This window comes from Patagioenas fasciata, chromosome 7 (assembly GCF_037038585.1).
Source record: "Patagioenas fasciata isolate bPatFas1 chromosome 7, bPatFas1.hap1, whole genome shotgun sequence".
Classification (NCBI taxonomy): Eukaryota; Metazoa; Chordata; class Aves; order Columbiformes; family Columbidae; genus Patagioenas; species Patagioenas fasciata.
In genome coordinates, this window is record NC_092526.1 from 19,747,241 (window position 1) to 19,891,419 (window position 144,179).

The 144,179-nt window shown below is 37.8% G+C and overlaps 2 protein-coding genes across 14 annotated transcripts; both read right to left on the minus strand.

Annotated features, from left to right (window-relative positions):
• Positions 1 to 8,121: 8,121 nt before the first annotated feature.
• On the minus strand, positions 8,122 to 92,226 carry COBLL1 (cordon-bleu WH2 repeat protein like 1). Of its 10 annotated transcripts, none has more exons than XM_065840793.2 (14): positions 91,925 to 92,226; positions 44,633 to 44,812; positions 38,210 to 38,411; positions 37,064 to 37,292; positions 35,418 to 35,456; positions 34,427 to 34,521; positions 34,116 to 34,301; positions 25,481 to 25,625; positions 24,818 to 24,886; positions 18,973 to 19,231; positions 16,284 to 16,369; positions 13,369 to 14,993; positions 12,566 to 12,748; positions 8,122 to 9,643 (listed from the first exon to the last, which is right to left on the minus strand). In XM_065840793.2, exons 1-14 carry the CDS (start codon positions 92,098 to 92,100, stop codon positions 9,557 to 9,559), a joined length of 3,561 nt encoding a protein of 1,186 aa, XP_065696865.1. In that variant the 5' UTR covers positions 92,101 to 92,226; the 3' UTR covers positions 8,122 to 9,556. The 10 variants fall into 10 exon arrangements, with proteins under 10 accessions (XP_065696865.1, XP_065696863.1, XP_071667087.1 ...); XM_065840791.2 differs by having other exon boundaries at positions 34,062 to 34,301; positions 91,925 to 92,224; XM_071810986.1 differs by lacking the exon at positions 91,925 to 92,226 and adding an exon at positions 91,556 to 91,880 and having other exon boundaries at positions 34,062 to 34,301.
• A 21,246-nt stretch (positions 92,227 to 113,472) lies between these two features.
• On the minus strand, positions 113,473 to 139,505 carry SLC38A11 (solute carrier family 38 member 11). Of its 4 annotated transcripts, none has more exons than XM_065841275.2 (12): positions 139,181 to 139,505; positions 136,142 to 136,259; positions 135,643 to 135,717; positions 133,690 to 133,824; positions 131,909 to 131,974; positions 130,277 to 130,383; positions 129,825 to 129,904; positions 121,912 to 121,982; positions 120,815 to 120,976; positions 119,177 to 119,289; positions 118,394 to 118,525; positions 113,473 to 115,431 (listed from the first exon to the last, which is right to left on the minus strand). In XM_065841275.2, exons 1-12 carry the CDS (start codon positions 139,223 to 139,225, stop codon positions 115,186 to 115,188), a joined length of 1,350 nt encoding a protein of 449 aa, XP_065697347.1. In that variant the 5' UTR covers positions 139,226 to 139,505; the 3' UTR covers positions 113,473 to 115,185. The 4 variants fall into 4 exon arrangements, with proteins under 4 accessions (XP_065697347.1, XP_065697348.1, XP_065697349.1 ...); XM_065841276.2 differs by lacking the exon at positions 139,181 to 139,505 and adding an exon at positions 138,274 to 138,891; XM_065841277.2 differs by lacking the exon at positions 139,181 to 139,505 and adding an exon at positions 137,539 to 137,732.
• Positions 139,506 to 144,179: the final 4,674 nt, after the last annotated feature.

Consider the following 144,179-nt stretch of genomic DNA (forward strand, 5'->3'; position numbering starts at 1 on the left):
CTCTCAAGATGGCTCCTGTTAGCACTCTTACACAAGCTCACAGGAGCGTGCTGGTAGAGCTCCTACGCAGCCGCGTGTAAGAGATTTACCACGGAGTTACTGGCAGCTACACAAATCAAAATGCTCTCCTCTTCCCACAACTTGGTCAGGGGAGACTCAAGTAAACAGTGGCTCTATCAGAGAACTGTCTGTCCTCATCATTCTGGAGATGGCTCAAGCATGCCAGCTCCAAGACCTGGGCCCACCAGCAGCTCCACTGTCTGTTGGCCACATCCCAACAGACCTTCTGACCATTCAGAAATTAACTCCAGCAGTACTGCAGCTTTTAATAAAGGTTAACAGTATGCCAATCCTTGACAGTGAGGCACCTAACTATGCAGCTGCCTGGGTGCCCATCTTCCTCCCAGCCCTCTACAGTTTAAAAGGGAAGCCATCTGCAATCCACTTCCTCAGCCTTCGCTTCAGCTCTTTGGATCACTGAGGTGCTGGAGTTTAGAATTGCAGCAGCTTCACATACATACCATAGGGACTGACTTACTTGTTTCATGCACTTTGTAGCTGCAGGTGTCCCCTGATGTAATCCACATTTGTGTGGCCAAATACACTTCACCTTGCAGAAAACAAGTGTTTAATTAGCTTTTAGCATTTGAAGAAATGGAATAGTGTCTGCTGATGGGATCAATCATGTTGTTTAACCAAGGTGACCAATTGCAGCTCTCACCACATTCCTTCCCCCATCTCCCTGTTTAGTTCAAGTGTTCATTTAGAAAATTGCAATCAGCTTAACTATTTTAAAGATGATTTGCACTGTATTTTTGATAAGTCAGAGCTATATAAAGCCTTAACTGTGAAATAAATTCATTTGTTCTTGCTTTACCACTTCAGATGAAGTGTGACTGTAGCCAACTCCTTCAGGATCACATAGTGGGCGGGCAGGGGGAAGAAGCAAACAGGCAGACATATACATATAGCTCCGGGGAAATGATGAAATCCTGAGTCTAACAATAGTTTATTAATTATTTTTTCAACTAGAAATATATTAACCATTAGTAAGTACACTAGTGGTTAACGTACACCAGCACTCATACTCCAAGTACACTAGTACTGGCAAATAGCCACTGTTGGCCAGATTTATTCTTTAACAGCTGTTGCAGCTGCGGGTTCTGTGGACATAATTCTCCCTCTGCCCTTTATATCTAATGTAAATCTACCCTCTTTCAATTTAAAGCCATTACCCCTTGTCCTATCACTACATGCCCTTGTAAAAAGTCCCTTCTCTTCTCCAGGCTGAACAACCCCAACTCTCTCAGCCTGTCTCCACAGGGCTGGTGCTTCAGCCCTCTGATCATCTTCATGGCCCTCCTCTGGACTCACTCTAACAGGTCCACGTCCTTATGTAGTGGGTTCCAGAGCTGGATGCAGTACTCCAGATTGGGTCTCACAAGAGCAGAGCAGAGGGGGAGAATCACCTCCCTCAACCTGCTGGTGACGCTTCTTTTGATGCAGCCCGGGTTACAGTTTGCTTTCTGGGCTGCAAGTGCACGTTGTTGGGTCATGTTGAGCTTCTCACCAACCAACACCCTCAAGTCCTTCACCTCGGGGCTGTTCCATTATCCACCAAGCCTGTATTTATGCTTTGGATTGCCCCAACCCACATGCAGGACCTTGCATTTAGCCTTATTGAACTTCATAAGGTTTGTACAGGTCCACCTCACAAGCCTGTCAGGGTCCCTCTGGATGGCAACCCATTCCTCCAGTGTGTTGACCATACTGCACAGCTTGGTGTTGTCAGCAAACTTGAGGGTGCACTCAATCCCACTGTCCATGTCACCAAAGATGTTAAACAATGCCAGTCCCAACACTGACCTGAGGAACACCACTCATCACTGGTCTCCACTTGGACATCAGGCTGTTGATCCCAACTCTGAGTGTGACCATCCAGCCAATTCCTTATCCACTAAGTGGCCCATCCATCAAGTACATGTCTTGGGTGACAGGGGTGTTGTGTGAGACAGTGTCAAATACTTTGCACAAGTCCAGGCAGATGTTGTCAGTTTTTCTTCCCTTATTCATCAATGCTGTAAAGACTTCAAACAAGTGTCATTACCCTTTAGGTGGTACCGGAGAGAGTGCTGCATTACTTGTAGCAGGTATTTTGCTTTTTGATTTACTGTGCTACAGATTGGTAAAAAGCACTATAAAACCCTGCTGCATTTAAATCTGCTTATTTCTAAAAAAATAGGACACAAAAGGAGGACTAAGTGCTCTGTTTAGCCACTAGACATGACAGTTCTGTAGTTGAAAACATCAGCTTTCCAGCCATACTGTATTCAAAGTAACTATATTCTCTGTACCAAACTTTCCTTTGACATCTACAAAGGATTGTTCTATAACACTTCAGTGCTACAGCTTACACATTACCAATAACTACGAAATAATTCTCCACAAACTTCAGTTTCAGTATTTCAAAATAACATCAATCCTTATTTGAACAAAAAAAACCTGTCAGCTAGTAGACTTCTTTAAAATACATAATCTGATGTTCTGTCTTTCTAGTTAAACCTCACTGTTGATAATGCATTTCTATGTTTACCCCTCCCTGATTCTGTATCAGCTTATTTCAAAATTAACAGAATTATCTGATATGTGTATTGATGGAGTACACTTTTTTTTCCCATTATTACCTGTAGGAATTCAGGTAGTTGATACCCACATGAAAATAAGGTACGATCAGGACCATCTAACCCTATGCAGTGGTAATACTATATAAACCTCATGCAGTGATCTCTGCATCAAGGCTATAATTTGTGATCAAGTTAAATCTCAGTTCACATACAGAATGTTAATAATAATTAAACCTAAGTTTCTGAGGGAAGTTGCTTTAATGGTCAATTAATTTCTTTCATATTAGTAATGTTGACTTCCTTATGCAAGTTACAGAGCAGCACTCACTCTCTCATTAGCATCAGCAGCACACAATATTCTCATTCATAAATCAAAACAGGCTGGAATTCACCTCTTAAAAATAACTAAAGACAGTTGTAAAGGAGCCATGACTACGAAAATAGGAACAACTTAATATAGCAACAATCAATGACACAGTGTAGACACCCTCAGGTTCTGCTCTAGTCCATTAAATAATGGAATGCCTCTAATCAAAGCCACTATGTACCTTAAGTGACAGTATTTCATTGATGAACAAAGTCATTAGGCCGGCCTAATTATATACTGTTAAACATCTGGGGATGCTTCACACTTTAAGATGTTAAAGCATTTTAACAATTGAACATTTGTTCAACATTTAAGTTCAATACAAATTCAGATTAAAAAAATCCAAATAAAGACTTTAAACTATAAGAAGGTGATGCCCGATTGCTTTGACAGTCTCTGAGCATGCCAACAGCAGAAGTAGAATACCCCATACTGACAATTGCTCTATTTTTAAAGTTTAACTTGAAACTTTGATAGAATATTTAATGAGCATTTCTTTGCACACTACAAATGCTTATCATCATGGTAAACTGAGACACAGGAGACTTTTACAGATTTACAGGTCACATAACCTGATGCAAATAGGTACCACAAGTGCATAAAAACATGGAGAAATCGTAAGATTGAATCTGTGAGTGTTTGATAGCTATATAAGGACTTTTGAATATTCCATATGGTGATCTATCTCAATTTTTACCACTGCATAACTAAGGGAATATTATACTTAATTCATATGTGTTACATAGTTAGATATACTATGAAGAATCATGTAAATCCAATGCAACAAAAGATTAAGGCTTTGAGTTTTAGGTATTTCTGTTTATTCTCTCTAATAAAAGGAACAAGGGAACAGTCCATCAGCAAGTTCTGAGTTTTTCCCTGGAAGAGTTCATCTACGTCGATCTTGAATCTTCCCCTCTGTCAACCCAACCTCCCCCTCACCTCTTGATGCCCACTTTTTACTGAGAGCTGGCTCGCTATTAATTCAAATAACAAAACAATGCCACCTTACATTTAACATCAGACAAGATTAGAGTGTATTCTCCAGAAATTTCTTCAGTCTCTTCATCCATTTTACCAGTTGCTCTGAGGAGTATTCAAATGAGTAAGCAGGAATCTAAGAACTCATTTCCCACCCTACTGCTAAACTCCTCTTTTAGGCCTTGTTTGGGAATGCCCATGCATTCAAGGAAACAGATGCTTTAGAAATAGCCAGGCAGATAATTTGTTGATACAGAGGACAGTTGCTCTTCACATGCAGCAGCTGATATCAATGAAACAGCTACTAAAAATACACTTATTATACAATCACAAACTGGTAAATAGTAAATGTCACTGGCATTTGTGATAAATCACATTGGCTGTAGTGCCAGTAACATACAAGACTGTTCTGAAAGTTTGAGAAGTTCACAGAGGAATTAGCAACTTACATCCAAATCCAACTCTTTTGGATTCTTTTTGGCACTGGAGTTGTATCTATTTCTGTTGGAGAGGACACAGCCCTTGTTACTTCCAGGCCCTAAGTTATACATACCCAGTTACTCTGAATGAACAATTACCAATAGATGGTGTTAAAATTTCCTAATAGTTTTAGTGTCCTTTTCAGACACCATTGTTTCTCCATTTCCCAATGCTAAGAGATTTTCTTTCATTTCTATATTAGCAAATACTGAACAATGCCTGTCCTGCACAGGATTGCATTTTCATCATTGTATTGATAACATAAATGGATATTGCAAGTTATTGGGCTTCCAGATTTAAGTTTCTGGCTTGAACCCACATGTTCCAAAATGGTAAAATATTTGTAGAACCCTGAAGCCAAAACAGAAAACATAGAATATGAAAGGTCAGGGGAGAAGCAGCACTTCCTGTTTTAAGACACCGATGCAGAATACCAAATTCATTCAACATCTTCAACTGAGAAGCAACTTAAGTCATTCCCTGTAGATTACTCCTTCATGCATTAGATAGGGGAGAAGCAGAAATATTCTTCTGCTTATCCTCACAGAATTAGTGACTCTCCAGATCAAGAAAAGCAGAACTCCTTTTTCTATCTCATCCCCTCTTCTCCCTTCCATTAATTTTGTTCTCATAATTATCCTGAATAATTTAGGAATAACTAAGTCCAGTAACAGTTTTAGTGGTCTTTCCAGGGTGATGGATGGAGGGGGGAAGGAAGTGTTCATCTCCTCCTCCTTCACTTAAAATGCTAGCTGTTGTACCATTATGTGAATGTGATGTTTAATACAGCTAAAAAGTGAAAACTATACATCTCTTCCTAATCTGCTCCTTGAAATCATATAGGCACCAAAACTGTTAAGGTGTTAGGTGCTTGTGTTAACAAGCAGGAGGAGCTGACAAAAAATAGTGCAACTTTATATACAATAAATTGCGATAGATTCTTGACACACAGTTTCTGTGTCAGTTACTGTGTCACATAGTTCTTGCAAGGAAGACAAAATTAAGTATTTTTTTAAAAATGTAGTATGCTGTTACTTGCAAATTTGATGTCATTTTAACAAGGACACCTTCCCTCTTACAAAGCTACCTAATCAGAAATTTAAAAAATAAAACCCACACCACCTTACCTGTGATTTTCAATTGAGTTGTATAAAATAATCCACATAGAAAGCATTCAATTAAAAGCTGTGAAGCATTTCTATTGATATTGCTACAGCTTTGCTTAATCATCAGAATAGACTTCACAAGGAATCCATCTATAATGAACGCTTCAGAATCAGCTGCCCAGTCCGCAGCCAAGCTGAATAGAACATTGCGGCTCTGAACCTCAGACCATTCACAGCACCCAGTAACAGCCGTCGTGCCTGTGAAGATGGCAGCTCTGGTACAAACACACTATTTTGACTTCAGCCTCATAGTGTGTTAACACAAATATAGACAATTATATTAAGACACATTTTCCCTTCTGCAAAGAGCTCTATTTGCTTGGCTACCAACCCACCAAATTAGTAATTTACAGTTACTCTTCAATATAGTTGTAATTGTCCAACACGTGAAGGATGCAGGCTGGCCAAGTGTTACATTCAAGGATGTGCACCCTACCGCTCACCAGCGTATTTTCTTTGTTTCTATTTAACAGAATTCTTTCAACCTTTTCTGAAATTGTGTAGTAAAATATAATTCAGGGCAGCTCCAACTGAAAATGTTTGCTTTGTTTGGTAATGGATGCCTGAATAAACTTAAAAGCATTAGCTGCTCTCACGTTATATTTTTATCTTTTACCCAGTTCGTGTGATCCCACGCCTCTTGATCCATATCCATGCCATTTTAATGTCTTCCTTGCTCTTAGGGATCTTCATGTTGCATGCTACAATATGCTAGGGGACAAAACACAAGTAGCTGGGAAAAACTAGGGCACTGATTACTAAATATATTACATTTCCCAAAACTGGAGACATCCAGTGGTTTAACATCTTTGAGCTGCAAGTATGAGAGCTCTTGCCTTGGCCTTGAAACCTCTAGTCACAACTATATTTCCAAATATTATCTGGCAATGTTCTCCCAGCAAAACTGCTCCCTTCTCCAAGTGCATCTGTAGTCTCAAATTTCTTCTTCTGTAGAATAAATAAAATTTATATAATTTGTAATAACTAATGAGATAACATTTATTCTCTCTGTTCTTTTTTCTACCCTTGCTTTACTTATAAAGTCCTGGGCTCTGAGATAGACAAAGATGCCACTGTGCTACATGAATATCTGCTGCTTCTTCAAATAACTCATGACAGTAAGTCATAGCACACCTATACTGGGGTCTGCTATTTTGTCTGCACAATTACGCTGACATTCATTTCTGCAATATCCTGACTTTCCTTCCCTAAACATTTTGACTGCCATTCAAAAACAGCAAGGTGACTGTAAGTGGTATGGCATAACTAGTTGCCTTCTGTTGAAAGACATCTGTAATACAGGTTGCCCAAACTGTAAGTATTCTTGGGCGCAAAGAAAGTTTGTTTTCCCTCATATGTGGCATCAACAACAAAAATTTACTGCTAACTTGGGCTTGCAGTTGCTAGAAACACTCATTAGTTAAACAGAAATGTTTTCTTGTTTGAACAATGAATAAATACATCAAGTTCATCAACAAGAGTTTTCTGGTAGAACTTAATACAAGCGTATATGAAAAAAAATAATCTCTAGATATACAATAGCAAGATTTTAAAATGTCTTATAAATATGTCAGAAGAAGTAGGAAAGACAAGTTTTTGCCAAACAATATTGCCAGCTAGTAACAGAAAATGGCATTGAAGAGTTTCACAGCACTATGGTGTATGTAGGCTTTTCAGTTAATTATCAAGCAAGTTCAGTTACAAAGACAAGAAATCCTAAAATTCCAGTAAGGTTTTTTTTAGTTTTAATCTCTGTTACGTAAGATGATGTTTGCCTTTAGGAGTTCACATAAAAAGGCTATGTACTTTTAGGATATGGGACTAAGGAACATACAGTACTATAATATCGTGGTCAAAACCATAGAAAACGACGACAAAGGAAGGATGTTTTTAATTTTTTTTTTTTTCCCCCAAAACCAGAATAAGTGGACTCCACCGATTTGGTTGAAACAGTGAAAGGTCATGTAAGCTTGTATTACTACTGATGGAGATTAAATTAGTCCTATGAAATAACTTTAGTCACTTTGGCGGAGAATACAAAGGTTTGAGAAAACATGTAACCCCCTTCCTCCCAAAGTACAAACAAGAGATCCCTTTTGCAGCGCAACCTCTCCTTGGCGGTTACAGATCAGCAGGTTATACACGAATGCTTAAACCACGGACTTCAAATACCGCCATGAACACAGACAATGGAATCCTGGGAGAGTTACAACTTTCAAGTCTGTCCCTCCAGACACAGTGAAATCTCAAATGTTAGGCCCGATTAGAAGCTAGGAAAAAACCTTACCTCTTCTGTCTCAACATTTGCAAGTGAAAGATGAAGCATTCTTTGCAATAAGACCCTGAAACAGATCTTTTGAAAAACTATGTGGTTCCCCTACCCTTGGAATTAGCCCCTGACTGGAGGCAAGAGCAAGGTGGAGAAGGAAGGGGGAAAACACATTGACAGGGTAAGATACGAGAGAAAACAGGAGAGAACAGCAGTGAGCAAATGTTCATCAGCTCTCTTTATGAATTTTTATTTACTAAAACATTCTTTGAAGGGTTTCAGCATTAACACTGTTACTTGTAATCAACAATTTGCTCTGTACTAGAAAAGCAACGAGACCTCTTTGAGATTATTGCACAAAAACCTGGCAGCAAACCATTAACAATCCTTTGAAATGAACATGTAGATCAGTTTCTGAAACTCAGTTACAGAATGTCTCTAAAGTACAAAATAAATATAGTTAAAGAATAGAAACTAAATACAGTTGCTTTTATTTCAATCAAGTCCAGCAAGAAAATATTTTAATATGGCAAATACCCCAGCACTTGCAGCATGCATCCATAATCTAGCTATTTCATCATGAGTGTGATCATATTTCCACCGCTCTCCCCAAAATGTATAATCTTGACAAGAAATAGAAAATAGATAAAATATAACATGAAGCATTTCCTTTTAATATATATTCCCATTTTGGTATTTAATGCTTACTCTATAAATATATGCTCTCAGACACAAGAATGCTTTGTAAGTGTGTTATTGTGCTGTTTTAAGATTAAAATATTTTACATTAATAAGTCCAAAGCAGTTCATTCTTTAGTCATAATTCCAGTGAAAACAAATTTCTTCTATTTCACTAAGCATCAAGACCGAAATTTGTATTTTATCAGTAAATGCCTTTATGCTGATGACTATTTTAAAATACATCTAAGTTCACAAAAAGTATTGCTTATCTGAGTGCTAGGTAAATACTATATACAGGTAGTCAAAGAGTAGATGAAAAACATCATGTAGTGCTACCGTTAAGAAAAGTTTTTAAGTAGTACAAAAATTTCCAATAATTTATCTCCTGGTTTTTTGTGTGCTACCAGGAAAAAATTAAAGGAGATCAAAAAAGAATCAAAATATTTATCCCAACTACTTTCAACTGAAGGAGCAAATCATCCATTTTTTAAAGAGAAACAAAGTATTGCATATCATTAAAGTTTTCTACTAATTACAAAGTTAATTTAACAAAGTAATATGGAGGCAGCATGTGATAGATTTGAATTAATATAATCTGTTAAAGTAATACACAATTGAAAATTAATGATCTAAAATCCTTAAGAATGCTTTAAATCTAATTTCAGCATAGTGCTACATATCATTCAGTCTGGAAGGCTAAAATCAAAAATTTTGAATCTCATTCTAATATAAGCAAAGTTCATCTGAACTTTCTCTTAAACCTTTTTAGCAGCATAGTCAGCTTTATAAAGAGAAAAAGGCAAAATATTACCATAATTTACATATTCTAATAATCTTTCCAAGGCATCAAAGGACCCAGCTTGAAATACCTACAACAACTGACAAAAATATATTAACATATACTTGCATTTACATTTTCAAAAATTTGTAGTTAGTATTAAGTTGGCCTATGAAGCAGTAGTAAAGTGCAAAATATTTTGTATAATATCTAGTGATTAGCTTTTGCTTCTGTGGAATACAAATGAGGAAGCCTGGCTCTTCCATTGACAGATATGGTGTTTGATGGAGGACCGACCTGGAGGTGCGGGGGAAAAAAAAGAAAATAAAAAATATTAACCTAACATCTCAGATTCTTCTCTCTGTAGTATGATACACAGTATTACTTCAAGGAAACAGAAATACTGCTACTTCAGTTAGCATTTTTCTCATCACAATGAAAGACCTCCCATATGATTTCTGAACAAAACATGTGCTACAGAAGTAGAAATTTAAGAAATTACTTAAAACCACATTTTATCCTATCTAAACATTTCAAAGCACACATAATTTTCAGACCTTGCTGCAAAGAAATACTTGAAGAAATATCACTAAACCAAACATTTTTTATTAAGTATTGAATAGAGCTGATTTCTAACAAAATCTTCTAACATTCCTTCATACCTTGATAATGTTTCTTTTATCAGGAGCAAACTGTAGGATAGACAGCAAAGACCTGGGAGTTACTGGGAGCTGTGGATGCTCCACAGCCGTGCAAGCCTCATGCCCCAGCACATAGTTTACTAAACACAATGAAAAGACTCTCAACAGAAAAATGGTTAAAAAGAAACCTCACTTGACCCATTTTAGGTTAGTAATTACTGAGGGCCCTATTGAACAGAGAAAACCAGCAACACAAAAGGCAACAGATCTTGGCATTGCATACTCACAACATATTAAGTAAAACAGGAAAAAAATTTTAAAAGAATTGGCTAGTGCTGCCTGCATGTTATTTTTTTAATGATTCTCTCACAGAGCTACAAGAAGGAAGAGTACGGTTAGAGGTAAAAGTGAAGCAAGCACCTGACAGCCCCTTTCACAATTCAAAGGGATCAGGTTATTACGCCCTTTACCGAGCGCAGCATGATAGTGGACACTATGAGCTGAATGCCTTTAACAAGTCCCTTCAATACCAGAAAACACTTGGAGGTGCTAACAAGTTAATGGTACAAAATGCTTCATTTCTCTGTTTGTCCTGCTACTGTGAGTTCTCCCTGTTAAACATAAAATGAGACCACGTTTTTATTAAATTTACCATAGGTCAAAAACCTGTCAGACATACCTGTACCACAGCATCTGTGCTCTGGGTAAGAGTGAAAAAAACAGCATGCACAATTCTATGTTTGGCAAAATTTCTTCATTGCATTTTGTGTGTGTGTGTTTCAGGGAGGGAGGAGTTTAGGCCTTTTCAGGTTTCTGTTTTGTAGAAACTCTTTACGCTTACAGAATCTTCACTATTATAATTTCTCCTTACAAAGTGCAGCTGTATCCTTACCCCCTGCCTCAACAGACACCATACTGAGAAAGAACATCTCCTCACAAAGAAGACAAAAAGAGCAGAAAAAGGACACCAGCCATCATCTCTCCTTTCCCCCATGCCATTCTTGTACCTAGATTGATAAAGACTATATGGGTGCAATCTACCCTAAGAACATTTGTATTAGAAAAGAATGAATAACCACATAAAGAAGTTTTTCTTCGTTTTCTTTCTCATAGAAATAGACTTGTTGAATTTTGAAAAGCACATTATGAACTTTATTTTTTAAAACAGTTACAAGCTACTGTGCAACAACCATGCCTGTGCATATTTTCCATAGAATCATAAAACAAAGTTCATACACTATACAAAAAAAAAAAAAGCTCATTATTATTCAGAATGTAATTATGCATTGGAGGGGGAAAAAAAAAAAGAAAAACAAAAAACCAACTTAATAAAAATATATGAAAACAAAATCCAAACAATATTTCTGGTAGAACAGATAGACTTGACCTCTAAGTGACTCTGAACAATACAGCATTCATTTAATCTTATCCTGTTTCTAATGTGGCAGTGGTTAGTGACATGAAGTTAGAAGTAATACTACAGTGTATTATGTACTGCATTTACTGACTAGAGGTCAAAACCTAGTCGAGCGTACTTGTAACCTTTCCTGGAATCTGAATCTCCTTATTCAGTGTAGAAATTATGGGAGGTCTACAAATCTCAGAAAGGCTGTTGCAGTGCTACCCTGAATCAAAACCTTACATATGGAATGGATTGTTTTAATACCTGACCATCCACTGAGAGATGTTGACCTCAGGGAATCAAAGGCTTCTGTAAATCCAAAAAAAACCCCTCACATCCACCCAGCACATATCTTTTGTTTCTTTCAAGTTTCAAGTGAGAAAGGGAAGAGAAAAAAAAAAAAAAAAAAAAACACAAAAAAACAACTAGTTAATTTCTTTAACCTTCTGCAATGAGAAATTATTTCTCAACACTGAATGCAAAATACTAATGCTGGGTCAAGAAAGCTTTGTGTGAGACTATCATTAAATTGTCTAGTTACAAATTTAAAACAATACAGATTTTTAAAGTGTACAATGTTTTACACAGCCAGAGAAGTATAGGTGAATTTTAGGAGAAAGAAAAGAAAAATTAAGCCACAGTTTTAACTTGAGCGGGTGGGGGGAGGTGGTCCTACCAGGACTGTTGGCAAAACATTGAGAGCTATCTCACTAATGACACCAAACAGCAGGAGTAAGCTTGTACATTTAAGCTTGTACATTTAAGAAGAATTAAGAATCTGATAGAGTCTAATAAATAGAAAAACACAATATTCAGAACTTCTATGTGTTATCTGCCTGCAAAATATTGCAGCCACTTCAGGTCTAGCATGAAGCTACTTAGCATGTGTCTAAAACCATACCACCTCAAACCATGGAAACACAAATAAATAACTGAACTTGTTCCCGATTTTATGGAAGAGGTAATTGGTAACTTAGAGATTTCTAATTTATTTCAGGAAGATTTCCAATTGGATTTGTACTGCTTGAAAATATGGACACGGGAAGATTTGTGTGTACACTCACCAGTTTATTCTGCAAAACGGAACTCTCGTCCCCACCTCCCTCCCACTGTTACGAGACCTCCTGGCACCACTTTGTCTCAAAGCCAACTTTGAGTGCATTGATGAAAACTCACCCTTTTCAATCTGGCAGCAGCTTCTCCAGAGCGGATTGCAGCCAGCAAGCTCTGGTGGATCTGTTCTGGGTCAGAGTGCTGGAACATCGTCATGGTTTGTCTCTTAGTGACAGGGGCTGGGTGGTCACTGGAAGCACCTGACTGTGCCTGACTCTTCTGCTCACTATTCACATTGCTGGCTTTCTATAAAGGGAAGAAGTAGGAGGAACAACAAAACATTTTAATCTGAATTAGTCATACATTTAAAACTAAGTCAACCTGGCACAAGACTGCATATCAGACTGCCACCCTTCTAGTGTTTGCTTCATTCCAGATTTCAGAGATCAGCTACATTTCCATGATAGCACATAGTTTCTCTCTCAGATAATTATGCCAGCAAAATTGTATACCCCCATTCAAGTGTTTGTGCCATGATCACTTGAAGCCAAATTGATCACATTATTCAGAATTAAATTTAAGAAATCAACATACAGAATGATGAAGAACAAATCATAAGCACTCCCAACATAAAAAAATAGGTATGCACAGTATAAATTATTTAATTTACTGTTATTCGAAGTAGGGGATGCTAATTATGGCAAGAAATAATTATTTCCAATAATATGAATGAGGCTGTTTTATTTTAACCTTCCCTGTTTTCCTGTATTTCATTATGATGCTGTGCAACTGCTGGACACGACAAGGTGTTTCCATTGTATGAACACAGTGTGTTCCCATCAGGGAGCCAATCAGACCAGCCTCTGGACTAGCCACACTAGATGACAGCGGATCAACAGTCAGCCAATATTAGAAATAAAGTTTACCTTATCTATTTGACTATTCAGTGCCCCCCCTGTTACGGTCTGTAAGGAAGGATTTTTCACTTCAGGCACGGAGGTAACTGAGGAGAATTCAGCTGCTGAAGCAGCTGATGAGAGTTCAACAGGTAATTCCGCTCTCGGTGCCTGGCTAGAGATTGCACGCGTCTTATTGAATGACTGTGACCTTTTGACTGCGGATGAGACAGCAAGAGCGAAAGGGGATGGTCTTGAACTGGAGTACGGCTTTGGAACTGCAAAAGTTCTTAGAGTTTTTAGGTTCAACGGTGCTGGTGGACAAGAGGGATAAACTGAAGGTTTATTGCTCTTAACAGGAGAAGTGGAGGATTCAATTTTTTTCCCATCATCAACTTTTTCTTCATCTGCTGGAGTAGAGGAAGAACTTGTTTTAAGTAAAGAGAAGGAAGTTGGATCAGGTGCTGAGATATTTTTTTCCATCTCTGTAATTTTTGCTTCATTTTGAATGGAATTAGGAGCACAAACGGTACTTCTGGCAATTGCAGACGTCACATAATGACCTGAAGCTCTTCGTTGCATCTGCAGATAAAAAGAACTAGGCTTCATTGTAGGACTTAATGCATTTGACTTGTCCAGGGTCTCAGAAGAAACATTTGTATTATCCAAGCTTAGCAGCAGTGGGACATGCTGTTTGGAAGACTCCATTTCTGTCTGATGGCTCTCAGCAGTCATCTCAGCTCTGGACGTCACAACACGTTCAGAAATGCTGTTTGCTCTGTGCAGCAGATCATTTGCCGCTGCAGGTCCATTTTGTGAACCACCCTGTAACTGACCCACATGTTTTGGAAGATGAGGAATTTCAGCTTGCACTACAAATTCTTTGGGGTCTTCATGCTTCAGAGAGTTGCCCAAAGTAGCTACCTCTTGATCCTTATGATCAGATGGAATTTCTGACTCCCAGCTCTTCATTATTTCTACGGATTTTGGAGGCACTATTTTATAAGTAGTCATTCCAATTTTTGGTATGTAATCTCTTGTAATTTCATTAGCGGGCTTGGGTTTAGGTTTGGTGTCCTGCCTATAAAGAGGATAATCTTTTACAGGAGAGCCACCTGGAGATTTTGCAGTTGCTTCTGGTGAAGCAGAAGTACTGCCGTTTATACAAACGTGACTCTGATCTTTGATGGGAAGTACTTTTTCATGGATACCTCCTTGCCTCTCAAGATTTTGTTCTGCTGAAGTATCTCTATTATCCTCTTGTATTCCCTGCATCGCTTGAAGGTGGTGGTTGTTTGTATCTGTATTGTGTTGAGGGGCCAGTCCTCTGAATGTGGATGATTCACAACCCTGAGGAACAATAATTTCTTTCTGTGTAGTCCTTCCCAAATTGCTATCCGATGGACCTGTCTGGATTGCAACATCCTGAGTTTTTACTGTGTCCACGCTGGCTTGACTTGTTTTGTGATCTTGCTTTTCTGGAAACAGTTTAGTGTAATTCCAGTGATTTACGGTGATGTCATTTTTACATGCCTGGCAGTTTGATAGTCTGTCAACGTCAAGCTTGTCATTTTCTCTAAAATCTACTGTTTTAATTTCAGCTGTCTGAAGTTTCCCTTCTTCTGTTGTTCGAAGGAGTTTTGTATCACTGTGATCTTTAAGAGAAATTCCAAAATTAATACAAATGCCAAAAAGATTCAACCTTCCTCCTTACATCAGGGAGCCTCGCATCCAATGTATTTAACTATGAGGACTGGCTCCTCACTGATACTGAATTTTCTTTAACGTTTACTTTCAAATGTTATATATTTATCTGTGAGTAATATTGCCAAATAATAATATTCGAATTCAGGTATTCTTCCTTAATTAATAGGCTACTGGTGCCATGCATCAACTTCATAGAAAAATCTATTCTAAAATCATTTAAAAAGTGCTACTGACTTTCAGTTGATTATATAGGCATCTGTGACTCAAGAGCACAAGAACTACTCAATATTAAGTTAGATACAATTTTTATTTGGTTCCACACTTTTGTGGTTTCTGTTCTTTAGTTTTAACATTACAAATGTTATTTGTCAACTACACTTTCTGTATTTGTGCAATGGAACAACTGGAAAAGATATGGACAAAAAATTTTCCAACTCTCTTTTTCGAACTGTTTAGCAGGTCTGATAATTCCATTTTCTGTCCTCAGATAAAACACAGATAGTCCTCTCCAAAACACAGGAATATTAGGGTCAAATTCTTTTAAATACAATATTGGAGAAAATGAAATTCTTTTGGAATAATACTTTGGCTCAGTATTTTGTGCAAAAAAATCTCTCTTCATTTCAAGTATGTTATAAAATGGCAGCTAAAACTTATATCACATATAAACAGGACTCATGCAGTATGTTGTTGTGATTTATAAACAGAAATGTACTGAATGTAAAACACTATGGAAGGCCTAATATATAAATCTGAAAATCAGTGCCACACAAAAGAGTAAAATAAATCAGTCAAGTTGCTAAATCAATGGAAAAATTAATGATACATTAGATGCACAGGGTGTTGCCATTCCTTTTCAAATCAGCAGGTTACTTTGTTCTATTTGTGTTTTAAAATATTTGCATTTTCATGCAGAAAACTCATGATAATTTTGTAAGCAAAGAACAAACTTTGGCCTGTCTCCTTCCCTGCTGTGGTGCGGTGCCCATGTCACACCACATGGCAGGACAACCTCTGTGTCCAGCCTTATATAAAAAAAAAACCTCAAAAAACCAAAACTACAGTCAATTCCTGACACCTCATCTCAAAAAGGATACACCAGATCTAGAGAAAGTATAAAGAAAATAATCTGATGATAGCAATTCAAGAGTTGACTGTATTGTTGTTTTTTTCAAAGGTATAGAAAAGTTCTTTTCAACCTTGTTTTGAATTATTAAAAATGAGTGGGAACTACTCACCATTGGTTTTATTTTGATCCAGAATACTAAGCTTCCTGTCCTTTTCAAACGCAGCTTGCTCACTGCTTATCTTAGTCTGTAGTCCTCTGCAAAGCACAATAGTATGTTAAATATGCCAGTATCATTCATTTCAGTAAACACAAGAAACAATGCAAGAGAACTGGCAATATTCTCCAAACACAGATGGATAAAATAGAATCACTCTGCCAAATATTGGAGTACTCAACAGAATAGGTTATTTATTAAAAAAAAAAAAGGAGGAAATGCTGCTGTGATATTTTACTAAAATGACACGCAGCTTTGCTCTCTTCTGTCTAAGCAGATGATTAGTTTTCCTTTCCCTTCTTCTCCTTCTCTTTACTTGTGCAGTTTGAACAATACCCTTTCCAGTAAGACCTTGGTTTCAGTGAAGCCACAGAGGTGATAGTTTATCTTTCATATAAGAGTGTTCTCAGTGTGAAGTGTTCTGACATCCCCAACATTTAAAATGTGTCCTTGATTTTGCCCCCAACACGACAGACAGGGAGCTGCATGAGATGCTGACTGCATATGAACACATGAACATGCAGTACAGACTTCTCAAAATAGTAATGAAAAATTTTCTGTCACTTTCGAGAAATACTTTAAGAACAACAAAGAAATATGCAGCAAATACCTTACTTACTTACTATACATTTTGTGAATGCATACAATACCTGTCCTCAGATCATGGGGGACAGAGAACTGCACAAAACTTGAACAAACCCTTAATATTTTTTGGAGAAGTATTAAATTATTTGCTTAAAAATGTAAATAAAAAGCCAAAAATATTTAAAAATTATCTTAAAAAATATTAGAACTTCAAACTTGAATCTCTGTTTAAGATAATTTCGCTTTCTGTAGTTAAAAATACTGGTATTATGAAGATTCCAATTCATCTGCCAAATCAAATGTATTAGTTGTCAGAATCCAGTGCCTTGAGCTGAAACATCTGCTTTGAATAATTTAAAATTATAAATTCCTCCATAACCATCCATCCTCTTGTTGCTTGTACATTCCAAAATATACTGTAAGTGTCCAATAAACCACTGAACAGGAGTATATGCTCTCAAAATTATTACTGGAACAAAGTTAAAGCTCGGTCCTGCACCCCATACTCTTGCTTATCTCCAATCCCTTGAACACAGCTGAGGGACTGAACAACTAGTACTCACAACAGGCTGAACTGCTTAAAGAAAAAACACATAAACAAGCAAGCAAAAAAAAAAAAAACCCCAAACCAAAGAACCCACAAAAAATCACAAACAACCCACACAACAACAACAAAAAACAAAAGCCACAGAACACCACAGAGTATCATTAGAAAAATCAGTGGTTTCTGACTGCAATATTATACATACCTCTGGTTTGATTAAAAATCACTTCTTCAGAGTAACTAGATCTTCCAGAAAAGATCTGAATTATCAAAAGGTTTCCAGAAATACAGGGAAACCCTACTTCTCATTCTGGAATCCTTGTTATATTTCAGAAAAGAAAGGATTGCCAACTCTAAAGTCAGAACGCCGATCATGCCAAATGATACTCACCAGGATTATAAGCCACGAAACGCTATTAGAAGTTAGTGAGGCAAAAAAAGAAACATCCCTCAGACAACTGGCCAAACTGGCCCAGTACCACAGGTCTGATAATTTTCAAGTTCAAGACAACTTCAAAATAACATTTGGGTGATCCTTCTCCTTGTAGATCCCCATAAAGCAGATACACCCAAGCAACTAGAAAAATATTCATCAGGGCACAGCACCAAAGGTTTTTTGCAAAGCCCCATTTGGCCTTGGACTGACAAGAAAGACCCTTGAAATACAAGTCAAAGCTCTCGTTACTGCCTTGAAAGTTCTTGGCTACTAGAGCATTCCCACATTTTGTCTTCAGTACAATAATTGAAATAGTTCTTTCAATTTAAATTGGGAACAGTAGCCAGTTTAGTTGCCCCAGGGAACAGAGAAAAAGTGAATTACATTAACACAATGGGACTTCTCTAGATAATCAACATTTAATTCAAGCAGGCACTAACTCATGCTAGAAACCTGCTGAGTCAGGTAGTTTAGCAAACATGCTGAAGGGCAAAGGTACGGCATCACCAGAAGGGAAAAAGAGCGGTTAAGAAAACTAATGTGTTTATTCTTTAAACAGGCAGAATTGTTTTCCTACGAGCAGATGGATCAAGACAGGTTGAGACAACTGGCTAATATATAAGAAAAGAAGAAAAATTAAAACAAAAACAAATATGCAAGCTATAGATAACTGTGGCCAGCAGATCAGAAATGGCTGATTTATCTGGTTTTCTCCAATTGTAAGAATGAATTTGTAAATTCTCACTTAACTAGTCAATCCAAATTTTTTTTTGCAGCACACTGCTCAATAAATACGCTGGATATTTTAGAGACAGGTTCAGCTTTCCTGGAGCCTGGCTGTTTGAGTAGTAAGAAAAGGGAGGTTTAAACAGAATAGCCTGCAGAACACTTTGTTGGTTTTTTTTTTAAAGCTTCATGAATTACTGTGCATCGGGGAGTGCCAGAATGAAAAGTAAGCATATTAAGCTCATTCCTCTCTCACAGTTCTCTGTTCTGTGCTCCAGAATGAAACAGAACTCTACATTTGCCTCCCCCATTCCCTCCCCAGTGCTCCTTTCTTTGTCACAAAACGTACTTACTTGCCATCTGTGCTCATATTTTCTTGTTTTTCTTCCTTGAAGCTTTGTGAGTTGTCTACAGAAACACTGCCAGGAACTGAAGCTGATGTAGCAGGATCATTTTTTTCAGTTTCCAGTGGCACTTCAGCAGTGCTGAAGGCTGCAGTAACCTCTCCTGTACCAAAAGAGCTGTCTGTACTTGCACTGGCCTCTCTCTGTTGCACACTCATCTCTTCCCTTTCATCAATCTCTTCAAGGTTGTACTCAGAGTTCTTGACACCTACACTCACAGGAAGAAAAATTAGGGAGAACCACAAGCAAACAAACAAACAACACACCACACATCTCGATTCAGGGTATAGATACAAATGGACTGTGAAGTCAACCTAAGTAGTCTGAAGAAGGAAAACTGAAGAGACTTTTCTTCATAATTCAGTCCAAAAAAAAAAGACTCATACAGAATTTTAGCTTATATTATTTGCTAGTTCTTTTCAATTCTCTCCTTACAGAGAAGAATATGCTCATCACCCTGCTATAGTCCGTTTCTGCATCTGTAACCACTGTATAACATTTTCCTTATTTAACCTAAGATCAAAATATATTTTACGGTATCATAATTCAAAATTTCATGGGGGCAGACAGTTTATTTTACCCAGATTTCTTAATAGTTCCATTGGCTCTCCACTGAGGTTTAAAATACACAATTCCTTTATATCAGATATTCTTTGTATCTCTAACATACCTGTATCACATGTAAGTACATTAGAGAGCTAATGAGCAAACCCAATCTCAGTTTTGCCTGCCATTTGAACAAGTTTGCTCACCACTATCAAACATTTCCATAATTATCCTAAGTGTATTAAAACACTGTTAGAAGCATCTTGTGCAATGCCCCGTATTTCAGTAGAAGTGCCCAAAAATAAAAAAAAAATAGGAAAGTGTAAATCCATAAAAATAAGGAAATTGTCAACTAGAGCATAGTTCAGCTAAAAGGTTTTATTACTGGATTAGGACACAAATAATTCAGTGTACTTGGAGTTAAACTAATAAATCCACCTATTTTGATTTCCAGAGGGACTTACCATCTCCAGCTTCACTTCCCTGCCTGGCAACTTCCTACAACAAGATGATGATTCACATTTTTCAAATATTAGTAACTAGATAGTACAATTAACTTCTTGGCTTTGAAACCTGCATTCTATAAAACAAAGAAAATAATTCTATCTACATAGTGCAATATGGTGCCATGGAACGCTACTGACAACTGAACCATAAGCAGGGCACTCTGCCTGACCTGACCAAGGTACACGTGTCAGCTTTGTGCACACCAGCACCTGTAACACACAGGCCTTGCACTTCGGCAGGTTGGTCTCAGATTTTTCTAAGGTCTATCAGTAAATTTCCAAGTGTAGACCAAGGCTAAAAATGAAAACAAAATACTGGCTTAAAGCAAGCAATGCTGGAAAGTAGCAGATCCCAGAGTCCAAAATATCTTAGACTCACATTTTTTGTACAGACTGGTATCCTACAATGCTCCCAGCACTTCTAGAGAAGTACATTGTTACAGAAACATAATAGAGGACTGTATCTATTGGAGAAAGTCTCAGTACAGAAACTTTGATTTTTCCAATAGGGTAATTAGTTAAGAGTTCAGTAATACCAAAGTTATTCATGCACAGTTACAGTGCAACTACAAGAGCCAAACATTTTACTATTTAATTCTAATTTTTTTATGGCAGTCTTGTAATAATGCTTTGTAGTTACACATTAAGCAATGTAATCAACATGAGTCACAGTGCTGAATGCAGAAGTGATTTAGATCCCCAGGGAGAGGCAAGACTGCAAAGTGTTGCACGTGAGCTCCTTCCACGCAGTTTAAGCACAGGTACAGACCAATGTGCCACACCAGTATTAAAGGGACTCATTGGGCATTTACTATTAGTAAGGGCCTTCTCTTCCTCCCCAGTTCCCACCAGCCCTTTCATATTCATCTAGGGAAAAGTCATGCCAGCAGTCTAATGCTTAGGGAGATTATTTTAGTGATAGCAGTACAATTTTGTGTGTGCAAAGAGAAATACATATGCCACAAGACACCAACAAAGCATAACAGAATGTGGGCAAAAATCAGACCTGCTGAGACTATTCCACAGCCCATGAGCAGCTCTCAAGAACCCGGTCTCCTTCACTGATGAGAACTATTACGCCACAGGCCTGAGCCATCACAGCCTCAAGAACAAAGACTAAGACCTTCAGTCTAAATACTGTGGAAACCTGAATTATACAACAAAGCACAGACAGGACTTCTGACAAGACAAATGGAAGCATTCTGGAGTTGCTATGGCTCTGTGCCCAGGCACTGCTGTCACCTTTGTCACTTTTCCTCTGGAGAGAAGTATAACAAAAGCCGAGTTGCACCTATACTGATGGGATGAAAATTTAGCTTGTGTTGGTAGGAGATATTGCTGACATTCCTGCTACATGAAAGTCTGTCCTTTGCTGTGCTAGGAACACTTCCAGGCTTTGGAGTGGACTAACCTGACCTACAAACAAAAACAATGCATACACTTTTTCTGAAGTGCTCTACTTCATCTATCAGCATAATATCAGCCTTGCTTGGAATTAATTTCAACTAGTGGTTTGTCATCTGTTACTCATTCAAGACCTGAGCCACCACTGCTGCAGCAGAATACAGTCTGAATGCATTTGATACATAAACAACATTTAACAGCCATCCTTTACATACGCCATGCACTTAGCTCCCCAGAGGAAGAGTTCAGATTTACGACTTCTTTCCAAACCCTCAGTTTAGAGTTTTTATATGCAACGTATCACTAGGAAGTACTATGCAATACTGCATATATACTGGTGCCTTACAGTTTATATAATCTGTATGTAATGGCATATATAAATTGCATTTTTGTCCATTTCTTCTCTGTGAACATTAGTCATTGAGTTTTAACTAGCCCTAAGAGAACATCATTAAAATTTAGAGGATGACATTGTGAAGCCGTATTTGATGACTGACATACCAACTGCAAGTCTCCTTTGAGTCAGTAAGAAAACTTCACAAGAGAGAACAGGCTGACACAGCTCTGGGAGCTGTTGTGCTTCTGAGCACCAAAGCTGTAAAGCCTGATCACATCATGTTAATCTGCCTGTGTTTTTGCTCTTGACTCTATAGTCCTTAAAAATGTTCTTAAGAGATACTGTAACCAAGAAGATTATATCAAGGGATTTGTTTGATGGGAAATCATTTTAACATCTGTAATTTTAACTTTTTTTTAAACACCATTTCGCCCTCTTCCCTAGGAAAAACAAAAAACAAATAAAGAGCAAGCATTAATTAAACTTTGGGAAGGGGAACAAAAATCATAACTCAGAAAATAATTTGTTGTTCATAATCCCAAATGTTCAAATTAATTCTCTCGAAGTGTTTGTTCTAGTAGATCAATTACTTCAAACTACTTTTGTCAAGGTACAGTCTGTTTTTACACCATGTGAAAACTGTCATTTCACAATAGAAACATTGCCTATTCCAAGTTATACAGTAGAGTTCCACTTAGTGTTCACTTGTCTATTAGCTATGCCCTACTTAGACACCAAATAACATTTATTGAACATTTGCAATTATTTGGTTTTGGGCAGAAGGTAACACAATATTTGCTGAAGTAGCAATGCATAACAGAACTCCTTTGGGAACACGAGGCACAGGTGAACAAACACAATGCTTCCAGAAACCAAAAGCAGAGCTAATGCAAATGGAAGGAACTACTTGAGTTTATATAATGTTAAAATTATGTTCAACTTAGCAATTAAAGAGATATTGAGCTATTTTATCTATTTAAAACAATACCCAAATGTGCATAATTTTCAGACTAGGAATAGGACAAGTGTACTGCAATTGATTTTACTGCAGGTGAAAACTGATTCTTACAGCATGATGGGCTTTGTTTAAAAGGGCCCTTGACAAACAGGCCTCAGGACAGTTTCAGAAATACCACCAGAGAGCAGCAGTATCCCATGAAAAAAAGAAAAAAAAAAAGGCAACGAAGCTGTGCTACATGACTTGTCTCTACGTTTACAAAAATGCATTGCATTAAGTCTTCAGCAAAGGACGTTGCATGAAGAGATCAGCAGCAGAACTGGAGAACAAGGACTTACTGCAGAGGTAAATCCCAGGGCTCAGCACAGACTGTTCTAAGCCCAGTGGAGGTGATTACATTTTTCTATTTTTTGCCATTACAGTTAAAATTAAAATATTTAATTACAAAACTCATATTGCTTCAAACAAGCTATTTCTATAAAGTTAGGGGCTGTTCATCTATGCAGCACTCAGACATTACAGTGATGGGAAATGCAGAAACTCTAGCATGAGTCTACAATCTTAAGACAGCAACAAGCTCAAGAAAACAAAAAAAACCCCTTGATTTTAAATTGTAGTATAATGACTTTCCTCATCATCTTAGACCCATCACATGTAGATAAACTAGTTTTTAACAAAGAAAATGAAGTACTAATAAACATCATTAAGAGCCATTCACTTAGAAGAGACTACCCTCCTTCATCTGCTACAACAACTAGGAAAAGGACGGGTTACAGCTTCATTACATCTTCAACCTCAGACTGCACAGTATAGGTTCATACTTTCCATTTATTAAGTTATATATTATTTCCATTAAAGATCATCTCTGACATTTCACACAAACTGCTCTAAACACAAACCAAGCCCCAATTTTCTGATTACTGGTCTTTCCCCCCCACACACTTTGCCAGAGTCCTAGGATGGCAGGTGACTTTTTCAACTCTTGTGGCACATTTGTTTTACCACTCCAAACGACTGCCATCTTGAATAAAACAGCTAGAAAACTACTCAAGAATTCCTGTCAACTAGCAAAGGAACTGAGTGTTTAGTTTCATATTTTTCATATTTACCATCCCTGGAGGTGCTTAAGATGTGTAGATGAGATTCTTAGGGACATGGTTTAGTGTCAGTGTTGGGTGAATGGTTGGACTCCATGATCTTGAGGGTCTTTTCCAACCAAAATGGTACTATGTTATAATGCCAGTGGCGCTCCACAAACTTAGTGTTTATCTATTTCATTCTTAGCGAAACACATTGAAGAGTGATTTTTCCAGAGTGCGCTGGCACTGATTATTCTAAAAGCTTTTACAAATTTGAAAGACTCCTAGATACCGTATCTTGTACCTGAACCCTACAGTCTGATGCTTTCAAACAGCAGTATTTAACAGTACAAACTGCATAAATTTAAAAAGTATTATGTTCAGCTGCTAAAGAATAGTATTTTAAATAGCTATACTTTTATAGATCACATTTTTTTCCATAGCACCCAACAAATTATTTAATTTAACATATAAATAACTATTTATGCATACAGTTTGTTTACAGCTTATGTTTTCGCAGGCTGTTTAGATGCAAAACAAAGGACAGGCACAGATTTGCTCCCACCCCTGGGCTATGCAGGTCAAAGGCAGCACAAGTGGGGATTCTGAAAGCCAGACTGGACTTTAGTTTTTCAAAAACTTGTTATGAGGTACACAAGAATCACAGAAGTTCTTGCTTGTTCTTGTCTACAACATATGGGGGAGGAGGGAAAACAGGGATAATGTTTAATTTATTAAATGTAAAGCACAGAGACAAATACAAAATATATTGTATGTGTTTCTGTAGACAGTAAAGGTTAAACATCTGTATTTTAGAAAGCCATATTTGTACTTCAAAGGCATTAAAGCAATAAAACTAGTTCTACACTTATGACACATCTACAGTATAGTAATTTATTACTATGAATTATCATAAGCTTGCTAGGAAGTAGATTTAATCAATGCATTTGGGAAAAGAACCAACCTGTTTCAGACTGCATTTCAGCAGCTCTTTCTTCCACTTTAGTAGGGGATGATTCTGTTGACTCTGTTACTGCAAAAAGATGAGTAACAAGCTTTTTTATTGCCTCACAATTTCTGCACCAACACAAGTTCTAGATAAAATGTTAAATTGTGATCTTACAGACTGGCAAGTTCTTCAAGAAATGCACCTTCTCTTAAGCAACCAGTGTGCCTTGTCACATTTCCCAGATATTTTAGACAGAACTCTCAGGTATTTTTGAACCAAAGAGAACTGAATTTTTGATCAAATAGAAGAATTACAAAAGAACAATAAAAAACAATACCAAAAAACTCTAAAATTCTTCTTCTCAGTCCATTTCCTGTTAAGGCCTCTCTGATCCCCACTCCAAGCTGTCCATCTGACTAACACAAGCACACAATTGTTATGGTTAATCTAACTATAACTGATTTGATATTTTCTGCTTTTTCCTGATCTGCGTGCCCTAAAACCTGCCTGCTTTCTCACACTACGTGAGCCAATCTCATAAAGTAGTATTACTGCTCCTTACAATCTGAGGATGTTTGGCACTTGAAGTTCTTATCTCATAAGGTGGTATTTCTTTAAAGTTGAGCCAAATAGCCATGCTTTCCATGGCCTCCCAATTAAACAGCATAAAAAGATTACCAGTCTCATTACTGCTTTGACTTTGATCTTCGGGTGCTCTGGAGGGTGGTGAGGGTGCTTTGCGCTTCATCCTCCGTAGAGAGGAGTTCACCGAAGAGGTGTCACTGAGTGGCAGAGAACCTTTCCGCACTAATCCCAGAGGGCCCTAAGAAAGGAGACACGAGAAAGAAGATTATTAGCAAAGAAAAACAGCAAATGAGCTCTAGCAATTATTCTCCAAAAGTATTTATAATGTACATTTGGGAAAAAGAGAGTATATACCTATTACCAGTACGCATTCTGTTTCTCATCTTAATTCCTTCAAGGAGTAGGTTTCAAAAACAAAAAATTATTAAAAAAAATTCTAGAGTAATTTAATATTCACCAAGGTACAAGATATAGCAGTAAATCAGTTGTTACATACAGTATAAAAGAGAATTTGAATTATCTTCTGCCTGAAGGCTATTCTCCAAATAATTCTTTTCTAAAAGTAGCTAAAAATCACTGTGGAAAGAAGCTTCACCTACACCCCACTGCAATGATAGGACACAACGTTTCCTTCTCTGTTCCTTCAACAGTAGTCCTAATTGGGCTATACACATAATTATTCGGATTTTGTTTCTCTACTTGAAATACCTGAACTTTTACAGAAATTTTTTGAATGTCAGCTTTCAAAACTTGCCTTGGAAAGTACAACTGTCTTATGATCATAATACTTACTTAAGTTAAATTGTAGTAAATTGCAGCAGCAATAATTATAATACCTACTGATGTGAAATTGTAATAATGTTCTCATTATTGTAGCAGAAGACAGAAAAAACATCTCAATTCACAAATAATCAAAACCATTTTAAAAAACGGACAAAAGCTACCTGCTGAATACTTCATAGTTTCATGATATAAAACTGCCTTTTAAATTGTTTCCAAAATATATTTTGTGTCTCATAAAGACAGTGACTGTCACTCTTAACTGCAGTTAGTCTTATGCTGAAGAAACCTTGTATTTCCACATCTCTTAGAAAAATAACATTCAGGATCCCAGCAATAAAGAAGTATATTTTGGCACTAGACACGTGTGCCTATTTCTGTAGTAATTCTGATCCCTATCACTTGTCTACTCGACAATATAATAAAATCCAGTAGTGACATTCATTTCTTCCTAGAAGGATTCTCACGGCAACTGATGTGGGGTCATCTTCAGAAAACTTCTCTGTGCTTCAGTTAATCAGCCCATTTCATGAAACAGGATATCAAGAACAGAGATAGTATAAATACACCTACAAATTTTTGTTTCACTGATGATCCTTTTAAAAACATCACTGACAACAGAATTGCTGCCTGTGTCAATATCCACCGAATAAGATGCTTATCATTTAGAAAGCTATCACCAAGCAAATACACGCTGAAGTGAGTGGGATATTGAAGACCAAAAGCTAGAATATTTGATTGTACACAATGGAAACTATAAAGAAAATTACTCACAAGAGAAAAGATACTGGCATAAGATGTCTGTGAAGCAGCGCATGGCAGCTCCCGCAAGATCTCAACTGAATACCTGAATGAATGAATGAACTGGCACAGTGAAAACCATCCTCCAAGCTGCCCTGGGCATGCTCAGTCATCTGTTTGTCCCACTTCGATACTTCACTTCACTGTAAGGAGCAACACTGTCCAAAATGTTCATACAAATCTTCTACCAATCAATATAATGCCAAAGGAAGCAACTCAAACCTTTTGCAGCAAAGCAGGACTCAGTTTTAAGGAGAGAAAAAACAAAGCACAAGGTGAAATGTTCTTTTAAGAACAGCAGAAGATATGGAAATTGCATTCCACTCCTAATCAAAAATACTTGCATTCTTAAATAGTTTTTCAGCAAGTCAGATTCTAGATTAAAATATCACACAACATAAATCACTTTACACTTCTGTAGTTTCTTATTCACAGTTCCCAAATGGTTCTAGAAGACAATGAGTGAATAGCATTCAGCTTTTGAATTTGTGCAGAAGGGGATGTCAAATATAACATTATTTCCCCAAATGAGGCATTTTTAATTGCCAAATTATTTTCCTTCTTGCTGTTGGGCAGTTCTCTTTTTGTCCTGTTTGGTAGCTGCTCTCCAGGCTGCAGCCCCTTCATCCTGCACAAAGATGTTGTTTCTCTGTGCAAAGCTCTGCACCCTCATCTACCTCACGCAGGCTCCCTCAGCTGACGCGGCTGGCACAGAGCTCCGCACGTACTCGCTCCGCTAAACAGATGTCACCAGAGTTCCCTCCTGCACAGAAAGAGTATGTGTGTAGGGGGAAAATAATGTTCTCAGCACAAATGCTACTAAAAGATTTTTATAAGCCTTTCTACTGCCCTTTGCATCCAAAGAAACAAGTGATTTGCAATGAGAGATTTCGAGAAAGTACAAAATGTTCCAGTTAAGGTTCAAGTGTTGAACAGATTTTCTCAGGAATTATTCAACATATGAATATTAAGAGCTTTCAAATCCTAACAAAGGCTGTAATGTGAAAACAGTACTTTAAACAGATGGGAAAAAAATTAAAATAATGTTATTAAGATGTATCTGACAAAGTTATGGAATATACATCTGGGTGTTCATGTGTCATACCAGCTGCCAATGATAACCAGTGTTTTATCAGTTACGCTCAAATTAAAATTCATGTTAGAATCACTAAAGTAATCAACCATACTTATGCAGAGACACCAGTGAACTGTCATAACTTCAACAACATATGCAGCAGTTCCATGTTTAACACTGTACATCCTCCTCATCCTAAAGCAACCAAGGGTGAATATGAAGCTTCTTAGCTTCAAATGTGTACAGACAAATTCGGCACCAAATCCCACACCACTCCAAGCAGACACTTGTAGAGGTCAGTGCTTCCCGAGGTCTAGCCTCTGACAGAGGTGGCAGATATGGTGCCTGGCACTTCTTATCATTTCAAAAAGCAAAGGAAAGGTGATTAAGCCACAGTAATTTTGCAGCTGGAATGAAAGCAAAAAAAAAAAAAAAGCACTAGAGAAAGAACGTAGTGGTAGTGGAGCCTTTCAGTGTGCTGGAAAGCAGACCTCACACCAAGGGTCACTACATGCACATTTTCATACCACCAGTACCTCGCTCTTCTGCTCCACAGATAACTAGGTTTAGCAGAAGATATACAGACAACTGGGATATCAAAGCATGGTATGAGCCATATTGCTAGTATTTCTTCCCTTGGTACAAGTTTGCAGGCAAACACATGGCCAAAGAGTAGCAGGAAAAAAAAAAAATTGCTCTTAAAATGACTAATGCACTCATGACTTCGGCTTCCCAAACTACTTAAACTTAGCCAAAGTATTACAGAAAAAGGAACATATCTCTGACCTATCAGAAAGGAAGGGCATACAGAATATATCTGGAGAAACTCAGCTGGTGTCATTCTGTCCATGCACTTGATATTACTATTCTCTCTTATGTTTTACCGACATATTTGCTGGCACAGAAGTCAATACCATGAGGGGATACGGTTATGCATTTGGTACACTGAAAAGCAGGTTCGTGCAATGTTCACTGCCAACTCTGAATCATACCAAATGATCTTCATGCAAACTTCAGCAAGAGCAAACAGGCAGTCCTGAGCATTGTCTTCCCCCAGGTAACAATGGTTATGTTCAAGACCCCCCTCAAGTCCACAGTGCATCATTGCCCAATCTCTTCTTTAAAGGGTTGACCATCAAGGTTCAGGCAACTGAGCCTCTGGTGGAACTTCTTAAACATGGAACTCAGCCCTCCCGGAAATCTTAACTACGCCATTCTGTAGAGTTGCTAATAAGTGTTCTCAGAAATACTTTATGGTTTAGTTGCGTCCCATCCTTCCCCTGTTCTCCCATCTTCTTCCATTTCTTTTCTAAGGGCGTAGACTGGAGATTTAAATTTCTTTAGGATTCCGGCCTGTGCAAATAAAAGCAAACTATATTTCTACAGTTGAGAAGTTTCATCCATCATTTAAAACTGAAAATGTTTTGACTAAAAATCTCCACTTATTTGTTCCTACCCAAGCATAGTTTACGTACGCTCCTTTACGATAACTGAAAACAGCATAAGGAGACAAACATGCATGGGATAAAGTGAAGATACCACAGTCTAATTTCCATAAATCAAGCATTAGGAAGAAAATCAGCAATGGCATTTTGGACATAATCAAATCCTTTTATTTTAAAAGAAATGTCCTTTTAAAGAAATGCTATTACTAGAAAATTGCATCTACTTTTATGAAAACTGTGAAGATACACATACCACATTATAGAACAGCACTTAGCAAAAACCCTTGAGAGTCCTCTCTACTTGCAAGTGTATTTAAACTTGCTAGTCCTAAACATGCTTCTGATAAGAGCCATCTTGTCCAAAACTAGACCTGACAAATAAGAGAGGGATTCCAGTATTAGAGACTAACATGCTAATTTCCAGTCTCATTTAACAAAGAAATTTGCTAGACAAACATTAACTATTTAAGCTGTACTACTCACCTTCCAAGTCTCATAAAGAATGAACAAATGACGCTACACAGTAACGTGTAAAAGCTACTTTTACATCCATTGTACTAATTTCTCCCGTAATAATAGGAATATATCTCAAAAAACTAATTACATAATCAGTCTGAAATTGAGGCAGAAAAAATTCCAACCCTCATACCAAAATGTAACTGCTTACATGAAGAAAAAGCAGTTTCTTTTTTAAGGGAAATGAAGTAGAGAAGCTGTAGGAGGTAACATTAAAACCCTTTTTCATACTGTGAGAAATTGGGCTACAATACGCTGTGAATTTGAAGAACAACAACAGTGCGAACACTGTTCCCTTAAAGTTGGCTCATTCCACTGTTTTCTGATGTTACTACCAGGCAAACAGTTTACCCAGGCAAAACTGTCATTTCACTTTGTCTTCTTTGTGGATGTTACAAAAGATATTTGACCATAATAAGGCACATGCAAAAGGTCATCCCGGTCCATAGAAGAAATAAAGTATGTATCCAGTCTGCCAAATAAACTGAAGGGCAAGGCTTCAAAACTTAGGCATTCTTAAAAGCAATATGATTTGCAAGGAAATGTTTCTTGCTAGGCAAAAGCAGATAAAAAGTAACCCTTAAGAAAAAAAGAGTATAACCTTAGTTTCGTAAATTAACTTAATGGGACACAGCAACAATGGGGAAACTCCCAGCCATATTAAAGAGCCCAGCAAACACACTGATCAGCCTGCTGAGCAACCCGAACCAGACTTCAACCAGCAGGATGCTCATTTTCAACAGTGGGGAACACAAGAGACCAAATTCTTATATTGTTTACAATCAAATAATTGTGGTCCAATGTGACTATAGTACTTGCCATGCTACTGAGAACTGACTTGGATTAAGTGAGAACAAAATGGTCGCTTTGTGTTGAGAAAACATCAATGCACATGATGCAGATGAAAAAATGCTGTGCGATCATCAAAACTGACTTGATTCTACAGTGCTTCTATGTTTCAAATTCAGTATGTAGGATGTCAATTATTGGAATAAATACTGATTCTTACTGTGTATTTAAATAGTGTCCAATTTCATTTACAAAGTTGCAAATCCTGTAAATGCCATTTTTATTTAAATAAAATTATCTTACATTGTCCTTCGCCTAATACCCAATATTTTTAAGGGAACTGTCCTTTATTCTACAGTTAAGGGAAAGCAGAAGTCTCAGTAGCTAGAGATGCCTTTTTGTTTATTTTACAGAATTCAGTGGCAGTAAGCTTCCACATCTTCCCCTTGCCAGCATTACTCAAACAGTGCTTGATCTCACAGCAAAACCAAGTATTAGCTGGTTTCTGTTAGCGATGGAGCCATATTATATTTTTTCTGTTCTCCTAATTATGTGCATACAGTTTTGAAAATCAAGAGTCTGATTCACCCACATGAAACAGAAGAGTTTAAATTCGAAGGGATCTCTGGAGATCTGTGTTCTGTTGAACACAAGGTCTTAGATTAGGTTATTGCAGGAGTCTGTCAAAATACAGCTTGAGTATTTTCAGTGAGGGAGCTTCTACCACTTTCTCTTGAGTGACCTGTTCCAATGTTCAGTTATTCTCACAGTGATTAGTTTTCTTCTGAATGGAATTTCCTCTGAAGCAAGCAATGCCTGTTGGCCCTTATCCTGTCACCACACATCCTTGTGGAGAATAAACCTCTACTATCCCTGTAACACCTTCCAAGTATCAGAAGAATCCAAGCCTTCTGTTCACTAGAATATTTACATTCTCCAATGTTTAAACATCATGGTGGCCCTCCACTGGACTCTTGCCTGTTTTTAATTTCCATCTTGAACTGCAGGAACCAAATCTGGACACAGTAGTACAGGTGTGGCCTAAACAGTGTTGAGTACACTAGGTTCAAGGCAGATCAAGTTTGTTGAGGGTGGGTGCATTCAATTCCGTGAGTATTGGCCACACTACCAACTCCTCAGAAACTCCACTTGACAATCAGTGAGCCATTAACCACCACCATTTGAGCCATTAAGCCAGTTTTTGTCTTGTGGTTCATCTGTTTAGTCCATACCTTACTATCTCTTCCACAAAAAAAGTTGTGGTAGACTACGACAAACACCTTGCTAAAATAAAGGCAGCTAACCTCATCCTTCATCTGTGGACTTCTGCTTGCCACTAACTTATGAAAGCCTTTATTGTTATTCTTTACATCTCTTGCCGCTTTGAGCTCCAGGCTTGCCTTTGCATTCCTATCTGCATCTATCTACATGCCCAAGAAGTACCTCTGTATTCTTCTTTTGGGGAATTGCTCTGTCCCCTTTCCAGCCCTCATATGCCTATTTTTGTACTTGAGCTCTCTCAGTAGTGCACTTAAGTGGGAGTGTTTATTTTTATGTCTACTCCTTTTCCCGCTTAGGGGAACGGACCACCCTTGTGCCGCAGGAAGGCTCTCTGAAAATATCTCAGCACTCTTCCAAGGAGCAGCTTTATCGCCCAAGGAGGTTTCTCACAGGATCCCTCCTAAGAGTTCCCTGATCAAGTTGAGCAGTATGTACTATGCAGTCCAAATTAATTCCTTAGGTGATATTTGTTGGAAAGTAGATACTAAAAAGACTAAATATTTTACATGAATTAATACAATTCAAAGCACAATATTTGCCCGCATTTATGTCCCAAAACCTGTATTATCTGATAAATAATTGTGCAACCAGATCAGAATGAAACAGAAGTCATCTTTAAACATATGCCAAAGGCTTCTGATTTCTAAGGGATCTGCACAAAGTAGTACAAAATAGAAAACACACACAAAAATATAACTTAATCCGGACTTCTGTCCTTTCTTCAGGAGCTATTCAGCTTCAGTCAAATCACTTCAGATGAATAAGAAATGTCAGTACAAAATAATAAATCTAAGCAATTTTGTTGAGTGACAGATCCTAGCCCAGCAGTTATACACTACTGTTAGACATAATAGGATATTAATCAGTTCAAGTGTGTTGACATTAATAAATTATTTTCAAAAAAAATTGAATTCAATTAAAAGACAAACATGATTAGGTAAAAAAAGATAATGTTGTTGTTGTTGTTGGTTTTTGTTTTGTTTTGTTTTTTAAATAAAGTTTCTTTCATTAAAATACAGAAAGAAACCTTTGTCGTCTTCAAATCGTAAAGCTTTTCCAGCAGGCCACAATATACAAATTCAGAACTTCTGTTAAACAGTGCTCTCTTGTGGTTCTGTGCATCAGTGAAAGAGTAAATCATTGTACAAAGATAAAGACAGTTTGAAATTTCCTGTCTCTGAGTCTAACACAAAAATCAATCCCTCAGATGTGTATTTCATTTTGTTATGCATTTTGTTTTTCTAGCATGCCAATAGCCTCATTTATTAAAGAACACCTTCAGATACTGCTTTCAAAGCAAAGTATGAAATTTTAAAAAAAATCATGACAATTTTAGCCTTGTTCTTTGATTGGAATTCACAATTGACAATATGTGCAATACCAGGATAGTACTTAATGCATCAGCTATCCCAGATTCTGTTCTTAGACTTTCTGCATTGCATGGAATATATAGGTTACTTAAATATGTAGCCCACATCTCATAGCTTCCATTAAATACACCCCTATTTGATTAAAATAAAGCCTTACTTTAATGTTCTTGGGCTCCCAGAAAGTTAAGACTACTTCCCCAGACTTCTACCTTTTTCCAGTAATGTAATGAAAAAAGTACTTGTTCTCGCATGTAACTACAACATTAAACACAAATGGAAGTAACAAAGCGTCAATTACTAGATGTGATAAAGGGAGACAATGTTCTCACATTTAAATATATTAACTATTCATTGAAAAGAACAAAAAGGTGCTCACAATACCAACTTTTATACGAAGTTGGTTTTGCCTTTTCAAAATACAGAAGGATAAAGGATATAAAGTTTAAAAGGAATGCATCTTTCAATTTCTGTCGTTATTTTGAAACTAAAATTTTTAACAGCAAGTACTACAATTTTATTTCCCATTTGTTTCAATCCTCAGCAGATATTAACAAGGTTATCAGTATTTTTATGTCTAAACTTCTTGATTTAAGAAAAGTGAAGCAAATGTAGCTAACCTGTTCATTCCCATCCAGGCTGTTAGATTTCACAATTTCAGATGCTGGTCTGACCTGGGTTTGTGCAAGTTCCTGGGGAGCACTCTGAGAATGTGGCATAGGCGGTAAAGGAGCTCTCCGTTTCTTTGGCATCTCGGATGGCAGAGTGCTTGTATCATACTGCTTGCTGACAGTGTTCGATCTTGTCATAAATGTTGGCCTTGGCTTGCTCATCAGTGGAGTTGCTGGGGCACTGGCAGCCTTGGGGTGCAGGGGGAAGAAAAAACATCCAAGTTACTTACATTTTCTGGAAAGCAATCAACAGTACTGATTGCTCAATATGAATTTGTTCCTAGAAGTTTTGCTTATACAAAGTTACACCTTACTTGTTCTCTTTTTTTCTTGTTTCGCTGAAAAAAGCTGAAAAATCCTTTGTTTTCTTTTTCCTTCAAAACATCTAAGTTTTCAGATTGGTAGGAATCTAAAATAGAAAATAACAGTCCTAGATGTTATTTATTGCATAGATTACTTCTTCTGCAATCCTAATATTTCACTGTCATAAGCCTCCTGGAAGGATACACAAAACACACCATAAATCACCTATTTTAAGAGTTTTCTAAGTGCTGCAAAATCAACACATTTCCTACCATCCATATTCTTTCTGTCTTTCTCAGAACTCAGAATAGATGAGCTTCAGCTGCCAGTAATATCCCCAGCATGTAATCCAGCCCATCCCAGTTATTGTGTGTCATGGATAATATCACAAAGGCTGTAATATGGAAGAAGAGCATCAGCCTCTCCAGCTCTCAATTCCTGACAGTTTAAATTCATGGCAAAGTGTGAGGTGGGACAAATCAGGCACAAGCCTGCACGTGGTGTGACTGGAAGAAGGTCACTGAAACACCCAGCAGGGGCTGTACACGTAACTGCACGAGAGCCACAGTAAAACAGTCATGTCCATTCATTCTGGTACCATGCAGAATTTATCCTCCTTCCATCATCTTATTCATGCAGACTCATTGTAAATCTAAAGGTTGTCTCTTTTTTTAATTGTTACTAGGTTTGACCTTCTGAAAGAAATCCCACTGGATGCAAATGCAATAAGCAATTAAAAATCAGCAAGGCTACTATGGAGTCTTGGTACAAGTACCAATATAAGTATGACTGTAAATTTAATCAATCAGTCTAGGGTAAAACAATACAGAAATATTTTATATATAGCTGGGTATATCTACTTTGGTATTATCTTTTAAAATACATATTTATGATAGGACAAAGATAATTGTTCATGTAATGGTTAAGCAGATGCTATAATAGGAGCAGATGGTAATGCCACCTGAGTGCTACAGTTTCACCGCCTATTTTAGTAAATCGTACCTTGCAAAGGTGGTAAATTTAAATCAACTGGTGATGTGGCTACAGAAAGACAAAAAGAAAGACAGAAAATATGAATCTGAATGAAGGATGCAGTCATAAGTTACAAACACAGCCAAGCTGAATCTTCAACATTAGGAAAAAGTAACTGGGTACTTTCCTGAAGTAAAAGGATGTTTCTTGACTACCTAATGCTATATGCTATTTAAGAACTTGAGCCTAAAGACATGCAACACAGACTGGAATCTTGTAAACAAGGAGAGAGGGTCCACTTCTATTTCTGAAAGAAATCGAAAAACTAGTATACAGAAGAGATTGCTCTGTAAATTTTGGATTGTCAAGCAGTCCAAACTTGGAAAACAAACAGGAACATATAATTAAAATATAATCTGAATAAAACAAGATTTGAATTTAAATTCTATTCAGTAAAGGTATACCTCACCATTTACTTTCATAAAGAAATCTGAAAATGCAGAGCTCTGAGTTGTCTGCAAAATTGAAATGCTAACTACTTTGTGTCAAGAGAACTGAAGTATCTCTATATTTCCTAGCACGGCACCGCCTTGTAAAAAGTGTCTATGTCCTTGTGTTCTCTCCTCAGGATTTTTGGCTGTTGATTCAAATGAAGCACATTAATTCAAATGATCATACTGTGCAAAAGGCAGCTCAGTCAGCAAGACAACGCACTATGCACACATGTAGTCCAAGTAACATGTTTAGGCAAGTAAAAATATCTTGTTTTCCAGTGAATAAAAGACATTTCATTTTTGTTTTCTTCATGGGAAAAGGACATCTTTTCCAAATTTGACATCTTCCTGTTCTTCAAGGTAACTGGCCTTTGGGAAGTAACTGAGAAAACCCTTGAAACTGTAACCGTCAAACGATAAGGCCACCATATTTAGGTAGAAGGGGGGAAAGACACAAACAAAAAACCCTCTAAAAACCCCAATTCTTAGAGCAGAAAGAAAAATAAGCAAATAGAATAGTGGTCAAGAACAGAAGTACCCAATCTGAAGTAAAATTTCCTGTGGGAAATGTCTAAAGCAGAACAAACCACACTGTATAGAATTTTTAATCACAGTACAATAAACCCTTCAAGAAAGGCTTACAGCTGAAGTTAAAACCAGGCATAGGAGTGTCTGTAAAATATATGTTAGTTAGTTCATTGTGTGCCTGTTGGACCACAATTAAAAAGAGAATTATTATTCCTTCACAACCTATCAAATTAGCAAGCAGCACTCAGGAATGTACATAAACACCACGAGAATAGTCTAACAGTTTTTAAATAATCTTAAAACAACGCTAAAATTTTTCTAATGCTTCTGTTCCTTTCATCTCATAATGATTCTACGTCTTTTCTATGAGCTAAGGGAAATACAGTGGTGTTGGTTTTTTGGGGAAAAGAAGGCTTTAAGCGACGATTTGTACTTAGCCAACTTTTCTGATACCTAACACTTCATTAGAAGTACACTTCTCAAACATAAGTACAGGTAAACTTGTACCCGTTTCAATTTTGTGGAAGATTAATGAAATACATACTAAATTGCTAGGAACTAATTTCTTCATAAGTAAAAAAACCCAACAAAACAAGTATTATTGAAATACTAAGTAATTATCTTTTCTATGGCTGCAAACAAAATTTATCTTACCCCGACTGATATCCATGGCATATAATTCCCTTAGTCCAAGGTCATTAAGAGATTTTGTCACATCAAGGGGTTCTTGAGACTGGTAATTCTTCAGCAGCAGTGTGTGTGAAGGATCAAACTCACATTTACTACAGATAATTGGTATGAGTTCTTGAAGGGGTGAATGTGGACTAACTCTTACTACTGTCTTCTGAGTCTTCTTGTAGTTTATCACCACCCTTACTGTTTGCTAAAGAGAAGAAAATTCCAATAAATACCAAAAAAATTCTGAAACAACTAGCATTTCTATAACAGCCTTACAGTAACCATGGGAATTGATCTTATGGTCAGCTTCACCAGTTATAGATTCAGTAACATCACAAGAGAAACTAAGAACTATTGTGCAATTGCCTTTTACTCAAGAAAAGGACTCATGAAACAGTTGGCTCCTTCTTTGGCACCTGCCGCGTGCCGGTCCAGCGGGGCACGTGTCTGGAGCGAGACACCCACCTGGGTTACATTGGGTAGATATGGAAGTCAGTTAAGAAGCCATGAGTGCATCTGTGTGTGGCTGTGTAGGACAAAGGTAAAAGGGCAGCAGAAGAGCTTCCCTGGCCCTGTGTAAGTGCTTTTGATAAATTAAAAAACAGTATTCTTCTATACAGCACAAGGACAAAGGCAGAAGGAAAGATGTAGGCAGAAGCTTCTATAGTATCCTAAAAGCTCCTGCCTTCCTAAGGGTACATAAAAAAACCCAAGTAACAACAAAAAGGTACAGTATGTATTAAAGGAAAATGAACATACAATCAGAAGGGCATATATATCACAGCATGACAGCTGTTACAAGTTGTTGGTTTTCAGTTTATGGAAGGCTGTATTCAGCCATACTACATCTGCAGAATTTGTCTCATGGACCGTAAAGTATGGGATTTCAAATAATATTGTAATGTTTCCTTCTTTTGGTGTTTGCTGCAACAAATTGAGGTATATTTTTACCTAAGAGGAGGTTATCAAAGAACATGGAGCCAGGCAGTTCACAGGGGTGCATCATGAGAGAATGAGAGAAAATAGGAAAAGTTGAAACAAGAGGCTGAGATACCAACTTAACTTACTGAACAAGACAACAGTGATTCTGATTTCTCAATATGCTTCAATTTTAGTTCTCACCTCTGGTATAACCGGAGCAGGTTTCTTCTTATCCATTTGTTTTGGTTTTACAATCACTTTTTCCACTTCAAGCATTCCCACTGGTGTGTTGGGTTTGAATTTAATCTGGCTGTTTTCTGCGGATACCAACTCTATGGTATAACTGGATGGATTTAAATGATACTGTGCACAGAGAAAGATCAGCAAGTCCATCATGGGCTTCCTGTAAATTACAAATGGAACTGTCACAGCAGATGACAATTAAGCAGGCTATAACAAAGTGTGCTGCTAAACATTTAACCCAAGTCATCCTTCCCCTTCCATGACTAGATGATTACTGCCAGACACCAACTTTAAATATCTTCAACATTAAAAAAAGAGACATGAAGCCTGAAAAAAAAAAAAAAAAAACCACACACCAAAAAACAAAACAAAACGAAAACACAAAAAAGCAAAACACACCACTAAAAGAAAATGAAACCAGCTTACAAAAAAGTATGTCAAGTGCTTGAGAAAGGGGGAAATTTTTGCTTTGTGAGGTGATGCTTTTCCTGAGGTCAGCAGGGAGATGTGCATTAGCCACTTCATTTGACATTTAGTGCTAACTGTAGCAGTGGTGATAAATGCCGTGCTATTCGTTAAGAACAGTTTCCTTCCAAAGCCTGAAATTTTCATATCCATTCTGAAGTTACAGGGCACTTTATTTTCAGAAAGCTTGAGCATGAGCCATTTGGAGGAAGGAGAAATCAAGTTTGAGGAAGTCACCTTTTGAGCAGGTCTTGCATTAGTGATCCCAAAATGAGAGCCACGTGTTTAACAGACAGAGGGAAAAAGTTAAATGACAATACGGTAGTTGAATGCCATTTCTTGGGAAGCTCCGTGTGACGCAACAGATGTCCTTTTACAATGAAGCATGGTAAGCTTTTTCATATATAGTCACTAACTGTATACCCTTGTTCTCTCAGTGCTCCATAAGAACATGCAGAACAGCACATTAAGACAGGCTGAACATTCCCAGTTGCAAATGGAATAAATTTATTAAAATTTTATTTAAAGTATAAGCAGAAGTGTCATAGCAGTTTAAATAAACCAAAGGCAAGGAGATTATCCTAACTTTGCATGTTACAGCAATTGAATGAGGCTAGAGTACTATCAGGTCACTGGAACCAGTCATTCCTCAATAATTTTTAGAGTTCGGTAACAATCTGTAAGGACCATTTCATTTTGACACCCTCTGCATCTCTCAGTTACAGCTGCAAACAGGGGAATCTATCAGCTTCTCTGTCTCACAAGGATATTACAAAAAGAATTTAAAAGTCTGTGAAGCAAGGAAATCCTATTTTGAAAAGAACACTGAGGTGTCTAAGAGAAAATTAATATAGGTATGACTTTATCGGAAATCTTAAATTCTAGATGTAATCTCATAACAGATGCAAGTATTCTGGTAGCATAGCCAAATTTGCAAATGGATAGCTTCTACAAAGAACCATCAAACTAAGCAAAACTCAAGATACTATAGAGATAGTGAATACATCTATTAAGTAGGAAGTTAAAACAGATTTCATATGATACAGTTCTGTAAAAAGAATTGAGAATGACTCAATGTTAGAAATTACTGTGAACACTATTGTGTTCCCTCACCCTTAATTAACCCTAGAATATCATTCCAGTTTTCACTAGGTCTTAAAGAACAAGTGTTCCTTCAGCAAACTGTCTTCTGATTTCTAGAAAGAGGGCTTGACTCTGGTGCACATGCTGCACTGGCAAACAATGGAAATGGTTGGAAAGCTGACAGATATGGTTACTGCAGACCTGTTACCTTTTTTCTTCCCCCCAAAGGGAAGTTTCTGCCTGCTTAAGCAGCAGCAGAATGCTTGCCTCGGGAGGCAAAGGCAGGAGGAACAATAAAAACAAAAAACCGTACAGAACTGATGCTCCAAGGTGTCAAAAAGCAGCTATCATGTGGTCTGAAGAGGTATAAAAGAATGTAATATGTTCCCATGCCTTCATCTAGATGATATATATCAGCCTGAGAACCACTGTGAGAAATGCACTGAGCACTGCAGAAAAATGGCTCTCCCTCCCTTTTCACATAGCTAATCCAGAGAGTGTATTTCAATCCTTCTCTCGCATATATCACAGCTTGCTCCGATTAGAAGAAGAAGGAACTACTCTATTTCTTGCACTTCTAACCCATTACAGAACAAGTTCATCCATCTCACCCTACTAAAAAACAGCTGCAAATGCATATCATGTCATTCCCCACTTTTATTGGGGGCAGAGCAGGGCAGGGGAGGAGGGAGCCTAAGGAGACAGCAGGCACTACTTCTGCAGTGACCTTTCTGCTTATTAGCCTATCCAATAAGTTACCCATTACTTTTTTTTCTGGTACACTTTTATACACTGACTAGCTTTAAAAACTGCATGTCGTCTGGCCTTCGGTTATTGGAGAAGGGTGAGAACCCTGAATATGACCAGGACGACAACTCACAAGCAAAGATCACAGAAAGCCATCCTATGGAGATGCACCACAGTGTCAGGACCTCCTGCTAACCAAAGGCACAAGAAGTGACAGGATGATAAGTGACAAACATAGCTGCTCACAAACAACAGACAGGTACATGCAAATTAGTACATGAAAAGTGATTCAGTACAAATTCACTTTCCATTGGTACTTCCAGAAATGAAGTATTTCAGATTTGAAGTCCCCCACTTCACTGGAGGCCAAGACACCTTCAACAACTGCTTTAGATAGATGTTCCTACAGCAAAAGCAATCTTTTTTGTAATCACATCCTCCAGACTTGTAAAACTATTATTTGCTATAGCCTTCAAGGACTGCAGGTAGAAGAATACATATATCTAAGTACATTTAACAGCTTCAATAAGGAATATTCAGTAAAACTCCAAGAAGTGGCCATGAGCTGTCTCAGAGTACATCACCTGCTTGTCCCCCTTTATCTAATTTCAGTATTTGCAACTTCTTTAACTTCACTACATTTCTGGAAATTTCTGTTTGTAAATTTATTTACGTATTCCTGCACCCCTTCATCCCTTATCTATTTTCCTCTGGTTATTCCTACTTGACTAAATTACAATAAAAAGTGGCTAACAGTGGTCTCTCTTTACATCACATAACTGATAGTTAAACAATGACCTTCACCTAGAAAGTATCAAACTATGTTATGTTTGTAACCAACAGTGAAAGGTGTCACTACAAATACTGAACCAAGTGTTAAAAAGAAAAATGCATCAAGTTTCTACACTGCTCTCCAAAAACAAGGGCTAGAAACTTAAAAAAAAAAAAGTGAAGTTTCTTACACAATCAAACTTTAGGAACAAGGTTTTCCCATCATGGGACTCACAGGAAGCACTACTGAATGAAATCTGTCGGGAACCACCAAAAGTGTTCCTACATAGGGATGGAATGGAAAAAAGGAAGAAGAGGAAAAATCCCTACACACACTTTGGCTTTCTACAGATCTCTGATTACTGAAGCCTATGGCCTTCCTTGCAAAAATATTTACTAGTGCTCTAAAGAGAAAACGACATTTGTTTTCATGGAGAACAACCAAAAACACCACCAAAACCCCCAGAATTTGTTACTAACAACTGTAAGTACAATAGGTTTTGAAAAGTAGGGCAACACCACAAAGCTTGTTATTCACTAGCTAACTATACAGACTAAACCAACAGTTTCTTAAGAATACCCTAATGACTGAAAATACTCAAGAATGGATCAAATGAAAACTCACAAAGGACTCTAAGAAAACAAATTCAGCAAAGCTAAGGTCTCTCTGAAAGTCATCTGAAACTGCAAAGCCCTAAACATGCTACCCTGCAAGACTATTAGCTTGACACATCATTTCCAAATAAAATGCATGTCACTACCTTATTGGTCCTTGTAATCTCCCAGTTAATTTACTGCTGCTAATTATACTGAAACTAATTACTCAGTTTCAAGAAAACTTTCTCAAACTCTGCATTTCATCTTTGTGGGAAAACAAGAAACAAACTTTAAAAGATAAGGCTGCTAAATAAAATAGTTCTTCAAGTTTGTTTTTTTCCTCCTCCTTTGGTTGCAGAAAATGCCTCAGTCCTATGGAGAAGATTCAAAAATGTCACTCTGAAAAACATTTCAATTAAAAAAAAGAGCTTCACTCATTCCTTCATCTGAACACTGTACCTTTACTTCCATTCATTGCTTTTGCCATGGGGGGTGGGGGTGCCCAGACCCCCCCTGCAGGTCATAAGAGCACATGAATGCCACCATCAGATTCTGAACAGATGAACTGGATCCCTATCACCAGCTACTACAAATTACAAATTGATGTCTAGGCTTAAACCCACCCATGCCTGAAACTTCAGAATGAGGAATGAGCTGTTTCAGTCCTCCTTTCTTTCCTCAGTCTCTCAAACTTTTTGCTTTAGTTGCTTATACAACAACTCAGGATCAAAATTGTTCTCCATTGTAATATTTTTCTCCAAAACTCCTTTTGGATTTCATTCTGATGCTCTTCTGCCTACTTCTACTCAGGATACTTTTCTATGTAACATCTCACTTTGTTCAGCATAGCTCCTGCTATCCACTATGCCAAAGCAGGGGATCAAACCAACTCACGTTCATCTGAAAAAAATAGAGAAGTTTCTTCTCATGGACTGTGGCATTTGAGCACATGGTTGTACAAAGTCACAGCTTTGCTTTTCCCATTGTGAGATTTAAAAATGTCTTCTCTCCTGGGGAGCTTTGAAGCTGCTCATCTCTGATAATGAACGGGAAAGAGAAAACAGCAATTTATCTGTTCTAGTAATTTCTAGAGGGATCTTACCTATTTCTACACAAAATAGAACTACCAAGACAGAACAAAACTGGAAGAAAAGATGGTTTAAAGTATGTTTCCCAGTTGACTGCAGGTCCTGCACAGTACCTCCCCTCATTCTGAGTGAGCCCAGCAGTGCTAATATAGGTTTCTGTTTGGAAGAGAGCCATTTATGAAAAATTGATCACATATGGTATCTTGATTGAAAAAAAAACCAATAACTGTGGGATAATAAAACTGATTGGGAAATGTTTGTGATTCCTGATAAGCCTGCGAGGCCTGCCTTGAACACTGTGGAATTATACACAGTGTAATTTGACAGAGTGAAGATACATACAACATTCCTTTCTGGTTCTTTGTGCTGAGCAAAGCATGACAGAGGGCACACAGTACTTGTGAGTGCGGCCAAAGGGAGTGAAAAGAAGAAAGAGAAGTGCCTGACAGTGTATGCACGGAGTCTCACCTTTAAGAAATTTTAAAGGCAGAGGAAGGCACCATACCTACAGACAACAATACGCCTTGCTGTAAACACACTAGCAAGAACACCATAAAGCATCATAGCAGTCACCAATTATTTCAGAAAATTTATTTAAGTTATCCTGAAAATCACATAGTCTTGGGGAGGAGGAGAAAAAAAAAAACCCACCGAAGTTCCTCCGTTGCAGCTCTGGTGAACAAGCTGGTACTGCAAGTCTAAGCAACCACCTCATGAACTCCAGCCAACGACAAAACGCACAGACTCGAGCCACAAAAGCCTTTATCATTAAGAAGTGAAGTAGGTGCAACTAAACACTTACATTACCTGGTATAAATAAATAAATCAATGTATCAGCCTGTTTGCTTTCAGTAGCAAAGGCACTGGTAACACACGAACGCAAGTACCATACACAAATAGTTTATTTATTTCAGTTTAGGAAAGCAACAAACTCTTATCCTAATTGCAGTGATCCATCGAAGGCCCCATTTAGGAGCCTTCTTAGTAGACCTGCTATGATAATTAAAGTAACATTTCAAGTCCCAGGATTTACGATTTTGATTCACCAGTCAATGTCCAGGTCTTTCCGAACTAAAGGTGACTTGAGAGTTATATGCACAATCTATACTATCAATCAGCAGACTAAAATATGCATTTCAAATTAAAACCATCTTAAGCAAAACACATTTGATTTTAAAAAGAAGTTTTCCAAAGCTGTACCTTGAAACTATTTCTTTGAAGCATTACAGATTTTGTCTAAAGGGATTACACCTTTTTTTTTTTAGGACTGCTAGTAGTCTGTAGGTAGCAGCGCTGAGCAAGTGCAGAAACCCATCTTTAGGTCTAACAAGGAAAACTCGTGTTGGAAAATTCAGTGACTTGTATAAAGCCTTACTGATCCGAAGATTTGCAGTGACTAGGAAGAACAACAGGCAGGTGATAGGTGCCATACAGAATTTCTGGATCTCAAAAAACAGACTTCACACAAGGTAGGTAAATGTACAAAGTATATGTTTCCATACCTACCCCAAAATAGTCAGGCTTAAACAACTCAGGTATTTTACAGAGTCATTAAAACCTGGATGAGGGTTGAAGTAAACTAGAGAGCAAGAAAGAAAATTAAATAAAAATGTCATTCTGTGTAACTTACCGCCCGTTAACTGTAGTATACTTGATGACATCTCCTGGCAGGACCACTAATAGTTCAATGTCTTTATCAATCACATTTTCTTTATGTTCCATGATGAGGTTGGCTGATTCAGTGTCATCAAATGGAGAAACAGCAATAGGCTTTGTTTCAGATGGAGGAGGTGGTGCTTTAGATTTTCTTCTGAAATAAATGGATAAAAAATCAAAAATCAAGTATGTATTTATACATACGATTCCATACTGGCAAACTAGTAAGTCTCAGAGCAGGAATAAACCACACTTAATTCTTTTCACTCAGACTGTGTGAGTGATATGTGCAAGGAAGGGATGAGAGAACATTTGAAATATACAATAAGTGGTGACAGACAATACAACAGGCTAAGGTATATCTATCATACCAAAAAAAAAAAAAAAAAAAAGGCCCAATAACCATTAAGCACAAAACAAAAAGGGTAAAAAGGTAAATTACTTTTTTTCTGCCTTGGGTTAAGCAAAGGACCCAATTTGTGCATTCTACAAATAGATTTACCAGATTAATGTAAACAGAAATTCTGAGCTATGCAGTATGAAGCCAAATTGCACTGCCAGTATGCTGTTTAATATATAGGATAGATAGGTGAGGGAATAATCAAATCACAGTTTTCCTCCCCAAATTTTTCTTTTGCTTATAAAAATCATTCGAACAAATCCTACCAGCTCTAGTCTATTTACTTCTATACCGTAATAAAATAGCAGTATAACCAATGCTACTGTGTTGTAGTATTTCTTGACATTTCAGTCACTATATGCTTTCATATTTTCCTGTCACCTCTGCCAATTTTCTATTTTAATTTTCTCTCTATCCTTTCCTATGTTAGTGACAAGCCAGTGTATTCTTGAATGCAAAAACTGATCACTGATAAGTTTCACTTCTTTAACTTATGAAAAAAAAAATCCAAAATAGTATAAAAAGAAAACTCTCTATGTCTCTTAATATATTTATGCTACGGTGAACTCTGAAGGCAGGACTCTCATTTCCCGTAACATATAGGTCAGCATCCCCTTCTATTAAAATAACTTTCTCAATGCACCAATATCGTCAGAAGGAAAATATTTTATTAAGAATTTTGCCATTAGAAACAAAACCAAAACACACTGTGGAGATGCATTACCTCATAAGAACTTCTTAATTTCTTAAAAACATTCTTTTAAAAAGTGTGAATGGACCCTCATTCACAGAAAGGTAAAATACGTTTAAATACAATACACAAAGGTTCCAAAAATATGCTTGCAATTTAGATTCTGGAACTGTACCAAAGTTTGTTTACTTTAAACGTAATCAAAGAAATTAACTTCTATAATTGTCCTACAGAATTAAAACAAAAGATCTAGCTTACAACAATTAGAAACACACACCGTTCTTGGGAAAACAAAAGTTAAAAGTCACTCACAATGCAGAGCAAACAAGGTCCGGAGAAGCATTGCAACAGTTGACTGTGTAACCAGACTTCACCTGACCCATCTGCTGCTGAAAGTGCTTAGAGTTTTGAACTTCAGAACTCTGTGCTGAATAATTAACTATTCACCACCTCTTGGAGCTAATCAGGGACATTCACAGACATACAAACATGCTCAGTGAGGATTTGCCAAAATTTGCACCTCCTCTCTGTTCATGTTATAAATTAGTTTTGGTACTCTCCACATACAATTTGAGACATGTGGCATTAGCTGCAAATTTAACTTTGGTCTGTGTAGCAACTCAGCTGGATTGTTTCTGGGTTATGTGAACATAGCAAAATGGATGAATCGAACTTTTTTTGCTCCCTCCCACTTGCCCTTTTTTTTTTCGCTGGCATGATTTTAAGTTCTCATATAACTGTCAAAAAGAAATTATTAGCCAATAGAGAACATCAATACAACTATTTAATAGTAATAAAAAAAACCACAGACACAACAAAAATCTCACCCTATGATACGTAATTAATACTGAAAAAATCCAAAGCAATATGGCTTTTCTCCTTCTGTTCTCCTTCTTACATCTTTAAGTGACTTCAGATGACTGTTAAGTGACATCACACTTTAACTCATAGTTTAATCCTTGAAGGCTACACACCACAGAAAGATTTGTTTTAAAGGCTATTGGACTCTGTCTTCTATTAAGCAGATGAACACAATTTCATTGCTGGAACTCTGTTACCACTAGAGAGTACTTAATCACACACAGCAATAAATGCACCATTCACATCAGTAAAATGCAGCTTTATTTAGACAGTGTCTAAACTTACACTGTAGAGAGCTATGACTCATAAAATACTCATCAAAACTTGCCTGCAACAGCTAGATCGATGAAGTTCCCTGTATTTCTAAAGAACACACATGCACCGCACACACAGGTGGGGTCAGGCAGTCCAACGAGCTTGGCTGACTCTCCACTTCCTCCAGTGCAGAGCAGCACACCCTCCCCAGCTCCAGCACAGCTTCACACTGTATGGTTAGTTACGCTGTCGTTCCCCACCCCACACAAAGAAGGAAAATCTCCAAGTATACCTTCTCACAAGTTATGCTGCATTTTTGGCAACCTCTTATTAAACAACAGGCATCGCAATACTTTCATTTTCTCTTTCCAGACATCATGTCTCTTTTTAATTTTTCACCAATTCTCTCATTTCATTCTTAGCCCGAAGTATTGACATTTAGTCTTTCAGCTTTTTCTTGAGTTTGTGTCTGTGCCTCGCCACAGGAGAGGTGCCTGGCAGGAAGCAGAAGCCCTGTGCTCCCAGCACCCCAAAGCCGGTATTGGGCAGCAAGAACAAATCAAAGTGCTGTGATTACATCCATAGGTGCAGATCAAGAGCAGCAAGTGACAGGATGGTAGAAATACACTTACAGGGGTAGTTTTAACCTACAAACCCTCCCCTCCTCTTTTGCACCATCGGGCTTCCAAGAAGCTGACATGGGTGATTTTTCTCCACACACCACTTTAGTCAAACACCAAAAAGTAAAATCAGTATTGTCCAAGTAACTCTAAGTCTATGCCATCATTTCAAACACTTATCCATCGCAAAGAACAAAAAAACAAAAGCCCAGTTCTCTTGCGCCGCTTCACCTCTACCAGCTACTCAGCAAACTGAAAGAGCCTTTGGTTTTCAATCAATTTGCTAAAAAGAGAGAGAGTGGTTAAGGTAGTTTCTTCTCCTGAAAAGAAGAAAACACTTGATTTTTAGTACAACAGAATACAACCATAACAAAGAGAATAAATTCCCAAACATATAAAAATAACACTTCAGGTCAGAAAAAAGGTGTTCAGTAAATGGTCTCACTCCCAGCACCTCTCATGTTCAGACAGCTTCCAGATGTGCCAGGAGCTAAGCAGATCTATTCTGATTTTCAAAATAAACATTAGGAGTTAGAACAACCAAAACCAGACTCTATTTTCATGGCAACTACAGAACTAAAGGAAAGCTTTGAGGAGAAGCAATGCACGGTTTATTTAGCTATAACATAAAAGGAGTCAGAAATTTTAACCAAAGAAGGCCAAAATCATAATAAAAATTCCTCTGGAAACTGCGGTGCAGTATCCTATCTGATGCAGGTCCTTGCTCCTTGTCTCCATAGGTCCCACACGATAAACTGACCGACCTTCCCTGCACCAGACACTGAAACTGTCAGTCTCAACTCATCTGAAGGGATGTGTTTTCCCACTGTTCATCACCAGATATACAATTCCAGCCACCTATTACACTGCAACAGCTTGAATGTCATCTTCTGTTTAATCGATTGCTTAAAACAAAATAGAAGGGGAAAAAAAAGAAAGAAAGAAAAAAAAGAATCTTTCTTCTCTGATTCTTCCCAGCCCTGGAAGAGGCAGCCAGAGGGACTCCCCCCATGCTCTCACACGAACAGCCTGGTGCAGCCTGGGCAGAGGCTGCATTTCCCTTGTTCACAGTGCACCTGCAGCCCACTGCTTCTGCCAAGTCTTTCAGCTAGCCCTCATCTTGTGACATTTGATTGTTCCCAAAAGAAAAGATGTATTCATATCTTAGAAATTTAAATTTCTGAAGTCCCACCTGCAATTCCCACCAGTCTTTGTGACAGAATACAGCTCCTGTAAAGAAATTAAAGAATTCTGTCAGCCAAATGCAGATAGGTTTCATCATTTGGTTTAGAAAAACAGTATGTCTTTTAAAATCAAATGCAAGGCCATAAAGTCAACTTTTTCCATGTTTCAGACCCCTCTTTTACAAAATAAAGTGTCATTGTTGTATCTCAACATATTTCCTACTTTCCAAAACAAATAATAGTGTCAGTGATCTGAATGTTCGGAAACCCTTTTTGAAAATAAAGTAAATAAAGCATCTATTTATTTGATGTTACCTTTTTAAAAACTAACAAGCTTTCAGTTCCTGTTAGAAAGTTAGGAATATATCTTTAACTATCAGTAACTAGAGAATAGCTCTTAAAATCATGAGAAATACTTGAACTTAGAGTGACCTGGATATTCCAGTTATCACCAGCACTTCTTGATAAGGATCCCTTTCTCAAAAATAATAGAGAAAAGAAAGAGGAAATCTATCTGTTTGATTTGTGCACAACCAGAGGCATAAAATATCCACCTCTTCAAATCTCAATATCAAGGAATATTAATGTTTATAGCACTTAACTTCCTGTCTTGAACACAATTACATGAGACACTGTACAAATACAGCTTGATAGCCCTCTCACTGAAACTACTTTGGATCTCACCTCCAACATCTGAACCATCTCTCAAGTTTTCTGTACCCATCACCTAGGACAGGAAAGATCATAAGGGACCTCACCTGCATTTCAGTCATCTCTCATGTACTGAAAAAGTTCACTGAAGACAGTACAATAAAAATTTTCTACTGCACAATCGACAGACTTAAGTTTGTTAATTTGACTTATGGCATCATGAAGAACACTGGTTTATACAAAGAGCAACTACACATTTTTTATATTAAATCTTACAAAATTACATATGGAAGAAGTATACGCAGCACCTGATTTTATTTTCACTCAAAGTCAGAAAAGGATCAACTCTACTAAGATCCTGTTGAGAGAGGACAAAGGTCACTCCAATAAAGCTTCTTCTAGAGCTTTTCCTGCCTTTGACTTCTCACCCCAAGCAATTATTGTAATGCTTTCTCAATTATTACAATAATGCTGCTCCACTGCTACGCTCTAGCAGCAGACAGCTGAAACCTTGAACATCATCTGCCCAAACAAGGAGCAGCTGAACAAGAGTTCAGGCCTCCATTAAGTACATTCACTTGTTTTGTTTATAACAGTACATCAGTTTTGGCCGAGAGGTTTACAAAATATTTAAGTCCCTAATTTCACCTATAAGCATTTCCAGGCCAATATTCATCTTTAACACTCACAGAGCAAATTTGTCTCCTACACTAAGCAAAGATCGCAAAAGTACCAACTTTCCTCCTGTTCATTCAGCTCCCTCTCTGAGGATCCCGATTTCACAGCATCACCACTGCACATCTTCAAGATCAAACGTTACTTGCTAGGAAAAAGCTTGGAGACAATTGCAGCATTAGTGTCTGATTCTGTTCATCATAACCCAGCAAATGAATGAAGTTATAAATGCAAGTCTTCAAAAAAAAAATCACTGCTATATGTTTCAGGGCATATGTATAAATAGCCTCTTAAACAAACAAACAAAAAAGTATTTTGTAAGACATAAATATTTGGTAGTCCACATCTTAAGTTAATTTGCAAGTTGGAGGTCTCCAGTTGGGACTTGATAATTACATAATCAAACACCTGAAAAATTGAGTATTTTACAATAATATCTGTTGTCTACAGACATTCTTCTGAAAGGCCAGATTTATCTGTGGTATAATTATGGGTGATATTTTTGTTTTCTTTCCTTTAGTGAAATGCAGCTCAGTTTTTATTTTTGTTGTTCTTAATCGGAATACTAACAATCGCATTCACATATCTATTCCACATGTAGTTTGTTTTTATTTTTAGTTTGAGAACTGGAATACACAGCTTTTCTTGTTAGGGATTTACAAAGCCACTCTGCCTAACCTTGTGATAGTCTGAAATGAAAATACTCAAGAAAAAGTCCACTTCCCTTCCCACACCTACCCCACCAGCACAACAAAATAGTCTGCATAAGAGCACAGGATTTATCTTCTATGCACATGAAGCTTTTTTCCCTGTCTATGATCTGATAATTGCCATCTAGTCTCTTAAAGCAAAAAAAAAAAAAACTTCTAGAGATCAGTGAAAACACAGAATTTAACAATGAATAAAGTGTAATAAGGTATATATTTTCATTAGAGATTTCATTTTAGAAATCTGTATTTAAAAATCAAAGTCTTACTTAACAGCTAGCATTGTACAATACATGAGTTTCTATTTTCCTGTGTGCTATTAACCAAGAGCAGAAAATTCCTGAGTCCCTAAATTATCTGTTCATCATTATGTAGAAACATTGTATGAAGTCAGTTAAGTCACCAGCATCATACTACATATAGCTGCAACAGCATATGTACGTGGTTAACATTTTGCAATTCTTGACAATGAGTCCAATTGGTAGCATGTCTTTAAAACAGTATCCGTTTCATAGCACACCACCAGGTTATCTGCTTTTTTCTCATTTTCAGAGAGACTTCTCTTTCATGTCTTGGATTCACCCATTCCCATCCCAACTTCTTTCAGCCCAACTCTGAAACTGACAGAAAAAGAACAGACTGGAAGTCTCTTTGCTTTACACTGCCTAACAAATTGGAACTGTTCTCTCACACACACACAACCACCAACCAACACTTTTAACTTTTTCCAAAAATGTGAAAGGCTGTTCTGTTCATAAGCTTCTGGAGATTCTCCCCCTTAACGATGCTCAGAAAACTGAAGTGAGAACATCACCTGTAACTTTCTACACTACATCTTAACCACCTTTCACTGCTGTTTGCTGCATTCTGCCTCCTCCATAAATGCACATTTCTAACAAATTGCTTGAAAGGAATTCTAGATATTTTTCAGTCACCTAAAGTTTTAGATTAAGAAGTCAAAAGTTATGCTAGAGTTGTATCAAACACTCTCTGCACAGTTGCATTGTTCTTGTGATTCAGCAACTGAATTTAATACTAACTAGTGTCAGCAAAAGTCTGTGTATTTTAATGTTCGGTAAGAACAAGGACTCACAAAACGCTCCTGCCAGAGAAAGTACAGTTGCTGCTACACAACACATTTTATGTCATGGCACACTCACTGGCAAATTACAGTTCACTGCTTAGATTCTCTGATCAGGGCTTGGAAAGGGAGGTCCCTAAATTTACTTCCCTTCTGCTGCCTTTGCAATTGCATTGTCCTGGCTTTAACTCTACTACTGCTCCAAGTAAGACCGCAAGCCATCAGTCAAATCTAATGGAGAACAATGATTGCAGATAAGAGTAGGCTTTTAGGAGCACTTCCAGATGAAAGAAAACCTCTGATATATAGAATGTCAAATAAACCATTCAGAGAACCATATAACATCTCAACTCCTTCTTCTATTTTCTTCAGAGTCACTTTGTCAGTTCCAGATATTCAGTGCTGGTTTGCCCTAAAGCTGCTACAAAACAATTCCTACCACGAGCATCCCATAGCGGGAAACAGACACTACATGGTAGAAGTACATGAAATGGCCAAGATATTTCCTTGAATCTTTAAGACCTGCTAAGCACATAGGGCTCTGAAGGCAAATTCCCAGAGCTAACAGTCAATGAAGAGACTTCGCTCCTCAGGAGCAGAGTTCCCACCTTGAGGTGGGCATGAACATACAAAAGTGAGGCACTCCTGAAAACTGCCCTTAGTGGAGTCCAGAGCTTATGGCAGAAGCCCACACAATGGATCAAGTTAAGTGGCTCTCATTTGAGAATTAGTGTCCTTACTTGAGATAAAGTTACTGTCTGCTGGTAGAGCCCATAGTGCGTTTGGGTCTTGCACCAAGAGAATAAGAGAAATCGAACATCTGAACAGGGAAAAAGACTCATATAAACTGGGAAAGCAAATCAAAAGCACCTGCAAGGAGATAAAGAACCAAGTTTGAAATAAACTACAGACTAGAGAAACTAAGCAAACCAAACAAACAAACCAAAATGCCGAAAATGTGAAGGAAATAACAGAAACTGCTTTTTCCTGGTCATTGTTTATCTGTTGTAAAGATGATCAAACTGAGAAGTCCAGACATCTCACTTCAGACAAGTAGCACAGAATGACAGACACCAAAAGCACTACAACCACTCCCAGGTTTGACTCACCCTTTTATAATACATGAAATAGGTATACAGTCATTGGACTCAGCATGAAACTTTACCTTTGCTTAAGATTTATGGCTATACATATGCACCAAACTTCTTTGTTCCTCTCTTCTTACATAAAACTGTCTCTAAGCTTTTCTTATGCAAGGAAATTAAATGCTGAAAGTAGCCTTGAATGGCACATCCAACTTCTACTTTCAATTCCAGCACTGCTTGCCAAGAATCTCAAAAAAAACCAACAAACAACAAACAAACACAAAAAAAGCCACAAAAGTCATAATATTGTGTCTTCCTCTGGACATTGATTACTTTATTTTCACATAACTACATTTGGATCACGGAAGAGACTTCTGAGCAATACTTTACTTTCTCCTCTAATACTGTAATGCCTTGGCCACATTCAATTTTAATTAAAGTCTTAAAACAATACAGTTTTCTTAATCACAATCCTTTAGACCAGACAACTTTGGTACGTGACAGAAAAGCTATTCCAAAGCACTAAGATCTTTTCGGGATGTTATAAGTCTTACAATTTTGTTTTTCAAGTATAAGCAGACCATAATGAGCAGTTTCTAAAGTGGAAACACTTGTTCCTACCCTCTAACAGAATGTCTGAACTTCCTACTCACATCAGTGGCCTAAGTTTTGTAAGAACAGAGACCCAGATGTGACTGTAAACACGAAATTCAAATAAGAACTATTCTCACTTCTTTCCTAATGGAGCTTTTTCACCGTGTCTGGTATTCTCACACTAAGATTAACCTGGAAACATTTAACATTTATCTGAAGACTTCTACAGTCTCTAACTTGTCATCACCTCTACTTCTACCTAAAGGTCTTAAGGTTCAGCAGACCTACTGAATTTCAATATCAGTTCAATAAATGAGAATCTAGATGGAATTTATTTCACACAGTTCCTGAAAAATACTAAATTTTTAATTTTAGAGCTAATTGAATATGTTGCAAATTAAAATAATAATTTTTAACTGGAGTTTGGCTAGTTGAAATGTCACATTCTATTCATCTGCACTAAGTTAACAGGCACACAAGGTTTCTACACAAAATTTGGGTTGCCAGAAGTGCTGCAAATAAGGTTACCTGTAAGTTAGTTTTACCACACTGTAGCATTCTAATATTTTTGCTTAACATTAAGCAGCCCAAGTACTTGCTGTGTCAACCTCATAGCATCTATATAACATGCTTATCGGCCTTGATACTAGGCTTTCATCTCTAGATCAATATCACTGTTTGACACACAGTCTCTCTCTTTATTTCTGCTACAAAAGCACCAGCTGCATGTTAAGATCAAGGTATGGATCAATGAGAGTCAAGCACTGTCCATTCTTATGTTATGACTCCAAGCCAGGCTTGGATTCTCTCTATGGGTTTACTCAGTGAGGTTTCAGCAAACAAGAAATCATCTGCACATGTTCTCTTACTTACATCTATATTCAGATAACCGCTACAACAAAAGCAAAAAAATGTGAAATACCTGCATTTCCATTCTCTTTCCATAAGTAAACTGGATCAAGAAAATGAGGCATCCCTGGGATCAAGACATGTTTTCAAAGCTCTTGCTAAAGTTTTTCCTAGTCAACGGGATGTGTGGAATTCCCCCTTAACTAGCCTCATAGCTCTGAAGAAAAGAATTTTTTCAAAGAAGTCTTATCCTAGAGAGAAACCAGTCACATGACTGGGACGGTAACCATGACAGTAAGGTGAAAGCTTAACAGAATCTTCAGATGTCTGGTTCACACTAAAAGCAAAAAAGCAGCAAATGAATCCTTCAGTTCCCTCCAGACCATTTAGAACAGACACTTGCTTGTCTCATTGTCTGCCCCCATGGCAGTGGCACTCTTGAAAACAGAAGAGACTGTATTCAAGCCATAATTCATGCAATGTTTTCTCTTATTACAAGGAAAATAAGGAAAAAGAGGTGTAGCAGAACAGTAATTCCAAGGATGCTGCGCCCAAGGAGGTTAAGAACTCAGACTTCTGAAGTAAATAGGGTTAATACAAAATACAATTGTGGCATGTCCATGTGTAACATACTTCTGCAATAAGCAGATACTTATACCTATTTACAACCTTTTCACAAAGTATCAAATGCAAAAAATTACCCAGATTTACTACTAAAAGAAGGTACAAAAAACCTGAATGACACTCAAAACTATTAAAACTTACTATGTCTTACTTGGCCTTTATCATATTTAGTTATGAAAACAGCCTGACAGAAAAAAAGGAGAGCATGGAATAGAAAGCAGTAAATCTGTAACAGTAATTGAGTAATATATAACTGGCTGAATAAACAGGAAAAGAAAACAAAGCAGCTTGAACTGAAAGGGGGAGCTTAACCTTTGATACTAATAAATCTAACAAATGCTTAAAACTCAAGCAAACACATGTTACTTCCACTAGGAACAAACTCTCATATAATGTTTCAAGAACTACTATAACAGGATGCTCACACAGATACTTTTCTCCTAAGACCAGTAAGAAAAGTTCAATTAAGGGCTCTTAAATAGAGCAAAACCTGAATCTGCCCTTCTGGCCATTATCTCCCAGTCATGAAAGCAGATATAACACCTCTGTTTTTCAAAGCCCGCAGATGAAACACCTAGCTCCGCTCACAGCTTTTTCAGCTGCTATTCTGAACATCAATAGAGGCAAGAATTGTCAATTTATCTGAGCTTTGCTGCTGCTGCTTCTCTCTCCTGTTCAAAATCATGTTTTAGAAGTAACACTGGAGGCTGGCACTGGATGGATTTAGAGGCTGGAAAAGGTAAGGAAAAGCATTGCCACTCAGTATGCAGCAGCCAGGAAAGAGGCTTATACAGACCTTTCCCTTTTTCCTCACATACACACATGGCTCAAATATATGTACGTGGGTACAGGTATGTCATAGAGAAAACAATGCAGGACAGCAACTAGGAAACTCTGCATTAACAAGAGGGAAGACAAACTTTACTCCCTTTTCATTTTAGCTGCTGTAGAAGGTTGGGTTCAAATGAGACAGTCCCATTTCCCAGCAGAAGGTTCAGATATAGAACAACTGAGCCAAGCACAGTGATGCAACTTTAGAAATCACTGCAGCTGATTTGTTTTTTACGCAATTGACTGGAACAGAACAAGCTTTTTTCTCCTTTGTAGAAAGCTCTTCAGCCAAGTGGAGCCTTCTCTTAGCAGTTATGTCCTTTAGCTACCTAAGTTGGGTAAAACTTCAAAACGCTTTGTACATTTGCATAACCAAGAAATAGGAGGGTTTAGTAAACTGGAAAACAGACATGTTATTAAGCATTAGAAGAGAATGGGAAGCCAGGAAAGCTTCCCATCTTGAGCAAGCAGCTTAAAAAAAAGTAATCTCTATATACACACAGATGCTACGTGACACATGAAGAGAGTTCCTACATAGACAACCATGTCAGCAAACAAAGCATCCTAGTTCATTACAGAAAATCAAGAGAAAGAAAATGAAGTTAAGCTCAGGCTAAAAAATTATTTTAATACAAGTGTCGTCTTTACAAAAGTGCAAGAGAAGCATCTTGGCAGTTAATATCCTGAAAGCCAGGTTGTTAATAAAGAGGTTTCTCCTTAAGTACAAACAACGTAGCTTTAGCTCCCCAAACAGAAGCACCAAGCATCTTGGGCTAAGACTCCTTGTGAAATGAAGAAATGCTCTGAGTACCTACCTGCCACCAGATTCTCCTGCTCATCTTTCACAGCTTCTTCCTCAACACTCGCTCCCCTCCCTGAATGCTCCTCAGAAAGCAAAGCGGGAAACCCTCTTACCTTCAGAAGCAGGGTTGCATTTGCTGCCTCCTCAAATGTCAGTGCTGCTGCTGGAGCCTCAGCCTGAGCTCTTATGAGCTGTGTGAGGGGAAACGGGTGGTACGAAGCACAGCCCAAAGTCCTGCCCCAGCTCTCTCCACAGCATAAGCCTGACCAGCAGCTTTCACAGCCACCTTTGCTGCCGCTGCCAGCAGGAGTTCCCTCCCCTTTGGCCTACTTTCACTTAAACTCCCTCACTGGTTCGCAGTCCAGGGCCCCAGATGAACGCTGTTATTTCCACCTCCAAAACTCATCCTCATCTATAATACATACAAGAGCTGTCATTAGGCCCCTTTTCAGCTTCCTTCTGCACACTCAGGATCTCCCAGATCCATTTCTTACTGGATTCTTGCAACAAGCAAGGAAGGATGATACTTCTTCAAAGTGAGTTGGCTCTCTGTGTGAGTATGCTAACAACAAAGCTGGTCTGGATGACCCATTACTTCCATCAGGAAGCCTCCACTCTGAAAAATGACTTCGGCATTAAGTATAAAGTAGGAAAAAAATCTTTAGGAAAGGGGGAAGCATACTTCTTACTAATCTTTATAACAGTTATACTCAGCAGCAGCGGTCTGCTGTGGGTAATGTAGAGAAACTTCCCTACATAACTGTGCTGATGAATGATTTGCTGTAACTACTCTGCTTCACTCCTGTGTTCACGCCTTCATCCTTTTCAACTTTCACTATTGCAAGGTTACACCCAGTATTTTTCCTATGATTTAGTGCCAGAAGCACACTGACTTTTACAAGAAGTTTAACTGAACAAGATTTCTTAAATTCTTTATTTGTTGCTGTAAGCAAAGTGCATCTTGGCATTGTGCAATTATCTAGGCTTTTAATTTTATAGGTGTTGCAGAATTGTTTTAATGCTTTCCTTCATAAATTAAAGGGATAAATAATATTCAAGGAACACAAAGAACAGAATACACAGTGAGGATTCTACTAAATTAAACACTGAAGACATAGACTTTACAAGTTATTAAAAACAAGTGTGTTTCTTCCAAACAAAATTTTAGATCAGAATCAGATGGAAACAAAAGTCAGAAAAGTCCTACAGGCTGCATGAAATAACATTTCTCATTTAAAATAATCTCAGAAACATAATTTGAACTTCTAGGTCCCAATCATCAACTTAAAGGCAAATACAGAACAGCTTCTATATCCAGAAATGCACCACTGAAATTTCACTGAAAATTCATCCACGTGGATAAATTTACAAGTCTTCATAGACCCTCACCTTTGAGCCAAAAATGGGACTAAAAATGGGATAAAAAATGGACTGGAAAAATTACATACTTTCTCTGAAAAAAAAGGACAAAGTACATCAATTCTTCTTTCTTTTTACAGGCCTGTGTTTGAGTTCTGGCAATTTATGTACTGCCCTACACTCAAATTCTGCTTTCCTTCAAAAAACAATGACTCAAGTGCTGGTGTGGGTATCTAATTATTGGTAAATATTTTTTCTCACAGCAGGTGTTAGGACAAGTTCAACCAAACAAGCAAGGAAATGCTGTGTAAATACCGACATTTGCATCCTTAGTCTTGCAAAATATGTGTGCTTTTACATAAACAAACAATTCCAGAATTCCCATTTACACCAACCAGAACAATTCTGTGGGTCAAAGTTTTATCTGTATACAGCAAACAAAATTACTGTTAGTATGACACTCCCCAGTAAGATACTACAAGTATTACCCTGAAGCCATTCTGATGCTCAGCTAAACAAGGAGAGGGAGCAAGAACAGCTGAAGTTGATTTAACTACTTTTCTGCTTACCTCCAAGATAACACAGGTTTTTCTTCTCCATTAAAATCAAGTGAATTTCCATCAACAGCAGATGGAGGCAGAAGGGATGGAGTGTGTGTGTGCATGGCAAGCTCACTGTTCCCTTTCGCTGCTGGTGACATCAGTAAGCTCTACCTATTTATAATCCCACCACCTGACCAACCAGCCTACAGAGTACATCTAGAGATTTGTATGGTCACTAATCCTGACATATCTACTTCAGCCAATTCAAAAGAGAGTATTAAGTGGCTTTGTTATGTCTTCTGTGACTTTATACCATAAAAAGAATCCAATCCTGTTTTCCATGCACCTTTTATTTTTGCAAGTTTAATGGGAAGTTTTAGAACTAGGACTCTTCCTTCCCTCCATGCCTTTTAGCCTTCCTCATTTCTCTGTCTGTAAGATACCCAACTAAACAGTTCAGGCGAGAAAATTGAAGTGATCAGTGGAAAGATTAGGCAGCAGAGACAAATAACCATTTACATCCAGTTAATTTGATAATCAATACTACCTACAAAATTATTGAAGCTTAAGATCTTAATAATCAATTTCACAAACAAAAGTACAATATTTATGCTATCGGGAAAACAAAAAACAACTTTGCAGTGTTTGAAGTAGTATATTTACAGATGCTTGCCCTCATTGTCAATAAAAACAGAAGCTGCTTAAAAGCAATTCTCATTTAAGTTATCTCCTCCCAAAGTCAAACCTAACGCATCCAGGACTGCTTACAATTGAGCCTGCCCAGGGAAAGAATGCAGTCACCAAACTCTCTTGGGCAAGTGCCAAAGGCAACATCCTGCAGGTTCCTATCATTGGTAAATGTTGCTTCTAGATCTGTATCAGGCCACATAGTGTTTTGAAATGGCTTGTGTACCACTTCAGTGAGAGGATAATATCTGTGTGATTGCATGTGCGGAGTGAACAACACTACTGACAATTCCTTATTTAACCTCTCTTACCTGAGAAGTCCTTCCACCAGCAACCATGCCCCATTACATCAGACAAAACAGAAATCTGAGTCTGTTTTACTTTATGTATGTTAGGTTGAATGAAACAGTCAGATCAATCACTGGTTGTGTTTCAAGTCAACCACACTCTACAACCAAACTTCAAGAATTAGCAACACAAAGAATAAAAATCCTTGAAGCAATTTTAATTGCTTGAAAAGCTGGAGACAGCAATAATGCAGACACAGTCAGACCTGCAGGACTGGACTTCCAGTGCAGCAAGTAAAAGTCTGAGTGCCAACAGAGTATCAACACTGTCTAAAAGACCAACACATTCCCTATGGCTAGTATGTCCTACAAAGGACAAAACATATCTGGGTTTGGGGTTTTTTTTTTTCAGTCTTACTGGTATCTTGAGGTACTAAATTTTACATACTGTTTGACTACTTGGCAATTCCCTTCTTATGGGTTTTGCACAGAATCATTTCGTTTGGAAGAGACCCTCAGGATCATTGAGTCCAACCATAACCTAACTCTGGCACTAAACCATGTCCCTAAGAACTTTGTCTAAACGCCTTTTAAACACCTCCAGGGATGGTGACTCCAGCACTTCCCTGGGCAGCCTGTTCCAATGCCTGACAACCCTTTCCATGAAGAATTTTTTCCTAATTTCCAATCTAAACCTCCCCTGGCACAACTTGAGGCCATTTCCTCTTGTCCTATCGCTTGCTACTTGGGAGAAGAGACCAACCCCCTCCGTGCTACAATCTCCTTTCAGGTAGTTGCAGACAGCTATAAGGTCTCTCCTCACCCTCCTTTTCTCCAGGCTGAACAGCCCCAGTTCCCTCAGCCATTCCTCATCAGACTTGTGCTCCAGGCCCCTCACCAGCTTCGTCACCTCCTCTGCACTCTCTCTAGTACTTCAAATACTAAGCATGTTAAGCAGTAAATTTATGACTATTGAAAAATTCTGGTTTCATTCAGGGAGTCACCAATGGACTTTAGTACTATTGACTGCAATAAGCAAGTGCTCAATATTTCAGATAACCTGAGAAGAAGAAAGGAAAGGTTTTCTTTCAGTTTCTACAGATATGTGCCTGGCTATTTCCTTTGCATCTCAGAGAGGTTACTTTTGCTTTTTCACCCACTGATATCACTCAAAATAGGCTACTGGTATCTCTCTTTTTTTTTTTTTTTTTTTTAATAAGTTCCTAGAACACTCGTGAAAGGTAAAATGCTGAGAATTTTAAAAGATGTAGTGGGAGGAGAGCTTAGACAGGGTATTAGGGGAAAAAAAAAATCTAGGGGAATGGAATTAAAATGTTTTGCTAGAATTTCTTTAGGATTAGAATTTTAAAATGCTTTTCATTTTTCCATAAAGCATCTAAAGTACTCATCTTGGCACTGCTGTATTAGCAAACATTCCCTAAAAAGGAAACATCAACTGATGAGTATCAGCAGCAAAAGGGAATGCATGTGAATGGATCATAAACATTGAATTGATTTTATTTCTTGTGAGCATGCTTTAAAAGAAGTAAACAATTGCTAAACATCGCTAAATACAATGACATTACAGTGCTAAATACACAACACTTTCTAAAGAGTTTCCTGTATAGGACACATTTTTCTTATTAGTACAGAAGTTTCACACACTTTAATCCACATAATTGTTTCCAAGACTGGAAGGATATCAAGATTTGCATATACTAGTAAGGAAAGTAAAACAAAAGCTTCCCAATATCCATTTTTAGATCTCTAATACCTTCAGATTCACTTGTTTTCTGTCATTACTCAGAGCATTGACGATTTCTGCACTGGGGAATAAAAAACAGGAAAACACAACAACAACAAAACCCACCACAAAACCAACAAACAAAAAATCGTGCCCCCCCGCCCCCAAACCACACCAAAAAATCCCACAACAAACCACACCTCCAAAAGCCCAATGGGCTGTTAGAACTCAACATATGAGTATCAATTATCTGTACATGGAAAACCAGGTCAGAATTATTATCTGTTTTTTATATGTCTCCAATAGGGACATTTCTGTGAAGTTGGGAGCTCATTGAATCTATTATCTCTATTGTTATACACAAAAGGCTGTTTTTTTAAGATTATCTGATATTTCATCGAACCCTGAAATAGTAATGATTATTTTTTTTAAATAATACCCATGAGAAACTGAAGTCTGAAAGCAGCAAGAATAGCAGGAAACCTGGATTACTAGGCTAAGAATAGGCATTGTTCCAGATTAAATTCCTGCTTTATTAAATAAATACTCTGTTTCTTCAGTTGCTTTGTACCTACTGAGATGACATCTCATCTGTGATGGATCAACAGTCAAGACTCAGGGGAAAAGCAAATAGTTTTGTTCTATCAAAAAAAATGGAGAAGAGAGCACAGACAAGAGACTTCCGAATGGCTTGGAAGCAGACCAAGAGCTTGTTTTTCATATGCAAGTCACACATCAACAAGGGAAGTTGATTATAGATTGTATAATAACTCAAGATTAAGGGAAACCTAATTATTTTCCCATTATTAACATTTGGTTTAAGGATTTTATGCAGCATCATTAGGCAATTCTTTTACATGTTCTCTTTTAACTTACTTGGAACAGTTAGAACATAATAAATGGGTACACATACAAATGGTAAACATGATAGCAGAGGGGCCACATCATTATGTCCCTTATATGAAAGCCATATCGCACCCCTGACCATACCTGTTGATCCTCTCTGAACCTTCTCCAGTTCTACTATATCATTTTGGAGCTGACAGAGACCAGAACTGTGCACTGTATTGTCATTATAGATTTATACAGTGGCATAATAATATTTTCTCTTTTCTTCCCTATTCCTTTACTGATTCATATTAAATTTAGCTAAAGTAAATTTAATTCATTGTTGTGAAATTCTGCAAGTCTTCAGTCACATCTCCTTTCATTACTGCAAATAATTTTTTACTGCCTGGTCAATATTCAGCTGCTTTTCTAGATTATTAACATGTTGAACTGAGCTCCAGTACAGATCCCTGTGGAAGTCCAAGGTGGCCTCCCTTAACCTTCAAAGCAGATCATTTCCCATACCCATGTTCTTATTTTTGGGCAAATTATTTATCCATGCAAGCTCTACTGCCTTATGCCATGTTTGTTTAGTTTTCCTAAAAGGCCTTAGGTTAGAGACTAGCAGAAGTCTTTTGGAAGACCAGAAAGACCGCATCTGCTGGCTTTTCCTCATCCTTTTGGCCAGCACAGCACTTAGATTCTTTTTATATTTTTACTGCATTAAGACATTTAAATTGTAGATCCAGTGCTATATTAAACGGTTCCTCATTTTATTCTGTGCTTGTTGCATCACAGTCTGCAGAGCACCAGATTTTGTTTGTATGTTCAGCCACCGAATTTATAGTTTGTCTTGAATACTAAGGCAGTACTTAAGACCCCTCAGCAAAGCCGTGCTAGCTGCTGTGCCAATTCAGACAAGAAGAGAGCGCCTACTCACACAACTTGAGAGCTGGGGCTCTTTGGGGCTGCCTGTCCACAATGTGACTTCACTTGAACTGCTGCATGACCCTTCTACCTCTCTGTATCAATTACCACCTTTTATCCTCATTTTTGCATCGTAGATCACTCTTCTCTCTACTCAGCAAAAATTAGCACATTTTATGACCTCACTCAGTCATATTTCATCTCAGCTGCTAAGGATCTGCCTCACTATCCCACAGTTGTTTTGGTATTTTATTCTGTGCTAATTATCTTCCCCAGAGCAATTTTTTGTAATTTCTTCCATGGGACCACCACCTTTTTCTCACCAAAGGTTCCACCTGCATTACACCTACAAACATCTGACAATTAAGAATCCATAATACTTCTTGGTAACTGTGTGGTAACACACTACAGCTCCCCTGCTTTTTAAGGTCAAAGGGAACCACAAATCAAGGGACTTGTGAAAGTTTGTATGGATAAAGCTCCATAGAGGAACACAAGGAAATACTAGAGAAAAAGAACCCATAAAAAAGAACATAGAAGGGTTAGGGAGAAAGGAGCAGCAAAAACCTCAGCATCTGATGAGAACAAAACATTTGAATTCATGCTTACTCTTCAGAGAAAGAGAAAATACTAACGGATGTTACTCAGAAAATAATTTACTTAAAACCAAAAATAACTGTATAATTGCAAGACAATCCGCAGCTTCAGAATTTTTGTGATTTAGACATATTTGAGAGTATACGACATTGAAATTGAGGGGTTATTAATTGCCCAGAAATTACTATTTCAGAAAGTCAGCACCTCTTCCTCCCCAAATATTGAAGTCATAATATAGAAAGTGTAAAATAAACAGAACACATAATTTAAGGGACAAATGGCACATTACGGCGGTAGTGGTAGTGCCATGGTACTTGTGGTGGCCACAATTAAATTCTGAGAAATAATAAACAACTAAGGCTGTAAATTTGGGGAAGTTTTTTCTAATATTTTTTTTCACGTCAACTTCATATGGCTAGGTAACAGATGGTATAGTATGTTTTTCCTGCTTTGACACAATTTAAAACAAGCTACAGATGGCTATAATGAAGTCCTCATTAACACACTTATATTTTCACAGTTTAGTATAGCAATAATGAAACTCTCAGGTCCGGAATTTCCTGTTGGTTAATTAGTGGTTAGGTTAATAGCCTGAGGAAGTGCACAACCCAAAAAGTTTTCTTATTGTTTAAGCGTATAATTACTATATTCACATTTCTGGGAAAGCTCTCAAGACAGATTTAATGTCACAGTAAAGCTACCTCTATAATCCTCCCTCTGTGAAACAACTGTACTATTTTATTTAGCAGAGTGTGTAGGCAGGAAAGCCACGAACAAGCCCAATTCAGCTGCCCCTGGGAAGTTTCAGCTTGTTTTTATTTTAGAGATACCAACTTACACTTACACAATCCTTCAAATACACATTACACAAAACCCTCTACAGAAAAGCTGGGATCAACAACTCTTGGTCTATTGCTACAGTGTTGCCATAAGATAACTGATTAATGCTGAATTTTTTTTTTTTAATCCCAGTTACTAATCTTCCACAAAAGCTTGAAATACTACATATGCTTAGCACACTAAAGCCAAGATCTAGGAAGAGAAAAAAAGATTCACCAGACATCTTTTACTTGGGTTGTTCCCATAAATAAAGCTGCTGCCGCCACGCAAACAGGCAGAACACTAGTTCTAAGTTAATCAATATAACTAAAATAGAAGTGAAGGCTGTGGTATTCACAGCTAAAAGCCCTCTGGGGTTTAGAAATCCACACACCAGTTACCAGCTGATGACACTGCACCTCCATTAGCAGGTTAGTGATGCTACAAGACTAAAGGTGCAGGGAGCAGCCGCACTCACCTCCCAGTCGTGCCCTCGCTGGGGGTACTGGTGCATCACCAGGTAACTGGTACCTGCGCTGGTGCTCAGACACAAGAAAATGGGTATCTTGGCAGAAGCAGGTCACAAAACATTACTGAATGTTGTTGTTGGGTTGGTTTTGGTGGTTTTGGTTTGTTGTTTTGTTTTTAACTGCCACCACCAAAAATCTACACTGAGAAAAATGCAGCACTCTTGTACAAGCAGTAACATACCAAGTTACAGGCAAAGACCAATGGGAACAACACACCTTTTTGTGAAGTGCTAGAGGTTCAAAAGAGGATAGCTACTGCCAAGCCATCCTGAACAGAACTTAATGTGGAAAACTTGACTTATGACTGAAGTTACACAGTTAAAAATGATACTAACCAACTATTTAAAAGTTGTAATGCTAAAAATATCTTTTAAGCCTCCAAACTCATTTATGACAAAGAACCACAGGGAAAGAATTTGGATTTTCTAACAAACACCGTATTGTTTAACAAACACATTATTATTATGACTATTCTATAAGATTCTGGAGTGCTCTCGTTTCTTCACAGTTTATTTAGACAACATTAAGGAGAACTGAAACAGCATGATCTTCCTTAACAAGCAGAAGTGGGAGCCACACACAACAAAGACTTTCTGGAACACTAAATGTCTCTATGGGATTCAACAATCAAACATATCCAAAACCAAACAACTGGAAATGACCCGCAGTGTTTTTGTAGATCTGAGAATCACAGCTCCAGAGTTACTTGTCCTTCCTTAAATGACTCTCAGAGGCCTATAAATATAATAAAAAATGACAAACAAAACTCCCACAGCGATGTTCTTCTGGAAAATCCCACGCTTTAATTCAGAAGCTTTCAGATCCAGTTTCATGTACAAGTTTTGATAATCGTATCCATTCCTTGACAGAATAGTCTGTACTTTGACAGATTTTTTTGTGGCACTGTTGAGGTAAGTAATTTAGATGTAGCTTTAACAAAAAGTTGAACAAGTTTCTTGTTCTGACTGTTTACACGAAGCATAATGCTGCTTTTAAAAACCTGTACGTCTGGTCAGGTTTGGTAACAGCCGCTCTTCTCCTCCCAAAACAAAAAGTTAAAAATAATTGCAATGTTTCAATGCTAAGCAGTTTGTGAAGCAAGGACACCTTGTGTTTACTTCATCCAGCACCCACTCAGTTCTTCAGAACTGCGTACCTGGTGGTGTTCTCGTAATATTTTGAGTTCCTATGCTTATTAGATGATAAATTGGGGGGGGGGGGGGGGGAGCAAGCAAATTCCAGGTACTTCCTCAAAGCCAAGTAAACATGAGGCAATGAAAAAAATTACAGTTAATCACACTGGGATCAACATGAAATTTTGTAATGAAAAGCTCTCCCTTTTAAATTATGATATCAAATAGCTCCAATTGGAATTTGCTTTACAGGACTTGAAGCTGATTTACAAGAGCAGCTTCATTCCAAAGGGGTAAGAAGACACTTGGGGAGCAAAAGCCCCTGGTTGGAAAGATGGCACATGGGAAGGAACATGCCTCAGGTTTCCTGCTATGCATAAGTGAGGAATGAGGAAGAAAACTATAGTGTTCTTTCTTAGTTAATACGCAGACATGCAAGCTCTCCAATTCAGATAAGCATGTATCTTTGGAATCAGTATCATGGAGAACTAAGCTGGGGGTGTACCAGACCAACTTCTGGAAGGGGCAGTTAGTCATGCTTGGGGATTCTATTGCATTCAAAAGAAGAAAGCTCAAATAAGCAAAGTTGAAAGAAAAGAAAAAAAAATAAGAAGAAAAAAAAAAGGTGAAGTAAATATGCCTTTCAAAATATAGACTTCATTCTAGATATAGCAGAGATGGTATGGTACCATTAACAAAACACTTCAAAATATCTCCAAGATCAAACATAACACATTAGCATTCTGAAAGTGCTATTTGCACCATTATGATTTAAAATTTGGAAAAAAAAAAAAGCTCAAGTTTGGTTTTGCCTGCTTCAAAACAATTCTAGAGTAATATTCAGAAGATACTCCATCTCTATTACACATTATGGTATTGAGAAACTTCTTTATTTTTTGAAAACCTGCCATGAGCTATCACAAGACAGGGAGGAAATTGTCAGAGTTCATGTTTCATTTTCCACCATTCTAGTATTTTGCTGGAGCACCCACTTGAATGTAGAAAGCCTCCTTTGCACTTCCTTCACAGTAGCTTGTAGGCTCCTTGAAATTGCTACTAGATAAACCAGATATTCTAGAAACTGGGAATAACACCCTGTATTGCACAGGTGTACAGCTCATCCCACAGTGCTACACCACTTGTGCACTGTCTCCTCTGTGCCATAGTACAAAACACATGCTGAACAAAATTTGTATGTGAAACATCCCAAGTTCTTATAAGCTCTTCACAGAGCAGGACTGTCAATTTGAATTTCTACCTACTCAGAAAAGATTTTTTTTTTTTTAAAGAGGTGATATAAGTATTCAAGCATTTCTTTTTGTGTGGAGTTCAAATACTGAAATCCTATCAAATGAAAAAACTTACGAAGAACATGAATGAACGCAGGAGGAAAGAGGAAAAGCCAATAGCACAGTCAGACAAAGCTGAGTTCTGCTGGACAAAACCAACCAAACAAAAACCGCCAACAAACAAAAAACAGAGAGAAAAAGAAAAATATTTACTCATCCAGTAAGAGGCCTCTTATGTCACAATAAGTTCACAAACGTTTCTAAGTGTCTTATCTTGATGTGCTGCTGAAAAAAATTACACTATTGTAGAGTGAAAACACCAGTCACAAAACATTTGGTCTGTTTACCTGGTAATATCTACTCTAGAACCTAGACATACCATACACCAAGTTTTTATGATTCAGTGTTTTACTTCAGCCCTGTACATTTAGCAAGCCTTCAACAGAAAGGCAAACAGTTACGGTAGATGGCTATTTCTGGCAAATTATTTTCTACCAAACATCAAACGATCCAAGTTAGACACAGTATATCACAGAACTGAAGGAAAAGCATGTATGTTTGTTGTAGTGGGGTTTGTTTCTCTTGTGAACTGTTTCTAAAACAAAAATGCAACTTTTCAAAAAAGTTCCTAAAGACAGAAGGTTTTATAGATGAACCCATGTGACTTTTTTAAAAATTTATTTTAAAGAAAAACATTTTGAAAAAGTACCTCTTAGAAAAAATATTGAAGGGCATACAGTACACTCATGAATGCCACTTTCACAACAGCTAGCACAGATTTTCTTTCCCAATGAAATAAAGTGCCATCACAGACACTAACAGGCTTATTCACAATGCTGAAGTCTTACCACAACTTGAATCACAATGTATAAAGGTTTTTAAGTATATATATTTTTTTTAATAAAACCACCGCCTTTTCGTGATCTAGGGTATGAAGCAAGACATATTGCCAACCAAAATTTCTAATACTGGAAGGACTCAAGCCAGGACCTGTGATACACAAGAATGAGTGTGTATACTTCAATATTCTGTTTTAAGAAAGAGTAATCAGAATTGTCCACACGACTTACATTTGAGTCATTTGAAAATCATCCACGGAACAAAAAACAAGATCTAAAGTACAATGAAGTTGTTCCTTATATTGCAATTTATAACAGCCTGAAGAGATTCCACAGTAACTACCTTAAATCACAGACTCTTTAGTTTACACATCCCCAATAGTGCAGAAGCCTGATGTGTGGTAGAAAGAGCAAACAAGCTTCCTAAATAAAGACAAGTAATCAAAACCTTCTCCGTTACTTTCCCTCACATCCACTTCTTCTCCCTTTGGTTGTTACTACCTGAAAATCCATGCTTCTAAAAGAATGCATTTAGCTGCAAGTACTAAACTACTCAAAACAGTGTCATGAAAATGAAGTGCAGTCTTTTAACCATTTCTTTTTAAGACTTCTGTTCACCATTTTGCTTAGATACACACTGCCTTTATATTAAACATAATTTTGTAAAAATGCTACACTTTTTAGCAAAGAATAGAAATCCTTCTGGCAACACTGGAAGAAGAAAACTGCATTTTTAATTCTCACTATTTAAGACTTTCCAACTCCACATAATAAACAGTACAATCTAGAGGTATGGACCATAGTATCACATATTTCTACTGCTGGCTTTAAAATTCTGCAGGAACACAGACCCAACATTCACACACCTTTACTTACAGTTTACAAGCAAGATATGTGCATTCAGAAAACGAAACAGTTCCTTTCTAGAAAAGGCCAAGTATAATTTCTATAATTAGGACACAAATGAGAATGTAAGCACCTGCTTATCAGAGAAAGTCTTTACAAATCAAATATACCATCAATATACAGCTTGATACTTACCATGCTCTCACATCTTACATTTCTACTACAGAAAAATACAAAGCCCTCAATGAAGATGCAGAAGTGTCTGTATAACACATGGCAAGGCTTTGCTAGTCCAGGCTGGATTTGTCCCCTTGGTCCCCTCCTTCTGCACAGCACAAGCAGATCTGGGGCGGGTAGGAAGCGCCCTGTGAGAGCAGGGAAACCAAGGCAGCACGACCAGGCCAACAGCAAATGCAGGCATGAAAACTTCATCTCATTAAAATAAGTAACTACTTTTGTAGCAAGAAAATACTGAAAGCATATTCAGAGCATTACAATATCAACTCTTAGACATTAAAAGCATCAACTTTAAACACTCAAAAATATAGCCAAACACTCTCCTTGGACTGGAGAGTGGCAGGTCAGCTGTTCCTACACTGGGGACAGGGTTAGGCAGTGGTAGGAAGCCCAGGGAACTGCTGCTGAGGCTCCAGTACTGAGCCGTGATGTTAGTGCTCCCACCTGGGCAGAAGGGGCAAGAGAGTCTGTTGAGTTCCCCACCAGAATGGCAGTAAGAAAATACAGACAGGCAAAACCGTACCTTTCATCTGGAGATGTTAGTAAAACTAAGCTGGTTCTGCTCTCCCGGGCAGGCCAGGCAGGTGAAGTACTGAAAAGTTCCTTCCTACATGTTTGCTTGGTGTGAAATATCCTCAACAGCGTATTACTTTCTACACATGAAAACCAGTTTTAAACCTGCAGGTACTTACCCCACCAAATTTTGAGCAATTCTTTAAAATGGTGCAAGGCAAAGCACAAAGCATGATGCTGCTTTTAAGAAGAAAGTTTCTCTGACATCTTTCAATTAAGATAAAAAATATGCAGATGTCTTGAATGCAAAATAGTATAAAACTATCTCCATAAGAAACACTGTGCCTACCTAGACAAACTAATTTTAAAATTAAACCATCTCCCTAGAAAACTGACTACCCAGAAGCAAACTATATGCATACGTAGCACTGCTGGAGCAGATGAGACCAATTAACATGCTCCTTCAAGTTACTGCTATGAAATTACACACTTTTTTTTGCTTTTCAGCTGCAATCTGATCTCTCCTTTTCAGTGACCACACCAGCCGTTGCTTACTGAGCTGATGTGGTAGGTAAAAGAAACTATTGCTCAGAAATCCTCCTTCTGGTTCTCCATCTGAGCAGATTTCAGCAGGGACATATCCTGCCTAACTTCTGCGAGGCAGCAAAGAAATGTGCTGTACTGCCCTGGTCAGACCAGGTCTGCAGCCGGGAGTACAGACATTTCAGGAGGTCACAAGTAATCTTCCCAATGGGGATGAGGGAACCGAAACGGGTTTAAGAGACGCCATGAAAAAAACCGCCACGGGGTGGCACTGCAGGTCGGCAGGATTTTGAAACTACTTGGCTGCTTGCTCTTTTCCAGGCAAATGAGAGCATATCTAATCACATCTGCATAAAACAGGAGACTGGTTCATTAGTTATTCTCCAGGCAACTTATTGTCCAGCAACAAATATCCCGAAACATAAATCACATCTTAAAAGATGTACTCTACTGCAGAGGGATCAGGGTGTTTTATAAATTCATTAAATAGTATTTAAGAGCATTATACAAGAATTGCATTGTAAAGGTACTCTAAGAACTGTTATTTTGGGTTTGTCAGTTAATTTTGAAATAGTTTAAGAAAAAAAATCCTCATAAATCATGTGCATTTTCATACAAAAGCTAAATAATTTTCTTCATACCGTGACTTCTTATCAATATTGAGATGGCAAAAATCTCTAAACAGTTCTCTTCCTCTGAAAGGAAGGCCAGTATTAACTTCTGAGAAAGCAAATGAAAGTCCGTGAAAAAAAATTCTTAATACTGCATTCAATACTATAGCATCCTTTTAAAACATCTTCCTTCTCGTGTATAAAAGAATCATTCATCATTTCATCCAAAATAGAAGACTTAGTGCAGCAATATCTCAAAGTTAAACTTAGGAGTCCATTTAATCTGCTTTGCTTCTTCTCCCTCAAATTTAAAATCCCTGACATTTGAGTTAAAAGCCAAAACATTTGCAAGAAAAGCTATTCCTGTTCATTTAGGGAATAAACTGTTTTTCAAAGGAGATTTGGAGGTCATTCAGGATTGCAACAGTTACTTTCCACTTTATAAAACAAAAGTTTCCTTCAAGGTATAAACTTGATATTTTAGTAGGTTCTGAAATAACAGATAATTTATGACTATGCACGACCATTTTAGCCACCTGAAGTCCTAGACCATTTTAAGTTTGCAATTTGAATATATGTTCAGCAACAGTCTTCCTTGTCAATGGTTCTAGTAATAAATGAAAATAAGCAAAAAGTTGTATTTTAGTTCAGTTACATCACATAAACTAGAACACCAATTCATCTGCTATCATTTCTCTTATGGCAGAGGGCAGGAATTCTAAAAAATAGAAAGCTTTATTCCCTCAGTCAGAAGTTCAAGAGTAGATTGGTAATAATTTCAACTGCCAAGTAACTATTATATAAACCATACTTTCTGCTACAAGACTGCTCCTCGTATTTTTTAAGCTGTTTGTATTCTGGGATTATTTTGCTATTAGATAGCATGATACTAATATTTTGGCAAAGAAATACTCCACTATAGCAGTGACTTTAACAAGGGATAAGGCAGATGATTAGGTTATAGTATTGATTTCTGAAGCTATACATATTTCATTTGATCATATTATTTGCCTATTTTGCTAACTCATACTAAAGCACTCTACATTCCAATAAATGGTTTCAGAACATCTGCATGACAAAAACTAACAAGTTAGCAACTGGTAGAATGAATTGATTTTTGTACCAAAACTCAGTGCCTGGACCCAGTATTTCTTAAAAATTGCATATTTAGTAGAAAAGTATCTAAGATAATAAAAAAAAAATCCCACCAACCAACAAAACACAAAGGAAAATACTTATTACTGAAGAGATCTAGCTATTATTATAGCTCTTCTTGGTTTTGGAGAGGGCTTCTGCTGAAGTGTTTGCCTGTAGACACTCAGTTACTAGACTTACAACACTTCACACAATAACTTCCCAATTCATCAATTAGGTAAACTATAATACTGCTTATATATAACACAGCAAGCTCACATGCTAATGCAACTAATGGAAGTGAGCTCCTTTAATTCTAAAGAAAATAAACTACTTAAATTAAAAATAGACACACTACATGGAATCTAGTAGTGCTTCAAACAGGTACTCTGTCCACCTCTGTTGTCACCTATACCATGATTAATAGAAAGCTAAATGGAACTGTACAAATTCAGGAAGTAGGTACTTTGTTCATTGAGGCCATACCTACAGAAGTATGGCCTCTGAAAGAGCTGTGTATAACAAGATACACGGGGGAAGAACTAGCATGTCTTCTATACAAGTTCTGTCTTCCTCTGCTTTTTAATTTCCTTACTTAAGGCAGAGAAGGGTTCATATTTAATTTGTACAAATTTTGCACAGGTTTGGAGTAAAGCCTCAGGGTGGCACTAAGAACCCTATGCAACTAAATTGCTAATTTTGCTAATAATCAGTTTGCTAATCATAATTTTGTAAGCTAGCCAATGCATTAAGCTTCCATTATTGGTTATTTGTAACTTGAACAGCACTTGGTCTATGACACAGCATTACAAAACTTCTCAATTCTGGATGACAGGTTACACACACATGCCCCAAGAAAAAAAAAATCAAATACTAAAATTTTAACTCACAAAAATCAAGTACAGGATTCTGCCAATCCTAGTCCTTTCTTACCCACTGTAGAACACACACAAAAATCTATGTTTTCACATCTCAGGTATCTGAGAACTTCATATCTATTTATTTATGCAGATGACTAAGAAGTTCGCTTTGTCTTTCAAATAACCTACAACAGAACTATTTATTCAAGAATGTAAAGAGCAGAAATTAAATGGCTTAAATGGCATAGCTTTTGTCACTGCAACACAAAACATTTCTGTCCATTTCTTAACAACTCCAGTATCACACAATATTATGCTTTTCTTCAAAAGTCCAATCAATACGTAGCCTGAATTTCTATACCACAAAAAGGAATTTACATATAAGAAAACAAGTTTTTAAAAGTAAAACAAACCCCCATACAGAACAATTCCTAGACAACACTGTGAGCTGCATCCTTCTATTCCCATGGCAGTGAACAGCACTAGGATCGTGGCCACATGTTCCCTTGAGACTATGCACAAGTGAACACTGGGACAAAGAACAACTTCTGGTCCCCATCACTTGCACATACACATAGATCATGGGAACGCATCTTCTCTGGGTCACTTGGCTACACAGCTGTGTGTATGTAATTTGTTTTTATAACACAAATGGCTTCCTTTAAATGAACAGCAAACTAGTGCAAGTTTAAAAAACAACAACAACAACAACCCACCACACCACACCACTGGAAAGACAAGAATATCTGTACTGTCAGTATGGTATGTTTGACAGCACAAACTAAAACATACGCAAAGCTCCTGTTTCAGTGAGCAGTACAAGAGTATCTCACAAGCACACATTCTGCCAAGTTAAAAAGTAAACAGTTTAGACAGGTGACTGTTATCATCACATCACTCCCAGAAGGACACAGGAAGCTATGTAGCCGAAGCCCCATCACTATGGGATCAAAAAGGTATTTCTCTTGATTTTTATTCAGTTTTATAATGTAGCCTGCATACATGAAGACTTCTTTAACAATTTCAGTAGAACTTGGGAGTGAATCTTCATGGAAAACATGTAATCATGTAACTGCAGCTACCATAATACTAAGTGGTTTGTGTTGAAAGTGCTGGGACAGCCACAAATTAAGTTTGTTAGAAAAAGTTGGTCTAGTATTGACTCAGACATACAGATAGGAATCAGAAAATAGGCTACAGCTTGGTCACTTCAGATATGTACAGAGGACCAAACAAGCTATGACTTACTGCAGGGAGATATCAGAATTCACCTGTCAAATTAGGGATCACAATAGGTAAAGACAGAGGAAACAGACTGCATGATTCTGGATGTCTTCATCCTCCTCCTATTCATAACGTCCACCAACCTTCTACCATCTTCTCTATCTAAGGACCAGCCATTGGTAACACAACCTCACTGGATTCCACTGCAAATCACAGTATGAATTACTAGACCACACCTTCTAGCACTCACCAACAGCCTAGCTGAATCTGTTTCTAAACAAAAAGGAAAATTAACATGGCTAAATAATGGTTGTTCATGAAACACTTCACCCCAGTGCAGTACTTTTGTGTGTGCAGTCACATGGTTTTGCAAGCTCACTGTTAATTTTCATCTCAATTCTGTTTTCTACATATTTGCTGATGTGCAACAACAGGGTTGAATGGGGGATACATCAGTTACAGTGACATTGCAGAGTATGTGAACTATCTTGTAGACTGTAAGCTGAAGTATTATCCAGCAGCTTTAAAAATATTCTATACCACTAGGTTTCTGGGGTCATAGGTGGTGAATGAGGATACCAAGTGGCTGTCAAAAGCAAAGAATTGTAATGATGGCATAAGTTTCTAAGAAAACTGCAAGACAAATTTTACAGCTAGGCCAAGCTATCATTTCTCTGTTTACTCTTCTTTTTTAGATAAAATTACATGGCTGCATAACTTTATCACAACTGATGCTAAATGATGCAGCTGACTAGTGAAGGAAAAGACAGAATAATAGTATCATTTAGGTTGGAAAGACCCTCAAGATCATCAAGGCCACCTGTAAACCTAACACTGCCAAGCCCTCACCTTCTTCATTGAAGGGGTGTCCACATTCAGGCTGTCCACCCCTGTTCTTTTTTTTTTTTCTTTTTTTTTAAACAAAAAGAAGAAAGAAAATAATCGCCACTTGCTCATAGTGGGCAAACCACAACATCCCACTGGGTAACACTGGCTGAAAGCCACAGCCTTCCACGCTTCTTATGCGAGAGGGCTGAAAGTGAAGAACACCACAAATTGAAACTAGAAAGAAAAATCTGCTCTTCCTGAGTTTATGTGAAGCTCCATGCTGTGGTCAGTGCCAGCTGTCATCACACGTTCCCAAAGAAGAATATGTATACTGGGTATACTGGTTTGCGTACTCAGTATTCAAGATACTTAGCTTTATTTAGAAGCTGTGTTAAGGAAAATGTGCAATCAGAATGATTTTAAGTTGCTGTCAGCAACTACCAACAGTAAGAACATATACAACATTGTTATCTGAAAATATGCAGAATTGGTAAGATTAAGCTCTAGAAAACCAAGGAAAATGCTTGAACTCAAACACTGTCAGTGAGTATACATATAAGTATGTATAAGCACGTATAAATCAACAGAGTGAATCAAATGAGTAAACAGCTATTCTAGTAGTATTTAGAGTTGGATCCTTTCACCTACAAAACACAGTCTTGCTTCTATGCCACAAACAAATATGGATGGATGAATGAATAGCTTAATTTCCTCAGCACAATGAAACAATTCCATATATTCACCAATACTGAGGCCTCATATTGTCATCTCCGGTCTAAGCAGAATTTAAGATGAGTCTGAGTTTGCAGCAGGAGAGCTGAGACTCAAGATGTACAGTATTATGTATCACATTAGTATATATGTAACTTCTTTATGATACTAAACTGAAGTTTTTTGGCTCTTTTAAACATGTAAGTAAACTGTAAAACTCAAGACAGTAGAAACTGAAACAAGCTGGCTGTTTGCCAGGCCAGAGGCTACTATTTGGAAAAGGTACATACAAGCTTAGTTGTCAAAGGATCCAGTTACAGGCTTTGGTACCCCATTCAGTTTTATTATGTAGCTTCTCTGAAAAACCTGAATATATTATAGCCAAATTCCAATCTGAAACTCATAGTTATGGAAGCCTGAGGGATATAAATAATCTCTTTCTTTCTTGGCATCCTCTGCCTTCAAATGTGATGGTTGTGGTTAAATCAGACCCAATTAGCAAGCCTAGATATTTAAAGCGACATCAGCAGACAACATTGCAACCTACCCTTTCAATTCTTTGATGTGCCAGTCTTATTTCTAACCAGTCTTTTTTATTTCCAACACAATTATAATAATGTAATACAATATAAAACCCAAACAACGCAGATCTCAGAACTATCACAATTATTTCACTAGATTTGCTCTATGTGATTAAACTTAAAAGCAAGTTGAATGATCTCTTATACTTACTACTATTTCAATATTGCACTAATTGCAGTGAGAATCCTTACACCAGTAGACCAGTTTAAAATAGAAGTTGAGCTGGGACTGTGAAATGTTATGGTACAATACAAATATTATATCTAAAAGGCAATTAGCCAAAACAGATCAGATAAATAAAAATTGGCTCAGGCCAGGTTAGAGTACCTTTCAGCAAATACACTTGAACTTCTTCTGATGACAAAGCCAACATTTAACAATAGGAACCAGTGGTATCCCTGATTCTTGTAGTTTAAAGCCTTCCATGAAGTACCAGAGACACTATGAAAAACATGCTACTTACAGGGTTTTTTAATCTTTTTAGTTATTTTTCTTACTATTACTGAGGATCTTTGCATATTAAAATGGAAGCTTGATTAATGTAAGGATTTATCAGAATTTATCAGCTCCTTGTACTTAATTTCCTCTTAATTCCCAGGATATCAGTTATTTTTCTGTTAATTGTAAGGTCAAAAAGGACATCATGAAAGCAATAAGCAGCAGGAACAAAATAAACAGAAGACCGGATCCTGAATGTAAATGTGCTTCCTGGAGGAAAGGAACAAATCAGTGCAGATAATGTAGTGCAGAAGCAGGGGGTGGTGGGAAATAAAAAGATCACATGTTCCAAAACAATCTGTTCAAAAGATTTCTCAGTGGAACGTAAGTAGCTCTTCAAAACCAGTGCCCTGCTGAGGAATTTACATACTTGCCAAGGTTTAAGTTACAAATCAAAAGCAAAAGCTATTTACTTCGTGGCTGAAAAGTTGTGATACTTGCTAAAAAATCTGAAAAACAAATAAAAAAAATCACAATTATTTTAAGGTACAGTACAACCTGCGCAATGAGAACTGTCTGTATGTGTAACTGAGACAAGAACTTCAGAACACATCTCTCTTCATTAGAAGTTTTACAAAAAATAATACTGGCACTATAATTAAGAGGCCTTCGGAGTACAGGACCAGTTCAAATAATGCTTAATGCTTTTCAAATCCACCCGTTACAAGGTCACATCAGGGTAATTCCACAGTATGTCTCCCGACAGCCACGCTTATGGCCTGTTAAAGAACATGCATTTGTATTAACAGAATTGAACAGAATGAAGCTAGAATTTAAAATTTATCTAACCATAGACCATGACTACTTAAAATTTATATACATTTTCCAAAACCACTGATCTGCCCTAAATCATTACCTACCCTTATTTGATGAACTGCTGCTACAGACATTAAGACATCAGATAACTGACAAGTATGTTTTCAAATACATTAGTTTCTGGCCCCAGAAAAGATTCTTCCTCCATAGAAATTATATATCTCATATTACATATATTTTTCCAAGTACATCAAATATAACTCAATCTGTACTACAGAACTCATTGTATTTCAACAAAGACTTCACTCCTGATTAATTCCTTCAACTGTTTAGTACAGACATGAAGCATATTCAAGATTTTGACACCTCTTCTTCCTATTCCACCCCTGTGTGAAAGCAGAAAGAAGTAGATTAGTGAGGCCCTACTTCTTAAGAAACACATCTGTTAATTGATATTGGCATAGAATTACAACCCAGTTTTAAATCTGAAGCTGTTGTATCAACATTTATGTTAAAAAATAATGGCAAGTGCTCCAATAGGTATCCCCGAGAGCATCTCACCTCCAATGCTTTTGACTGAAGAGTCAAAAATAACATGTGATTTAAGAAACAGCTCAAACACGAGGTGTGTAGCTTGTTTAACCTGATACAACCAGTTCTCTCAACCATGAAAAATTGTAAGACTAATGAGTCATGTTCCAAAAATAACAGCACTATTTAGTCCTTTAAAGAAGTTGCTGTTTAAAATGTGCTACCAGCTAAACAGCACTGAACCATCTTTTGGAACACTATATTACAGGCACATTTTTCCTTAGGTATTACAACGACTTGTTACACAAACTTAAACAGCTCCTGCAACATCCTTTTCTCACACAACTTCAGGAAAATGTAGACAAGCGACAGTAAATAATAGAAAAGTCATTCTGAATATCAAATTTCATTAAAACTATACATCTGAAAGATTAATTTATAATTCAGTATAAGGTAAAATCAATATTAAAACAATATTAAGTTTATGCTGTAAAACCTTCAAGAGTGAAGATACTTTCCAGAGTGAAGCATATCTGCTTTCCCTTACAGTTCTGACTCACCATTGCCACCCTCTCTTATTAAACTCCCTGATCCTCTACCATGTAGGCATCAGCACCAAGGGCAGGTTTCACATCTGATTCACCAGCAGGAGTCCTACTGCAGAGAGGCTAACTCTGCACTTGAGTATTAAATACTAAGAGGTTGGCAGCTCTCTACTAACCAGTGTAAACTGCTATGCTAAAAGCCACTCTACCAAAATAGTTCTGGTTTTGAGGACTTATCCCAAAAAATTTCTATAAAAACCTGTAATATTACAGGAACATCAATCTAACCTTTATCCATATACTTCTTGTTTCAGATTCAGCCACTTCTGCTAAAGAGAAACTTACTTGTATTTCTTTAAGAACAATCTAGGCTATCCTACAGTGTACTACAGATCACCATGGGAGTTGGACTAGATGGTCTTCAAAAGTCCCTTCCAACCCAAACAATTCTATGATTCTATGATTTCCCTGAAGAGAGAAAATAAACTGGTGAAAACAAAAAGCAGAAAAGTAATTTGACCTACTTCCTTTCTAAAGAGAGAAAGCATACAAGCATACTTGAATATAGTTCTTAGAAGCATAAAAACTTACTTTTAAAATCAAAAATAAAGACAACACCATCCTAGTTGGCATTGAGGAACAGCAGAACAGTACACTGAGTGGAATAGGCACAGAGAAGCCCTTTAAAAGACAAAACCAAGAATTTAAAGGGGCTATAAGTGAAATTAAGAAAAAAAAAAAAAAAAAACCACCCACACACACAACACCAGCAAGGGGAGAAAGCCACCTGGGCACTTCCAGATGACATTACTTGAACTGGTAGAGTTTGACACGCACTGGGGAAACAATCCACGTCCCCCACAGCAGAACCATCTTTGGCTTGAATATAGGAAAGGTGGTGTTGATTTGTATAATCTAAGGAACCATAGATAAAAATAACCACATTCTGTTTGTCCTGTTGAATAGGGGATTAAAATAACTGGTATTTTGTTTTAAGTCATGAACTAGAGGTGGAATCACCAGGTCACAATTGGAAAAGGAGAACTGCCAGCTCTTGATAAGCATGGCAATTACCATTCTTTTATATACAGAACTACTCCAAGGGAGTACAGCTTCCTTACACAGCAATAATAGCATATCCTTTGATTTACACAGTAGTCCTCCTGCAATACAAGCAACATCCTGTTTTCATCTTAAAGTACAGCTGGGCAGTTTGTCTGCAGGCTTTATTTATCCGAGTTCCTACAAATAAGTCCCTTCTCATTGTAAGAAACAGCACCCTCCAGCTTAGCAGCATTTCATTATCTTCCTCGTTCTTTCCTTCTGAAAATTCTAATATGGTACCTACTTGATCTACAAAGACGTACACTAACTGTTTTGAAACAACGTGACTTATATTTACATATATTACTTACAAAAGTAACATACTTCTCCCACTAGATGTCATGTAAAAACACCCAAGAAAATTCAGAGAAAATGGATTTTCTTACTTTATGGTTTTCAGAGGGAAGGACAGAAATACTGTTCAAATTATCTATACTGTAAGATCTCACAAAGCCCTTAAAACACACACACACAAATTCCTGAGATCCGAAACTCTCTCTGCAAATTTTCCCAGGATTTCAACGTTTTCTCTGAATATAAAAGAGACTCTCTGGAAATGCCTAAAAAAATACATTAGTAGTTCTTTTTTATTAAAGACATCTCAGATTATTTTAAGTATTTAATGATTCTGTGTCACCAAAAGTCATAATTCTGTCAGACATCCAGTATTTTCCACATTCCTACCCATGAAAGTAAACAGCCAAATATCATTTTGAATGATTTACATGCTCATACTCTGTAACCATGCAGAAACTCATGAACATGCCTTTCACATGTTGTCACACTTTAGAAATAGTAAGACCAACACTGCTTAACTGTTAACCACTATATTGTTCAAAACAGTTTCAGAATAAATTTTTGCTTGTTGAATGCATTAAATCACTAAAAACTTCACAAATAAGGAAGGTGTTGCTAGTTATATCTGCAAGACATCCACATTTTTTACCAATTTATCTTCAAGCAAATTGTAAGCACCATGCCAGCAGAATGTTGGTGGAAACAAAAAAAAAGAGTCTTTATCATAAAGAGTCACCAAACCACTTCTTCCTTGCTGCCACTTACATATTTAACTGAAAATATTTGTTAATCAAAGCCACAGACAAACACAATGGTACAAAATACTGGTACAGTTGCATAAGTTTGAGGATGTGATTCACTTTCTCTGACTAATCTCATTTTACTATCAGAAGCCTAAAGTTTTTTAAGGGGTAGAGTTTAATAACTAAATTTTTACAATTCCAACAAATGATATGCCAGTTTTGCTATCCCTTCCTATCTTTGATAAAGTATCAGATGCTCTTTTACAAACAGACTGGAGAGCTTTCTACCACGTTGAGCATTATTTCCTATACTACAAACTGACTCAAGGAAACACTCTCAGTGTCTGACTGAGATGTGAAACATGATGTGACAGGAGGTGAGAAAGACCTATAATTAGAGTTTTCCAGATCTCATTGTTTTTTTTATTTTATATTCAAATGAAAGTTAAAAACTCATAAAATGATTCTTTCTAATCTTGGAGCTTTTGTTTACGTGTAACAGAAGAACAACTTTACATACTCAACCATTTTTCCTTTCTAAGGGTATGTTGTTGGCAAATGAACTGCACACTTCTCAATTAGTCATGGGAGGATTTTGCCAGGGTATTCCTATTTCAAGTTGCTGAAGTTCTTCCAAGTGGCTCTGACAAACATTTGTTTACAATATAAACAATTCACTGGGCACTTCACTTCCTACTGCAGATCTCTGTGCCGCAACAGGAAGAGGCAGCATCAGCTGGTCAGAGTACAGACATTTAATTCAATAAATGGGAAGAAAAATCCAGATGTTCTTCTCTAGTAGAGACAATATGCAGGACATCTGTCTCTTCTGCAGGGGAGCAGAGCTTTGACTGACATTATACAATCTTTCCACGAGACCATTCAGTCAGGGTACCACGTAATTTTAAAATCTGCATCTATAGTCAACACATATAAAATACTGCCTGGCACTGTACAAGATGAAATTTCAACACTTGCGTGTCAATATTTCCAAACATTCTCAATTCTGCCATAAAAACTTATTCTGGATTAAGCGCTGGCAAGTAGTTTAAAAACCAAACAAACAAAACAACAACAACACAACTGTTAACAACCTGTTAACTGCAGGCTTTACGAAGTGGAGCTACAGAATCCAGAAAAATTTCTGTTGAGTAAAAGTAGGAAGAAAAAAAACAGACAGAAGTTACATGCAGTATCTTAAAGAACACGATCAGAAAGAAAAAATAAGAACCAACTGTTTCGTTTGAATATTTCTAAAACTATCATTGCACAGAACACCATTTTTTATCCTGAAGTAAATAACTGTATATTTTTAAGATTTAGTTTAACATTTACAATTCATTGCATTACCCTCCTTCTCCTTTATTCATTTGAGATTTATGGATACAGAGGCATTACAGCAGTGTATTTGGGGAGAAAGACTGGAAAATTTGTGAGAGTGTTCGGGCAGTGGAAATATGAGAACAGTCAAAGAAAGATGCTTAGAAATAAGACAGAGATTCCAACAGTTCAGACAATTAAATCAGATCCTTATTACTTTCCCAAAACAAGCTGCTTCGGATTCGCTCCTATTCTTCTCTCTATTGACAATCAGCTCTGAAGGAGTGCTTATAAAATGCTTTGGTTTTCCATATCTTCTAAATTTTCACCATGCTTTTCTATAACAGTGAATAAGCACTGCCTGGTGTGTTGAGACTATCTCAGTAATATTTAGGCTGGGGTGAGCAGATATGTGCTCCACACCACAGAAGAATAATCAAAACAAAACGCACAAGTTGCCTAGTTTTCAAAATTCTCTGATCCCTGTACATATCCCTTGGAAGAAAAACGGACCCTCTCCCCACTCCAAAAGAAAAGCATTAAGGAGCTGAAGGAATAAAGATGCATCTGACCCAGCTCTCAGTTCATTTCTACAACAAATGTCCTGATCAGGTGTCACGCAGACATCAAGTTAAATATATCTAATTCTGAGGAACAGCAGCATATAACACCTTAAGAAAATTACTGCTACTGGCCCAAAGTCATAAGTAAACTCTTACTTATTTGAAAGGAGAAAAATAATAAAATAAATCCTATTTCATGTCTCTATATATCACTGTTGCCTTAAGATCTCAGCTCCAAGTCCTGAGACATCTAAGGCATTACTCAGCCATAGATAAGCAACCAGACAAGAACAGCGACTGCCAAGACAGCCGCTGACCCGTGTTTAAAGCGCCATATAAAAGGGCCTGGGAAGTCCTTCTCCCTTTAAACACTAGCCAAAATAGTCTCCATGCCATGTATGTACAAGGTAGTAAGACGCATTAACCCAGGTAAAATGTGATACATAATATTTAAACACAAAACTATATTTAGGAAAAGAAGAATCTATATTTTCAGAGTGAAGTCAGGGGAGAAGAAATCAGATACAGGCAGAATGGGACAGGGGAAAACACAAACAACCAACAACAAACACCACAGATGGAAGGACCAAGCTGAAAGGCTAGGTTCTTTTTAAATCTCAAAATTAAAAAGAATGCGCAAAAGCAGAATTCAAAAAGCTAAAAGAAGACTTATTCTATGAAAGAGTTTCAGGACAGGGTCATACATTGCAAAGCAGTTTAAGGTAATAGGAGAATAGGAGGAGAGATTCTCCTTCTCCCCATTTGGGTGGGGGAGGCGGGGGGAGTGTGGAATTGTCTTCAAAAGTGTCTGCCACCAGTAAAAGCAGATTGGGAAAGACCACTTCAGCTTCCAGATGTTTAAAGCCACAGAGGTTAAGGTGCCTTAGGAATTGTTACAATTCTTCAAAGTTCCTAAGCATGACCTATGAGAAATGCTTTTAATTATAGAAAAGAAACAGTAGCACATTGAAGTTTAAGATTCAGCAAAACAGGACTTTCTCCAAGTAGTGAGTACTTTAAAAACCAAATGAGGTAAAAATAGCTCATGGAAGGTGCCAAGGATGGAATTAGTGAGACTACTTTGTAGTGTGGGTGGAAAGAGAAGATCAAAATTGCAGGCAAGGGGAAGTGAGAGACCATGAATCACAGAGAATACAGAAAAGTTGATGTCTGGAGACTTCAGAGTAAATGTAGACAGCAGTAACTCGTAGGGAATGAAAGTTTGGGAACCTAAGGACAACTTTCAAAACATAGTGGTACCTCAACTTTCAGGAGTGCAAGTTTCTGGGGAAAAAAAAAAAAAAAAAAAAATCAAAACCCAGATTTTTCATGGCTTGGATTTCTGATTCTATACAAACTCCTGAAAATCATCAGAAATTCCACCTCTGGAAGTTTCACCTACTACAATTCCTATCAACTTATGCCTTGTTTGTATTGCAAACTAAAGAACTGAAAACACCATCCATCCTTGCCAATAGTTTCTATGCTCTCAAAGCCAGAGTGCCTTCATATTTAATTCTGGAAAATATGCATTTTTAATGGAAAAAAAAAAAAAAAAAAAAAGGTTTGAGTCCAAAGCTAGTAGTGAAGAAAGATGTCCTTCATTTCTGCCTAAAGGGGTTATGAGCATGCATGATGAGTTGTAAACATTTGTTTTCTCAACTTTGTTACTAACAGACATCTTGGCTCCTTTTTTTTTTTTTTAACTAAATCCAGAAACAAAACATTGTTTCTGCCTAGACAAAAACGCTTTCAACGTTGCTGTGACAATGACAGCTAAACAACAGATACCTCAAGTAGATTATCTTCTACCTGCAGTATTATGTCCACTTGGTCAGTCTAGTGTGACAGTACAGAGGGACTACTAGGTTTTAGAAAGGTCAAGAGCAACACAATGATCCACACGTGGTAAAATACTAAATGACAAAACCCAAACTTGACACACTATTCTTCCTTATTGTCCTTCCAATTACCTTGAGACCTACACACAAAAGTATCTGGGCAATAGTAACACGAAGTTTCCACTGCTACCCTATTGATGGGCCCATATCCTGGAACATTCTTATCTAACTCACTTTATTCAGCAAAGTTCTGAGTATGTCAAACTGGAGGGAGAAAAAAAAAAAAAAAATCATTCAAATTGGATGCAACATATATTAAAAAAACAATTCATTTAATGTAAATTATAGAAAAGGCAGTCCCTCCAGGCAACTTTGTCAATGATCTGTTTGTATTATAAGGACAACTGAAAAACATGCTTATGCCTCTCCCACAGCAAAACATTTAAAAGTTACCTGCTAAAAACCCATGTACAGAGCCTTAGTTTTTGGAAGAAAATGCATCTGAAGGTGACTTGAAAACCAGGTAAAATACCAAAATTCATTTCCAACAGGAAACCAAGGCCCATGAAGACAACAAGATTTTTAAACCAACAAAGAAACAGTTGGCATTATCGAACTGAAAAAGCAGCTTCTAATGCTGCTGTTTTGAGATGAAATGGTGGAGGTTTTTATATTTTTAATTAAGACAGTGTCACTTTGTAGGAGAGATGTAGGACAAAGAACAAAAACTGTACCATTATTGGTATTTGAGAAAAATCCAAGCTCACACCATTTATTGTTTAGCATAGAGTAATTGTTTGCATTGTTTGGGGATGAGAAGAGGTTGGTTTGTTTGTCTGTTTTTAAATAAGATTGACCTATGTTTTCCAAAACAAGTAGCTATATTTCCAGAACAGAAATAAAATTAAAATAAATGTGCAGAGAAAATTTTTAAAATACATCTAAGAAAGTACAGCTTGGAAGCTATTTCTTCAACGAAAACCTCTGTAGAACTAAAACTTCCAACAAGATCAATGCTTTCTCACAGAAGAAAGCTTATGCCTAGCTAAAAATATTCACGTGCTCTGTTTTCTTTAACTGAAAATACCAATCCTGACAACCTCAGTTTCTTAAACTATGGAAAAATACACGTTTATCCATTGGTCCATCACAACGTAGATTTTGAGTCAGAATGCATCTACTGGAACTCCAGTTAGTAAACATTTAAGTTTGCTTTCAAACAAAGAGTTGCATTTTTAATCATGGGGCCTTTACTTAAGAGAGAATTCAAGTGAAACCTCAAGTTTTTAATTGTTTGTTTCAGCTGAAAACAGCAGGGGGCAGTTTCCCCCCCTCGAACTCTTCATTGTCCCATGCTGCACAGCCAGAGTTTCCTCTTCATTGTGCTAATGCTGGGCATGGCCACAGAACTCTATAGGGGTCTAGGAGCCAACATCTCAGTTTCTTGTCATCCTCTAATGCCCTAGCACCAGCTCTCCAAGTTTCAGAGCAGTACATAGTGACAGCAAATACAGTAAAGAGCAACTCTTTTGCAAACAGCAGGCAGCTACGTGAACTTAAGAGTAGCAGGTCAGCTGTTGGGGAAGCGAGGAAGAGCCAGGTGAAAAGGAAAGAAATCGCACGATCAGACCTGTTTGAACTTGCAAGCAGCCATAGGCACTCCTTGTATCCACTACATTAACAGAGCAATTCATCATATTGACTTGTAATTTCTAGTTAAAAAAAAATAAAAAATAAAGAGTTGAGCAGGCGCTAGGCTGGCTGGATAATTCGGCATCTGCTGCTCCCCAGCACACATAGAACTACAACAGTGGCAGCTAGAAACAACAGCAGTCAAGCTAGAAAAACTTGCACATTTACAAACTTTCTTCCAAGCTATAGTCAAGTTAGAAGCAGTACTTGACTTCCTGAAGGGAGAACTATTTAGATGTTGCCAGCTTGGAGGAGAAACCACTTATTTGTGACTTTTAAATATTACTAGTGAGTTGATTCATCTGTCAAATGATAGGAATCCTGTAAAGATGTTCACTTTCACCTGAAATTGTAGCTTTTGGTCCCCTATAATGGGCTCTCCTTCCACCCAACACAGATGCACCTACTCCACATAAACAGTGATCTTCAGGTTTACATAAACACTGTAATCTCTAAAGTTCACCAAAAAAATCCAGTAACAATGGAAAGAAAATAACCTATTCTACAACACTGAGATGCACCTTCCAGTCTCAAGCAGTTTTTCCCCTCACACACTTTTGCTACCTCACTAACAACTAGCTCTCACTTTTCCTTTTCGCAGGATACCATCACACTTGAACAAAGCTTTGAAATAACTCTGCTGATTTCTCTATTTGTGCATTACCCTCCCACACATTTTTTCACTCTAGTATCCACATTCCTCAACCCCCTAATGTTTCCTTGATCTCATTCCCACAGCAACACACTCTGCCAGTGAACATTACCACTGACTACTCGATAGGGACCCACCTATGACTTCAGACTTGACAAAGTTTGAGTAATCAAAACAGCTTTTAAATACAACATTCAATTCATACCACTACTGTGTCATGCAACTATTTGACATTGCCTCCATTAAGGCCAATACATTAAAATGAACAACATAAACACCTCAAGAAGTATTACATGTATGTTCAGAACTCAGCTGGCAAATTACCCCCTGGAATGATGGGCATTCAAGTGGCTCCTGATGAGGATCCACCCACAAAGCAGCAAACTCTTGGTTTCAAACATCCAGCAAATTCTATGGTCACAAATTCTCAAAGTTCTTTCCATTCTGTTATTACTCAATTAGTTGATCTTCATCAGGAACATGGGAGTGAGAAAAAAATGAGCTATTTATCTTCACGTCCTCTATCTAAGAGATAATGCACGTCTAAGATTGGACCACTTGTTAGATTCATGCCAGCCTAACTTCTGATCTAAGACAGTATCAAAAGTGCAAAAGGTCTCGCATTTATTCATAAATATATTTATACAATAATGTCATATACAGAGCAATAGCAACAGTTTATTCATTGCAAGATAACCCTATAGTTTCAGCCCTGACCTAAATTTCACCAAACTGAGCAAATTCAAACACACACACCCCAAATCTGCTGCTGTGGCTTGGCAACAGAATCCTTGTTTCAAAGCTATTGCTACACTTTCTGTCCCATCCCACACTCTACATGAGGGAAGACTTTCATTTATACTTGAACAAACCTGTGGCTATGTTGTGAACTGCCTCAACCATCAACATGAAAAAGAGAAAGAGAGCTCCAATCAGTATTTTAAGCCTGATGCCAGACACCTCTCAACACTCAGCCAAAGCTGAAGTCTTCAGAGATCTGTAATCTGATTGAAACGATTTAATAAAAACTCAACTGTTACAGAGAAAAGAGAAAAGCTGGATTTCTTGTTCTTTCTTACAAAAAAAAAAAAAAAGTGAAAAAGATTGGTCTCCTGTTCTTCTTACTGAACTTTTCGAATAGGTCAAGCAACCAGGGACTGAGAACGTGAAGACACACACGAGCCATGTCCCCGGCAATAAACTAACCAAAGCTCAGTCTGGCTCTGCCCTCTTCTCACCCCCCATCTCTATCTTCAGCCCCTGGAGAGCAAGCAGCTGTATCTCCTAAGCATGTTTTCATTAGACACACAAAAAGAAAATGACAAAGGAGTTTTGCTTGAGTAAAGCAGGTCAGCAGCTGTGATTTTGGAAGTAAGCATATAGCTTTAAATATGATTTGAGGGAACAAATGAAATAATGTAAAATTATCAGAAACTGATTAGAATTGAATTAAAGATGGGTCTCAACACGCATGCTAATATTTCAAAGGAACTCAATCTTCTGTTTACTAAAATCCAAATTTGCTCCAATATTTTAACAGACTATTAACTTACAATATATTTCTTTGTGGTAAAAGCCTGTGTCAACTAGTAAAATCCACTTGTTAATGTAAAAATGAATTTACTCCAGGGTACAGGATTGCTATCCAGCAGCAGCAGGAAAACTGTGTTCAAGAGGCAGGATACCAATCACAGACACTTTTGAATTTTTTTTTTCTTTTTTAAGTATTAAAACACACATTTTCCTATCATCCCGTAATGCAACCAACACATAAAGCTAATTCAGCTCTGTGATAAACAGGAGCAGGCTGTGTCAACTGGCCTGGCAGGAGCACACTGTCCTGAGTGCTGCTCAGACTCAAGGCAAGACGGATGAGCTATAAAACGCCTAAAATGTAGGTCCAGCCAAGTTTCTTCTGCTACCAGAAGAAACTATGTGTCATGTCCAGCCAGTTACTGGGCACACCTCCTATTCACCATATTCCAAAAAATTCCGGCCAGTTACTGGGCACACCTTCTATTCACCATATTAAAAAATATTCCAGCAGAGGTTGTTTTTTTGGGTTTTTTTTTTGTTTTTTTTTTTTTTTTTTAAAAAAAATCTCTACTGATTTAGGTTGATTGTGTGGTGAGAATAACACTGGCATATTTTTCCCCAAATCCAAGCAAACATTTTTATCCACAACTGGATTTAATGAACAATTTTTCAATAGGAAAGCATAATCCTGCATGAAAAAAAAATAATAATTGTCTTCCAGGATATAGTTATAGGACCCTTTCCCAAAGCTTGCCCCCACAGAACTGATAACAAAATTCTATACTTAAGAGCCATCAATGATTAAGTTTATGTATAAATTCCAAGGCTAAATAAACATCAATGCTTGAAAACTCACAGAACACCTTTAACACCTCCAGTCTTCTTGACAGACAGCATAAATACACTTTATAAGCTATGAAGAACTATCAGTAATTACACCATGTAACTTCAAACAATTATTTAAGAACACACTTACTAGTAAACAGGTTTCAGCTGTGGATTAACAACATTCTCTACCTGGCTAGACAGGTTAAGAGATATAATGCAGTATCATATCATTTGGTAATTAATTTAAAGAAAATTGCTATTTCAACTGAAATTCTTCCCAGATTGCACTTTTTTTCCTATAATCTCAGAAAAAGAACCACAGTACTGCTTACTATTCAAAAACTTATCTGTGGATCATTTTCAGTAAATTGGGAGTTGCCATTTTTGCTAGTATATCCAGATTTTTTTCTTCAAACCCAGTGTCTGAATAAGCATATGAGACCATCTTCAGGAAATAATTAAGCCTGCCAATAAAGAACTCTGCTGTAACAAGAAAGGAATGGTAAATTGATTTCCTAAGTACCAAATTATATGGGAACAGCTGATAAAAGGCCTGAAAATATATCTGCAGGGCTAACGCAAATGAGCACTGCTGTTAGCTACGTGTTTTTCAAAACTGAGATGTAAATGCTGACAGATGCTTAAAGTCACATTAGGGTGACTACTTTTCCTGACTTAGAGAAGTCAAGCAAAAATTCAGTATAACCAACAGCTTAATGGCAGGCAACAGGCCCAGAGAAGCTGTCAGAACAACCAAGATTTTAACTGTGCCTTTTGCTTGTTTTCATATTCTTGCCCACAAGTAAAACTGAGACCTTCAAGACATACTGTTTTAGTTGCTTCCTAGCCTGGTATCATGGTCTGTTATAATATACTCACTCCTTCTAACTGAGCTTACATACCCAAAGTCTTAAACATGTAGTAAATATCTATACTATAATTAAACATTCTACACTGATTAACAACACGAACTTCATTTCTCAATGGCCATACATAAATGTAGAATTGCCACAAGGCCCTAAGTGTACAAGTAACCCTCCTCTATGAGTCTTCCATATTCACTATAGCCATGACTTCAAACGGATCTGATAGCTACTGCAAATACTACAATAAATTACAATCAACTGCACCTGTTTATCTCTTGGTCAGACATCCAATTAATCCATTTTTGTGTATAATACGGAAGCTTCAAGGAAGTCTTGGTGTTAACGCGCTCACCATGTATTTGTCCCTCTTATTTACAGGTAACTCCAGCAGTCTTGTCAGTATTGTGGATCACTCAAGTTCCTACTGAAGTTATTGAGTGAATTAATTTCAAACATTCAAACATAACTGACTACTTAACTCAAGGGGAAGCCCCCCTCCTCCTGATCTGAAACTGGGGCAGTTTCACTTAGATTTAAAATTATTCTTTAAAGTTACATTTTCTGACGGATTACAATCAATTGGTCAGAGGAGCCTAACTTTTAAAAACAAACAAACCCTTTTACTTCTCCCAACAGATGCTGCTTGTTTATTTTTCTTTCCTCCCCCAGTGTGGGCAGTTCCCGGAGCGCTGGAAAGTGCCCGGCTCTCCCACAGCGCTGCCACCACTTTCACAGAGAGAACTGAGGCTTGACGTACACACACCCAAAGCACGGTCAACACTGCTAAATTTTGTGCTTCAGACATTCCCTAGAGGGGCGCATCCCGACAACGAAGCGCTCCCCGCCAGGTACCGCACCGGCGGTTTTTGGCAACACCGCAGCCCGGCAGGGGCACCCGGACTGGGACTCCAGCAGGTCACGGCTCGCCCGCTGCGGAAAAGTCCCCGGTGAGGAGCGAGGGCAGGCGGTGCCGCCCGCACACGCTGGCCGCTGCTCAGGCCGGCACCCGACGGACCCGTCCCACCGCAGAGCCCGTTTCCAGCCAGGGGAACCGGCCGCGACGCCTCTCCCTCCGCCCGCTCCTGCGCGCCGGCAGCCGTTTAACGGTCGCGCTGCTCCATCTGCCCCCACCCCGCTCGCGACTCGGCCGCGGCGCGGCGGTCCCGCGCGGAGCTTCCGCCTCGCTGCCCCCGCCGCCGGAGGCCGGGGAGCACGCACTCGCCCTCCGGCGCCCAGGAGCCGCTTCTCGCCCCAGTTGTCTCCCAAGCGACGCATCTCACAGCCGGACGCGCGCAGCACCAGCCTCCCCACCCTGAGCTGCCCCCTCGCACCTCACCTCACCCGACCCGACATGACCGCGGCGCCCCGCCGGCAGCCCCTCTGGAGGCGGGGGCGCCCGGGCCTCCCACCCGTGCGGTCGGCTGTGCTTACCCTGGGGGCGGCGGGGCAGCCGCCTGCTGAGCGCGGCCGTCCATGCCGGCGGCTGGGTGAATGCAGGTCGGTTCTTGGGGACAGGGCGGGGGCAGCCGCTGGGATCCGCCTCACCTGCTCGGGGCGGGCTGAGGAAGACGGCCCCGCTCTGCCGCCCCCAGCGCCGCCTTGCCCCCGAGCCCGGGCATTCCCCGCTGTTCACAGCGCGGACATGGGGCGTCTTCCCGGGGCGGCGGCCGCGGCCACGCACAGGGTTCCGCCGGGCTGCCAGCGCCGGAGCTGCCGCTCGCTGAACCACACCTTGGGCGGAGGGAGGTGGGGAACGAAAAAAAAAAAAGAAAAAAAAAAAAACTTCGTGGCGAAAAACTTGAAACGTGGATCCTTCCCCGCTCCAACACTCGCGGAGAAACAGAGGCTCCCTGTTCCCGGCTCAGCTCCTCCCTCCCTCTCCCGCTACCCGCCCGCCCGCCCGCCTCCACACACCCGGCTCTCCCTCCAGCGGCGGCCCAAGGCCCGGCCGGTACGGAGACTCCGCTCGGTCCCAGCCACGGGCTGGCAGCGGCCAGCGGGGGCAGGGCCGCTCCTCCCGGCTGGAATTTTCCTCTCCCGGAGCAAAGCGTCCCGGCGGCCGCTTCGGGCTCAGCCCTTTCCCATTCCATCCACCAGGGCGCGGGGCGGAATCCTTGCAGGTGGGGAGAGCCCGGGGATCAGACTCCACGTGGGACCCTGCGCACCCGGGCAGCTGTTCTGCTCAGGAATCACAGTTCGGTCGCCCCGTGCCTGTTGTCGAGCGCGCCGGGGACTTGTCCCGGGTGTGTGCGTTGAAGTTCCCGTGCAACTGTGCCGGGACCCATGGGCTCGCCCTCCACTTCTCATCCCCTCCCCTCCCGGGGAAGCAGCGGCCGCCCCGCCGGTGCCTGGAGCCGCCGAGCTGGGTGCAGCACAGTGTGATCCGCCCGGTGCTGAGAGTGGTTTCAGCTAGATGTTCAGTTTGCTCCTGAGCGTGACGACACTTCTGCCTTCCCTGTGTGACAAGCTGCTCCTTTGCAGCTTCCCAGAGAGCAGATCTGGCAGTCCATGCTGCTTACCCGTGTCTGCACAGAGCACATTTCCAGCTGTACCGGGTGATCAGATGATATTGCACAGTAAAATAAACTCTTTATGCAGGTAATACTTTGGCCAGTGCTTAACAGAAGTTGAGAAATAGCCAATGACAAAGCATTTATACTTTTTTTTTTTTTTAATGGAGAAAAAATAGAATATTGCAGTCTAGTATAAATGTCCTTTTTTGACTAGTTCTAAGATTACATATCTGGAAAAAACACTATCATTGGCCATTCTATGTTAATAGTATTCATTATAAGGACATTGCCATAAAGATTTTCTTCTCCTTTCATTTTCTGCTTCTTCAATACAGATTAAATAACCCTGAAGCCTCCTAATTTCACAGATCCTAGAGGTTGTTCACACCCTGAATAACCACATGCCATTATCAGGCACACCCCATTAATCTGTGTACATTTCTCAAACCAAAAAAATTAATCCTTGATGAGTCAGATGGATTTTCCATGGTCCAGTTTTCAAAGAGATGGTGTTTAATGAACTGATCAATAACAATAATCTCAAGAACAATCCCACTGAAGACCTCATGTAAATTTCCAACCCTTTTTCTCTTTTGACAGTTCACTTTCTTTTCTCACGCTCCTCAAATTGTTTGGCCACTTCCTAGGTTAGGCTGAAGGTTGACAAATTCCTTTGTATGTTGACTGTTTCTGCAGTCAGGGCAGGATAACCTTCTGCATTCGGTGTGTAGCCTCAGCTTAAGTACAAAAGAACATCACGTTTCCAACCATCTACTTCTTGAGTAAATTGCATCTTCTATCTGGTAATTAAACTTACATGTTGCAAAGGTGTGACATGATTCAACGCTATAGTGCTCTTTCAACCGAAGTGAAGACCACCGTGGCTGGATATCTGTTAGTTGGAATGCTTCCATAAGTTGGTGTGATGTTGTCATCCCTTGTAATGAACTTTGCTGGACCACCAACAGATAAGGAAGTGTTATACCATTCTCTTTAAAATCTCATTTGAAAACCAATACATGCTATCGTCTAATTCTTTTGGCAAGTACAAATGCCACAAAGATTGCAATCTATTGAATAGCTTATATTGGCTAATAATAGAAGCTGAACAATGCCAGGGAAAAAAGTGACATCATGGAAATAACCTAAGAAAATTTGCTAGTGGTGGCAATTTCCAATAGAGACTGAGGAATTATCTAAAAAAAGCAGTTCAGTGATTAATGCCAATCTCACAAGGGGAGAGGTTATGCTTATCTTCTTACACTACCACTTCTATTCAAATCTCAGTTGTTAACTAAGCACATCAGAAACACTGATCACTAGAAACACAGTAGGCTCCCAACTTGAGTGCCTGCAGGCCACGTTCTGCAGTGACAGTTTTATGATGACTAGACTTAAAATAGTTGGTCTCATGAGATACTGGAGATACCATTTGTCCTAGGGATCTCAGGTTTTAAAAACAAATTCTGGATTCCAATGGAATTTTTTTTTTTTTTAAATAATAGAAAATCAGTTCTGTGTTCCAGTTGTGAAAGATGTTGACTGAGTCAAATGCGGTTTTTTAATTTTTGTTTTTCTATTTTTATAAAGTACCCAGCTTTGTCCTGAACTCAAAATGTTGTTCATATAAAGCAAATGTAACTCTCATACACAGTAAAGAGAGGGTTGCAACAGAGAATACCAAGTAAGTGAGCTATTAATACACTATCCGTGTCTCTCCTCTTTAAGAGTCAAAAGAAAAACCACATAAAGAAAAGTTCCCTGGCTTTTTAAAGTCAATCTGTGAAGATATCATTAGCAGATTATTAATTGCACCGTTGCGATGTGTCATCCTTTGTCTATGGTTGGAGGTAAAACAATCCTTCACCTGGAGGCGTTACTCCATGTGACAAGCCACCACCACTCTCAGTGCATGCACTTGGTGCCACTGTACATTCAGCATAAGTGTTTGCAAATTAATACCCAGTTCTGATTACTGTTAGCATGACCTTCAAGTTATGCTTGTAGTGAGAACTGTTAATCCCAACTGCTACTTGAAGGAGAACCTCTATCTTAGGTGGAGACATGGAGTTCTAGGCAGCTTATTAACTACGGGTTCTTCATACAAGATAAATTACGAAAAACAAAGTCTGTCTGTTCCAAAAAAGCAGTAATACCCCATGGCATTTTTTTGTAACAATCAGGAGTTGTTCTCAATGGTTTTGGGAAAATCTCCATGCCTCGACCCACATTGTAGGATAGTGCCAGTGGTTGCTCTCCTCTGTTCAAGAGGTTGCCAGAAATGTGGAATACAGATATTCTGGGATGAAAGATGCTACAGAAATGTAATAGAGCGTAGGATTTTTAAACAGGTATGGCCATTATTGCCTGTGGTGAAAGCTAATAGAAGTGTTAAACAGACCACAGGAGTCTTAAGGACTTTTACACTGCTGCAAAAGTCTATTTACAAGGTCTTTCTTTCAAAATTTATTACTACATAACAGTGTATCAGTGGCATTTCATGATTTAAGGATGTAACCTGAATGCTCTCTTAATGTAGTTTTGTACATAGAAAATCATACTGTATCACACAGTAGTTGTTTTGAATAATATTGTGCAAAGTAGGTGTGAAATAGAATATGGAATTGAAGGGTGTTTTCCTTGTTAAATTAATTTTATGATGCGTAATTAAAATATATTAGAAAGCTGAACTGTTTTATTCTGACAATACAGCAGGCATGATGCAAGTGAGTTTTTTTACCTTTATAAAGATAAAACAAAGAATTATTATATCATTCTTGCTTTTGTTTAAATGAAAACTAAATCTGTATGTGCTTTTTTCTACAGAGCAGGCAATCAGCTTACATTGCATCCTGTTGAACAGTTGCCTTTTCTGTGTTTGCATTCCAGCATGTGGGTGAGGTTTCGGGAAGCATGCTCACACATGCATGTAGCCACTGAAAGTATTGCTGTAGGCACGGGGACAGGTTTTTGTGCCCATCTAAACTGTGTGCGTCATTGAAGAACCCTATACACATATACACACAAGAGGAATAGTAAGCATTTTGTCAGCATTTCTTTTTCTAAGGAGCTTGAGGAGCATTTCAAAATAGTAAAATGTTACCTCCATAAAGAAGTTAAAATTATTATTTCTGTTTCTCATGTTAAATAATCTCAGTGATTGAAGATGACACAATTTGCTAAAATCACAATTGGTGAACAACAACTGGGACAGCACTATATCACAACTAGTTGTATTCTCCACTCTCATCAGCAGATAATCTTAAAGAAAATTGGATTATAATAATAAAAGGCATTTGCCTGGGTGAATCCTATATTTCTAAGTACATGGAAAATTATAAAACTGTTTTTAAAATGAGTAAACTCAAAATTTGCATCAGAGATTTACCAAGTAAGGCACTGATACATGGATTTTCTAAACCTCTGAGCATAAAGACATTCTGTGCAATATGGTGATGGATTTATTTTCAATTTATGGTAGGGCTACTGATTTTTTAGAACATGGAATGGAATGGAATGGAATGGAATGGAATGGAATGGAATGGAATGGAATGGAATGGAATGGAATGGAATGAATAGTTTGGTTGAGAGGGACCTACAACAATCATCTAGTCCAACTGCCTGACCACTTGGATTAGTCAATTGTTGAAGTGCAATGGAATATAGGAAAAAAAAAGTCTCCTCTTATACAGGGAAAAAGTAGAAAAGAGTTCCAGTTAGGACTGTCCTTTTCAGGTGACCCAAAGTAATATTAAAATTACCCCGCAGCTGGGTTTGTATTGGTAAACTGCTTTGCAATTACAGTAACTGAAGTGTCACAGACTCTGCTAACCTAAACAGGATTACACATGTAGTACCATTTAGTCTTTGTCATTAATGTTGTATTTTAATAATTACATGTAGGTCATATCTATGCTGGCCTTCTACACAAGGACAGGTTTTACCCTGAGAAGGAGACAGATCACGTTATTCTAAATTGTAAGCAATGCAGTTGTTTGTTTAATGCTTTGGACTGATACATGAACTACCAATAAGACTACAAAAAGGTACCTCATATACTGTCAGATATAGGACTAAGTAATTTTTGCCTTTTATAGAGGGTTTTCCAAATACTTGCTATTACATATAAAAGTAAATGCAGGGTCAGATAAAAAATATTTTATTCTTTCACTAATATTGTCCCAAATAAATTTTCCTTTGAATGTGTACATTACAGGCATTTACTTTCCTAGAGATACATTGTCCTTTTGGGTCATATTTAAGATTAGCAGGATACTATGATGCATTCCCATTGCTATCATGTTTTTACTCTGCTAGTGTTTTATTTTTGCCTTTGGATCATCAAGGTGAATGTTTTACTACATTACGTGTCATTATTTGTAAGTTATTTTGCATGTTGAACAGTATTTTTGGGAATGCATTAAATATCAATTAGTGAGGTATTCATGTGGAATAACTTTGCACTTGAGTAATATTAGAAAGCTTCATACAATGTGGAGTAGTGATATAAGATATGGAATCATTTATGCCCTGAAGTATCCTGTTGCAATGTTCATTATTTTTTTAAACAGCTTTGTCTAATGCTTTCAAATCATGTTAACCACAATAGCTCAGACAAAGGACAGATAAGAGTGAATTTAAATGTTAATCTTATCTAGGGTTTGGAAGAAACTCCAAGTCCACAAAATTTCTCTCATGCACTAAATTTACAGATTATGAACATTCATAACTAGGAAAGTATGCTGTGCAAAAATCCTCAACACTGACGGCTATCAAGTTGAAACACTAAAAACTACTTATGAAGAAAAACACCTTTGGAAAAAAAATACATTCATAATATTTGTTCAAGTGATTAGTGATGCATTATCTTCTCTCTTATTGTATCATAAAATAACACTAAAAGAAACAAAATAGTCTTTTTCTATTAGAAAATAACAGTTAGATCCAAAAGAGATTTGGGGATTTCTTCAACAGAGATACAGAAAATGTAGCAATAGCTAAGCTATCAGTGGAGAAGTTATCTTAGGTCCTGAAAGCTATATTGCTATGGTTGTCCTATATCATGAAAGCAAGGTATATGAGCCCAGGAGAAGCTTTATCCTGCACAGATTTGGATCTCTTTGGTACTTTATCTAGCTCACTCAGAACTAGCCTGGGGAACTCACACCTTCTGGACATTCTCTGAAGCACCACATTGATTTAGGTGGAATCTAGGGCCATCTGTTAAGATGCTTTTGAAGCATGGAGAGGGACTTAAATACTTAACCCAGATGTTATAAAATGCATGCTCTGATTAGACAACTGAATAAATGGGGAGGAGGGAAGGAAGAGGTGGTGCTCCTCTGATCACTCACAAGAAAAGAGATGCTGCTCTGTGTGTAGCATTTCCTCAGGTGTGCTCAGGGACCCACTGCTGGCAGGGACCCCACTGCAGAGCTCCAAAAGGAAGTATTTATCTGGTCTGTTTTAAACAAAAGATGGTACCGAGATGTTCAGCACAGACAGATCCAAGATAATTCTGGTCACATACGTGCATACAGTGAATTCTAAGGATGTGGAGAAATCTGTCAAAAAAAAAAGGCTCATTCCACCTTCAAATGGTGGCAGTTTCAAGAATACCACACTGCACCAAATTCCATTTAAGTCATTTAAGTGCTCTAAGCTTTTAAAAAGCTGTATTTTTTTTTCAATAAATGTTCGAATAAAAGTCACAAGTAAGTACTTATGTAAAGGTTTCAGTCAGAGTACCTGGCCAAGTTTACCAACTGTGATAATTCCCACAACCTTTTCAGACACATTTTCCAAGTACATCACATCGCTATGATTTTAAGAAGCAAGAATGAACATGGCCGGGAGCTCAAGGCTGTGTATTACAGCTGAATTTGGCTTTATGTCTAGTATTTGCCACATCAGGGCGAGATGAAACATCAGCTGCAGAAATTCTTTCAGGTCTTCAGCTGAAAATTATTACTGATCTGAGTTTGGGAGTTTGCATAAATAATTTCAAGTCATTTCAAAGCCCAGCTTTGACTCAGTTTCTTTTCTGCAGTTTGCCAGTGTCTCCTTACAGAATTACCTTGTTAGCGAGCATCTAAGTGTAGTCAGCTCAGCTTGTGCAGACATGTCAAAGACAGTTTGAAACTCGCAGCTGTGTGAAGCTCAGCGCAGGCTAACAACTCATTGTCAGAGCCAGGTTTCCTGGACAATGTAGAAGCTTAATTCTTTATGTCTATGGTTATACTTAGCAGCAGTACACAGCACAGGCTAGCTCAAAGGTAGCACCAAGCATATTCTCTGCTATGCATGCACCAGTATATCTACTGTTGTATCTGCCCTGTAAACAAAAAATGGTAATTAAGCAGCAGTCTCACACATCATAGGCCCATGGCAACACAGACTCAGAAAGCTGTCTAGCCTTTGTGTGTATTGTATAAAAACATAACTTGTATAAGCATACCTATTTGCTATTGATTTACCAAACTGCAGAATATATTCAGCAATTTGAAATGCCTCTAATTTAAGCAGTTAAGTTTTAGCTAAGTTTAGTTTTATTTAAGAAACGTATGGAGCATTTTCCAGCACTAGTTTTCCCATTTTTTTTAATTGAGGGATTGTGTCCACACATCATGGGAAGTATACCTCCTGGCATCAGAGATGCTGTTACTTCATTCTTCCTTCCCTTCACACTGCTGTGCTAAAGTCATTGCTTACTATCCACTGAGTATGGCATGGCTTGGAAAGTTTCATTCGTATCTTGACACAGTCAGGAGGGGAAAAAGGGCTTAACAATCTAGTTTGGTTTTGTTCTGTTTACCATGGTATAAAAATAAATATAACAATGTTTAGAATTCTCACATGCTAAATGCTATGTATACATGCAGCAGTTTACATTGCTTTTTACTATACATTAACATCTATTAGTTCACTTTAGTTAAGTACTGTGTACTAATCAGAGATAAACGTTGCATGAATTGTCCAGATATTTTAATTAAAAATTAAGTGAAAAACCAAAAAAAGTTACGCTAGATCTTTAAATGCTCCACATAGAACAAGCAAAACCAGAAATGACCTTAGCTCAACCAATTTGACTTGGGCATCAGACCAGATTTGTAAGACTGCAATGTTTTATGCACAGTAGTACAATTGCACAATTAAAAGATCTGAAGATACAACTTTTAAGTACCTCGTTAAAGGTATTTTTAACCTTTTCCTTTGAAGAGAAAAACCCAACTAAATACAACAAAAAGATTTTGAATGCATCAGTCAGTTGCACTCCATGACCAATGTATAGCCCCAGGGTCACACATTTATACCAAGAGATGTGAAATTGTCATTGTCATCCTATACTGGAGCCGGAGGCCACAGAGCTGCTCTAACAGCACTGCAGCTATTTCTGATTTTGTGGAATGGGGCCAACATTTTTCTCAGAAACAAAGGTTAGAAAATGAAAAGAGCGCAAGTTTTATCTCCCCTATCTCTTCCTGGAGAAGACTGGGTGAGTTAATGGAAAAGAAATCCATCAAGAGTTATTAAATACAAATCACCATCTCTAGCTCAGGAAGTTCATGAACCACAGATTGCTGGATGATAGGGAGATTTGTTGAAGTATATCTGCTTTCCCTTCATTTATAGTGTTCCCTCAACATCCATTCTTGGACATTGTCTTCGACAGGATACCAGGCTAGATAAGACATACGGTCTGACATAGAGAGGCACTCTTGTTTGAGGTTCTTTCAATATATTTGGAGGTCTGACTTTAAACAAGAAAGGCCTCATTTTTTAATAAAGGTAAAGGAGTGCTATAGAAGTCTGTGGTTTCTTTGAACCTACTGTAATTATTATCTCAAGATTTTGCCTACAGTCTTATTTTTACATTGTAATGCACCACACCTTTCCAGCATTAGGCATTCAAAGAGCTGGTAAAGGCAGTGGTGTTCAGGGTAAATTCCACTCCTGCTGAATGGCTTGCTTGGGTATTGGCTTTAGCAGATCTGTGCAAAGCGGCACTGAATGGCCGCATTAACAACTCTGAGGCCAGTGTGTGTGAAAGTGGCAGCACTGGGACAAGGAGATGTTTTCTCTCTCCCTAGTAGTGTATCAAATGCTTATTGACCTGGTTGAACCTTAGAAGTCAGCCCATTATAGTCAGATACAAGTTCTTGGGCTTCATTCCAGGCTAAGATTCACAAAGATAAACATGTATATGCTAATTAAATGCATCAGAGTCTATTTAGGCCAAACAGCTCAAGAGAAAAGACTGAAACAGGGTTGAGCTGCACAGATGCAGATGCAGGACAAAGTAAGGGGAAATAATGAATCACTCTAAGTGGTTTGCACCCTTTTTATTTTACTACCTATGAAACCGCATTTGAGAAATAAGCAGCTATAAACTCTGGTCAACATGATATCAATTCAGGTGGAGTCACAGAACCATTTTTCAAGTAAACTAACTCTGGTCTCTTGATTTTACAGACAGAACCCTGCTGCATAAGCTGTTTTAAGTAATTCAAGATGCACCTTAGAAAATCCTTAGCCCAAGGGCAAAAAATTTTTGAAACTTTTAAAGTGAATGAAAAAGAGCAGAGAGATACAGCTGCACAGTGGCTCAGGAGATAGATTCCTGTGAGGGCAGAAGGAAATTGGTTTAGAACATAGATTGTGATTATCAATGTTAAAAGGAAACAGGACATTTTTCAGCAGGAAATATGAAGACTGAGATGAGAGGAAGAAAACCAAGAGGTGTAAATGTCTGGCAGGGCCAGATTACATGGTTAAAGAACATGAAGGTACAAGAGCAGATTCATGGCACAAGTGAAAATAATGTTCTTGGGCTGGACAGATGGTTAACCTTGCATACAGAGGCTTTTATCCCCAAGTCATTCTGTCCTCTCTAGATCACAGTAACTATTAGGCTAGACAGGAATGCAGAGTGCATAAAGAAATGTGCCGTGCAAATTTTGCCACATTTTCATCCGTAGTCAAGAGTGAGAGAGTTTAGTGCCGGTACTTGTCAAGATCTGCGCTCTGATGACTTTGATGAACTGTCTGAGTCAGGAATTCAGATTTGTTACTGTCTTAATGCATTAAAAGAACAGAAGCAAAATGATGCACCTTCATCAAGCAGCTATCATTACTGTGTAAATCTGAAAGGCAGTGAATGTGAATGTGAATCTGAATTTAAGTCTTTCAAACTGAAACGGTAGAGGCAACTACATTTCTAATTACCTAGACTACTGCAGTTTTTGGTTAGAATTCCTTAATATAAAATGAAATTATTTTTGCCAAAGTTTTCTAACAAAATAACAGATTTTTTTTTAATCCTTCTTATGATAAAAATTTTCTCTATTACAGAATAAATTTGTAGCTGACAAAAAGTAAACTCTAGTTCACAGAGATTTACACCAATTATAGTTAACCTGAATAACATCTTTATTCAGTTAACATGATGCTTATGAATTGCCAATCAGGCTAAATATATGTTCTGTTAAAAAAAAAACAACCAAACAATAAAAGTGAATCTGTTGTACTCTAAGAGTTAAGGAGTCCCAACTCTATGTATTGTTTCTCCAGTAAAACATAAATTACTCTCTACAAAGAAAAGAACCTATTCTACTGATTCACCAATGCAGAACAGTCAAACACCATGGATGAACTTCAAGCTACTTGCTTTGAGGGCAAGATCCTTTGTGATTACTAGGGGTTCAAATTTACCTGATGTTTCAAGGTTCAAGCATAGGTGTTTTCAAGGTTTTCCTTCTTCCTACCATTTAGGCTAAGAAGTCTAATTTTTCAAAGGTCAGAGATATTTAAGTCCACCTTTTTCTTTAAATCAGTTCACAAAATCAGGTAAAAGACAGGACTTAGATAGGGATCACTTAGATGGGGAATAACAGGGAAGAGAGAATTATCTTTATTTTAAATGTATGTGGAAGATTTTTTATTTTTTCTTTTTGTTCCTAATAAATGTTATTATTGTAGACAGTTATCTTGCTTCACACATGATGTAATATTATGTTGTATACTTTTTCTTTTATTAAGACTTCTAGTCCTCATGTTGCTCACAGTAGTTTTTTCATGCATAGTTTATGACTGGGGCTTTAATCAGAAGCCTGTTCACCTGCCCGGGGCAGACAGCTGGAAACTGCTGTCCTGTCTTCTGGCTGAATTTGTACCAGGATTTCCATCTGTGCTATGTATGTGCCTGGAAGGGTACCAATAACAATTACTGATCATTGCAAAGATCATCCCTAAGTGATGGCTCTTTCAGTCTCATTTTCAAACACATTCCACAGTTTTCTCCAAGTTCAAAGAAAGATCTGAACCACAGTGCTGAAGGAGAAAAAAAGCCAGGAGGCAGATTTCAGACCAACAATTTTTTAATATATTGAAATTCTATCCTTACACATGCCCATTTCTCTAGTTTTAACTGAGTCCCTCTATTAACTCCAAATTAAATCACGAGATACATTCTGAAAGTTACTCCTGTGAAAGAATCCTAGACATCTGGGGCCTATGATATGAACAGAAGCACTTCACAATCTTCAGCAAAATAGAAAGTGGGGGAGATAGTGAGGACAGCATTCAGAATTCTTTTTTGCAGCCACTGTGAAGAGGATCTTCTCCTAAGAGCTGTGGAAATTACATGCAGCTGTTACAAACAGGAATGTAATTGTACACAGTCCCTTAAAAAAACACTAACATCTGGAAGCTTTATCTGATGACTGTTCAAGTCAAATATCATCCAGGTAAAAAACAAGAGTACAGCACAGAAAAGGTATCCAAGTTTGGTATGATATGACAGAGAACACCAGGAAACTGCAATGTGCTTAAGTCATGACAACTTTAACCTGATCCTGGGAAGAAGAAAGTGAAATAGTATTTCTTAAACCCTCTCAGGCACCACAGCTTATTGCTTGTGTTTATCCAGCAAACCTGCCTTTCCAGAGATCTCTCCAGGTTGCACCAGATACCAGCGAGTATCACGCACTGCAAAATGCCACAGTAGAGAGCAATCTGATTAGAACTGTAGCATTTCATTTGCAAACATTCTACTTCAGTTACAGATTAACAGAAAGGATTTAATTTATTGAAGGAGAAAATTAGTAGCTGGTAAAAGCAAGATATGGAAAAGGCATGCTGGAAATTACAGGAAAACCTCAGGGGGACCTCATTGTAATATATGTTTTAGCTTTTGCATACAGCTTATGATTATTGTGTGAGAAGTCTCATGAAGACCAAACATACTTTCCAGAGATGATTAATGGTTTCACCTTGTCCGGTGAAAAAACACAGTGATTTTACTGATTTGTTAAAGTTAGCTCAACATCTCCTAAGGCAGGCCTCAAATTTACATAGTAGGCATGACAAAAAATGGGACCTATTAGGAATAATGGAAGTATAAGATATTCTATCAAACACTTGATGATTGCCATTATGGAACTGGTGGTAAAGGAACGGGGTGGTAATCCCTTTTCCCACTTCTGCTAGAAATCTTGCTCCTTAACTGCTCCAGGATCTACTTCACCAGCAGATCCTGCCTGAATAATACTCACATTTAATCTCCATACATGAAACAGAAAAGAGGAGTAATAAAATGGGTAGAATCCCCTGTCAAACTTAAAACAAACAGCAAGTTCCAACAACTCCTGTCCTCCTTGCCACTGTCCAGAGGCACACACAAGTCAGGTAGCTGTTGCCATTTAATCTCTTTAGCAACATATGACCCATGAGATTTAAGAGTATTTTTTGTATTCCCATAGCTAGATACATTTGCTAGGCATCATCAGCCTAATTTACTACAATATTATAGAGCCCATTGTAAGGATGGGGGGATTCTATAGGAAGAGACTCTGTGTCAGCCAGCAAGAAAAGCTTTCTTTACTTTCTTCCACCTGGCAATCACTGTAACCCTAGTCACTTTTCAAATTGTTACGGCTCATAAACTATTTTACTGTAAGTGTGAATAAGGAGAAAGGCCTCTGTATTAAAAATACAGTAGAGAGCAGCTAGTCTTAGCACACCATCTGCAGTGATTGCACTCAAATATTTATTATGTATGTCCCACTAAGGAATAATCAATAAGCTTTGCCAGAGAGCTGATGAGGGTTCAGAGGAGAAAGCTGTGTGTCAAGCAGCTTGTGACAGTGTAAAGAGACTACAGCAATATATGCATCCAAGGGGAGAGCTGTCAGGCACTCAGGAGTTGGAATATAGCATTCAGTCACGCTCAGCTTCATGAATACGTGCTGGATTATTACATGAAAGGAAACTGCAGCTGTAGCGATACTGTGTTCTGCAATACAGGTGTGCCTGCTGCCAAGGATGACCTTCTTGACAAGCACCTTATCCTCATCTCAGTGCCCCGGATTCTCAGTGATTCAGTCACTTCGACATAATGAATACAGACTTCCTCAGAATATTGGCTTGTGATAAGGATGAATGCCCAAAAGTAGAATGACTAGTCTCCAAAGGAGGCAGAAACTCCTCTTGTTCCTTTCTTTCTCTGTTTCTTAAAGCTCTATTCTCAACTGTTACAGACTGCCACCTTTTTAACAGTCATCTTCTCTTCCAGAGGTATCTCAGGATCAACAGCTTTCTCATGAATAGGCTCTCAAGTGTTCTGTGCTTCAGCTTGTCTCTTGTGTAGACTAATACTGCCCTGCCAGTGTTTGTTCGGCAGTTGCCATTGTCTGATACAATGGGCCTGGGTTACCATTTATCAGACCTGTTCTTCCAGCCAGTCTGCATTCCTTGCCCTCTCCACTTCCAGGATGGGGAGATCCTTTATGAAGATACTTCCTGAGCCTCCCAAAGAGGCATTCTCCTCTTAAAAAAAACAACAATAATCACTTTCATAATAAATTTAAAAGTGAAACAAATGCTTTAAAAAATATTTTGTTAATAGCCCTGATAATATAACTTCTTTCCTCTTATGCTTCTTGGTTCCAAGAAAATGAAATACTATCTTTTTACATTCTAGCTTGATTTCATGATGTCTTTTCAAAAATTTTCATGTCTGCAACTCTTGCTGCTCTCTGGAAGTCCAGTGCATGCCCCATGGAATAGCTTATTGGAAAGGAGTATAAGAGTTTAGAACTGTGCACAAACCAAGTGTAAAAAAAAATAAAGTTAGAAATCAGTAATATTTTTTAAAACTTTATAACTAAAATGAAAAAGTAGTTCAGCAAGCAAAATGGTGTTTTTGATTAGGAAAATTTCTGACCATCTCTTACAACTCTTCTCACAACTACATTTTTCATCTATAGCCAGCTATTGGTTCTCAGAGTCTTTACAGAAGGCAGGTATGCTCAGTAAACCAGGAATCACAAAGCTCCTGATTCATTCACGTTTAACTGAGAATAACCATAAATAACCCCTTGAATTCACTGTCAACTGGAGAGGAATGATGTACTGAATAGTATGAATGCCCTCTTCAGGTTGAACAAGAAATTGCTATAATTCTGGGATTGATTTCAGTTTGTCTATTAAATAGGTACTAAATAAATGAGTCTATATCAGTCATTATTAGCCTGCACTGACATTGTCTGAAAATTGTAAATAGTACAGTGGTATCTCCTGATATCATGGATAGACAGTTGATAATCTATCACAGACTATTTGCCAGTCATAAAGGCAGGTTGTTTCTGTACTACTGAATTATATAGAAACATGGAAGAGGATTGAACCATGCACCCTTGTTGATCAATGCTTGTTAACTGTCACAACACTCCTGGTGTGGTTTGACTGTATCAGCCAGCATTCTTTCCAATACACTCCATATAAGGCTACATGAGTGTTTATTGGCCCCATGAGCTATTGCACATCCTTCGCAGAATTTCAAGTATTTTGATCTGAAAAAAAATCTTTCTGTCTCTCTCACACACACGCATGCACACAGACAGAAATTATACTTAGAGCCCTATCAGTACCCTATTTTGTCCAGGGGCCCTCAAGGGCCAACTGATATGTGCTGTGGACACAAACAATTCTGTGCTATTTGGCTTCTGATCTAGAGACCAGTCCCCTCTCAAAAGCCTGAACAACCTCCTGGAAGAGCCAGGTTTTGAGGTAATTTTCCTGAAGGGCCAATTTAGTGTGGGGGACATCAGATGCCAGGCAGCTCACAAGCATCAGGTGAAAATAGCTTCCTGTTGAAGCAATTATCAAAACAGACACTAAACCATCAGACTTAAACAGGCCTGCTCTGAGCCTGCTGCCGTCTCTGGCCGCTACATGTTGCTAGAGGTTTCAGAGCCTCTGCCACAGCGATCTATTCTCCACAGAAAAACAGCAGTCAGCAACTGTTGCATGCCTAAACTCTGTGACATTTGGCCCCATGACCTGCATCCCAGCGTATCTGTGTTGTTTTTCTGATTGGCCAAGTCTACTGTGCATGAGATCAACAAAAATATAAATATATGCACTCAGTTTAACAGAGAAATTATCTTATCCCCTAGCCAAAGATGGGTGAATACAACTCTTTGAAGACTATTATGAATTCAGAGCAGGAAAAGAGGCTTTTAAACACAGTATTTACTGGAATAGGAAGACTAATGGACACCACGTGGAGCGCAGTAAATGTCATATGCAACAAGAATAGCAAAGCAACAGAAGTACTAAAAATCAAAAACAAGGAAGGAGAGTGGTGTGACAAATAAAAATCCATGGCCGTGCTTAAGTTTAACAGTCAAAATCGCCCTTGTTATTTCTAAAGGAGCTGCTGAGCAGTTCCATGAGAACATGCCCAAAATATCTTGCTCAGGGGTAGATTCACTCTAACGAATGGCTGTGATTCAGTTCTAACTGCACATACAGTACAGAGTAACAGCTGCATTCAAAGACTCTGGCTGCACAGATAAATGACCTGCTTGTGGTTGTCCCTAACTCTGCCATGGAAGTTTAGATAAGCATACAAGTCCACAAAATCAATGTACGCCATTACAATGCTTGTCTGTTCACTGCAAACATGAACAAATGACTCAATGACTATATTTGAGAAAGCAAAGAGAAGTGTTCTACATGCAGGAGCCTCTTGGCTGATTCTCGCCTCTTGCTCCTAGCAATACAGTGCATCTGCTTTCCTTGTCATCTTCCTTACTCCATTCCAGAAAGAGACAGACCTAACATTCCTCTAGGACACTATTATAAGACCCCATGTTAGAAGCCTGGATTCTGACAGGGTTAACTATTAGTGAATCTGGAGCCATGTTCTTTTCTCCTTCTTCCTAGAACACAAAATAAATATTTGCTTAATTTTGCACTTACCAAAATATTTTGCAATATAAGAAATCTGTACTTGCTTTCTGTTAAAGATACCAAATTTATTTCCAGCTTCAATTGCCTTATAATGTCCAGTTTTGAAGAAAGCATTTGAATCTTGCCACTTTCTTCCTACACTTCTGGCAAATATACTTCAATACCACACACATATAATGAACAAAACTATTTTAAAATATCAATTAATTTAAATAAAAATTAGTTTTGGTATCAAGCTGAAGGTACAATCTTCAAGGCCTGGATATAAAATGCTGGTCTGTTGATATACTGAACAACTATTTAATTAATTTGAGTATTGAATTATTGAATAATCACTAACGATTATCAATTTAATTATTAATTTACCCATATACCACAATTGCTTTGTCTACTGGCCAGAATATTGTAGTGAATCTGGGTATGTTCTGCGTAATGGTCAATATTTCACAATAGACAGTTGTCAGAGTAAAATCTTGATTCCTGCAATATTCTAATAAACACTTAAAACTTTTTTTCATGTTGAAGTAAATAGGATTGCTGCTGCATTTTTAGTTAACCATGTATGTTCTGGATTGAGACTTTGGAGCCCTGTGAAGGATCATAAAAATTGAAATCAAAGTAAAAGAGCACGCAGAAGTTTGCTGCTCATGAATGGAGTCTTTTCAGAACTGAAATACGCTTAAAACTTCAAGGAAGATTAACATTTCATACAGGAGAAAAAAAATCCAAGTTGTTAGTCTGGATCAAGATGGATCTAAAAAGAGAAATTGCAATGAATTTTTAATGCCTCTGTGATTTGCAGGATCCCAAGGGCATAAAGGCTTGTTTTGTGGTGTTTGGTTTTGTGGAGTGTTTGTTTGTTTGTTTTTCTAAAAGGGGTAGGTATACTATGAGGAAAATATACAAACAACTTTTATTTATCATTGTTCTACAGCAAAGGAACATTAACTGAAGATTTTAATGAAACAGTTTATCTAGTTGCCTGGTTCAACTTCTTTCTCTTGGGTCACAGTGATATTCTTCATAAACTTGCACCAGTCCCATAATACTCTGTCTAGTGCCCACTGATATCCTGATGCACAGGATCTGTTATTTTATAATTCTGCTTTGGCACCATCCCACTTGTTATAGGAAACAGTCAGAAGCTGTTGCACAAGCTACTAAACCTCATCATAAACAATAATTAATTGTAAAATATTATTATCTGCACAATTTTTGAACACAGTCCAGTGAAATGCAGTTCACATTGTTAGAATACTGATGTTACCAACAAGAGTTCCAAGTGAGTTGCCAGCTTACATCTAACTATAGCACAACAAGCACAATGTCGAGAGTTTTTTTTGGCTCTAGTTTTGGAAGCATTAACCATCAGTTGGGAGTATTTGCAAATTTTCAAAAAATGTTCCTTCCTCAGTTCCAGGAGGCTCCTCTTTTGATGCCCTACTGAAGCTTCAGGATGTTTTTCTTGTTGCATCCTGCTTTAGTTCCAAGATCTAAGCCCTTCTGGAAACCCCCTACAAGTTCCACAGTCTTCCAAGGAAAAAAATTACAATAGAATGCCCATTTAAGGAAGAACTGCATCATAATAAAAGAAGGTGGGAACAGACTATCAGCAATTAATAATACAAAGTAGCATGCAACAGAACTTGGAGAATCTTCTAGAGCTAATTCTGTTCTTTACTGTTACAAATTGACTTATGCGTGTATTAGAAGGAACAGTATTCCTATCTATTCAAGAAGATGTGTGTTTTAAATTATTATATTGATTTCCTGGTTCAGCTGGCATTTAATAACAGCAGATGCTACCAAAGGGAAAGACTATTTTCAAGTTTCCTTGCACCTTTCTGCACTTCCCTGACTTTTTAGTCAATAGTTGCAGTGGACTTGAGATTAGGCAGAGGTGATTAAGTCAATTCCCAAAGCTTGAATTTGTTCACAGCAAACAGAATTGTTATTAATAGTATCTTTACCATTGGTATTCTTAGGCAATGCAAGATTGGATATTTGCAGAAAGCAGATAAAGTATCAGTTCTTAATTTGAAATAACAAGCTTCCTGTGCTATGTTATCTGTATTTTGCATGTGGATGAAATGAAATAGGGTCTCTTGTCCAGTTTCACAATGAGTAACTTCTCTTTGAAATATAATGGCATGGGTCTTCAGGGCACCCACAGGAACAACTACACCATTCCCTCTCTCAAAGCTCCTCACACTGCGGGCAGAAGGGATGAATTACAAGGAAGAAATTATGATTCCCACTGCTTTTGTACCTGAATCTAAATTAAGAAAGCTAGTGGTGCTTCACACCTCCAGGTTCTAGCTCCCCTTCCTCCCCTTCTGCTTTAACGCTATTGCCTCCACATGCTTTTCCCACAGTTGGGACAAGTCCAACAGAGCCTACCAGCAATTATTTGATATGCCACCAATTATACATTTGCCTTTCACCACTCAGGTATACCTTTATTTTCTAAAAGCTGGATTAAAAGACATCTGATTTCTGAAAGACTGAAAATGTGAACTATTCTGTGATAACTGGGTAACTTCACACTTGTTCCACCTCTCCAGGTAGGCTTCGTGATGGTTTATGGAGTCTCTGGAAGGACTAGCTAACTATAAACTGTTCTCTGATAATCAGATTTCTGCACAAAACGGGCTATAATCTTCGTGTGTGATTCATCCTATTGCCTGGGAACAGATCTAATATATGCTGTTAAATATATGAACAGAGTCCAAGGGCATGATTTGTCTCACAATGCAGGCAGACTAGCACTGTTACAAACGTTTGGTGCCAGCATACAGCTAATTTGAAATGCTGTAAAATGCTGTGTTATGGAATTGTCTTATTTCTTCTTCAAAATGTAATTTTAGGGATTTATCTCTTTTCTGGAAAATATCTAGCTACATAGTCCTGGGAAGGTAATACTCCTTCTGTGAAACTTCATGTTATTTTAAGACATCTATTATTCTGTAGTAGACCAATGCCAAGAATTTTAATGTAAAGAAAAATGGAAGAGAAAACACTTCGCACTTGACACATCAGAGCACTGAGCTGGGATATAAAAGGAACTGATTCAAAATACAGACATCCCATTCTGTGAAAAAATAAGTCAGAGAAAAGATAGAAAGGAGCAAATGAGCAGAAACGAATTTATGTGACCTGAACATTGTTTAAATATGCTCACATTTTATCATCTCTTTTCCATTTTTTCAGTTGGTGCCTAGTCAAGTGACTTTTTCAGTCAAACAGCATAGGAAGGTATTTGTATTTGCCTTTTCTCAGCTAACATCTCTCTCACAATATGACAGTAAAGAGCCTGAAGCCTACTTGCTGAAGTTCACTAGAAACATTTCTTTTGTATGATATGTAAGGTAGGATGAAAGGAAAAGCTAGTGCTCAGTATAATGGAAAGAGTTTTAAATATAAGCCCCTGTAATCATATAACTTTTTTGCTCTGTAGGGTCTATCTTAATGAAAGTATATTCAAGAAGTCAGTTTTGGCTTTAAAAGAAAATTCTTGTCTTTTGCCCTCAAAATTATCTTTCCAAATAAGTTGATATGAAAGAAGGCCAAAATTAGACAGGTGTCACTTCATCAAATGTCACATGACCTTAGCCATGCTTCCTTTGATAAGATAATTAGTGTTTCAAGATGGCCAGGACTGCCCTGTATTTGAATATATTCTGTATAACAGACAAGGTACTGCTTTTTCACATGACTTCTCATGCAGCACTACAAAAACTATAATAACTACTAAACACTTTTGGCCACAAAATGCAGTGAACCACGTATGGAGACATCTTTTAAGCCTTTTTTCCACAAAAAATATTTTAACTAAAAATAAGAGCAAAGGGACACTCTGTCACCCAGTGACATATTTACGTTATTCATTAATGATAAGGACAAAATATAGAGAAACAGCACAATATTGCCAAAGTAAAATAAGTACTTCTTACATCACTACGGCACCTAGGAGTCCCTGTCATCTACCAGAAGCCACTGTACTAAGCAGTACCTGAACACAGAAAAAAAATAAGACAGCCCCTGTGTCTAGAAACAAGACATGAGAAATGCAGACAACATATCACCATGGAATCTCAGCCAGTCAGTCTTGGCAAGACAGCGATATCACCACTGTCAGTTTTTCTGCTGCCATCAAGACAACAGACACCACTGAAGCCAAACAGGAGGTAACTGGAGCAGGCTGTGTGGAACTTTTTCAGTATAGGGATTTCTACTCGCTACAGCTGAGTCTGCCAAGTGTGCTGCTTCTGGCAGATGTCAGCTTCCCATTGAAAGCTGATTTGCAGGATCCCACCTATAGCAGGTTTTACAGAATGACATCTGTAATTTATTCCTTCGGTGTCTAAAAGTAATTTTCTCTTAGTTTCTAACTTCGTTTTTGTCTTCAGCTCATTACTTCAGTATTTGTATGAATTCAGCACACCCAGGAATTTTGGGGGAATTTCCAGTGCTTTTGTCCTTTAGGAAACCACATGTGAAAATTCAGACCTTCCTGAAGTTTTGCTGAGTGCTTGCTGCATGTGATTTTGGAATTCTATAAATCAACTACAGCTTTCCCATGCAGTATTGTCTTATGAAGCACCTAGAATCAAAATTTAGCTAAAAATAAGCAGACAGAGGAATAATCAAATAATCTGATTTCTCTTCATGAAGAGTTTTCAGTCAGCTGTTGAATTCATATGATATATGTACCTGAATCTCATCTTCTCCAAAAGCTTCCTAGGACTGGAGGTCAGAAACTAGAAAGCTTCTACTGATTTCCTTCACTGGCCTGAATTCAAATCCTTTACTTTTTAAAATTTATGCCAATTGTAAAAAAAAAACAAAACAAAACAAATACATCCAAAAAACAAATATTTCAACAGAGTTTCCAGGCTGAAACTCAAGAACTGCTTTTTAAAATCAGATCTCCATGTAACAAAACTGCTATAAAAAACATAAACCTTCTGTGCATTGTTTGTTTTTTGAGTTCTCCTTCCTGCTATGGGAATCTGTTCCGTCTCATGTTTTGCATGAGATTGTTTAGTCTGCCACTTTTTTGTTCTTCTACCTAACTTCTATTCAGTGTTCACACCAGACAGTCCAAATAAATCCTCACATTACATTTAAGTTTTGTTTGCTCCCAAGTCACAAATACTAAATAGTGTCTCTACTAAACAGATAGATATCCTTTCCATATCTGACCCAGATAACATGTGTGATATGACATATAAAGATTTAGTGTGTAAAAAAATATATAGAATTACATCCATTTAGCAAATCTAAGCAATTCTGCACTCCCTACAGAGAGAAACATGAGGAGGAAAAAAAAGTCTCCATGGAGTCCACTGTAGTACATGGGGTATGCTCATCTGACAAACTTTCAGAGAGAAAATACTTTGTGAATGTGTGGAAGTTTGTGATCGATAAGAAGGACACTGCTCTAGAAAGTTAGAAACTGTCTGCTTAGCTCTCATAAGAATGGTAATTGTACATCTGGTGTCCTGAAATGCCTTCTCAGCTGGAGATAGAACTTAGAAGACACAGTGAGTTACACTACCAGCCTTTGATGTGAAAACCCTGCCAGTGAATGCTTGTGAAACGTTGTTCTCCCTCTGCCTGGACTCGCTGAAGCCCTGTCACCACACAGCACCTGGGGCTCTGGCACTCCTTCCACTCCTGTGTGCAGCACAACTCTGCCTGCAGGACTGCGGTACTGGTGAGATCCTGCACACGCTGAGGCCAGCCAGAGCAGCCCAGCGGATTTTAGAAAGCTACGACAAACCCCAGTCTGCTGGATCTAAACTGGTGACAAATATTCTCCAGTTACCTGGACAGCAGATAAATTATCACCCTCAACATGGACTCTGTGTAGGGAAATGAAGGCAAAACAACACTCCCAGTTCTCTCTAATAGCTTTACAACTTAAAAAAAAAAAAACACAAATGAAACAAGCAAAAAACTCCAACACCCCCGAAACCCCAACAATACTTAAAACATTTATTATGAAAGCACTGCTTTTAAAAGTGTATTATTCTTATGAGTATTATCATCATCTAGTGACTCTTGCTTTAAAATCTATTTAGCTAGAAGTCTTGAATGAAATAGCTTTTTCATGCAGGATGAACTGAAGACAAAAGCCATCACCACCCCACTAAGCAGCACAGAAACAGAGCAGCATTACACATCTAGTTGTCAAGGAACGGTTTGCAAAAATGAAGATCACAATAAGGCCAAAACTGACTCAAAGCACACAGTTTCATTTGATAACATTTTCAAAATCCCAGTACTGATATAGAGAATACTCATATTACTCATTCTCAACTTCAAATTACTCGTATTCTAAAGGTATATGTTTATGTGTATTTTTATGTATACATATTTACATATACGTATATGAATTCTTAATATCAAATGAATTTTGGAGAACACAACAAATGACTGAAATTTTACAAACCACGATGAAATCAATAGACACATATTGAAAAGAATCAGAGGACTACAATGATAACCAAGTTTAGAATGTTTTCTTACAGAATTTGCTTAGGCTGCACATGCCTAGCATATAGCAATGTTCAATCCAGTTTCAGAAACAATAAACAGGGTTATAAATGCAAGATGTGTTTGTTATGCACATAATTTTCTTCTCTGTCAATCTTGAATATTTACAAAGACCATTTACTTGAACCTTTCAACATTCCCCTGTGTGGATTTATTCATGCAAAGTCTTTTAATTAGAAGACCACAAATTGTAACAGTTACAGTTGAATTGTATCAGTTACAGTTCAGACAGAATACCAAATTGCTCTTGACTCAAGAGCCAGTACTAGGGATGCTTTCAGCACTAAAGGAAAGTTATTGCGAAATCAAAGAGATAATTAATAGGGGTCTTTCAATTTAACAGCAGAAGTTTAATACACAGCGACCTAGACATACTTCTTTTCAGGACATCAAAAAAGCTCTCATACTACAGTGCGCTAATAAATGTACATTATAAGATTATAAAATTAATAAAAATTAAATGACAGCAATGAAACATAGGAGAGGTTTACATCCCTAAGCATTTCATTCATGGCTTTTAAACAGCATTTCAGACTGTGTTTAAAAAAACAAACAAACAAACAAACACACACCAAAAAAACAAACCAGCTTTTTTTAATAGGTTTGCAAGCTATTCAAGTAACGCCTACTGAAAGGCACCTCTAAGAATTTCTTTTTCAACAGTTAAAAATTAAGTCTTATATTGAAAAGGATTGCAGTATAAAACCAAGTATGTAAATACAGTTATACAGTTTAAAATTCTTAGTGCATATCAAAACACAAAAGGTCTTTGTTCCACTCCTTCAAACTGGTGTGTATAGCTTGCTGCGAGATGCACCTGATGCAGTCTGGAGACTGGAATGCTACCTATGGTGGAAGTGTACTGTTGGGAAAAGAATCATTGCTAGGGAAGCAGTAGAACATTTCTTTTCCATGGCTACATTCCTGGGGATGCAAGACAGTCAAAACAAACCCAACTGTCATCACTAGCACACCGGCAGCAAGAATCAGGCAGGATATGAGGCTGTCTGAATGGTTCCATCGCTCTTTGGACAGCCTTAGATAACACGCTGTTGGGATGATAAAAACAAGTGGGGTAGCACTCAGAACTCCCTGTGTGTGGGAAACAACAATAGAAAAAACCTGCATAAGAATATTTAGATGCGAAGAACAAAAACCTACATTTTAAAATGGTCGTGGTTAGATTGATACAACAGTAAAGCCAGAGAATAGAGCCCTTTCCCAGTCTTGCTCCAAGGAAAATTCTCTTTTCAAAATCACAAATAACTTGCAAAAATATCTGTAAAACTATTTGAAATAATTCAGACTTAACCGCTTTTGCTTTGCTGATCCAGAATAATGTTTTATGTTTCAAGTACTATCATATCTGATTACCAGACATTTCTTGGCTTCAGTTCAAACATAATAGCATAATAGTTCTGCAAAACTTTAACTGATTTAAAATATTTAAGACCATTCCTCATAGGAGTCTAGATATAACACTGCCTTAAAAAAAAAAAAAGGGAGGGGGGAACATCATGTAGCAGTTCAAAGAATTCTGATCAGTTTCTACATTTATGATCTGATTTGACTTCCCTATGAAATCAGAGCTCCTTCTGAGACAGTAGAACGCCTCTTATTAAAAATCCAGCTTCTCTTTAGATGCTCTCTTTGATAGATAAAAAGCACCTGCTTAAATGCTTTTATAGTAAACCCACTGCATATTAACATGAGTTACATGCCAAAAGAGAGCATATTTATGCAGAAATTTTGAACACTTACTTTGTCACATACTTAAACACTATGTTTCAATGTAATTATGGTGAGGTAGTAATCCAGCCTACCAAGTATCTTCACACCATTATTTGTATAAACTTTTGTATCTTTTTATGGTAGAACCTGTTAACAGTGATCAGTACAGAGATCAAAAACAGGGACAAACACAAATTATCTTCATAAAAACTGAGACACTTCATTATGTGAACCAACACAAACCAGGGTCCCAGTAAAAGAACAGCACAGCAAAATCCAGGGACCCTTGGCTCCCATATGACTGAATGGCTTCCCTGGCTACCACAGGGCTACCACAATGGTTTGTGTTGCGTTTTAAAACCAGAAAGCAGGGAAAAAAGTAAGCATAGTCAGAGAAACAGCAGGAAATGCCATCTGTGATGGAAAACCAAAAGACAGCTCTTCTGCTGGACGGAAAGCCTGCTGAGAAGACAGATCACCTTTCTTTCATACGTAAAGACTAATTTTTCTCTACTGGTGGATATCAAGACTGAGCAATCTTTCTAACATCCAACAAATATGTACAGCTGTACTGTCAGATTCTCTCTGAAAAAGGAAAACAAAACATACCCACAAGATATAAGCTACCCCCTCAAATCCCTGGCTATCAACTTCTATTTGTAACTGAATTAAGCTATCAGCTTGACTACTGAATAATTGCTTAGACCTCCCTGGGTAAAGATATTGCACTGATGGAAAGTTTGCATTTGAGTGATTATTTTGAAGCAATTTAATTCCAAATAGGAATCACACATTTTTATTCCTGCTAGAAAGACTCAATGGCATTTCTCTGGTGTACATTTATTCTTAACATATTATACCATATAATAAATGTAATACATACACATATATAGACATATATGGGCACACATAGTTAATTAGGTTCATTATACCAGTATTCAGATATTCGGCTGGAATAGGCATGTGTGTATGTATGCACACATTTAAATACTTTTATTGGTGTGTACATACACGGACGGGTGAATTTTCTGCGCCTTTAATATAAAAACAGAGGGAAAAAAGATGGAAAAAAAACTACCAACAGATGCCATTAATAAGACATTTTAATGGAAACATACATCCTAACCAAACTAGTAGGAATATTGTTTATTTTGAGCTGGTTATAATTTGGAAAGGATCAACTGAGAAGAAACTATATAGGTAACTATTTTAAATAGAAGGTAATTGGATAGCTTATCTGAATAGTCAGACTTGTTCTATAACATTATTGTAAGCATGACCTGCTAAATCACTGCTATGAAATCACTCATTACTGCTCGGTTAGCAGACAAACTGCACTGTAGAGCAGAACAGTGTACACATATCATAATGTACATACAAGTTTGTTCCATCAGTTTTACGTAAGCGTGCAATATATAGCTTGAAATTATCAATGAGTGCATGGACAGGGATGTATGGAGGCCGTTCTAAAGTATTTCTATAGAGAAGCAAAGGCTCCTCCTAAAAAGTTTTCTGCACTTTCTAACTTTTGTATCCCGGAGTACGATATTTCCACATCTGCTTTATTTATTATAAATAGCTGACCTGCACAGAAGGTAAACTGTTAAGACAAAAAAATGTTTATCATAATGTAGACTGGACTTCTTTTTAACATTTGCTTTAATTAAATGTACATTCTGTGCCAAAACAGACTGACATCCTCTGTTAAGTCTGCTTTGGTAACTAGTAGTCTCGGATTCCAGCAGACTACATGGCAGTGCCAGCCAATCAAGTTACTTAATTGTATGAAAACTGGTTCAAGTCAATAAGCGCCTTGTGCATGTGTCTGGTAAGCTCCATCTCTGCTACGAGGTGATATCAGACAAGGGAATGTTTACTGGTAAACAAAGCAGTTTCCTCAAAAAAATCATACACTCAGGTTATGAATTTTCTCAGTTTTGCTCCCTTTTAAGCCCAAACCAGGGAAAATTCCAGTTACTATCCCTGCGGTCTCACTACTACTAGGTCTTTTTCTCTTTTTTTATTTAGGTTTTTTTTCCCCCCTGCCTCTCCCACTTTGTTTTTTTGTCCATTTGGCACAAGGATCTGCCTTAGGATCTGCCCCAGTCTTTAGTAACTTGCCAACTTCTTCAGAAGTAGGGATTAGAGAAGTAAATGCTAGATTCAGTCCTGCAGTACAGTTAGCATGAATATTTTAGTGATATCCACTGCAGATTAAATAGTGTTGAATTACATAAGATTTTCAGTAGAGCTGTGAATTTTTAAGAGTTCTGTTTTATAAAATAGTGACTTATTTAATAGAAGAGTATACAGATTCACTTACATTCAGCTCTAAAACCATTCCAAGGCAATCATACACTAGTGATACACCCGTTGCCACAGCAATGATAACCACTGTCACAACAATATGGAAAACTGTTGAGAGGTTCCCATGAAAAAACACATTGGCAATCACCTGAAACAGAACCACAATTTTAAACCTTGATTTTGCTCTTTATGTTAACAAACAGGTTTTCCCAAATCTTCTAACTTTAGTAAACTAAAGGAATAGGTGAGAACACACCGACTGAACATTACCGATCTTGCTTCAAGAAAACATCTTTATCCACTTCCAAAAATAACTCACAACGAGCATTACCAGAATTGCAAAACACTTGCAAGACTGAATTATACCTGCAGGATTTAGAGTATACTAACTTTCTTCTCAGTTTCCCACTACAGAATTAAAACTACTTACAATTATTTATGGAACAGATGGCTTTCCTAGATGGAGATAGTTTCACAAGCAACACTAGTAAGCATGATAAATACGCTATCTGTGGCTGTTCTCAACATAATAAAAACAGTGGCTTTTATGCCAAACTTGAAATTTTAAGTAGTCCTGACATTATTATTAATATAATATTGGATAATATAATAAATGTAATACAACATTATATTGCCAGAATCTAAACTGTACAACTAGCACCTTCTACTCATTGCATGCAGCAGGACAGGACATGCTGATATTTATTACAGATCAATCATTGACTTCAGCTACAATATGTATTAATAATGGGAGAATATTATTAATCTTTCTAAAACGGAGAATGCAATAAATTCTTACCTCTCTCGTCACAAAACATTCAAGGGGGAAGGTCAGAATTACAGTAACTCCATAACAAAACCTTCCAAATGTAGCAAGGTTGTCACCTCTACAGTAGTTTTCAAATATATCTCCTGAGGCACAGCAAAACAGCAGTTAGTTTGAACTTCATGTCATTTGCCTATTTGCAAATTGAAGCATAAGTTACTGGAGTTACTGTACTAACTGAGACTTTCTGATCCCTTCTCCTGACAGATATCAAGACACTGTAGTTATCAACACAAATTACATCTGGGGAAACTTTCACCTTACCCTACCAGTAGCCATGTTTTTATTTCAAGTAGCATTTATCTTTTAAAAAGATTTTAACACATACACATTAGAGTTTGTCATCTGTTATCTTCCCCTTAACACAGATTCTGTATGACATGCTGGTGTTTGTTTAAATAAATATGTGGCAGATTCAGAAAGAAAGCTTGTATATATAAAAGAAAGGTTTCCTTGAAAAATGCAATTCCTAGAACAACAACAATTACACAAGGAAGACTAAGGAGATACCTCTGGAGAACTGCATTGCCCTGATGGTATCTAATCATAGCTGGCAAAAAGCCCATTATAAATGTATGGATTATTACCTAGCAAATCTTACATCTAAGAACAAAAGCATTGCTCTGGAATTCAAATCATCATCATCTTGCTTAGCGTTTACCACACGAATCTAGAATAATGATCTCTGAGCCACTAGAGACATTGCAAGATAGTGATGAGATGATTTATCAGGTCTTTTATAGTCAATTACCGTCTTATGATTTACAACTTTTATGATCACAAGGATAATGAAGAAGCAAAAAGATGTACTTCAGAGAAAACAGACAGAAGATTTTGAGAAGGGAGACAGAAGGTAAGACGGAACCTGCTTACAGTAGGGTCATATGCTGAGGAATAGCTGCAGTCAAAGCTTTCTATACATGAAATATCTCAGCCTGTCTGCACTTAATTGAGCTACAGTTGCATCTAGGACAGTAAGTTATTCTGCCTAAACAGCACTGGAGGCAGGAAAAAAGGACATGGTAAAATTCCTCTGTTCTCAAGTACATGCTGGTGTTCATCAGGAAAGGGAAAAGCTTGGAAGTCTCCTACAATTTGGAACAGCACTATTAAATAACAGAAAATCTGTTTCCTTATGAAATATATATTCTTCCTGAACAGTAGAACAGCTGTTGTAAATACAGGCACTATCTCTAAGTCAGAGCTAGGATGTTGTATTAGCACAGCCAGGAAAAGATACAGGACAATGTACAGAAATACATATATTCCAGCCACCCTGTAGAAAAATCAAGGTCATTTTTGTTTTTACTGCTCTCTGCTTCTGGATCATGTGGCTAAATTACAGATGTTTACTCCTCAGATGTATTATGATTATGGAAGTATTCAATGGAGACTTTAACCAGTGAGGCTTACACTTCGGAATGTGGCACCTATTGCCATCCTGCTTTGCTTGTTGGGTAACTACAAGGAATGTCCTAACTACTTCTGTCCAAACATAGTATGATTTGGCATTTTTAACAGCTGCTAAGTTATTAACAGCTAAAGCCAGACAGAAAGATAGAAATGTAAGGATTACAGCAAGCTTCAAAATTCAGGGATCAAGTAGTTTACCTTCTGTGTATCCTGTGAAAGTCATATATCCACATGCAGCAAACATGACACTGATAACAACGGCGAGTGAGACAGACACATGTGTGACTCGAGACCAGTTCTTTAATGTGGGTTCTCGCAGAGACCCATATATTAAAAAGCTGTTATGGTTGCAGATGAATGCTGAAACGCACATGATCGTTAATGTAAATGTAGGAATTCATGCATATAAATACATTTACGGAGTATATATTCCAAAGTAGGAGAGACACAGCACAGTCATTATTAAATATAAACTTAATCTTGAAATTAGTGGCAAAGATAAATGGCTTGAACTTTTACTTACTTATTAGATTTTGGTGAAGGTTTTTATTAATCCTGAGAGGATTCTGATTACTTTACCCTAAAACGACATGCCATTTCCAACTCTCCCCACCTCACTTTCCTCTTCCTGCTCTTCTTTTGCTTAAGAATCCTACAGCAGTTTTGAATTTTTTTTTAAGTCCACAGAGTAATTTCCTACTTTCAGACTTCCTCTGACATCCATTGTAGGCAGCAGGAAGCATTGGGAGACCTTAGATTATCACAGTGTTAACAAGAAGTAACGTACCAGCTCCTCCAGGCAGGAACAGGTTTTAGAATGAGGATAATGGAGGCAAGTTGAGATGCACCTGAGTGGTTCATTGTGAGAAATGGGAAGCCACAGGCACTCTCTAGCGAATGTTCGCGTTGCAGTCTAAGTTTTTCCCTGTTAGACGTTATCTGAGAGAATGCAGAATGATTGCAGCCTCCTCAGTTTATCAGTCAGACTAACCGTGTTGGTGCAGGTGTTTCTAGGTGATCGGGGCAGTTGAGCTGAATTCACACACCACAGCACTGTTCCTGCTACAGCGGCAACAGCCTGTAGGGCCAGATGGGCAATGGATGGGGATAACGTCTTAAATGATAACAACTAAATTCACCTATGGATGACTCAAAGTCAACTTCATTTTTTTCTAAACCATCTTAACATGCGTTAAAAAAATTACAATTAAAAAATTCAGTTTCCAAGTCCAAAATACTAAATAATTTCTTAACAGTTGATCTGAATATTGAAAATAGAAGAAAAACTTACTTACCAAATGACATCACCCCAATGGCTTGTACTGCATTTGGTTTTGCAAATGCCCACGCATTTTCTGATTTAGGTCTAAAACAGACATTTGTTTTAGTAGATTATTCTCTTTTCAACTATCACTTATTAAAAATAATTTAAAATACTATGCTGTAATACAGAACTGCTAGTCAGGTCTCCAGAACTCTCTGAAGTAGGCCACAGTGTTGATCAACATTAAGTTGAAACTAGGGACATACTCTTCTCACCTCTGTTATTTTGATTAAAATATTTCTGCAACCAGTTTTTACAGAAAAAAATGTCAGCCTGTTTCAGTGACCAGTTTTGTAAATGAACTATTCAAGTCATCATATACCAAGCAGCAGCAACAGTGAAGGTAAAACTGTTACTGACTCTGAGTAAGGTTATCTCAACCCAAAATCTCTATTTAAAGGCAATTTCTTCCTTTGAATTTGCACATGTAATCCATGCAGTCTAGAGATACATTTTCCTAGGCTACAAATCAAATAAGACTCCTCACCTTTCTTTAAACCTGTTCCAACTATTCCTCATAATAAAGGGATTCTGCTAGTTCCCAAAGGAGCAATAAAGTATAAGAAAGTATACAGAGACTTTTACAATCAGTCAAGAATGTAATATCCCCCACATCTGTTCCTCTAAGATATGCCCACAGTTTTGGACCTGTGGTTATTTTAAGTCTTAGAAGAAGACCACAGAAAACCATCAGCAATCTTTGTTAAAATCCATTTGATGTATGAACTTCCTCTCTGAATAAAGAATTAAAATGAAGGAAAAGAGAAGGACACGAAACATTATTTTCCAGAAATAACAAGTGACATTCACAAGCCAGTTGAACATTATATGCGTAGAAAAAGCAATAGTACAGAGTTAAGAAGCCATCTGCTGCTAACTTCGCTCTGTTTTTATTTACAGGGAAAGCTGCTGCCACCTGAAAGCTCAGCTGTTATTTTCCTGCTGCCCGAGAAAGCAGTAAGACACTCATGCCAGTTCTGTGCAGGTAACAATGGCAGCTTTGTCGCTGCCTCTGTCTGCTGATAACTAACTGGTTTTGACAGCCATAGTAGTAGATGCTATGTTATGTTTCATTGCTTTCAAATGCTTAAATTCCACTCCCACTCACTAGAAAGGAAAAAAAAGACCAAAAAGATGTTGCTGTTTCCCCTTTCAAAATTCCTATCTTACCGTTTCTTGACAGCTCAAATAGTCAAATCTTCCTTTTCTATATTTAAAAAAACAGATTTACAGTATCTAATGCACATTCAGTTCAGACTTAGAGCACCTTTTCAGTTCTTAAGCTGTGGTTGCTAAGCTTTGCTTTGAAGTGACCAGAACCTGAGATTCAAAATGAAGTTCAGTTCTTTGTCCTCAGATGCAGTATATTGTCTTGACTACTGTAACATACTGTTTCTAGTCTTAAGAAAAAAAAAAAAATCAATAATATTCCAAAACAAAAAGAGAATATGGAAAGCTACCATTGCAACTCTTCCATTCTGTAACCACTAGAGGTCAGCTTTGATATCAAATAAACAGAATGAAAATTTGTTTTACACTATTCTTTGGCAACAGAATTTGTGAAAGCCTCCATAGCCCCTTTTCTATTAATAATCAACACTTAGATTATCCAATACCTTATAAACCAAAATATTTTTAAAATGCACAGATATAAAGAATGCTTTTGTCTGAAACATTTATGTGAAAATGGTACATCCTGCACAATAGTATAGCTATATTATAAGTTCCTATAAACACGGATTTCAAAAATGAAATGTAGAAAGCATCTTAATTTCAGTTGAAACTTTTTGAATAAAGTGGCCAAATAATCAACTAAAAGAAAATATCACAGGAGATAGTTTTCCCCCTGTACAGTGTTTGCTTATGCACAAGCAACATACCAAAATATAGCTTTGCTTTATGGATCAATAACAAATCGGATTGGGAGTATTATTTGGGGGGAAAAATCCAAAAGGATAAAATCCTGCTTATTTAGCAGCTTAAGAAAATAAATACCTTCCATCTAAATTCCTTCTAGTTGCAGAAGGCAAGAGGAATTTCAGATCCATAATTTGAACATTTCCAGCAGACTGCAATGGCATGCAATGCACATTGGTACATACGACATACACAACAGCGTATGACTGCTTCTTACAGTAAGTCATATACTACTGCATGTATTTTGAAAAACATTTTTGTACCTTCAGAATAGATGGTTCTCATACAGATGTGATATGTAAAATAAGAAGGGAAAGCAACGCAGAATTTCATTTCTGAGCACTTAGAACTGAATCAACAGCTCTAGAGTTCTGAACATACCAAAAACAAATCATCCCCAAGTCCAATTTGTAAGACATACAGACTTAGGCAAAGCTCCTGGAAAAGTGTGCAGGTGACACAAAAGTGTCTACATAAAATGAGACTTCAGACTAGGAAAGATAAAATTGTATCAGGAAACAGTTGCCGCTCGTTATGGAAGAGCCATACAGTGAATAATAACTTAGGTGAATAAGCTACTTATGTGAATAACATACAGTGAATATAACTTAATAAATGACTGACAAGACAAAGGGCACCTAATGGAAATATCAAGTGTCAAGGTAAACATGCATACATTCATATGATTGCGTGCCTCTGTGTAGCCAGATGCATACATTGGCTGAAAAAGTCTATCACAAGAACACCAGGTAACATGATACTTGTTTTGCTTTTCCAATCCTGCTGCTACTGTTCAAGATAAGAGCTGTGGTTTGTGGGGTTTTTTTTTGAGAAGGGCCTTTCGTCTGACCTACATTGTTGTTAGGAATTGTTAAGGGAAAATTTTAACTACTGTTCATACAAGAACAGCAGTAGCTGGCAAATAAGAATGAATGCCAAAAAGAAACTAGCTTGCTGCTCCTCACTCAGTGTATAAAAACACAGGCTCTGCCTGCATGAACACAACGATTTTTTCATGTTGGAGAAGTAGTTAGATGGAACAAAATGAAAGTTAACAGAATAAATAAATTTGTGATACTAAATGTATTTGTAGAGAGCTGTATTATCATATTAGAAGTTGTAACACAAAGTAAAAGCTGAAAGGTAATAAACTGTGATTCTTGGAACAAAAATAATAAAAGCTCAAACAAAATGACATTCCAGGCAAGATCCCAGACAGTAAAAAGTCTCAGCTGAAAGTAAGACAACAGCAAGATAGATTGACAACGAGAACTGTCCATAGGAAGGTAGTGAACGCCAGTGACGAGCAAAGCCTAGAGGTTAAAAAAATAAGACCCTACCCAGTCTTAAGTATATTTAAGGGAAAGTATAGCATAATAAACACACAAGTGAGTTCAAAAAGAGTTTTGAAAGTATTCATGTTTATCTACATAAGAACAGGGGAAAATGAAAAGAAGAAATGGACCAGGCAAAAGTTAAGACATCCTAACGGGGTAAAAGGCATTTTGCACCCAGATCCTGAGCAAGAGTCAGATAAATTTATTTGGCAGTCTAAGATAGTGTATCTTCTACTTCTTGTAATATGTTTACAGTATAGTATTCCCCATCTTAAAATCCACACTATGCAAAAATATTTTCCGTCATTTATGAAGAAATGCTGCCAAATATAACACAACAGCAGAGTGCATCAGAAGCAAAATATCTCTAAGGAGGAGAAGAGAAACATGCATCCCTGACCTCAACCCAGCTTGCAGGTAGGAAACACTGACTGAAAAAAAAAAAAAAAAAAGAGAGAGTTAACTTCTAGAGAGGAAGCAAAGTCATATGTTTGACAGGGGAGCTACATGTTGGAATGACCAAAGACTTCCATTGTTTTGGATTGAAGATCAGTGACAAAACACCAAGTTTAGGTGCAAATCAGCGGTTAATCAAAATAATCCAAAAACACATGGAAAATTAATTCAGGTTTAATTAAATGATTCAGACACTTAGAAACCTAATTGCTTTAAGTTAAAATAGGTTTCTAGGGTTTGTTTAAACTTTAAGCATTTTAAAATACTGAAAAAAGTTTATAGATGCCGAGTATAACTTCAATCGATTTAATGGAAAGAAAATGAGTAATGTTACATCAGCCTTGAATTTTATATTAACCAAAGTCATCTAGGTTGTTAAAGAACACAGATGAGACAAAGCTATATGTCATCCCCACTTAGTTACAGCTGCTTTAACTCCTCTTTCTTCTTTAATGGAATACTTAGCAGTTCTGTAAATATATGGTAGCTTAGGTTTTATTTTTTAATTTCATCACACATTAAAGTTTATCTTTTCTTACTAATGGATTATTTATATGAAGGAAAGAATCAACTTTCTACTTTGAAGTTATTTTCCTGAACACTTGGTGTTTCATTCCTGTGACCAGCTGCCAGTTGAGTAATTCTCACGTCCTATTTATGTGTAGCAGATGCTCTTGAAGTTTTTCCTAGAGCTTTATGTATTGTGCAGACACTGACATCATGACATTCTTTCCAAAAGAACACCAAATTAAAATTATACATCTTTATAAGCTATATAAAATATTGCTTTTTACAGCAATGAATGTTAGTTTCAGCATTGAAGCATGAAGTTATTTCATGCAGTTTTACCATACTGTACATTTACAGTTCGAGATCATTCTAACCCATTGTTTTTGATCACAGTAGCAAAATACCCAGCTATAAGGAGGTGGAAATAAAATAAAGAATGGATCATCAACATGTATTTTTATCCAACATCTTGAACTACTGAGAATAAACTTTGGGTCCAGAATGTTCATTATGTCCTTCAGGCACAATAATCATATGGATAATATTGACTGAAAGCAAAACTGGGGAAAAAAATAAGGTACCTCAATTTCATATTTGTCATAAGAGGAAATAACATAAATCAAATAATCTCTCAGCATAAATACATTCTTTTCTTTTTTCCCTGAAAACTAACAATAAAATAACATTCCTATAATATCCCTGGACAATCCACTCCACTCCCAAAGCAGATTAAAAAACAAAACAAAGAACAAACAAACAAACAAAAAACAAACAACACCAAAAAGTACAACATTCCAAAGACTTATAATTGCCATTTTTCAGCCTACAGTTTTGAGTACATCACAGCATTAAAAACAGCAATAATGTGGTTCCACTGATGGTCTAACACATTGCAGAGGGGTTCTAGGAAAGATAATATTCCTGTTGTCCAAATAATAGACACAATTTTCAACTACCAACATGAATTGCATTTAAGCAAAAAGGCAGTTTTATCATCCCCAGATAATCTTGTTGTACTTCTCAAAGGGAAGCAATCTTCTCCTTGAAAAACCTAAAGGTAAGTGAAAACTGATTACTACTCAGAGAGTAATTATCAAAGCAGGAAGATATCTGAACACGATTCCAGTGGAACCTGACCTGAGCCCAGCACTTTTTAATGCATGCAGCAGTAACCTGAATGATGGAACAAAAAGTGAGAAGCATCCTTAACAGAAAGCATGAAATTTACAGTTATCACAAGCATGCTAGAGAACAGGGTGAAAAAAAAGAAATATCATCTGAGAAAGCAGTATTAAATTCCGTAGTGACAAATTCTGCAGTTATGCAGGGGGAAAAAAGCCTTAATGAAAACAGAGCAAGGAGGAAACAAGCAAAAAAACCACCCCAAACTTCATGAGAACAGAGTAAAAGAAAGGAAAAATTGCCAGCTCACTGCTCTGTAGAGAAGGGCTTGATGCTTCTCTTAGACTGCAAACCCAAGACATTTCCACAGTGTCACACTGTTTTCCAAAAAGGCAAACATCAAACTAGGTTACATAAACAGGAGCATGGCAATCCCCAAAATATACAGTTGAAAGGGTCCTCAAGGTACTTGGCATGTAAGATACTTCAATCTTGCTCCTCAGTGGGAATACCACTGGCAGGTGGGGCACCATGATCTTGCTTCAGGCAGCCATTGAGAATGATGGTAGCACAGGAAATCAGAAGAGGAACACTAAAGGAACTGTCTTTGCTTAGTCTATAGAAAGGATCACCAAAGGACAAGTTACAGCTCTTCACAAGCGTTTTTTAAGCATTTGAAAAAGCATGAACAGTTTGCTGTCCATATCCGCTGTAGTTAGGCCAAGAAGCAACCAACATGAAATGCAGTAAAAGAGACGTGATACACATTTAATAAGAACTCATAAGAAAAGGCTAGTTGAGAACTGGAATAGGAAATCATGGCATCGCCAAGAACAAACTATGTAACCACCTGTCATCAACGACAGGCACACCATCAGTTCTGCTATCTAACAATGGTAGGGATTAAATATTCTGTCTTGGCCCCATCAAGCCTTTATCTAGGATTGTACAAATTCTTTTCCTATACGATGGATCTGAGGACAGCATTTAATAATCATTATTTTTAAAAAATGTCTTTGAAATCTCCAACTTCTACTGTACTGTAATAAGGATTCACAGTAAATGACATATTTACTTGCTTCATTTATTATAATACTATGATGGGGCCCACACTAAAGTATATTAGTGTTCTTGATTCTCATTGAAAAAAAAGACATGGCATATCATTATACCATTAATTAAATACTAGCAGAAAGTTTTAATAATGAAAGCATATGTCTAACTGTAAAATACAAATAGTAAAACCAGTAAAAACAGACTTTGACAGAATGTTTGTGAGGCAAAAAAAATTTGCAGCTTATCAACTTGCTAGATGCATTTTTGAAAACGAGAAGTATAAAGGCAAAAATGGAAGTCTCTAAAGAATTAAAACGTAAAACTTCAAGAATCACTCAAACTCCAACTCTACTTATTGTAAGAAAAAAACCCCACAGATTCCATAATTTTCCACACATCACAGCTGTTACCATACTATGCAATACATAGCTTCTTCCTTTTCTAACAGGAGATTTTGAGATTACCCTCTCAAATACCCCTTTAACACACAGTATGCAAAACATTCTGCCTCAGAAAGATGGTGAGGGGGAAGTCCCATGCTGTCCCAAGTGCCTCATTTTATGGATGACAGACAATATCATCTGGTACAACTTCAGAAATTGCTATTCTAGTCATCTTCCTAGCATTAAACATGAATGCCCTGCAATTAACCCATATATCACAGCAGTAAGACAAACAAAGAATTATGCGTAACACTGCTGAAACTATCATGGTGGAAGAATCCACTACTTACAGAACGAGCAGAAATACTATATAAAACTATTGCAATAAATAAAAAAGCACATTCAGAAACAGAGGTTGTCATCTTTATTAATTTATCTTCACATTTAAGAGACAAAGAAAAAGGCAGACTTTCTAGGTCATAGAGAAAATAGATTTGTAACACTTTCTTGCAATATATGCTTGTGTGTACTAAACTGTCTAGAACACTCCTATGTCCAATGTTAAATACTACTTTCAGAGTAGGAGCACTGGAAAACAGTTCTGCATACTTATATTGTTCTCTCAAATAAAGTTTTAATAAATAAAGAATAATAAATAAAGTTTTTACTATTGTGTTCTCTGTTTTCATGATTTTGAATACAAATTTTATTATGAAATATATATTAACAGAAAAAGAAATACTCCTAAGATACTATCTATTTCAAGATTGTAAATATAGGCCTTCTGATGATAATAGACAGAATTAAAGATGCCTCAAATGACAGACAACCTCACATGCCCATTCAGAAGCCACTTGGTATTAGCCATATACCTGCAATTTTCAATTAACTGGTAGGTTTTTTGAGGCTTCTTGTACATCTGTTTATGTACAACAGAAGAAGAAAAATAAAAGGATAAAGTAGGTTTTAGCTGTTCAGTTTTTTCAATTATTTATCTCTCCGGAAACAGCCATGTTCCAAAACTGTGCAGATACAAGTAATAGTGAAATACCAAATTCTCCATGATAAAAAATTCACTTTGTGGCAAGCGTAAGAATACTCACACTTGTGGACTGAGTGTTACTGTTCTCACCATCACAATAATCAGTATGACAATGGTTAAAATCAGAGAAATAAGAGATACCTGTAAAGGTAAAAACACAAATTCAGTCAGTAAGCTGCTGAAAGGTTGTCCCTGATATTCCCATTTAAACATTTCTAATCAACAGAGCTCAGCATTTCAAGATCAGGCCTGTATCACCCAGTGCTTTACAATGTGAGTTCTACCGGGAGTAGACGGAAAAATTCCAGCAATTCATGCTGAGACCAAAGTTTTGCTTAAACTATTCCAACCTTTCTAATATTTCTTGGGACAGAAGACAGTCTGAACTTCTAAACTATTTAACATGCTCCAGCCAAATGTAATTTAGTTCAAATACATTAAGTTATGACTCGCACTTATTTTCTAGTGGCATACAGAAAAGTAGGCTAAAACTCAACTGCTGTTGTGGTTTACCTTTCCCAGTTTTGCTATGTCGCGATATAAAGACAGAGGCAAGGTAAAGACGATGGTGGTAAGAAGAATTATGAAGTGGCGATCAGTAAGCACGTTATCTGGTTCAACTAAATAAAAAAAAGAAATAATTTATTTCTCCAGGAAACTAACACGAGGAACAGATTATTAACTTCTGAAAGGCTAGGAGTAACAGACTCTGACATCGAGCAGGCTTTTATCTGCTTTATTCAAGCTAAGTAACACTGAAATAAAGACTAGACCTTAACTAACTTCAAGAAAGCCACACATAGCATGTACACAATCACAAGAATTATAGGAAACTTTGGAAGTCTGACATTTCTACAAATAGATCAGTATGAATTTAATTCATCATGCCAGGTTTGATGCTGGCAAACTGCAAGTAAAACATTCTACTACTTCTTTCTGCTATTTACTCTTCAGGATTTTTGACACTGTGTGTTGGCATCAATTACTGTGCTGTTGACGATAAGCAAATTCTTAAAGAACGATCCCAAAATAAATTAATGTTGAGGTTTCTTTTGAGCACCTTTTTTCTTGCTGTCAGCTGGCTTCCACTTGCAAAACACAGATTACTGTGTGAAGGCAACAATAATGTTATAATATTCCCTGCAATCAGAGGCATTTATTTGTACAACTGGTGTTTTTTCCAAGCCAATGACAACTTACAATAAAACATATCTCAGTTTCCAGTCAGACTACCACAAATCATGGGCTTGAAAGAAAGTTTCCTGCATGATTATGGCTGGAAAGTGGCAATTGACATGGAAAGTGTCTGTTCAGTTCCCTCTATTCTTTGGGAGATTGTAATGCTTTCCCACCTCTTCCAGGCAGGCATTCTACCAGTCACTTGAAAAATACATGCCATGCCGGGGTCTCCTCCTATTACAGAAGTCATATTGTATATAAATCATTAGGTATTTACTGTCACTATCAACCTGATCAGGTATTCACAGAACAACAGTGTGACAGTTAAAACTGCATCCACACCTTGCAGGCTTCACCTACCAAAAATTATAGTCCTCCTGTGGAAATCAAACAGTTCATACAAATACTGATTTCCACTTCACTGCAGACATGTTCTTTTTAGTTTACTTTGCCAGTGAAGAATGTTTTAACTTAGCTGGCCTCGTGATAAAGTAGATGGCAAACATGCACATAAATTGCTCCACTGATTCTGCTGTGAAAACTTAACACCACAGGAAGTGTAACAAGTGCATGAGCTAAAAAGCTCAAAAAGCCACATCTGGTTTTGCAGTGAATATCTAAGAGAACTGAAAGTTACATATGCAGTTCATGACCAACTATTACAGATATGCTTAAGTATTAAATCCATTATATTACAATATTTGCGAGCTATCCAGAATTCTTCAATAGATAAAGTGCCATTTCAGTATTCAAATGATAATTAGAGGAAATATCTAAAAAAGATGATGAAATATTACGATCTTGTAAATATACCACTGTGGAAGACTCATTCTATTTGCTTAGTATTTCACTGAAACATGTGGTCTCTTCACTGACACTGAGTTCAATGATAACCAAGGACAGGATTCATAGTAATTATTTGAGAAAGCCTTATCTAAAAAAAATGCATTTTTAAATGCATCTTACCTCCAGGAATTCTCTGAAAAACTTTAGTTAAAGTATCTCCTGTTATTATGTTGTAACTGATCATAGCTTGAAGAAAATAATATTTTTGTTAGTACAAGTCAAATATGAAATATTTGATAAACATTTAATACACATATTTCATAGACTTCAGGATTATAGACCAGTATCCCTTTTACATGAATTCTGGCCAGCACCAACAACTTCAAAGTTTCAGGTTTCAAACAAAATTTTTAAAAATTCTTTAACACTCCTTATATTTTATACATATATATTTAAAACAGGTACAACCTAACTAAGAATCCAGTGTGATAAGCAAGACTGTTGTGCTGCTCTGCCATCTAAATTCAGAAGAGGAAAAATGGCTTTTAAAAATTGTTTGTTTCTAACAGCAGTTCTTTGTAAGTTTATTTTCAAATTCCTGTTTCTATTTAATAAATGTCATGTGTTAGTCTAATAATCCATCTCACAATTAATTGCACAGGACTTCCTAGTTCATGTAAAACGTTAGCAAAATCTTTAATCAAGAAGAAAAGAGGAGAAAATAGATGAAGACATCAGATATTGACATCCATTCCTTCTTCTCATTAATAAGAACTACAGCCATAACATTCATATTTCATTCTTATCTCATTCTACACTAAAATGTGTATATCTGTGCGTGTATACATAAACATAAATTATATTTATATACACATGGTCTTCACCATTTAGACAGCATACATATAGGCACTGACCTTAACTAATGCATAAATATTCACTGTTGTGAAATTTTAAGTCATCAACACTACTTATAGAAACAAGTTCAAGCACATATGTATAACTAGTTCCATGGCAAAGATGGAGATCGTTACAATTCTTTTCCATTTGCTCTATGAAGTAGTAATTATACTCTTTTTTTAAGTCAACATATGTATCATTGTTGCTTGCAGTAACAGTAACTTGACTCCCTTGAAAATCTCAGCTACTTGTAATAAATTCAGACTAATAATTACCAAACTAGGAATTTTGGTCTGGGACTCTGTGATCACTGAGTCCAGACTCAGTATCTGAAGTTACAACCTCTTGCAGCCCCATGTGTGAACATATCAAGCTTATTTAAGATTTGATTTCAGGCTATGAATTTATTTTAAACTTCTGGTCTAATTCCCACACAGATTATACCTGTTTGCTCTCTTACTAGTTCTTCTTCAAAGGGGTCTTGACTGCCCAGTTTCCTAGCACCTCATTGTGCACAAGGCTGAATTAATGCTTTTAAAGAGCAATGACATCACATAATATTCAGGCAAGATCTGATGAGTGGCTTCTCCAAAGACAGCAATACTACATATTTGGAAAAATATTAATTCAATATACTTCAATATAATATAGAATATTATATATATATATACACCATATAATTCAATTTACTCAATATGACAAAAGTCATATTTTTATTTTGTTTCAGGAACATCAAATCTGTGTTCTGTTACTCATTTTAGAACAGAATCTCATCTTTGCTATTTCTCATAGCTACTATTATTGCTAATTCTTATGTGTGCGATTGCTAATTTCTCTGCTATGACATTTCAGTTCATTTCTATTATTCTGGTCCTCCAATTCATTGAATTCTTCCCCAGTCATTCTTCAGAAAACACCAAATATTTTTTTCTTTTTTATAGGAAAGAAGCCTATACAATGTATTCCTTACAGAGTTCTTAATATATAATCAGTGAAAGAATGAGGTAATGTGAAAAAGTTCGCTATTTATAATACTTAAATGTTTTTATTTTATGTGATCTTACCAATAAACGGATATAAAAATTGAAGAGTTGAAAGAACCAGATAACCTACAAGACCATACGTTTTTCTGACCAGCTCTTGATATGTGTTGGTACTGGAGAGGTTTCCTCCTTTAATCAGTAATATAATGGAATAATCTGTTAAAATATAAAATTACTGTTAAAGACAGTATGAACCAACTTGTGGTTAGTTACTGATCATCTTATTCACTCCTTAAAAAAAGTCTGTAAAAAGAAAAACAATGACACTGAGAAGAGCAGGGATGAGAAATCTCAAAAGTGATCTCAATCCACCAACACCATCATATTCATATTCAGAGGACGTTCCATCTTTCCTGGCTCCGGACAGAAGAAACAGACTCATTTTCATTGGTTTCCAGCATGGTCAAAGGGAATGAGAACTGTCACAAGCACCAGAGAATAAAAATTAAATTAATAATGCAGAGGGCTCCAGAATGGATGGAGCATTTGATTATATCCTGAAAGGGAGTAAAATGCAAAGACTGCCTGTGCCATGGTGCTAGAATTCTCAATCACTTTACGCAGCTATTTATTCAAGATTGTGAAAGATAAAGCCTGGTTAGTATTTTGTGTCTTCTTCATTGTTTACGATAAAGTATTAAAAACATTTTTATTGGATACTTTTAAAACAAAATACATGCATAGTGATTTATCCAGAAAACCATGAAGCAATGTGCCTTGAAACAGATGTCAAGGCAGAATTAATTCCAGATTGAACCCCAAGATTTTATGAACAAGTTTGAAACACTGCTGTTATGTCAAGCTATAATTTAGTATCATTCACAAAACTTGAAATAGAGTTATCATTAAATAACCTAAAATTGTATTTGTCTGTCAATCTAGGGCTACACACAGTAACATTCAAAAACATCCTCCAAAATGAAATACAGTGAGAATTGTTAAATAACAGCTATTTGCCAATTATTCAGTAAAACCTAGGGAAAATAGACAGTAATGTTACATACTTAGCCTGTATTTTAAGTGCTACAAGTCAGAAAGTTGTAACTCAAGTTAGAATTTGATTGTGCAAGATATACTGAGCCACAGCTTTAAAAGAATAAAATGCACAGTTTAGTTCATGGGTTCTGGGCCTATGGCTATAAAGTCTTTAAAATACTTAGAAATGCAAAAGACAAATCAGATTCTTACTGAAAAGTAACTGGAATTTCTGAGCTATGTGTATGACGTGATTTCATTAATGTATAATACCATCAACCACAGAGAAAATTTTACGTTCATAACAAACATATTCCTTATGTTGTATTGTGCTCCAGTCAAACCTTGATCATTTATGAAGACTCTTATATGATATTTTAAGCAATGAAAAGCATCAACTGCTGCACAGCATATGGGTAACAGAATTTATGCCATTCATGTTGACTTGGTTTGTCATTTTAAGACTTGAATCCACAGTCTTTACAAAAAATTTTCCTTGATGCCAATGGATTTATGCTTATTTATCATGTGATTTCAAAACTTCTCCCTTTCTGAAACTAAATCTGTTATTTTTTTGATGAATGACAACTAAATATAATATTCAAAATCATAGTACAACAAAGGTTTTGATTCTGTGGGATATTTTTTAAAAGTGCTATACAACCCACTCAAGGATCAGTCTCTTAATTAGGGTAGAAACAGTACAATGAAACAGGTGATTATGAAGCACAAATAAGAGCTATTCTTCCAAACGTCACTTTGACCTAGTCTAAGAAACTAGGCTTTGCGAAAATAAAATGCACATAAAAAGCAGCTTTACAGGTTGTACAGCATAATTCTCTACTTTCACTAATCTGCTCAAGGGATTACTGAGGTAAGGAAAACATTTGTCATTTTTATTGTCATAGATAAACTTGTTTAAGATATCATTAAGCTCAAGATCAGCTAAACTTTGCAAGACTAATTTTCACTTTACAATAAAAACTGCTTTTAGAGTACCTGTGATACAGGCAACCACAAATAAAAGCAGTACTCCTAGCGGAAAACCGGCTTCCTTCATTGAATATGGCAATCCTGTAAGCAAGAGGAGGAGAGATTATACAAGAACCTTTCCAAATACTTATTTGTGACGATGAAAACAAAGAAATATTCAGATTTTTAAAAATGCTATCAATCTCCCAAATTGGGCCAGCATGCCTAACAACCTCACAAAGACCATTTTTATTTGACAAAGTGTTGCCCAGATATGAAGGTCAATGAGCACCTGCCCAGACCGTTCTCTCTGATCACTATGGCCAAGAGGCTGTAGGGTATTTATTACTGTGAAACATGACCTCAGCTGACACCTCTGCATTTTTGCATAGTAAGCAAATAAAAATAGAGAAAAATCATTAGGAGCAGCAGCAGAAAGTAAGACAACAGTCCTATTCTCCAAACCGGATAGTTATCCATGTCGAAATAAGGCAGAACACAGGACAGTGAAGAAAAGTGCACTTACCTATAATGCCTGATCCTATGATGGAGTTGATAATGTTGAATCCAGCTGATGCCAGATCACCATTTCCTCCTTTATTCTTGGGCTTACCAACGAGGGCTGTTCGGTCATCTGTTTCTGCCTATTTCAGGAAGAAAACAACATTATACGTGAGAAACATAGGTGGGAACAAGGATTTTACACATTGTCTATTCAAGATTTAAAAAGTTATAGACTCAGATTCATAGAAGTATTTTGATAACTAAATCCCATTTTTTTCTGTGAGAAATCAAAGGGGCATTAGGCATCTAATTCCTGTATAAGTCTGACCCATAATTAATTATTCTCTGAAAAAAAAAAAAGTGGAAAGGCAAAAATGTATTTTAAATTAAGTCTTATAATTCAAAAGAGGAACATGCATTTAACGAAGAAAATGCCTGCCTGTGTTCTACAAAAGCAAAGCATTATGTACTTACCATGAAAATAAAACCACTATTTCTGGATGCAGAAGCCTATTTAACATATATAACAGGTAGTACAAACTCAGATGCTTGTCACTAATACTCCTGGAACAAAAATTAAATGACTGATAAACTGAAGCCACCTGTAGATAGTGGTATAAGTTGACAAGCATAATAGTGCCTCGAGGAGGGCTACATAGATAACTGGAACCTTTAATCCTTAAGCAGTACTAACAGTAGAAGAGTAATACTGACTCAGATATATACCAGTATAGCCTGGCATCCCATTGCTGAGAAAGGATATGGAAAACACCTAGGGAAGCTGTCACGGAGGCACCCCGAGGCTAATTTAAGGGACAACAGGGTCCAAAACAACTTTTATTAAACCGGTGAGAAACAGGGTTTTAGCACTCCAAAAGTGACTTAAATATAGGTTCGGGTATCAGTTGAGGAAAATTATTAAGGGGCAGCAACTAGTACAACAGGTGGTCCACAGAGTGCATGCACGTGGCTTCACCCAAAACAATGCCAGAACCATCCCCGAGTCCCAGAGGAGTACACACTTGCCTGAATACGGTGCGGGATTATTCTTAAAGAGATACAGGTAAAGCGTACGCTCGCGATTCCGCGAGGGTAAATTTATAATACACTCGCAATTCTGTGAGGGTTAATTTACTTACACGTGCTTATGTGGAAGCACGGGAGGAAAATACACTCGCGACTGTGCGAGGATAAATTTATAATACATTCGCAATTGTGCGAGGAAATAAAGTTACACTCGCGATTGTGCAAGGAAATAATTTAAAGTACGCGTGCAAATGTGCACGGAATAAAGTTACACTCGCGATTGTGCGAGGAAATAAAAGTTATACGTGCTTGTATTAAGCACGGGAAGTTACACGTGCATATGTGCACGGAAAGGATAAATATACTCGCAATCCTGCGAGGGGTTTTACTCACACCCGTGGCGGCAAGGCAAGCGGGGTCTCCATCCCGGGGAGGGGGGGTTTCGGCGGCAGCATCTTCCTCGTGCTCCGAGAGACTGGCGACAATGGGCCCAGTCTTGACGAGAGTCCCGTTTTTGTACTGGCTGATCAGACCTGACTGTAGGCATTCTAGAAGCTTCTCTGCACCCCCATACCGTGTGTGGGGCGCCCCTGAAGCCTCCAAACATCCCCCACACTGGTCACAGGTGCCCAGCGGCTCACTGGGCCTCGGCACTCCCTTCTCCTAATGGCCCTGGCCAGGGTGCTCTGGGCCAAACAAAAGAAGCGGTTAGCCTCAAGTAGCAGAGAGAGGGAGATGTGCCTACTCCCTCCATACTGAAGGAGGCGGGGGGAGAGAGGGGGGTTTGCATTCTGCCACAGAAGCCTATAAGAACATGAAAAATAGACAGCACATCATTCTCCTGTCTCAGCTTTCATCACTTTCTATACCCTGGACTTCCAAAAGCAGATATGCTCTTGGTGCATCACATCCCTTAATGGATTGTTCCTTGAATTTGCCCATTTTTGAAACCACGTGTATTTTTTTAGCATCTGCAATGTCATAAACCAATGAATGCCACATCTTAATAACGCAACATATGAAGAGACGTACTTTTCTTTGCTCTGAATCTACCATTAAATATTTCCACTTGGTGACCCAAAAATGTTTGTAACATCACAGACAAACCAATCACAATTTCCTACTTACCCATGTAACATGCAGTTTTATAGGTAACGTTCTCCCTCAGCTGTTTCTCATCTAGACTTAGAGGTGCTACACTTTTATTTCACCACTCATTTGAGCAACAGAAGCATCACTGTCATTGTCTCCTGAAATTTTAATGCTCTCTGCTACTTACAGCACAGTACATGTGATATTGCACTGGACTAGAACAGTCCAGTTGCCTCTATTCAGTTGGTACAAGAAAATGAGCACAGTGTGCACTCTATAGCTCAAAGTCTCTGTCATTAACCCTGGTCCCTTCCCCACTTGGAAGAGACATATTTGAATTGAAAAAAAAGGACAAGAAACAGAAATTGTGACGGGGTGAAATGGCTCCTGTGTGAAGACTGGCGCTTTGAAGGTGCACTTGGACTGCAGACAGGGCGGGAACGCCTGTTGGGAGGCACGCTAGCAAGCAACGCAACACGGACCCAGGACCAGCTGCGGGCCATGAGGCAGCCTGGGCCAGCCGGTATCCTATTCACAGCGCTGGGTCCGCTGGGAGAGGAGGTGCTCGAGTTCTGGTCCCCAAGCGAGACTGAATTTTAGCGGTGCCGATCAGCCACAGTTTCCCTGCCTCACGCGAACAAGGCCACTCTGATTGCACCTATGAGTCTTTCTTCCCCATATAAGTTTTGGGAAAACTGAACAGAGTGGAAAAACCCGCAGCCGCTGCCAGCCCCTCACAGCCAGCCGCCCGCTCGGGACGCCTCGCGCGACCGCTCGCGGCGAACCCGCCAAAAGCGGCCGAGGCGCCCCCGACCGCCCGCAGCCCCATCCCGCCCAACGTCCCGCGACGACGGGCCGGGAGAAGCGAGGACAAGCCCGGCGCAGGCCGGCGGAGAGCCTGACACCGCACCCCTCCTGCCGCCGCTGATCTCAGCCCCGGTACCTGATGAGCAGCGGCCGGCAGCGGCTCCGGCCCGCCGTGCTCCATCGCCGGCTGCCCCGAGGGACGTGCGGCTCGTCCCTCACAGCGCCGCCGGGCTGCTGCGGGGCGCCCCAGCTGCCCTAGCCCCACGGGCTCTGGTGAGCCAGGGAAGGGAGCAGTGCGCGGTGGGCAGCTCCTCCCGGGCGGGCGGGGAGCGGTGCAAGCTGCTTTCACACGGGCTCGGGAGGGTCCCGCGGCACCTCCACGGGCTTTGCAAAGGCAGGAGCTTTCAGGCCTCAGTAGCCCGTGCCCGGCACTGTGTCCGCACAGAGCCCTGTCGGGCCGGGCTGAGGTACTGCGGGGAGGTCGGGCCTGGAGGGGGCGGGCGCCGCCTCGAGACCGTGAGGCGTGAGGGGGGAGGCGGCCGCTCCTCTGGTCTGTCGGTTGGAACTTTTCAGAAAGTGAGCGCTTCTGCCTTGTGTTTGTGAGACCCCCGGTTTACAAAACGCTCATCTAGGATGAGCAAGGAAAGCTTTCTCCGTAGGGTGTTGTGAAAACCGGCTCCAATGTTTGTTGCTGCTTTTCAATATCGGTGTTATTGACAAGGCTTCGCTACCCCAGTTGTCGGTTGTTCTCTTCAGGGAGGGTGAGCTCTTACAGAGAGGGCTAAGTCATCAAAACGGGGATAAGTCAGGTGAAGAACAGCCGAACTAATTAAAAGAGGTCAAATTATCGTGCTGAAACTTTGGAGTCTGTAGATTCCTCAACTGAGACCAGCCAGTCTCCAGCAGAATCATGCTTTGTAAACATAGGACAAACCACACAAACATGCATCCTAAACAAAAAAATATAGGAAGTAGTAAGCAATAATAAAAAATTAGAGGCAGTCTTTAGGTTTGCAAAGCATTACTGGATGTGAAATTTATGGCCTACAAGAGCCAAAAAATAACTTGGAGAACTTATTCCAATTAACTGGAGTGCCCTAGCAATAGAATGCAGACCAAACATTTTCAACAAGATTGAGTCATTATGGTAAAAAAAAACCTGAGAGATGGCAACTAAATAGCAGAAGAAAATAGAGCATGCTAATTTCCTTTCTACAGTCCTAATAATTCTTATATTTGATAATTCTTTGCTGTGGTGAACTGCAGTGGTTAAAGGACTGCATATGCTGTGCATCAGTAATTTTGTCCTTAAAGATCTATGATGCATATGATTTAATATGGAGAACAAAGTGTACATAAAGAGCATATATGACATTTTTGTTCAATAGCTTAAGCACATTAGCTTCAACTCCTTCAAAAAAATCTCTAATCAACTCTATGACAAGCTACAAGCTGACATGTATTCTTGTGTGACCAGTCAGATGACATGACTCAGCAGAGAAAATTTTAGAGGCCTAAGGTGCAGTGAAAGTTCCTGTGATTTAGTAGCAAGGTTTTTTTTTTTTTCATAGACTGTACAAAGAGTTCTGTATAAAAATAGGGAATTAATCTATTTTAAAGCGGAGTGTAATAAAGCATAGAGTAGGTTTTCATGACAGTATTCTACCAGATTCTCTGCATGCTTAAGTACTGTAGCAACTTCCTCACAAAGCCTTTTTATCAAACACCCACATGGTCTACAGCAGTCCCTCTGAGTTCTGCGATTTTGTTTTAATTCCAGTTTGGAGTATGGATTTGTTACCTCAGAAAATAATTTCTGTTTTGTGCAAATGCTTTCTCTTGCATGACCTTGTTGTTAATCAGATACATTCTTCAGTCATTTATTTGACACAAACTGAGTTAAGCTCCCACTATGCAGTTGTCGATATGTGAGGGGGCTGGTGCCTGAATGTGGCACCCGCTTATTTAAGAGTCCTAGAATTCTATTTGTATCAGTCATACTGGCACCATGCTGAGCAGTGTTTGTAAACTTGAAAGCTTTAATTCAGTATGCTAGCAGTGAGTTAGGGAAAGAAACTGACATTTCCCAAAAGATTGTGTGGAGGGTCTTTTTCCTGTACTATGAGAATAGTCTTTGATCACTTCGATTGCTCTGTGCTCCTTGCTGTGCTTTGAGATGTGGTGATTGTATGGAAAGCTTAATACTGGTTTTAATCTTAGCAATGAGACTAGTAGTACATTGTGAATGAAATTACAGGGCACACTGAAAGTCCATAATCCAGTGTTTGCATTGTGTTCTTTGGGAGGTTGCTGCAGGACAGTTTGTACAATTGTTTACTCCTGTGGTTGTGGTGGACGGCAAAGCTCTGAAAGCTGCCAACACAATTAAACCACAGGAATAAGACAATTATAAAAAAAACAGAAGGCATCTTCCGAAAAGAGATTATAAAACCAGAACAGAGAAAGTAAGGACATTTTTTTGTTTACTGGATAGTATCTTGGGAAGATTTCCCCAGCAGAACTCTTAACATATAGAGGACTACACAAAGAATATGCTTTAAACTGCATTATCAATAGAGTGAACGGAAAAGATATGCAATGATGGTTTGGGATGATCAGATGAATTAATCTTAGAATGCTAAATTAACTTGTAGCTGGGGAAAGTGGAATGCTAATTTTTTGCTTGATATCAGTGGTGCTAAGTGGTACCGGAAAATTGCAAATGTAATGTAAATATGACTGCCCAAAAGGACTCCAGGACTGATCCAGGAAACTACCCATATGTGTGACATATCCACTGGGCAACCTAGTAAAAGAATAAATAATGAGATGGCATTGAGTTTTGTTGGCAAAGCTTTGTGGGGAAGCCTGTGCTGCTGTGCTGTTACAGCTTTTGCTTTGCTAGTGGTACTGCTTGAGAAGTAAATATCTAAATGCCCATAAAACCACTGTCATCTTTCGCAAGCATTGCATATATTAAAACAAGGCATTAAAAAAAACAGAGAAAACTCAATACTATAAGGTCTCTGTGTACACCAAGGATGTGGTTTAGGTCATCTGAAAACATATGAGATAAAACATGTAAGAAAGATTAGACACAAAGCAGGCCTAGAAGAGAACAGCCATGTGATGTGAATTGACAAATATAAGAGAGATTTCATTTTCTTTTTTTTTTTCCTTAAATGAATGTATGAAACAGAAAAAGGAAGGAAAAAAAAGCATTTTTAATAGGGGATTATTGTTATAGTCACATGACATTTTAATGTCAGACTTTTTAGTCCTTCCTGAGAAGGTCAGTAACCTTTAAATTTTCAATAGTGTCTTTGTCCGTGAGACAAATATTTAAAAAGAACTACCATTTTCAGCAGTAAATTAATTTAGCTGTAAGATAGCTAATAGTCTACCAGTAAGAATGATTATGGACCATTTTTAAAAAATATTTTGCTGAGAAATGAGCCTTGGCTATGTGTCTGAGCAAGATGGAGTGGAAACTGTCCAGCCTAATCAGGTGCCTCTACAAAGGTGGTCAGGACTACAGGGGAATGCAGCCACTCAGTGTTACAGCTGTGAGCAGTCTGCTTGTATTGCTTAGCTGGCGAGCTCAATAAACACCAAGCACCTTGTCTTCATGGAGAGTACATAGAGCATTAAAAAAACTACATAAAAGATTTACAGTTTGAGGAAATGTTTACACTCTAAAAGTTCTAACCTGGCTTTCGTAAGAACCTGTAGTCTTTGAAGTTCATGGACAAATGCTAAACAACTGAGCTGGAAGTTATCAGTACAACTTTTCCACTCCTATGACTTGTAGGCACCATAATCTGTTTTGGAGAAACATGTAGTCTTCAAACATATAGGTAGAAAATCTAGTCTAGGTAGTGTCAGTAGCCTTTTGTTGATGGTCCTCATTTTGGATCCTGGGTCTTCAGATAATTTCATTATCACATCATAACATGCCCTGCACAGTTATGGTCAAAAGAAACACCTGGAGGGAAATAATCTTGAACTACAACTGGATCTTTCTTAATAGTTGTTTGTGACAAATAATTTACTATTTATTTAATTTAAATCTCCCACAAAGTCAGCTAAATAAGATAATTTGAAGCTTTACATGTGAATTTTTTTATGGCAGGTTTGCAATTTAAAATTCTCTTTTCTCTCCAATTCATTAATTCATGGGATGTGTATCTGGGAAAATCACAACTAAAATTCTTCTGCTTCAAAACAGCCCCAGTGAAGCCCAGAGGTCAGGCATGCTGATGTGGGAGAGCTGCACTGTGATCTCTAGACTGTGAACTGCGAACTGCTTTGCTTTGTTACACCCCATAACTTTCCAGTGAAGTTGTGTACTTTTGAATCCCAGTAGCTAGACTATATTTACTATAGACTATTTACTATAATTGAGAATTAAAATGAAAGAATAAATGGTCGCTTCATATTCAGATGACTGTAAGTGAAGAGCATGTGAGTACAGCTAATTGTGCATGTGCTTAGCTGAGGGTTTAGGATTGAAGTTAATATCACACTTTAACCTGCTGGGCCACCTACGTTGGGGAAAAAAAAGAGAAGCTGAAAACAAAAGCTGTTTGATTGTTTACCTGGGTAAGAGTTAGAATTTGAGTGATGAGGAAGCTATAAAATTGGGATTTGCTCTGAAGTGTTGCTGTAGAAGGTCTGGATATCTCCTTTTGTGCTGCTTGGATAGATTTTTAAAGGGTAGTAGAAAGCTGACCAAGTATGGTCCTTCACCACTTGAAAAAAAAATCTTTCATCCTCAGTCTGAACAGATCTGACTTTCTTATAAGTCATAATAATAGCAGTAAAATCGTTATACCAGTGTCCTGGTTTTGTTAAAAAACAAGTTTCTCTTTTAGTGAATTTTTGCCTGTCAGCTAAAGCCTTCATATTAGCTGCATTTTCCTGGAGAACCCGACACATGTTTTGGTTAAACCTAGCAATGGAATGCAAACTTATTGATAAGCACGAATGGACATCTCGCGAGTGAGGCAACGAGAAACTGGTGATCAAGAGACTGACCAACGGTGTATAACATTCCATTCACGTGAATACTTCATATAAAAGTGGGAGATCACGAGGATCTCGTCCCTTTTCCTTCCCTTTTTTCCTCATGGCTG

Bases quoted from the DNA above. Each gene is read 5' to 3' on its own strand.
- COBLL1 (XM_065840791.2), bottom strand. From the start codon at position 92,100: ATGGAATGGGAAAGGGCTGAGCCCGAAGCGGCCGCCGGGACGCTTTGC. The intron at 19,232-24,817 runs GTTGGTTCTTTT...CTGTGAGTGTAG, and splicing joins TGAAATGCAGTCTGAAACAG to GTGTCAAGAACTCTGAGTAC. The intron at 12,749-13,368 runs GTAAACTTTATT...TTCCCTTTATAG, and splicing joins TGAATAGTCAAATAGATAAG to AAAGCCAGCAATGTGAATAG.
- SLC38A11 (XM_065841275.2), bottom strand. From the start codon at position 139,225: ATGGAGCACGGCGGGCCGGAGCCGCTGCCGGCCGCTGCTCATCAG. The intron at 135,718-136,141 runs GTAAGTGCACTT...TCTTGCTTACAG, and splicing joins CATAGGATCAGGCATTATAG to GATTGCCATATTCAATGAAG. The intron at 133,825-135,642 runs GTACTCTAAAAG...ATATTTTAACAG, and splicing joins TGTGGTTGCCTGTATCACAG to ATTATTCCATTATATTACTG.